Below are 121,896 nucleotides of genomic sequence, written 5' to 3'. Positions count from 1 at the left end.
TTTAAACTGTCCAATCAAATGACATGGATGTGGGAGTCCAATTAAATTGTTTTTGGCCATTGTATTTACTTTCCTTTCCATTGAATCCCATAATATGGTAATTATAGGTGAAGTTGTGCATTCGTGTAAGGAGACAACACACTGTTATATGTGAAATTGTACAATGTTGTAGTGAGTAAATGAAGTGCACTAATCATATATTTTCTTGATGATAAAACAAATCAATGCTTATGTTTAATTAACAATGCCACAATGAACGTAAAGGAGATGATTCAATGTGATGCACTTGTATAAACCAAAAAGTAATAAACACATTAGGAATAGAAACTTTATCCTAGAAATGAAAATGAGAAAATTCTCATTGGATGATGATATTATTAGGCTTAGGAAATGGTTAGAAAGGAATTAGCTATACACAAATTTATGGTATTATTACTCATCGGTGATATCGTAGATTGCTTTGGCTTAGGAACAAGTTTCAAACTCCGAGCAAGTTTCTTTTCCCAAGTTCTCCATGCTTTTACATCTTTCCTTCTTCTTTATTTCCTCTCCATATCCCTTGGTCATGGTTGGTTCCTTTCCATCAAACAAGCATTCTCTTTAAAAGAGTTGTCCTGGAATGCCAACCATTAAGGCGATTCATTTCACCTTCTTGAGGCCTTTCACCTTTTGTCCTCAAGCTAATTGTTGATTGCAAGCTTTGAAAAAATTTAATTCCAAAGTTTGAGTTAGAGGTTAATATTATAGATCCATTTCAAATTATGCCTCCCAATTTGCAGGAGTTTGGTCCCCAAAATATTTGACTTGAAGATGCAGCATGCTTTTCTAACACATTTTCTATTTCTAATGGCATGCACAAATTCAATATAGGATTGAAGAAATGTCTTTTACGGAAAATTTTCTTGAGAATTTGTTTCATCTTGGTCTAAAAGTACAAAGACACATTATTTTCCATTGACCTTGGCTCTCCAAAGTTGTCTCTTGGATGTACAAGTCACAAGATACAATTTCCAATGAATCCTCCAACACTCCGGTTCCAAATGTCCAATCAACTTGCAATGCTGGACAAATTGTTATGACTATATGGGCTCCTTAGCATTCTCTTCTTGTTCATATTCCTCATTTTACTAATGGATTGCTTCTTCTAGCAAAAAGCCACATAGTTTCCTATCATGCCGCAAAAGGAACGTAGTTTAGAGTGCCTATAGTTATTAGCCATGTGGCCTTTCTTCTTGCACCAAAAACAAACCAAAGGTGTTTAGCCACACCTCTTTATTTTGTGCTTGTGCTTGCTAGTTTATGTGTTTGATACCCTAAATATTGTTAAAAATTTGGGTAGGGTAGTGGAAACATCCCTTTGCTACGCTTTTTCAAGTTTCTACAAGTGTATTGGTAGATAAAGATGACAACTCATAAGAAAGTGAGCTCAAACTTTCTGGTTATCTAGGGACTCATAATTTATATTACTATTAGAAAATTGAGGTTTTGTTGTTGAGAAAAGAAAAGCCACTATATATGGAGTAAGTAAATTAGTGGACACATTTTACCATTTTTTCTTTGAAATTCTTCCTCAAATCCAATAGGTTTTTTTCTAAAAATTATTTACTTTTATTTTTATTTTTATATAATTTCACCAAATCAGAATGTTTAAATAACATAACATAACATTATAATATCTCTTCATTACTAAGTTCAAGAACGCCTCTTGACACAGTTAAATATATTAATATAATATTACACAATTGTAATGTTATTATTTTTATTTAAGAAATTATATCATGTTAATAGTAAAGAATATGTCTATACATAATATACAAATATTTATTATAAAAAGAAGATTTATAAATTTAATACCTTAAAATGATGTATGTTTATAAGGTAAACATATATATCGATTAAAAAGAGGATTATTATGATCGAAAAAAAGAATTAATTCAATTTCGATTTTTGTTAGAGGAACATAACAGAAATATAGAATAATAAAGAATATTAAGTATTGAAAGTATGTGTTTTTTTTAACATTATTATATCTTGGCAAGTATGGTATAACACATTTAATTTGTTTTTGACTAGGTATTAGTTTGTCTTTGACCAAAACTTTATGACGCTTATCCATAGTTTAACATTAGGAATTTAATTTTTATTATTATTGAAATTTATTTATTTGTAAGGTGATTGGTTGAGGTCTTATTATGGGTTGTTTAGTAACTTCCATTTCTATTAGTTACTAATTTTTTGTTTTTTGTTTTTCCTTTTTATTTAACTTTTCATTTTTTATTTTATTTTCCATGAATTATAATTTTGTCACAATATTTTCAATTTAAGGTTACTTATTATTATATTAAAAACATATTTTAATAAATTTAATTATAGAAAATTATATATATTAATAAAAATAAAACACACACATATAAATATATGTTTTTTAATATAAACAATATTAGTTAATCATATTTCTTAATTTTTGGTGATGACATTCAACAATATAATATTGTATTAGTTGTTTTATTTTTGGGATGAAAGCTTTGTTTTTTGTTATTTTTTGTTTCATTAAGCTATATTTAAGATAAGTGGTAGGTACTAGATACTATGTAGCCCTTGTTTTTTTTTTTTTGGCAGTTTATAAAATAAAAGAGGAGGAAAACTATTTTTTATTTATTTTTTCTCATTAGAACAAATTTTATCAAAAGTTTTATAACGACCTTGTAGAAATTATGGTGTAGATTTGCAATTGCTCATGAAGTTTTAATCAAAATCACAAGACACAAACCTACTCCACTGCTCTGCGGAAGTTAATTCACAATTTAAAACAAAAATTTTAAACATGTAATAATAAATAACACACATGCACACAATATTTTTCTTGGGGATAACAATCTGCTAAAAACCCCAATGCTTGCTTGTATTAATACGATGAATAGAGATGTATTAAAATTGCTTTGCTCAATAGAGCACAACCTGCAAGTGAATAACTTATCTCTCTGGTCACTAAGAAGCTCTAACCCATACTTAGTCAATTTATGCCTCTGCTTGAGCCCCTATTTCCTTGTGCAATTCTTGAGGAAATTAGGCCCCTATTATTTAGGAATTTCCTCCAAAATGATTATGCAATTCCCAAGGTTGATCATCTGATTGCATGCAACAACTGCACACTCAAGACTAGCCTACAACTGATGTTACACTACCTTGGAATCTCCACCACAACTGGGGAACTTGAATTCTCTGCATGTACTAGCTATTTTGAGTTGATAGATCAGTTAACTAGATTATCACTAAGTTTGATTGAAGTCTCATTGGACAATTGGCCTTCCACTAGTTCCTTCAATAGTTGGAACTAGTTTAACTGAAAACAACTTGAGATAACTAACTTTGATTGCTACAAATTAGCAATCACACATGCTTAACTGAACAGTAACTCCTCCAACTTGATTTTACTAAGTAAATTGGGTGACACAAGCCATGTCACAAAAGTTAAATGCATCCAAGTTCTCTGATGAAGTGGAAATTCGATTTTTTGAATTTAATAAAGGAAAAATCAAATTGAGAATTTCTCGCTGCATTTTTCAACACTCCCTCTCAGCAAGAAAGGGATTATCAACCACCCCTATCCTGCACCTATGGAAATCAAACTTCCCTCTTGAAAATGCATTTGTCAAAATGTTAGCATCTTGTTCTTATGTCGGAATGTATTGTAGCAACATTATCTGCCTCTGCACATAGTCCCGTAAATGGTGATACCATATATCTATATGCTTGGATTGATCATAAAATACAGGATTCTCAGAGATCTTAATGTAACTCTGATTATCACAGTAGATCATAGTTGGATCCATCATCTGACCAAACAATCCAACAAGTATCTTTCTCATCTAGATCACCTCACATGTTGCTTGACTTGTAACCATGTATTCTTCTTCTACCGAGCTAAGCGCCACAGATCTTTACTTCCTGTTGTACCAGGAAACAACTACAGACCCAACACTGAAAATTCCACCTGATGTACTCTTTCAGTCTAATGGACTCCCCGCCTAATCTGCATCTATGAAGCCACACTGCTTCACTCCCTCTGTTCGTCTGTACCATAGTCCAAATTGGACAGTGCCTCTGAGGTATCGTAAAACATGCTTAGCTGCCTTCCAAAATAATTTTGTTGGCCTAACCATAGCTTGGCTCAGTTGGTTGACTGCATAACACATATCTATTCATGTGTTCACAAGATACATCAGTGAACTCGCTAGTTGCCGATAAATGGTAGAATCCACTTGCTCACTTGAAGTGGAATCCTCCTTCCTCCAGTTGGTTGCTAGAGGTGTCTCCATGGGTTTGCAACTCTCCATGCAAAACTTCTATAATATCTCATTTGCATACTTGCCTTGAGAGACAAACAATTCCCCATCACCTTGCCATACTTCCAACCCGAGGAAGTAGTACATGAGACCCTTGTCTTTCATTTCAAATTCCCTTGTAAGGTCCTCCTTTCAAGATATGATCAATTGCTCATCACCAGTTAAAATTAAATCATCAATATATAAGACAATAATAAGCAATTTACCTTCTACCAAGATGTGATAGAGGTTTGCATCCGCTTCAATTTTGGTGAAGCCTAAACCAATGAGATATTTATCGATCCTAGTGTACCAAGCACGAGGTGCTTGCTTGAAACCGTATAACGCTCACTTCAATCTGCACACATGACACTCTCGATCAAATGTCTCAAGACCTTTTGTTTGCTCGATGCACACCTCAATAACTCCATTGAGGAATGATGTTTTTACATCCATCTGGTGGATATTCCACTCCATCTTTTCTACCAGTACAATAATTGATTTAATGGATGAGTACCTTGCTACAGGAGCAAAGGTCTCCTCATAGTAAATTCCCTTAACTTGAGAGTATTCCTTTGCTACAAATTTGGCCTTAAACTTCTCTATGCTTCCATCTGCTGCCTGCTTAACCTTGAAGATCCACCTCAAACCCACAACTAATTTATCTGCCAGTCTTGGGACCACTTCCCAAAAATTGTTCCTTATAATGGATTCATATTCCTCCACCATTGCATCAACCCATACATGTTTCTCTATTGATTCCTCGAAAGAGGATGACTCGGTCTCTATAAGCTCAGTCATTAAAGCCATGTATCTAGTTTACCGATCAAGTGGCCTTCTATTCCTGCACAAATTTGGAGGAGCACCCACATTCTCCCTCGCATCCTGCACAAGTTTCTCAACTTCCTTGGTTCTTTTTATACCTTCTCTAGATGGTTATGCTCGAGTGGCTGTCTCCACTCTTTTCTCTTCAATTTGTGGTTTCTCCACAACTTACCGAGGCTCCTCATTTGGAACTAAAAGCTCCTCTTCTGGTGGGATTTGAAGCTCCCTCTCAAGAGAGCATCACATGGCTTTCTCCTCATCAAACGGTAGTTGTGTGGAGTTTTTGCGTAACCCACAAATATGCCCAACTCTGTTGTCGGCTCAAGCTTCTTCCTTGATTCTTTAGAGACATGGTAGTAAACAAAGGCTCTAAAAATCCTGAAGTGCAACACATCTAACTTACTCCCCGAGAAATCCTTCTTTGATGTACTTATGCCCAAAATCTGATGAGGACTCTGATTCTGCAAATAGACTATTGTGTTGCATGCATCGACCCACAAATACAAAGGTAGGCGTTGGTCATGCAACACCGCCCTCGCTGCTCCCACAATGCTACGATTCTTTCTCTCAGCCACCCGATTCTTTTGTGGGTTTTGGGGTGCTGTCAACTCTATCCGAATGCCTTATTTCGCACATAAATTATTGAGTACATTTGACACGTACTCACCTCCATTATCACTCTTGACAGCCTTCACCTTCTTCACAGTTTCTTTCTCAACCAGTGCCTTGAATTTTACGAACTCGGAGAATGTATCATCTTTCTTCTACATGAAGAAGATCCAACACTTCATTGAGAAGTCATTAATTAAAATAGCAAAATATGTGTCTGGCAGTGGAGCCTGTCGATAAAGGTCCACAGACATCAGAGTGGATCCTTTCCAAGACTACATGTGCTTTGCTGTCCCAGTCATGAAATGTGGATTTTGTGTACTTCCCCAAGATACATCCTGCTTCTCAAGTGCTCCTTTGGGGAGGCCAATGGTTATTTACTGCATAATCTTCAATGTGCCATGATGTAAATGGCCAAGTCTTCTGTGGCAAAGTTCAATGACATTACGACCCTACAATTTCTTTGCCTTAGTGCTTAATGCAACACAATCTTCAACATCTAGCTTATACAAGTTATTCACCTGAATGTTGATTTGCTTCACCTGTCCCATGGCTATGTGTCTCAGGAATTCCTTTCCTTTGCTGAAGATAACATGATAGTCACGATCTTCCAAAAATGCAATAGAGATGAGATTTTTCTTTAGGCATGAAATGAACATGACATCCTTGAGCCGAATAGGGGAGCCTTACCCCCTTTGAAAGGTGACTATACTAATCTTAGTCGCGTTATACCTTCCTTCATCCCCCAACACGATGTGCATCTGCAAATATTTCTCCTCCAGGTCACTGAAAAAGTCTCTACACCCTGTCATGTGGAATGAGGCACCTGAGTCCAAGTACCACACACTCCCCATCACTGTGCTAGCCATGCATGCGATAAGGGTAAAGTCAATCTCGAACTGTGAAGCCAAGGCTTCACCTACTTCTCCTCCCGAGGTCTTCTTGCTTGCCTTTTTGTGTGGACACTTTATGGAATAGTGCCCAAATTCATGACAATGGAAGCATTTAATTTTGGAAAAATATTTCTTCTTGCCCCCTTGGTTGGATTTTGGTTTGGTTTGAGATTTCTTCCCTTTTCCCTTCTTTCCCTTTCCAACCATTGCAAAGTTTTCTTCATCCTCACCCTTGGATGAAGTCCCACCTCCGGTATTCCGCCTTATTTCGTCTTGTACCAAATCAGACCATAAGCATTCCCAATTCTATAGTTTCTCCCTCCCTTTCATCGAATCTTGATAGCTATGCCAACTCTTGGGAAGGCCCAGAAGGGCTAGGATTACCAAGTCATATTCTGCAACATTAACACCAACCCCACCAAGTTCTTCACGACATTGTGGGAACCTACTCAGATACTACGGAATAATGTCATTCTTCTGCATCTTGATATTTTGAAGTTTATCCTTGAGTGTCAGATCCATGTGGTCACTACTATTCTTGAACAATTATGTCAGTGCTTTCCACATTGCAAATGAAGTTTCTTTCCCGTGGATATTTGAGACAATGTGATCTTGTACTCCCTCCAATATTATTCTCCTCACCTTAGCTACATATTTTTTTCACTGAGCAAGGTTCTGGGCATCGGAATCCGTTTGTTTTGCAACATCTGTCTTGATGTATTTTAGCAATCCATTGTCATCCAATATTTCCTCCATGTGATCCTTCCGTGCGATGAAATTAGAGTTTCCTTCCAAGGCATTCTCTAGCCTCAGTCCATTGATGACCATCTTCTCAGATCTGAAGAGATCAGGTTGCACTGAACTTCAAATTCAATTCTCCTGAGAAACAACTTTGAAATTCCTACTCTATTGTGAATCCTGCTCTAATACCATGTAGAAATTATGGTGTATATTTGCAACTACTCATGAATTTTTAATCAAAATCACAAGACACAAACCTACTCTACTTCTTTGCAAAAGTTAATTCACAATTTAGAACAAAAATTTCAGACATGCAATAAGAAATAACACACATGCACACAATATTTTTCTTGGGGAAATAAATCTACTAAAAACCCCAATGCCTGCTTGCATTAATATGATGAATATATATGTATTACAATTGCTTTGCTCAACTAAGCACAACCTGCAAGTGAATAACCTATCTTTCTGCTCATTGAGAAGCTCTGATTCAAACTTAGTCAATTTTTGCATCTACTTGAGCCCCTATTTCCTTGTGCAATTCCTGAGGAAACTAGGCCCCTGTTATTTAGGATTTTCCTCCAAAATGATTATGCAATTCCTATGGTTGATCATCTGATTGCATGCAACACCTGTACACTCAAGACTAGTCTACAAATGATGTTACATTGCCTTGAAATCTCCACCATAGCCGGGGAACTCGAATTCTTTGCATGTACTAGCTATTTTGGGCTGATTGATCAATTAACTTGATTATCACTGAGTTTGACTGAAGTCCCACTGCATAACTGACCTTCCACTAGTTGGAACTAGTTTAACTGAAAACAACTTGAGGTAATTGAGTTTGATTGCTACAAATTAGCAATCACACATGCTTAATTGAACTCTAATTCCTTCAACTTGAATTTACTGAGTAAATTGGGTGACACAAGCCATGTCAGACAAGTTAACTGCACCCAAGTTGTTTGTTGATATGGAAATTCAAATTTTTTCAATTTAATCAAGGCAAAATCAAATTGATAATTTCTCGTTGTATTTTTCAACAAACCTTATTTTACCCAATGAATAATATTGTCTCCCACTTATATGTTCTCCCTTACTTTCTTCTATATTAATTTATGTTCTTCCTTGTTATTATATATTATTAATTATCTCTCCGAAACCAATTATAGAAAATATTTAACTTAAATTAAACTATTTGTTTTAAATGTTAAATCTTAATTTCTTAAAAATCATAAATACATTAAAAAAAATTCAATTATAAACACTCATTACATATTATTTTTATCAATAATTTATATTAAATTTAAATATACAATATAATTTTGTTTTTAAATTTAAATATATAATATAATTTATATAATAAACATGTTTTTCGGATTAAATATTATGGATCACAACACCATTCACACCATTAAAAAACAATTGAAGCAACAGACCTATCCACTCCCCTCCATAATTCTTATGTTACACACACAAGTAAGAAACAACAGACCTATCCACTGCACTCCATAATTCTTATGTTACACACACAAGTAAGAAGATATGTTTTTATCAATCTCTTTCATTGCTATAGGCCACTGACACAAAGAAGATGTGAGATGCATTGATGGAATCACAAATCTACATTACAAGGACACAATATTGTGAATGAGCGTTCACCCACTAAGATTCTAAAATCGTACAAAAGATTGTGATTGAGACTTTCACCCACTAAGATTCTAAAATCTTCCTCATGTTATGTCGGTGATGCAACCAAAATATCACATCAAACCGTGGAAAACTTGTGAAGGTGATTAAAGTTATCTCTTTATAGATACATTTTCAAGTATTGCTTTCTAATTTTATAAATTATATATATATATAAAATTATATATATATTAAGTTTGAAAATTTTCCATAGTTTATATATATTTACATTTTTATAATTAAAATTTGTTTTATTTTTAAATTTCGTTTATTGTTTAATTAAATTTTGTTTTTTTTCAACATTTTGTTAATTATTTAATTTTACCAAGATCAATATACAAGGGAAGGAATAAATAAAGTTTTGTTATTAAAATATGTAGAACACAACCATATGATTTTGCTTATGCTTATTTAGGAAGGACAAAACAACATGATTTTGCTTACTTGTTTCAAAGCTTAATGCTTTGTGTTATTATTAGTCCCTGCCATTTGGCAATGGCCAGGGACTATAGGAATCGAAATGTTGTTTTTAGCATTAAATTAAGCTGCTTATCATCCCGAATAAGTAGCTACTATGACGAATAACCAAATTTTTTGAACAACAATCCATTTGATTGTTTTATTTAGCCTCTTCCCGAGGCGGGGAGGCTAAAAACATACAGTTATATCATATTTGCGCTTCACATTTAGAAATTTAAAAATTTAGCTTGCAAGTAATGCTAGCATTAAATCAAAAAATCAAATGTCAATCATAGTATATTTCTTTAGTATACTAAGAGAACAAGCATCTCGCTGTCTCTGCATGTACAGCTGCCACGGCTTCGTCGACAACTGCTATGGCTTCGACAACTGCTATGGCTTTTTCCAAGTGTCCTGATCCATTGAAGTTATGACCTTTAGAAAACTGGATAAATTCATTCTAAAAACCTCGGCGAAGCATGCAATTGCAGGAGTGGGAGCAACGGAGGAGTGGCAGAAATGGAGAGAGCGCTGGTTCCTATACCACGTTTTGGAGAATGAAGTTGTGCGGCTCCTTTCATCTGCACCTGCACCACAGAAGACAAGGTATAAAACTTATCGGTGTCGTTGAATTTTACCAGGTTCATAGAATTAATTTTTCCGCATAGAAAATATGGGATGATGACATTTATTTCTAGGATTATCCTCCCTTCTGTATTCTATTTACAATAATGGCTTCACCCACAACAATAGTTACTCTGTAAGTCTACAGTCTTAGGGTACAGTTCTACTTTTAAGTGCAAACAGCAATCCTCTATTACTTAACCAGATAAATTGTATTTCCTCACATGCCTAATAAGTCCACCTATTAAACTTAAAACAATATTCCTATATTCATGATTTAAAAGGATAACGAATTTCCCATAATCTGATTTTCACTCAATAACTTAATAATCAATTAATAAATTCAACTATTACATTCAACTATTCAGAATATCATATTCTCTATATCTTTTGTAGTGCAAGAAGTTTCTACAATTTATTCCTCTGTAGTATTCTAATGGAAGAGTTCAACTACTAAAGTCTAGATAAGCCAAACTGTAGTGACATAACAGATCGATTATAGTTCATATCTCCAGCCGTAAGTATATTCATCCAAAGCACTAGATTATGACCTTAACATACACAATTCCCATACGAACAAACCGTTATTGCTATGACGACTTCTCTTCTTATTAATCTCAGGCCAACATACGAGGCATTATCGTATCAAAACTCTAGTTTATTGTAATAATGGAATTCTATACTTCCTCACTCTATATTTTTCCTTCTTATATCCAGATACAAACATTACGGTAATAATATTATTCTGACATATGATGCTCATCACGTATTTCCTTAATCACAATTAACTGTATCCCTTCCATGAAATGCATTATCCTAATGAATTTTGCTTTCAACCACATATTATTTTGCACATATTAAAAAAAAAGAATATTAGGAGAAAATTGTACCTTTTGCACCTTTCTCTTCCAATTGGATTTGGAATTGCACCTTCTTGTTTTTCCTCTGTAATCGCTCGTCAATGTTAAGGTGGCCCGCGGTCTGCCTGATCTGGGTTTTGCAAGAAAAGCCTTGCCCCCGGGGTGGCCTCTGCTTGCTAAGTTGAAACATTCTCAACCAGACGTTCCTCCAGTTACATGTATTATCTCAGACGGGGTTGTCTCCTTTCCACAGAAAACTGCGAGGAAGCTCAGAGTTCCGAGAGTATCCTTCTTGACTGCCAGTGCTTGCAGTTTCTGCCCTTTCTGCGTTTTATCTCTGCAACACCAGAAAGAGCATATCTTCCGCTTATCGCAGCTTCTCTTCATGAATTTCAGAGTCCACAGTCGTCTTCTTCTCAACTGTGTGTAGGGCTTCAACATACACTCATCTCTTCTGCCCCATCGAAGCTCTGCCCCATCGAAGCTCAGCAGACTTCACATTGTAGAAGACTGGAAAAATGGTTGACCCCGACTCCATCATGAGCTTGAGCTCATCCAAGCACCAACTCGATTCGGCATGAAAGAAAATAGCGTCAACTTTAAATAGACAACATTCACTAATCTCAACAACTGAAACTGTGCTATCAGAGCAAGAGTCCAGTTAAACAGACTCACTTGGATGTATATCGAGAACATTACCGTCACCTGACTGTTCTTGACTGTTCAGATCATGCACAAAGGACGAACTGGAAGGACTCAATTCAACAGCTGTAAGCGATTCCCTCTGAACTGAGCTATTCGACCGCAATAACACGTAATTGCGGTTACTCTGGCCTAGTGGTAAATGCATGCACTGCTACTGACACGTGAAATGCATGCAAAAGGCAATATTTGTGTGTTGGAGCAGTTGAATCTTGATTTTTAAAGATACGGTGGACGCGCGCTTGCCTCGATGCCCGTAACGCCTTTGTGCTAGAATCTTTGAATTGGGTCTTTAATTCCACAAGTGGCTTTCATCGGTGGAATCAACGAATATCGCTGTGTTTGCCTTGGACTTTGGTATTTAATATGGGGTCTCATTTTCTTATTCACTCCATGTTTTGCAGAAGATTCTGGATTTCTCGAATTTTTTAATAATAAGGGATATGCCTTGTCATTATATGAAATGTGTTTCATTAATAATTAGGATGGTGACTTAGTAGGTTGAATTTAGGTGAGATGTCAAATTTGTTACATGGAAAATGTACTTTATAATAATAAAATATTGTTATTAAGATAGTGTGAAATTTATACTTATTTTCCATTCTTATAAGATTTAAATTCAAAATTTAATAAAAGTTAAATAAAATATACTTACAATTCAAAATTTAATAAAGGCTAAATACAATATAAATAAAATTGAGAAGTGTATGTATATATACATCAATCTATGGAATGATTGCATTTTCTACTTTATATCTTATGTTAAGATAGAGGAGTTCTATAACATTGCTCACAAAAACACATCGGAGCTGCACAATCGACCAGCCAAATTTGTTTTTAAAAAAAAGGATGGACCCCGTGACAAAAATAAAACTGCGTTAACGTAAAGTCAATGGTCGTGTAAAGTCTTCAATGTGTTCTTTGTTCATTCGAGGCAAGTTCTTTTAAATGTCTTTTTTCAAATTGGGTGATTTTCTTTTTTAAAACAAAGGTATTTACCTATTCTTTATTTTTGGAAATGTAATTCAAGGGATTCCTCTTATATGGATATTGGTCCCATGTAAAAGCAGCTCCGTCATGACCGCTCTCATCCCACAATTAATTACAGGTCACGCGGCACTTTGCGTAGGGCTGGCTCCACTTTAAACAATGCACCTGACTTCTACGTTGTTTGGAAACAAAGAAATCTACATGCAAAAGGCTCAGTTACTCCGCGGCCCTACGCAGGTACAACAAAGGCCAGTGTTTGCCTCATTATTCAGATTTCTGAGATTGGATGGCCGGCGGTGTTATGCGCTATCTGATAAATCCCGAATTCACTGATATAGAGTACCTTGCAAATGACACATATCCACAACACGGGACATGACCCACAACAACAGCTCGAATGTTATGATCTCTGCATCGTCTTCTGCTCATCCTAGTCATAGAACTGCAGCGGAAGCATCGCCTGCCTGCTCGAGTTTTTCTTAATCAGCGGACAGTTCAGGTAACCAATGTAACACAGCTCTCCACAATCAACAATGGCAACGATATCAACGGCTTAGCACCGCGTCTCTCTCGTCCTTGCTGGAAAATTTACAGAACAGAACGCTGGCGAATTTGGCAGCAATTTCTTCACCACTAAAATAAATCTAGACAACATTATTCCACAACTCCATGCGATAATCAATGAGATGTTCCATGATTACAAGCAACTACAAACAACTTGCTTTTGTTTTTATTTGTACCTTGGATAGAACTAGATAGACACTGGCAAACCCGTAGATGAATTTTCTCTGCTTTTCTCTGCTGTCCTCCATAGCCTTCTTCATGCAGGGACTTGCTGCCTCGCAGCTTCCCTTGTTTAAATAAAAAATTTGGAGAAACATTACAAACATGATTGTGTGTTTATCACAACAATCTCAAATTTTGCTTATACCAACTCAATGTCTACCTTACTATTTAAGTGTTCATGTATAATAGTTTTGATTTATTTATTATAATATAAGCATGCAATACATTAATTAAGACTCTGCACTATTGCAAACAAAAGGTAATACTTATTTAATAAATTAATAAGTTGGACATAGTGTTGTAGTTAATTAATTCACTGAGCCAATGCTCAAACAATTCAAAATGCTGTTATAGGTAAATTCCACTTCAATAATAAAGAGGAATGGTTGTAAATTGATAGTGTCACACACACGCAACCACCCTAGCTATCCAATAAATTATCAATTAAAGTGTTTAATCAAATGACATGGATGTGGGAGTCAAAACACATTGGTTTTGTGGTCATTGTATTTACTTGCCTTGCCATTGAATCCAATATGTGGGAATTATATGTGAAGTTGTGCATTGTTGTAAGGAGACAACAAAATGTTATGTGAAATTATATAACCGTAGTGAATTAATGAAGTGCACCAATAGTATGTGACTTGAGTGATCAAATAAATCAATGTTGAATTTTAATCAACAATACCAAAATGACCATAGTGGATATGCCTCAATCCCATGCACTCATACAAACCCACAAAAATATTAAACGCACAAGGAGCATAAATGCTATCTTAGAACCCAAATAGGAAATCTAGCATTGAATGGGGACATGATTAGGCTTAGGAAATAGTTACAGAGGGGTGAGCTATATATAGCTTTGGTGTATTATTACTCACTAGCAATATTACAGATTGCTTTGGCTCAAGGAAAACTTTCAAATTTTAAGCAAGTCATTCATGCTTTTGGAACTACCCTTTTTCTTCATTCCCTCTCCATATCCCTTAGTTGTTATAAGTTTATTTCCATCAAGTAAACATTATATTTAATAGAGTTTCCTTGGAATGCTGACCATCAAAGTGAATCATTTAACCTTCTTAAGGCCTTTGGTATTTTGTCGTATTCACACTAATTGCTAATTGCAAACATTGTCAACAAATAATTCCAAAGTTTGGATGAGGGGATGATATTATGTTTCAATTCGAATTAAATATATGAGAGTACACTTGTTATGAAGATAGATATATTTTAGATTTTTTTTTACAACTTGCTTAATTTGTACCTCGTATTGGCATCCAAGGAAGTGAGAAAATTCCACTTGGGGTCCGGGGGGCACATACCCCTCTAAGATTGAACCATCTATTTATTTACATACTCTAGCTAATAAGGTGGGTTAACAGACAAGATAAGGGAGAAGAATAGAGCAATCATGGCTCAACATCTTTGTCCTAAATGCAAGTTTGTCCATTATGCGACCATTACTTCACTCATGTAAACCATTATGAAAGGATTTGGTTTTGGGTTTAATATAGGCTTGCAAACTATAATGGGTAAGGCAAGTTGACTTATTTAAGAGTTAGTTTCTTCTTGGTATGCAATGGTTTCTCTTACTTCCTCTATAGCTACTTGAGTGGTCTCATTTTGTTTTCAAGCAGACTGTCTCTACCAAGGGAAACCTTATACTTGTCCCAAAGAAACTTAATAGAGTGTGGATAACTCCATGAAATATTCTCAACAAATTGTCCAATTCTTAGTCTCCTTGAAATGTGACTACATAAAATCCTAAACAACATGCACAATGCACCCAATCTATTCTGTTAATTAAGGACCTTTGTCCAAGATAACTTCCCTTAGCCAATTTCATTATCAATAGGTCCCATAAGTCATTTCCCAAGGCTTGTCATCTAGTCCAATCAATCTAATATCACATTATGCATCACCATGACATCTCACTAACACAAAAAGTCAATTCACTTTATTAAACCAACACATCAATCAAACAATTTTGTATGGTTAGTTTTATTTAGTTAAAATAATATCTCCCACGTGCTAATTATAGTAAGCATGCAAGTTTTCTAATTTTTTTTTTTCATTTGGGTAGTCTAAATTTTTGATGACTTTGGTCCATGGGTTCAACTAATATCTTTAGGTTTCATATTTATTTATAAAACTAATAAAAATCATGATAATTTGAAGTCACAAGTAGCCCTCATCATAGCAAAGATTGAGACACGTTGGCCTTTGCTTTATGGAAATCCAATAATAGTATGAGATTCATTGAATTTTTTATATAGTATGAACACATTATGGACAACTTACTTTTGTTTTTCTTTGACAATATACCTCATGTATTTGATACCCATCAATTCATAAACACAAAAAACAAACTAAAAACCCTCAAATTAAAAATTAAAAATTAAAAATTTCAAGAAATGGTTTTTACCCACATTGGGTTTCCACCTTATATCTTGGTGTTCATGTGTGTTGCTTATGTGTGATGCTTTATTATGCTTTTACTGCACTGACTAATAAATCTCTGATATACTGGTTTAAGCTCAATACATGATAAATTGTCTAAATAAAAAGTTCTCTGCATATACGCTGGTTGCTTTAAGTATAGTCGCGTGTACATGCTAGTTCACTTCACTGAAGTAGCGTATATAAATCTGTTTGGGAAATAAAATTATAGATCTGATAATACTGATTCACCCCCTCTCAGTATTATTTCCAACATATATGACCTATAATCTTCAATGAAAAACAAATTCCAATCAAATTCTTAATTATCATTTACACCATATGCACTCAATTTGTAGAAAAAATAGAAATAATATACATCAATATCACTATATTTAATGGCTTAACTTCTGCCCACATCAAACCCTCAATTTTCTCACATTTTTCTATATGAAATCAATAATTTCTCATAACTGCAGCATTTCAATAAGGACCTTAGTAGCAAGACTCAAATATGAATTCAAATATAATTTGATGTAGAAAAATATGTAACATAAATTCTAATACAACTCCAATATGGACGTATACATCTAACAGATATGAAGATGTGTATTTTGTTATAAATTTTAGAAAAACTTTTGCCTTAGGAGTGCATAATAAATTAGAAAAAATAATTCATTTCTTGAAATTTTTTTCTATTAATCTATAAATATATCATCATTGAAGCAAATCATAATCAATCAATCTGATCATTCGGAACACTGTCACCAGAATACAGTCACCAGAACACAAAGTAGAACCCAGAACTCTGCAACATCAAATAGAAACAACTAAAACTTTAAACATCATACTTCATAAGGTATACGCTACTTCCATGTGTCAAATCAACGTGTATACACATTTTTACCAAAGGGAACTAACATACATATCTGCAAATTCAAATTTATGATGTATACGCTACTTTGATATGCTGAACCAGCATGTATACGCTCTTTTACTAAAGCGAACTTTCATACAGATTTGTAAATGCTAACTTAAAACATCACAACTATTCCAGACTTCAGTCATACCCAGATCATCACATTTACAGAATAAAACATGTGTCAGTATTCAGATCTAGACTGTTCAAGATCAAACCACATAATTATAATACTCTTAAGCCTTTATGATCCCGGTCCATCAACCTTCATTAGCCTTATAGGTGCATCCTTAGATCAGATCAAGCAAAACCATCAGAAGCTCATTAACCTGCATATATGATCCAACACTTCATAAGATATTCAAATCCTTGCACACCCTTGGCCTAATGATCTTCTCCTCCTTATATAGTTTTAGGCCTTTCTCAATACCATGGACCAAAACTACTTAGGACCAATACCTTGGACCGCATACCTCGGACCAATCAAATACCTTGGACCAAAAACTTTTGGTTTTCCAAGATATGCGCTTTTCCTTCTGTGAAAGTGTGTGTGTACATATACGCTCCTTTTGTTCAGTAAACCGGCGTGTATACGCAGTTTGGACAAGGTGAACCTGCGTATACCTCTCTTTCTTCATTCTTTGGAGTCTGATCTGTAATTCTTAGCTGTTAACCTGCTGCACTGTGATCTTTCATCTGAGTGAGTTGCCATCAAGGACAACACCTGTATCATAATGCCAACAATATTGATAAATTTTAAGAGGCATTGAATTACATAGCAAGCCCTATGCATGAAACCCTCTTCAAACTCCAACATCACACTTCAAGAACTAAACAAGTATCAAACATTATATTTCCTATTAAGAATAAGATTTGAAAATACGACTTATTTTTGTCACCTTTGTGTGTGTGTGTGTGTTGGTGAATAAGCTAGTTTGATCCAAATTGAATGATAATATTATTTTTCATCCATCTTGATTCTTTAAGAGTGGAAAAAATGGAGGAATAAACTCACAATACCATTTTATCAACGAGTCTTAGTTTGGCGAATTAGGATTTGAAATTTTTCGGAAGCAATTTGAGGCATCAAACAACATTTTTTGGTAGTAAAACCTTGCCACCTAATCCACCCCCTAACATTATTATACACACAGATACCTTTCCAACGATGCAAGAATACCCTCAATTGGAGTCTGTATGCAAAAATTATGCCACCCGGGAGTTGACCTTCCATTTTGACCTTCATGATTCGAGAGGATGCCACATCAACCCCCATTATTCATGGAAAAATGGGCTAGCCATGTGATCATGATGAAGACTCTAGAAGAGTTGATATTGTAAATCTAGTTAAAAGTTGACAGATTCAAAATTAACTACAAGTAAGGTATCATGTTGTGTTATAATCGAGCCACTAGGAGGAAAAAGGGTTCCATTCTATTTGAGTACATTTTGTTCCAAATATGAACAAAGTAGTAGAGAGTGGATAGATAGAAACCATAGAGCGTTTGTGCATTGCACTAGCTCATGGGCCACATGTCTTACGTCTTTGTACTTTCATTCATTTCCATTCATAAAAAGAGAGAGCATAGTGACCTCACCTTCTAGCTGGGTTTTCTCCCGAAAGGGTTTCCCAAGTCATATCTTGTCTAATTATGGTTGTGAATGATTATAATTTTGTTTGTTATATATTTTATGCATTTTCAATGTTACATGCATAAAAATAGTAACTTAATAAATCCATAAATCTAAGGAAAAGAATCCTCATAGTATATATTTCATATTTTTAGTATAAATTTATCAAATCTATTGCGATGAACTGTCCATTGGAATATCCAAGGTAGTTTACAAATTATGTTTTCCAACAACATTAATACAAGGGAGAGTGATTTGTTAGAACACAAAAACTTTGCCTCAAAATAAAAACAAAAAGATATATTACATTGTTGCAATGCTACTTGTTTATGCCTAGAGAAGTTTAATGATTATAAATAATAATATAACAAGGCCGCATAGCTAGTGTTCCGTGCCGCTTAGTTTAATCAAATATTTTAATGTCATGATGTGTTGTATGTACTCCAAACAATAATAAAATTGTAAATATGAATATTTGTTTAACCTTTTTTATTCATTTTTTTATAATATAATTAAACATTTTTTTGGTAGATAAAGGTTATCTATATATATATAATTGACATTAAAGCCAAAGCCCTGTGAACTAGCCGAAGAGGGCACGATTTGCTAGAGACAGAGCGACTTGGATCGGCCCTTCTAGTGGGAGAGAAATCTCGAGGATGTCATCCAGTTTCTTCACAAACCTTGCAGCTTTGACTTTCTTCTTCTTAGGCAAGGATGCAAGCAGAGAGCTGAATGCTTCAGAGGCAGAAGGCGGAGGAGGGGAGATGGGTGGCCCCTGAGGAGAACCCAACACCTCCATGGAGGTGGGTGACCTTGGGTAAGGCCCAGCCAAGTCGATCAGTGATAGGCGGTCGCGAGCTTCAGCGCAGTCCAAACTCCTCAACGGAACGCACGCGCTGTTGCTGGGTGGGCAAGATTAGATAATACAAATATTAAACATATAACAACAATAATAAAATACCCATTCTTCTTCCATTACCTCACAAATTAGAAAAAAACTTCAAACATCAAAACAGTTTTTGTTTTAAATTAACTAAAAAAAAAAAAAACCAAATTATAAACTTAAAAAATATAAGAAATAAAAAATAATAAATAAAAAAACATAAATATAATTAAGAATAATAATTATACCAATTTTTTTTTTTTATATTAAAAACAACATAAAAAAAAAATTAAAAAAATAAATAAATTAAAAAACATTAAAAAAAAAACAAAAGATTTAAAACAATAAAAATAAATTAAAACAATTAAAAGAAATCACAATTAAATTTAATATATATAAAATTAATTAAAAAAAAAAATTAAAAATAAAATAAAATGAGACCCGTGCAGTTGCCCACCTGCCCAACGGTCACGAGGCCTGGTCCTGGGCAGGTTGAAAGTTGCCCGCAGCTCCCTGCCCACCCAGGGCTAGGCCCTACGGCCCACTTGGGCGGGGGAAGTCGATTCATGCAGCGCCGAGCCTGCCCAGGGCCAGGTCCCACGACCCCTTGGGCGGGCGGGTAGCTACACTTGCCCAATTCCATTTATTTTATTTTTTTTAAAATTTAATTTTTCAATTTTAATTTCTTTTTGAAATGTTTTTTTTTGGTTGATTTTTTTAATTTATTTTTTAAATGTTTATTTGTATAATTTGAAAAGGAAAAAAATTGTATTAATGTTTTGTTTTGTTTTGTTTGTTTTTTTTTTTTTTTTAAGTTTTTGTTGTTATTATTATTTTTTTTTCAACGTTTTTGTTTTTTTGTTTTGTTTTTTGTTTTTTTTGTTTTTAATTTAACTATGTTATTTTTACTTTAAATCTTATCTGAATAATTTTTTTGGGAAAAAAACATTTAAAATGTCATCATTTTTTAATATAAAATTCATAAAAATTTCTTAATTTTTTCAATATTTTTATTCAATTAAAAAAAAATATTTTATTTAACTTGTCGTCTTTTGCTCCTCACCCTCTTAGCTTCGATGTTGTTGTTTTTTTTTTAATTAAAATTTTTTAAAACATTTTTTTTTTTAGAGTTTTTAAAGATATATACTTTAAAAAAAAATTACTTTTATTTTTTAAATGTTTGTTTGTTTGTTTGTTTGTTTGTTTTTTTTTTTTTTTTTTTTTAATTTATAATTTGTTTTTTTTATTTCTTTATTTTTATTTTATTATTTTTTTTAATGTTCTTTTTATAAGTTTAATTGTTTTAAATGTGCTTTTTTAATTATTTCTTTTATTGTGTTTTTTAAAGTTTATTTTAATGTTTTTTGTTTTGTTTTTATCTTTTCAATATTATTTATTTATTTTTAATGTTTCTTATTTTATTTCCAATCAATTTTTTTTTTCTTAAATTATGTTTATTTGAAATATTTGTTTTTTTGTTTTTGTTTTTGTTTTTTTTTAATATTGTATTTTTTCATGTTTTAATATATATTTTTATTTACTTATTATTATTTTTATTATTTTAATATATTTCATTGGATATATATGTGAAAATAAAAAGTATGTAGAAGTAATAAGTCAGGGAGAGCAATTTTTTTGGTGATGGTGTACTTCCCTTGTGGTCAATAGGTTTGTCAAAGCGACAATTTTTTTTTGCGCAATTTTTAATATGTTTATTAGTTTTGATTTATTAAATTCAAAAGAAATATAATTTTAATATTAATTTTTTTTTTTTTTTTTTTTTTTTTACAGAAACAATTATGGGATTTCATTAAGTATTTGGCAAAATGCCATAATTTCGGTTACAAAAGGTGAAACTGGTTTCTTGGCATCTCTCCAACCAGCGGGACATGGCGCATATGCTTATGAATCACCTCTTTTTACAATTTATCATATGGACTCTTGCTGCTGATTTCCCGAGCTTATGAATGCATACAAACTGATTTAACAAAAGACATAAACTTAGAAAAATTAGGGAATTGGTTCCCAAGAGATTTCATTATCTCTGAGAATAGTTCCAGCACCTAACTGGGTTGCCTTATTTGCCTCTAAGTCTGCTTCTTTGTTGTTGTTTCTCAGGATATGAAAGAATTTCAATTTTAGGAGCTTTGTCATGCCTTTTATTCTTGTAATTGTCCTTGCAAGTAGAAGATCTGCTAGATTTGTGTTGGTCACCATTACATTGATGATGACCTGGGAATCCCCGAAAACAACTGCTTCTATGTGCCCCAGTTCTTTAAGCATTTTGATCCCTTGAAACAGAGCCATGACTTCAGCTTGTATGCTTGAGGAGTGGCCCAGTCCCCATGCAAACCTGTGTATAGATGCTTCTTCTGGATTTATAATGAGTCCTCCTGCTCTAGCCATTCCTGGATTTCCCTTGGCTGCCCCGTCAAAGAAAAGAGAGGGGAGTGTTTGCTTGGACAACCAAGATTGAAATTCTTCTTTGGTTTTCCTTATTTTCCAATCTTTGAGACATATAGGTGGGATTTTCGATTTTTGGAAATTGAGGTTAAGGGCTGCTCCAAACTCAATATCCTGTTGGCTTAGATTTGTGTCATCGCTTTTGTCTCTTAGCCACTCATTTAACTGACCTTTCACTGTATTTGCTACTAGTTTGAAGTTCTGTTCCTTATCTCTGAAAATCCTTCTGTTCCTCTCCAACCAGATTTGCCAGCTGATGAATTTGGGTAGAGCATTCCATGCTGCTTTGACAATCTTGTTTTTTGGGCTTGGGCCTGGATACCTGGCCAGCCACCCAGCAAACAAGTCCGGGACAGAGTGGGGAAAGACGGGCATAAATTTCGATGATCCAAGGAGCTCGTGCCAGATTAGACCTGTGTAATTGCACGCCAGCGAGAGGTGAAGAGCAGATTCCGGACTTTCCTTGCATAGTGTGCATCTTGATGGCCCTAGAAAGCCCCTTTTCTGAAGTCTATCATCTGTTAGGATTTTTTGATGGCATAGCAGCCAGCAGAAATGGTCAATTTTTGGAATGGTAGGGAAATTCCAAATACCAGTCCAGGGCGCCAGATTAGGAGGCACGTGAGGTCTCTCCATGAATTTGGCGTAGCCCTGAGCCACCGTGTAACCAATCTGCTTCGGTCCCCAGCCTCTCGTGTCTTTTCTTCTTGCGTGCAACGGAGCCACCCCATGCAGCATCTTCAACAGCGTGTCATATTCTGACTGCAACGTAGATGGAACGTTGATCTATTTCTAGCCAGACCAGCTGTCTCCACACCAATTCGATATGTCCCAGAGCGTTTTTATATTGGCTTCATCCATCCATACCTTCAACTCGTTCCTAAGATTCGAGTTCACCAGCGGAGGCCTGTTCATTATGCTATCATCCCATAACCTGATGTGTTTGCCATTTCCTGGTATCCAGTAGGCGTTGTCTCTTATTAGCGGGCCAATTTTAATAATTAGAGTGTTGAGTGAGGTTCTGTTATGGTCTTTGGGCTGCTCCAGGCACCGAAGTCTCTGTCCTTTGAAATATTTCCTCCACAGCGCCAGTTGAACCCATCCTGGCTTTGGAGCTATGATCTTCCAAATCAGTTTGGCTCCCATTGCTAGATTCTGCGTACTTAGATTTTTATAGTTTAATCCTCCCTCCTGCAGCGGTTTAGAGACTATTTCCCAATTAACCAGAGAAATTCTCTTCTCATTTTGTTTGCCTCCTTTCCAGAGAAAATTCCTGATTAGCTCCTCCATCCTCTTAATGATTCCCACTGGCGCCAAAAGAACAGAGAATTGAAATAGCGGCAGGTTGCTAAGCACGGATTTGATGAGAACTGCTTTTCCGACAATGTTGAGCCAGGAGGATCCCCAGGCTTGCATTTTTGCTTTGAATTTTTCTATCTGGGGATGCCAGTCCTTGTTCATAGCCCTCTTATGGAAGATGGGCAGCCCAAGATATTTAAAGGAGGTCCAGGATGCTGAAGCTGCAAAGCCTAGACATCTGGCTATGGAACTTGCAGCAGTAGCTGAGATATTCCAGCAGTAAACATGACACTTACCCCTGTTTAGTTCACTGCCCGATGCTTGACAGTAGTCTTCCAACACTTCTTTGAATTTGCTTGCAGAGAGTTGAGTTGCAGCCCCTAATAACAAGGTATCATCTGCGAAGAGGGCGTGGTTGATGCTCTTAACCCCTCTTGCTATGCATAGGGCAACTATATCTTGATCTTGTTGCTTCTTGTTTAAGTAGAAACTGAGGAAAGAGGCTTGTAGCACAAAGAGGAGGGGTGAGAGGGGGCACCCCTGCCTCAGCCCTCTAGAAGCTTTGAAGAAGTCAACAGCCCTGCCATTCACTAAAGGTGCAATCCAGGGTTCCAAAATACAAGCTCTGATCCACTTGATAAAAGTTTGTCCAAAGCCAAGTTTGTGCAAAACAGCAAACAAAAATCTATGTCTTACACGATCAAATGCATTAGCTAGGTCGAGTTTAATGACCATACCTTTTTCTTTTCGACGAAGACTGGAATGAATCGCCTCTTGGACCAGGATGAAATTATCTACTAGCTTCCTGCCATGTATAAATCCACCTTGATTCTCCGGGATAATTTTGGGGAGGATTTTCTTCAATCTGTTTGCTATTACCTTGGTAATCACTTTATATCCAATGTTGCATAAGGATATAGGACGGAATCTATTAAATGAGTTTGCCCCTTTTTCTTTAGGTATGAGGGCGAGGAATGCTGAATTTGTGCAGCCTCCAATTTTTTGACACTCTTGGGACTTCTGGATCATTTTGAAAAGCTCCTTCTCAACTATCTGCCAACATGTCTGAAGAAATCTGGGCGTGAAACCATCCGGACCCGGGGCTTTGTCGGGTTCCATTGCAAAGAGGGCTTCCCTAACTTCGTTTTTGGTGATTTTGCCTTCAAGAGCCTGGTTCATTTTAGATGTGATGAGGTTGGGAACAACATCTAGCAGTTTTTCGTTTTGGCTAGTCTCCACGCCTTCACTATACATCTTCTCAAAGTGATCTGAAGCTGCCCTCTTAATGCTGGCAAAATCTTTTAAAGTGCAGTTGTCTTTTTTGATTTTAGATATAGAATTGCGACATTTCCTGGCTTGAGCCTGCTTGTGGAAAAAAGAAGAATTTCGGTCCCCAGCTTTGAGCCATAGACTCCTTGACTTGAGCCTCCAGAATTCTTCTTCTGCCAGACAAGCCTTATGGAACTTTTGTTGTAGCTGAGATTCCTTGTCCAGCTCTTCTTTGGTGATTTCGGCAGCTTCTAGGTGGAGGTGCTGTTTTTCCAGTTCACTTTGAATTTTTTTCCTGTCCATAGTGGGATTGGGCAAGGTCTTAACCCAGCCTTTCAGCATCGCTTTAACCCTTCGAAGTTTTTCCTCCCAAACAAAGAAAGGAGAACCCTCGACTGGCTCTTTCCAGCAATCTCTGACCTTTTGCATGAAGTCTGTCTCTTTAGTCCATGGAGAGCTAAATCTGAAAGGGATAGGCCCTAGATCCTTAGAAGTCAACAACTCTAGACTAATGGGCTTGTGATCTGAAACACTACTATGGAGAATACGCATTCTAGTCTCTAACCCAAGAAGCAGGAAAGAACTTTGAACAAAAAATCTATCAAGTCTTGCCGCTATGTGACCCAGTCCAACTCTCTTATTTGACCATGTGAATGTGCCTGTGACCGGCTTTATATCTAGCAGATCCCTGTCTTGCATGAGGTCTTCTGCCCATTCTCTTGCCGAATCTCTGATTATGCTCCCTCCTCTTTTTTCTGTTGAGAGGAGGGTGAGATTTAGATCTCCGGCTATGATTATGTTTTCCAGATTTTCTAGATCTGCCAGACTTTTGATGGAGTCCCAGCAGTTTTTTTCTCCCCTGCATTGTTAGGAGCATACACATTGAATAGACAAATAATCTCCTTTGATTCTAAATGCTGCATTTTTTAAAAAATCCAATGGGTATTCAAGGACTCAGAGATTAATGAGAACTTATTTGTGTTCCAGAGCGATCCAAGTCCTCCCGATGCTCCACGGGCAGAGATTGCATGCGCTCCACTTTTGTTCCAAAATTTTTTGCTTGCTTGGAGGAAAGTTGTGTCCTCCAATTTGGTCTCCTGGATGAGGAGGATATCTGGGGCTTCCAATCTTATTAAACTATTCATTGCTTCTTCCTTAGCTGTGGTGCCCATTCCCCTACAATTCCAGGAGACTATGTTCATCATTTATTTTTGCCTTGGTGAGCTCCCTTGGAGCCTTGGGATTGGATCCTCATCATCTTCGGGGTTTTTGCTAGAAGCTTCTCTAACGTTGGCTGGATGCCCTGGAGCTTGTCCTTATAGGTTTCTTGTTCTCTTTTTTCCTTTGCAGACTTGCGTCCTCTTGTAGATCTTCTAGGAGAGGACTGAGATTCACCTATTTCCCCTTCTTCCTCCGATTCCTCAAACTCTTGGGTTTCCTCCTCCTCTTCTGATATCCTCCCTTTGGATTTCTTTGGAACACTTTTAGTGGAGGGGGGGCTTTAGAGGGAGAGGCCTCCTTTGGGATTTATGTCTCCTGGGTGTTCATGATTTCAGATCCAAGGATCTTGAATTTATTCCCTTGGCTTTCCATGGATGGTTTCTGAGCAGGGCCCGCTTGAGGAGCTTTGGCGTTTCCATTTGCATTCTACTTGTGAAAGGTTTTGGAGCACTTTGCCTGATTCTGTTGGGTCCCTATAATACTAGTGATTACCCCATTACTATTGTAGTTATACCCCTTATTTATATTGTTGTGCCCCTATTACCCCCATGTTGTTATTTCTGTGCCCCATAGAATCCCTCTATTTTTATTTTTGTGGCTTTATATTATTATTGTTAGGTCGGCTGGATTATATTGTGACTCCTTAGACTCTTATATATAGAAAGGAGGTTTTGTCATTTGTATCATCCAAGAATTGTTCATTTATGTAATGTAAAGGAGGTTGCACCCTCGAAGAGGCTGAATTCTAAGGCGTTGATTTATCTTTTCTATCTTTTCTTGAGCTGGTTTCATAACATTTGGTATCAGAGCTTTGGATTCTAGGGTTTCGCTGCTCCAAACAGGTCATTGTGGCATTTTCGCTATAACTTTTTTCTGTGACGTTTCAGAAGTCGCAAAAAAAACCCATTTGAGAAGAAATTGCACTGAACCTTGGGTCCGAATTTCAGAGCTTTTCGCGCGATATTTGCGGAGATATGATCTGAGGAAGTTGGTCTTTTTGCAGACTCCTGAATTACATTCAAAACAGGTGACCTGGGGAAAATCGTCATAACTTTCTCTCTGGGGATCAGATTGAAATTTCGTAAGAAGGTACAGAAAGAGGACGGGCTGTAGTTTCTTGTATGTGTATTTTAGATTCAAAGGTTGAAACAGTGACTCGTGGCACGTCGTACAAGTTCGCTCTACTGAACTAGTCTAAAAGCAAGTCACTATGGGAGATTTCACATAACTCTTCCTTGGAGAATCCAATTTGGGTCAGACTTGTGGCATTGAAAAGAGGACACAAAAGGATAATACAGGTCACAATTTCAAAATTGGATGATCCGAAATTACAGAGATACATCAGATTCAATATCAGGCTTCTATAAAGTGAAAAAAGGTGTGTAGTTTTTTTTTAAATTTTTGTGTAAGCTTGGTTTAACGGAATTCAAAGGGCATAGTAAAGCATTATTATCGGTAACTGATGCCCCGAGGAAAGAAAATGCAAACACCTAGTAAGGAACTTGAAAGCTCTAGCATGACTCATGAAGAAGAGGAAGAAATGCTACATGATATATCAAAATTACAAGAACAAGTGCAACAAATGTCACGCTCACAAAAGCTAACAGAAGCTAAGATAAATGGCGTGGAATCTAAGATAAAGGGCATGGAAGCTAAGATGGATGATTCGAACACAGATTTGAAGAGAGACATGGCAGATTTGAAGACAGACATGGACGAATTGAAGATAAATATGAATAAGTTGCTACAAGAAATGGGCACTAAGGATGAAAGGGTACTAAAGGAAACTCATGATGAGAATAAAAGAAATGTTAATCATGATTCCATAGATGCTAATGTTGGATCGAAGACTCACCATATTCCAAAAATCGATATGAGGAAGTTTGATGGCAAGGATCCTGCCACATGGATATTACAGATGGAGCAATTCTTCGATCTCAATAATGTGCAAAACACACAAAAGGTACGTATGGCAACTGTATATTTGGAACCAAATCAGTTTGTATGGTATCAATGGCTTTGCTCTCGTAAAAAAATTATCACTTGGGCAATTTTTACGGAAGAATTGATAGCACATTATGAAGATACAAAAAGCAACACTTTTTTTAGCCAATTGATAAGTCTCAAACAAAAGGGTTCAGTAATGGAGCACATTGAGGAGTTCCAAAAATTGAACATAAGGGTAAAAGATATTCCAGAGGAGCATAGGATTGATGTGTTCATAGGGTCTTTAAAGGATAATATCCAACATGATGTTCGCCTTTGGGAACCTGATTCATTAGAGAAGGCATTCAGGTTAGCAAGAAAAATGGAAAGCAAAATTATGGCAACCAGGAAGCATACCACTCACAACTATAAAGACGGAAGTGTTGTTGCCCCTAGTCTTCCACAACCTATAAGGTTGACACCACAACAATTGGAAGAAAAAAGAGCAAAAGGGCTTTGTTACAGTTGTGATAGCAAATACACTAAAGGTCATAAGTGTGCTGAGAAGAAATTATTCTACATAGATTGTGAAGAGGAAGAAGAAAAGGAGCAAGAAAGGTCAAAAGAAGAAGATATACTCCAGGAACAAAGCCTAGATGAAGAACAAATAAATCCGACCATATCTTGTAATGCATTGGCGGGAATTACCACTCCTCAAACCATCAAGATAGAAGGACAAATCAAGAAGAAAAAGGTAATAGTGTTGATTGATTCAGGAAGCACCCACAATTTTATTCATTGTAGGGTAGCAAAAGAATTGAATTGCTTCCTATATCCAGCACCAGAGTGTCAAGTGATGATTGCAAATGGAGGAACAATAAATTGCTCTGGAAAGTGCCATAATATCAAGCTATCCATGGGAGAATATGTATTGACTAGCCCAATGCTTTCCATTCCAATGGGAGGTGCTGATGTTGTACTAGGAGTCCAATGGCTACAATCCTTGGGTACAATAGCTTTTAATTTTCAAGAACTTTTCATCAAATTTTCTACGGAAGGAAAGGAAGTTGAATTAAGGGGTATTGCAGGGAAACCAGGAAAGATAATCAGCTCTAATGGTATGACAAAGCTTCTAAAAAAGGAGCAAAGAGGTGTAATTGCACAATTATGTTCGCTAGATGTTTCCACATCGGAATCATCTATTTCTCCAGATCTCCAAAAAGTCCTGGACAATCATTCCAAGGTATTTGAGACTCCCAAAGGTCTCCCACCTATGCGTGATCATGATCATGCTATTCATCTGATTCCAGGAAGTGTTCCTCCAAACATCAGGCCGTACAGATATCCCTATGTCCAAAAAAGTGAAATTGAACGTATGGTTGCAGAAATGCTAGAGGCTGGTATAATTCAACCAAGTCAAAGTTCTTTCTCTGCTCCAGTAGTATTGGTGCACAAGAAGGATGGATCATGGCGCATGTGTCCAGATTATAGGGAGCTCAACAAGCTCACTATTAAAGATAAGTTCCCCATTCCTGTCATTGATGAATTACTGGATGAATTGCATGGATCAATTTACTTCACCAAGTTGGATCTTCGTTCGGGATATCATCAAATCAGAATGAAGATTGAAGACATTCCGAAAACGGCATTTAGAACTCATGAGGGTCATTATGAATTTTTGGTCATGCCTTTTGGCCTTACCAATGCACCTTCAACATTTCAAGGTTTGATGAATTCAATTTTCAAACCATTCCTTAGAAAATTTGTGTTAGTATTTTTTGATGATATACTAATCTACAGCAAGTCTTGGAAGGATCATGTTGAACATGTTGACAGGGTGCTACAACTATTGGAGGAAAAACAATTATATGCAAAAAGATCCAAATGTTTCTTTGGAGTCCAGGAGGTGGAATATTTGGGTCATATTGTATCTCATGAAGGAGTTAAGGTAGACCCTAGCAAAATTAAAGCCATTAAGGAATGGAAAATCCCCACATCCATAAAGCATCTGCGAGGATTTCTTGGGTTGACAGGGTATTATCGCAAGTTTGTTAAGAATTATGGGAGAATAGCAGCACCTCTAACAACATTATTGAAGAAAGATGCATTTTCATGGACTCCGAAAGCAACAAAGGCCTTTGAACATCTTAAAGAGGCAATGTGCCAAGCACCGGTCTTAGCTACACCGGACTTCACAAAAACCTTTATTGTGGAATGTGATGCTTCAGGAAATGGAATTGGTGCTGTTCTAATGCAAGATGAAAGACCCATTGCTTTTGAAAGTCGTCCAATCAAGGGAAAGTTTTTAAGCAAAGCTATTTATGAGAAGGAAATGTTGGCAATACTCCATGCACTTAAGAAATGGCGACCCTACCTAATGGGAAGACACTTCAAGGTAAAAACGGATCATGATAGCCTTAAATACTTTTTAGAACAAAGATTATCCTCTGAAGAGCAACAAAAGTGGGTCACAAAGATGTTGGGTTATGACTTTGAAATCATCTACAAAAAAGGGAAGCAAAATGTGGTGGCAGATGCACTCTCAAGAAAGGATGAGGATGTGGAAGCATTGTTGTGCGCCATTTCTATTATCCAACCAGATTGGATAAACGAAGCAAGGGAGGAATGGAAGAATGATGAAGAAGTGTGGGCACTTATTCGAAAGCTACAACAAGATTCCAGTACGTCTGATACATTTAGCTGGCAAAATGATTCGTTATGGTACAAAGATCGCTTATACCTCTGTAAGAATTCCCAGCTAAAACAAAAGATTCTTATGGAATTGCACACTTCTCCCTTAGGAGGGCACTCAGGATTTTTAAAAACTTACCACAGGGTTAAGAAGGAATTTTTTTGGGATGGCCTTAAATCAGATATTCAAAAGTTTGTGGCGGAATGTTTGGTTTGCCAACAAAATAAAGTTGAAACAATTAAGACACCGGGTCTATTACAACCTTTATCCATTCCAAGCCAACGTTGGGAGGAGGTTTCAATGGATTTTATCACAGGTTTACCCAAGTCTGAGGGAAAGAGTGTCATCATGGTGGTAGTTGACAGACTTACCAAGTATGCACACTTTTGTGCATTATCACATCCATTTAAAGCCAGTACAGTTTCTACTGCATTTATGGAAACAATTCAAAAGCTACATGGAAACCCAAAGATTATTGTAAGTGACAGAGATCCCATTTTCACTGGAAATTTTTGGACATAATTATTTTCTTGTCTTGGTACTCAGTTAGCTCATAGCTCATCTTATCATCCTCAATCTGATGGGCAAACTGAGATAGTAAACAAATGTTTGGAAGGATATCTTCGTTGCTTTGTATCTGATAAACAGACACAATGGGTCAAATGGTTGCCTCTGGCTGAATGGTGGTATAACACTTCCTTCCATACAGCAACAAAAATGACCCCATTTATGGCACTTTATGGGTATCAACCACCATCCATCACATCATATTTAAGAGAAAATTCTAAGGTTCAGGCAGTGGAACATCACATCGAACATCAACAACAAGTCCTCCAACTCTTAAAGGATAACCTCGTGTTGGCACAAAATAGAATGAAACAACAGGCAGATCAACATCGCAGTGAAAGAAGTTTTGATGTAGGTGATTGGGTATTCCTACGGCTACAACCATATAAGCAAATGTCCCTAAAGCAAGCTAAGAAGGATAATAAATTATCACCAAAGTATTATGGTCCGTACAAGGTGTTGCAAAAGATTGGTACTATGGCATACAAATTGGAGCTTCCTGCAGCTTCTCGATTGCACCCAGTTTTCCATGTTTCATGTTTAAAGAAGGTTATAGGCGACAAGCTCCCAGTTCAAACAATATTGCCAGAACTTGACGAGGAAGGAAAAATTATATTGGAACCGGAAGCAGTCACAGAAACAAGAACTCGACAGCTACGAAATCGATCAATTTCAGAGTATCTTATCAAGTGGAAGAACTTATCCACTGAAGATTCCACATGGGAGGATGAGAATTTTATGCAGAAGTATCCAGAACTACTCAAGCGTTGAGGACAACACTTTTTTGAAGGAGAGGGGCATGTTGGGTCCCTATAATACTAGTGATTACCCCATTACTATTGTAGTTATACCCCTTATTTATATTGTTGTGCCCCTATTACCCCCATGTTGTTATTTCTGTGCCCCATAGAATCCCTCTATTGTTATTTTTGTGGCTTTATATTATTATTGTTAGGTCGGCTGGATTATATTGTGACTCCTTAGACTCCTATATATAGAAAGGAGGTTTTGTCATTTGTATCATCCAAGAATTGTTCATTTATGTAATGTAAAGGAGGTTGCGCCCTCGAAGAGGCTGAATTCTAAGGCGTTGATCTATCTTTTCTATCTTTTCTTGAGCTGGTTTCATAACAGATTCCATCCTTCTTCCTTCCCTTTTTCTTCCACCCCTTTGGACGGGAAGTCTCTGGCAAAGTGTCCGTAGACGTGGCACTTCCAGCATTTGAATGGCAGTTGCTCATAATCCAGTTTCTGTACATGAGTCCAGGGACCTACAAATATTCTGATGGCTTACGGTAGTTCGACCTCCAGATCTACCTCCACACAGATTCTGGCACAATCATACTGGTCCTTGCTGTTGGCCTTGTCTATAAATTTTCCAAGGGTATTTCCTATGTGCTTCAAAGAATCCCAGTTCCAGCAGTGAATTGGGAGATTGGGGAGTCTCACCCACACCGGGACTGCTGTAGGCACATCCACCGCCGGATCGAAGTCTGGCGTCCATTTATTTAAATACAGCCCTTGGGGGCCCATGAAGTAGGGGCCATTCCTGAAAATGAGATCTTTGTCTTCTTTTGCAGAGAATTCAAACAAAAAATATCCTCTCTCGAGGAAGTAAGAGGTTACCTTGTTTTTTATCAAAGGTGCCCAGTTCCTGGCGACCCAGTTTTCGGTTGACTTCGAGGAAGGCCAAAGTCCTGCAAACTGACCAACCAGAGCCCGATCTGCTAGGGACAATGCTACTTGGATCGGTCCTTTTGGCGGAAGGGCGATCTCAGGGATATCTTTGAGATTTTTCACAAACTTTGCTGCGTCCATGCATTTCTTCTTGGGCAAAGAGGCCAGCAGGGTTTTGAAGGCCTCAGCGGCGGAAGGTGAAGGAGGAGAGGGAGTCAGCTCCTCCATGAAGAGCCAACAGATCCAGCCAGGGTGGCCGCAGCCTGCAGCAGATCCCTCGGCGGACTCCCTCGCAGGCTGAGAACGCGCGAAATGCGGGCGTTCTCGTAGGCTTTAGATCGTGCGGAATGCGGATCTTGCAGGTTGCAGAGCGCTCGCGTCAGAAATTTTTATTTTAATATTAAATTATTATCATTATTATTATATGTAAAAATTATATATATATATATATATATATATATATATATATATATATATATATATATATATATATATATATAGATATTTCTGAATTTTGAAATATAGTTTTTAAAAAACAATTTGCAAATCTCAAAATCTTAAAATTATTTAAAAATAAAATATTTACACAAATTTCCAAAAAAACAAATGTTTTAATGCAGAGAGTATAAAAAATTTCAAAATCACATATAATTTCATTTGTTTTGTAAAGTTTTTCATTCATCATAACTAAAGTGTTTCTTATCTAGTGACTTCATAACATTATATAAAAAAGACGTTATATTTAATAAATTGTTATTAATATGATAAACTTAAAATCAAAATAAATTAATATAAATTAAATGGTAATAATTTTTTTAAAGAATATTAACACCATGGCTGAAAATTGTTGGAATTTTAAGGCTTTTCATAGAGGTGATATTTTATCTTTGATGTCTTGCCTGAAAATCCCCTGAATTTTAAGTTTTTTCAGAGTCATGATATTTATCTTTAACGTCATTATTCAAAGATGTTGAGAATTTACCCAGGAAAAAGAGACGTTATTCCAACATCAACACTTTTCGTTTTCATGATGTTTCTTGCACAAAAAAATTGACTTTTACTTCAATTTTTAAATAATGTTGAAAATTAACTCTTAAAAAAAGAAGGTAAAACAGTGATTCCAGTGTCAACATTTTTGATTTTGAGGGTGTCTATTCATGTGTTTTTATTAGATTTCTCTTTTTGAGGTAATAGTTCTCGTTTGATCGGTATGTTTTTAATTATTAATTTTAGAAAATTAGGTTTTATGTTTTATATTACTTTTATATTAATATTATTAATGATATTAAGGTTTTTAATATAAATAACATGAATATTAATACTAATATTAGTATTAATAAATACTATTAAATTATTGATTAGCCTCATTTATAAAAGTTTATTGACATATGAATGATGGAAAATGACGCCTTCGTTCTATATCAACCACATTTACTAATGTGGTTGTGCTAGTCATTATAGCAATGAAATTATTCTTAATTTATTATAAAATTATAGATTTCATTATTACTTATTTATCAAAATTTATGAAAATAAAAAATATGATTATTATAAAATAATAGATTTCATTATCATGAATGACTTTTACTTATTTATTACATTTATCAAAATTTATTTATATAGAAAATATGAGATATGTTCTTGGATAAGCATGTTCTTGTAATAAATAAGAGTTATATATTTGGTATTCAAGTATTCAATGATTACAAGTTAAATTTTTCCTTCTTATTTATAAGTGATGATAACAAAGAATTAAATTTAAATAATATTATAAATGTATAGTTTTAGTAGACATAATGGTTAAGAATATGTGTTTCCTCATAAGATATTGTGGGTTTAATTTAGAGGCAGATAGAGTATGTACACCTTTGTAAATTTTAATAGTGAAATCATAGCATGAAGGGTGGCCCAATCCCACAAACAAGGGGATGTCATGCATCAATGTGATGTCTAGCTTGGTTGCGACTTTAAATAATAATTATTATTGATTAATTATAAATAATTAATTCTAATAATTAAAATTTATTTTTACTTGCATACTTTAAAGATAATTTTGAATGATGAGTCAAGTTATCGATTTAAAAGAAGATAAGGAAATGAAGAAAATGTGATGTGAATGACGTACACATGAGCAAAAAATTGTGTACTTTAGAAGAATTTTTATTGTATATTATATATCTTTATTTTGATGATAAAATATTGATTATGTTCAGTTGAGGAGGAATTGTGAAATGATAGGATATTGTGTGGAGGGAGTTGTAGAAAATGTGCTAAGATGAAAAGTGAATTTAAATGAAATTTTATTCTAGGATGAAAAAACCCATTATTGAAACCATAACTTGTATTTATTGGTCATTCATACTCTCATTGTAGCCTTTGAGATTTGTACTTAATGCCTTGTATATTTTCCTATAGATTCACAACCCATGTAATGTACTAAAACACAAGACAAAAATCTACTCTACTCTTTAAACAATGGAAACCAATAATCAATGAAAAACAATAATCGATAAGAGGAAGATAATCAAAGACACATAACACAATTGTTTCTCTAGGGAAAGCCACTGCTCAAACACTCGACTATCTATTGCAGTGATCAGAAACCTGAGTGATAATACAAATCTTGTTCACACAAAAACAATTCCTGCACAAGTATGATCAACTCTCTGCCTCACAAGCCTACACTAACCAACACTTAGCCAATTTCTATTGCCCGCTGAGCCCCTATTTCCTTGCACAATTCCTGAGAGGAATAGCCCATATTTAATTGGGAATTCCTTCTTCCATAACTGCGCAATCCAAATCTAGGTCCTCTTTTGATTACATGCATGATCTGTACAACTCAGATCATTCTACAACTGATAATACACTGTCCCTGCACTATAGTCTCAACTGGGTCTTTCTATGAATTGACATGCATGATTTTCTCATGAGGGAATCTTCAGTTAGCTGGAGTAGCACTGAGGATGCACTAGTGCACCAACTCACTACTAGACCTCTACTAGTTCCACAAACAGTTAGAACTAGTTTAACTGACCATAACTTAGTCAAACTGAGTTATCTAATTACAACTCAAATAAACTCATCCTGGACCCCTAAAATTTAGGGAGAACATATACATGACTACAGAAAGACTTCCAACTCGAAATTCCTAAGCTAATTAAGTCAATTAAACTTAATTAACTATTTACAAGTTGCTATGAGAATAGAATTCGATTTTAATTCACAGTTTAATTCAAGGACAAATTAAACTAGAATTTCTTGTTTCCATTTCTCAACACTCCCTCTCAACAAGAAAGGGATTATCAATTACCCTGATCCTGTCTATGTGAAACTTGAATTTACATCTTGACAATTCCTTTGTCAAAATGTCAACATCTTGCTCCTCTGTGGGAATGTACTCCAACAACATAATCCGCCTCAATACACAATCTCGAAGATGATGATATCGTATATCTATATGCTTGGACCGATCATGAGAAACTCGACTTTCAAAGAGTTTGATACAGCTCTGATTATCGCAATAAATCACACTTGGATCCATCTGCTGACTAAACAAACCAATCATGTACTCTGCCTCTGCCAAACTGAGTGCAACCGATCTCTGTTTCCTACTGACAAGGAAACTAATGCTAACCCAATATTGAAGATCCCTCCTGATGTGCTCTTCCTTTTGGATGGACTCCGACTCCCTTCCTAATTTGCATCGGTGAAGCCTTGAATCTTAACTCACTTTGTCCATATGTACCACAATCCATACTGAGTAGTTCCCTTGAGGTATCTCAACACATGCTTTACCGCCTTCCAATACATCTTGGTAGGCCTAACCATCGCTTGACTAAGCTAGTTAACTGCATAACACATATCCAGTCGTGTGTTCACCAAATACATGAGTGAAGCCACAAGCTGCCTATAACTAGTAGCTTCCACTACTTCCCCTGAAGTAGCATCCTCTTTCCTCCAATTACCTATTAGAGGAGTCTCCATGGGTTTGCTGCTCTCGATGCGGAACCTCCTGAGTATCTTGTTGGAATACTTGCCTTGAGACACAAACAATTACCCATCACCCTACCATGCTTCCATGCCTAGAAAGTAATGCATGAGCCCATGTCCTTCATCTCAAACTCTCTTGCAAGATCCTCCTTGCGAGACTTGATCAGTTGATCATCACCTGTCAGAATCAAATCGTCGACATATAAAACAATGATCAACAATTTACCTTCCACCATTATGTGGTACATGTTCGCATCTGCTTCACTCTTAGTGAAGCCCAACCTAGTGAAGTAGCTATCGATCCTGTTGTACTAAGCACATGGTGCTTGCTTTAGCCCATACAACGCCCTCTTGAGTCGACACACATGCGACTCACGGTCGAAGGTATCAAAATCTTCAGGCTGCTCTATGTACACCTCTTCCTCAATCATGCCATTAAGGAAAGTTGCCTTTACATCCATCTGATGTATCTTCCAACCCATCTGCGCTGACAGTGCCAATATAAATCTGATCGATGAGTACCTTGCAACAGGAGAAAATGTCTCATCATAGTCAATCCCCTCTACATGTGAAAAGAAATGGGCCACAAACATGGCCATATGTTTCTCCACATTACCATCTAGAGCTTGCTTTACCTTGTAAAGCCATCGGGAGCTAGCCACTAACTTTTCCTCCAGTCTTGGGATCACATCCCAAACACTGTTACGAACTATGAAGTCATACTCCTCCACCATGGCATCAACCCAAACTGGTTGCTGCACTGCCTCCTCAAAGGAAGATGGCTCTGTCTTAACACATCTGCTCATAAGAGCCATGTATCTAGTGTACCTCTCAGGGGACCTCCTTTGCCTGCGCTGAGATGTGGGTGCTCCCACATTCTCCCGTGCATCTTGCAATAACCTGTCAGCCTCTCTGGTGCACTTTTTCCCATCTCTGGAAGACTCTTCCTGAGTGGATATATCCACTCTTGGATCCTCTGCATGTGGCTTCTCCACATCAATCTAACCTTTCTCAACCTTAGGATATAAAAGCTCCTCAATCGCATGTAGCTGGAGCTCCCTCTGAAGAGAAACTCACATGACCTTCTTCTCATCGAATTTGACATCCCTGTGAACCACTGTCATCCTGCTCGTCGACAAGTACAATCAATAGTTGTGAGGCATATCAGTGTACACCACAAATATCCCCAACTCTGCTATCGGCTCAAGCTTCTTCCGTGCATATTTGGTCACATGGAAATATACCAATGACCCAAAAATCCTAAAGTGACCAATATTTGGCCTCTTACTGGAGAAATCCTCCTCTCATGTTTTCATCCCAAGTATCCGATGTAGCCTTTTGTTATGCAAATAAACAACTGTGTTGCATGCCTCAGCCCACAAGTGTAGTGGTAGGCCTTGACCATGCAACATCGCCCATGCTTCCCCTACAATGCTTCTGTTCTTCCTTTTGACCACCGCATTTTGCTGTGGTTTATGGGGTGCCGTCAAATCTTGTTTAATCCCTTCTACCGCACATAAGTTCTTAAACTAATTTGAAACATACTCACCACTATTATCACTCCTCAGAGCTTTAACCTTCTTTCCAGACTCTTTCTTGACCAATGCTTTAAATTCACAAAACTTTGTGAAAGGTTGATCCTTCTTCTGCATGAAAAATATCCATCATTTATGAGAAAATTCATCAGCAAATATAACATAACACCCGTGTTTGGTCATGGATTCTATTGAGAATGGTCCACACACATCTGAATGGAATCTCTCTAGAATCACCTCTGATCGACTGTCTCTGTCGTGAAAGGAAGCCTTGGTGTATTTTCCCAAAGTACATCCCTTGCATGTATCAACTTGATCTAGTGTGCCTTTGGGAAGACCAGTAGAGATCTGCTGCATACTTTTCAAATCCCCATGATGCAAGTGACCTAATTGCCTATGCCACAACTCGCCAACGTCTCGACTCTGCACCTTCTCTACTTTTGTGCTCAAAGCAGCACAATCCTCTACCTCCAACTTATAGAGATTCTTAACTCGAATCCCTATCTTCTTTACCTAACCCGTGGCTATGTGTCGAAGGAACACCTTTCCTTTGCTAAATACCACATCATAGCCTCTATCCTCCAACATGGTGACTGATACTAAGTTCTTCTTCAACCCGGGCACATACATAACATCTCTCAAGGTGAGAGGAGCACCCTGCTCCCTCTGAAAAGTAACCGTGCCCAATCTAGTAGCACTATACCTCTTGTCGTCACCCATCTCGATATGCATCTAGAGATCCTTCTCCTCCAGGTCACTGAACAAATCCTTGTCACCAGTCATGTGGAATGAAGCTCCACTATCAAAGTACCATACACTACCCATCATTGATGACACCATGCATGCAATGTGAGTAAATTCCAATTCAAATTGAGAGGCCAAAGCCTCACCCACCGCTCCTCCTGAGGACTTCTTCTTGGACTTCTTGAGCGGATAATTTGTAGAAAAATGGCCTAGTTCGTGACAATGCAAGCACATAACTTTTGACATGTCTTTCTTCTTACCTCTATGGCAAGAATCTGATTTGGAATGGGACACCTTCCCTTTCCCCTTCTTTTCCTTACTCATTAAGACACAATTTTCCTCATCATCAGTCTTTGATGAGGAACCATCTCTAGTGTTCCTTCTGATCTCCTCCCACATCAAATTTGACCATAGTCGTTCCCAATCTGGCAGCTTCTCCCTCCCATTAACATAGTCCTGATAGCTATTTCAACTCTTGGGAAGGCCTAGGAGAGATGGGATCACCATATCATCCTCATCAAAAGTTATTCCAACACCTCCAAGCTCATCACGACAGTGAGTGAACTTGGTCAAGTATTTTGGAATGGTCTCGCCTTTCTCCATCTTGATTTTTGAAGTTTGTCTTTCAGTGCCAACTTCCTATGGTCATTGCTATTTTGGAATAGGTCCGTCAATTATTTCTACATAGCATATGGAGTTTCCTTCCCATGGAGACTCGAGACAATGTGGTCTCAAACTCCCTCAAGGATTATCCGCCTCGCCTTCGCCACACACTTTTTCCATTCGGCTAGATTCTGTGCATCCAATGATGATGGCTCAGGAATTTCTTTCTCAATGGATTCCTTGAGGCCATTATCCTCCAAACAAACCTCCATCCTATCCTTCTAGGCTATACAATTCAAGGTGCCTTTCAAGGCATACTCGAGCCTCAAATTGCAGAAAGCCATTTGCCGATCCTGAAGTATGAATTGCAAATTAGAATTTTCCGATCTTGTTGCCATTTCTCAACATGCCTATTAAGTGATGAAATCAATAGGTAAAGCCTTAGCATTTAATGAACTTGGGTACCTTTTCTACATGATCATATCGATGGTTAATGATTGACATGGATGGACATGATAAAAGGCTAATTGCTAGAAGAGTTGGTTTTGGGTGCTCTTGCATGATGGCAAGGCACATTGCAAAGAAGGGAAGCTTGGAAGGGAACTTAGCAAGGGAAGGGAAAGTGGGGATTATGGTTGATGATCTTGTCCAACTTGCAAGTATGATGCATGAAGAACAAGAATGACATATATGACTTGATTAGTTTTTATAGTCTTGGGTGCTTTGGCTAAATGTAGACCTAAGGAGTTGGGAAATACACACTTGAGGGTTGTGATAGATGGTAGAGGTGCCTTGGGTACAAGGATATGCAAAGTGCATCCATGAGATGCACTCATTGGATGCACATCCATTAAGCACACAATCATCGAGTATACATCCATTAGATGCACTTGGGCACACTTTGGGGTGCACTTGGATGCATTATAAAGCATAGTTTGGCACACTGGGCATAGTTGGGCGCAACACCATTCGACATTAATGGACAAATCATGAAAGAAACAAAAATGCACCATTAGGCATAACGAAAGTTGGTAATGTGGGCACTTAGGTCTAGTGAAAAATAAGTCTTATATAAATAAGAGATGTATTAAAGGTGATAAGGCACCAAATAATCATCTATTAAACATTCACAACCCTATTAAGCTATGTGACAAATTCCTTTTCATCACTTACCTCAAAGATGTAGCTCACTATTGCAAGATGTTCTAGAATAAGGATTCTTGGATGCAAATCCTTAGATATTAAGGTGTTACACATTCAATAGGTTACTTAATATATAAAAAATTAAATGCATCATTGTTGGGTGTTTATTCCTTGTTAATAAATGCATGTAAATCCACCAAACTACTCCTTAACCACCCAAAATGAATAATTCCTTTTCAGACAATCTTAGTAGAAAAATCACTTGATTCCATGAAAATTAAGTAATCACTTGAATATTAATATCCTTCTTTAATTAAATAATCAAATCATGTTACTAAAAGTATTATGTGGTAGATATAATTATGATACCAACTTTCTCACAAATGTGTGAGTCCCATAACATGGTAGTAAGTGTATTTGCAAATTTTCAAGGTACTTTGATTTAGATGATGCTTGTTCCAAGTTGTCACAATAGCTCATAATTGACAACATCACAACCCTATCGAATTGTGTAAAAAATTCCCTTTCATTACCTACCTCAAAGTTATAACTTACTATTGCAAGATTCCATATAAAACATATACCTTGTTTATCAAAGGATTTCACATTGGGTAATGTAGTTAACACATATAATATTAAATGCACCATTGTTAATTAAAAAGAGTCACAACAGTTAAGAACACAATTGTTTCTAGTGGAAAACTTAGTTCTAAGGAGGGAATTCACTTGAGTTGATAAATATAATAGTTAACTAATATGTTGGGACCATCAAGAATGCATTTTGATTGAATCTCATTTACAATAAGATTGAACATTCACTTCCCAACAAATATGTCTAGGAAAAATGATTATTACAACAATTATGTTACTTGATATTCCCTTTGCTTGAATGCACATTCCATCTCACCATGAATTATTTAATCCAAATAGATGTTATTGTACAATGTCTCAATAATTTACTCCAAATTATTCAATTTTTCTTGCAAGTGATTAACCACAACCATTTTCTCCAAACCTAGTACCAACCTCACAAATCCATCCACTTAAACCATTCACCCATCACAATCCATCCACCTTGAACCATTTGTCCATCACATGAACCAAATAAATGCAAATGTTTTGCAAAGAAGGATCAAAGATATATATTTATTTCACAATTGATTGCACATCCTAAATTTTCTAAAAAACAAGTCAACTTCCATGTTGAGGGAATTTTCTCAAAAACAAGTCAACTTCCATGTTCCCCTCAACTTATTAAATTATTAAATTCCTCTTTAGATACTTGGGTGGTCTCAAATTATTTTCACGCAGATTGTCTGTGTCGAGGGCGACCCTAAATTTTCCCCAAACAACCTAAAGAACATGGATAACTCCATGAAATATGCTCACGGAATCATCCCATTCTTGGTCTCTTTAAAATGTGGCTCCATGAAATTTGTTCACGCCATCACAATGCATCCCAAATCCTTCATTAATGAAGGAACTTTTGTCCCACACAACTTTCCTAAACCAAGTCTATTCTCCAGAGTTGTCATAGGTCACCACCCAAGGCTCTCATCTTGTTTAATATACCCAACAATGCATAGTGCATCACCATATCATCCCATTAACTTAGAAAGTCAACTCACTTGATCAAGCCAACACATTAAGCACACATTTTTGTGTTGTCATTTTTATCAAGCTAAAAAGTACTTTACAACATGGTATTTATAAAAAGCATATGGGTTTTCCTTTTGTGAAATTGTAGATTTTCAAAATTCAAAATTAAAATTTATTTAAAAAAAACTTATTATTTTGAATTTCATAGAAAATAATTATAATATAATTTTTTTTATGCGATTAATTTTAATTTTTATTGGTTTTGGTTTAAAGTTTAATTAATCTTTTACTGTTCATCTTTATTACCGAAGGTTTTTTATTTCAATTTAAGGTGAATGAGGATCTGTTAACTTTTATTTTTATTTTTATTTTTTTAATTGAGGACCTAGATTGATTCACAAGGGAATATGCTCAACATATGCTTCATGTGAATGTTTATCAATGGTTGTAGTGTGTTATAGAGTTTGTTAGGTTGCACTTACTTTTAATAAATTAGAAAAAATTAGATTTGTGCGATGTGGCTCCCCGCCCACCAATTTCCTAGGGATTTGATATTATTCCAATTCTAATAAGTTCCTCCATGATAAGTTCCCCATTATTATTATAACATTCATTTATATATAAGCAAATTTTATTTAGCAAAATGATTCATTACTTTTAATAAATTTAAAGCTCCCCACACACCAATTTCCTAGGGACTTGAGATTATCTCAATTCTAATAAGTTCTGGCCCATTTTACAATAATATGTGTAATTCCTTTTTTTCTCGTGTTAAAGTTGACCCATAGCCTTTCTATACATGGTTAATTACGTAAATGTGTGTATTAGTAAGACATTCTTCCTATTGGAATAATTTTTTTGGTTATATTTATGAAGCCTTCGGCTATATCAATCACATTAATATATTTAATGTGATTGTACTAGTTTGTAAGACCTAAAAAAATATGACAATTAAAAGCAACCATTGGTACTTGTCATAGCAATAAGATTTAGTCATATAACCTTTGTTGTCATGGAAATTTAACAATAATATAAAATTATGTGAATTTTTTATATAGCATGAACACATAAAACATAATTTACTTTTATTTATTCTCAATAATATATGAGAAGTATCTAGACATTGATTCATAAACACAAAAAAACAAATAACCCAAAACCTTTAATATATACATGAATATGGAATTTTTTAAGAAATAAATTATTCATTTTTTATTTATTGGACATTCTTTAGGGTGGAATTTTTCTAAAATTTGAAACATAATGCATATCTCCATACCTATTAGAGGTATACTTTTTATTTGAGCCATGTTTGTTTTGTTGTTGTTTCATGTTTGTTTATTGTTTGTTTGTTTGTGTTTGTTTTTGTTTTTGTTTTGGTGTGTTTGAATCATATTTGAATTTTAATATTGTGGTACTTGTTAAGATGTTGGGTTACAAAAATGTAGCAATTTCATATAGAAAAAATGGGGAAATTGGAGGTTTGGTGCAGAGAAAATATAAGATATTAAATATAATGATACCTATGTAAATATTTTTATTTTTCTCTATAAATTGGGTGTATATAATGTAAATGACAGTTAAAAATTTGATTGGTCATTTTCTTCATTAAAATATCGACAAAATTTAAGAGGCATCAGACTACATGGTGACCTGTATGCATGAAACCCTCTTTAAACACATGCATCACAATTCGAGAGCTATGCTTACAAACAAAGGTGCTCGATACTCATGGGATTATGCTCTGCTAAGTGCTGTAACATTCAGTGCATTACGTCTAGTCCGTTTCTCCAAATTACCTATACTTTCACAAATGCTCTACCCATGAACCTTTGACAGGAGGTTTTGTGGTTGTTACTGCTGGGGAATAAGCCATTGGAAATCCATGGAAACTCTAAGCTCTAATCCGCTAATAGAATCTCCTATCCTATGAGAATCGCATATCTACGACCCGGAGGGGACTCAACTAAGGTACGAGGTTGAGGTGATACTCGCCTTGGAAACCTTAGCCGCCCTCTAGCCTTGATTAGTTCAAATACGTGGAAAGCCTACATGTATGTAGTCTGTTGTTATGTGAAATCCATATCTAAGAAATAAATAGCTCTAGCGAAGAAAGAAGCTATAAGGTTTTGTCTATGTAGTTCAAAAAGAAGAGAAGGGCTCTTGCGATGCCGGTTAGCATGTGGGTCTCACAGTTTGCTGGTCGATGAACTAAATAGCTCCTATTTCCACTACTATTAAGCTAAGCCTGACTTCTACTAACAACTTTCTCTCTTTGAAGTTGTGTACATAGAATGCCATAAGGTAACTAGCCCTAGTAAGTGATTCCATAATAGCAGCCTTAGTCTGTCTTAGCTGCCGGTAATAGCTTAAGTCTGTGTACTTTCTTTTTTCTTCTTAAGAAAACTTCCTTTTGATGGGGTCCGATAGAACATTCCTAATCTGGGCAATCAAAAGAGAGTTTTTCTGTACTGATCTATACCCTTTCCTATCATCGTTTCCCTGGGCTTTGAGGTTGAGGCGAGATAGAAAGGAGGCAAGTGGTAGGTCTAATTTTGAGAGGGGAACCAATGATGATGGTAGCCAACAGACGGCATGTTTACGGGAATGCATCGATATATGATGTAGCATCTAGACGTTCAACTCTTCCACTACCTTTGAATCCCCGGGCCCGCCAAGAATTGAGTGGGAAATTGACCAATCCTTCTCCCTCTAATACCTCTCGGGAGAGCAGCTCCGGGTCCTCATTTCACATTTTGCCTCTCCCTTATGGTCGAGCCTGCTTACGCATCCTTAGTCACAACCTCATTTTGAGGGAGCTAATCGGGAACCAACCTACTAAACTGGATTTTCTTATTGAGTCAGAATGCCATAGAGATAGAATAATCAATCTAGTTTTGATTCCCTTGTAGTGCAATAACTGCTTGTTTCCGTAAGCTATACTACTTGCCTTTAGTCCCTCCCAACTACCCTTAGAGTAAGTCCCATGGCGGCAGCCTTACTTAAGAGAATGAAGAGGCTTACATACAACGCACAAGAATGAGGGAGGTTCATACGCCAGAATAACAGGCATAGGGGCTACATTGTTTGAAAATTGCCACAATCTGTCCTGGTTTCTTTGCATGAAGGTAATTGACGATAGCCCAAGTCATTTCCAGGAGGTAGGTCATAGACATTGCCCGGGTTCTCTTTGAATGGCTTCTGCTTGAACCTCTTAATCAAATACTACTCCAAAACAACATGGGAACATCCAAGCAAATCCCAAAGGCCAAACTCGCATCGATACGTGCTTGCGCCTAATCATTTTTCATCTATGTAGGAACTATTTTCAATCAACGGGCGGATAACTGATAGTCGTTCCCACCGGCCATAGGTAGGCAAAACCCAGCCGATACCGGGGGACAACAAAGCTAGACGCTCCTAGTCTCCATTCCAAAAGCAAATGTGGTCCCTACGTGTTAATATGCGATATCGCATAGAGACGTTTCACTTGTCCCATTGTGTTGATCCCGATTCCCATACAACCTCTCCATGGGTTTCATAATGTGCCATTGAAAAAAGAAATAAATCAGAACTATAGAGATGGCACTACTCCTACCTCCAACAACTACTACAACCCTATTACTATATGATATTGCATCTATAAGTGAACCTTTCACTGCTGCGGCAACGACGGCGTTGGCATGGCACTATTAATTCAAGCTTTCACTAGAGAGCTAAATGTTCTGAGTGCATGTGGTGGAGGACTACGGTAGAGGTAGGCAAAGCAGAGTTAGAGGAAGATTCATATTCGTAATCCCCTATATGGAACTGAGATAGCAAAAGTGGGATACTCCTTTGTTAGTTCAACCATATAATCTCCACTACTGCCTTTACTCTTACTCCTACTACCTTTGATACTTCTATCCCAAATGCTGCTCAAGGTTGGTCGCCTGCACTTCCTCGTACTGGTGCTACTCCATCTGCTACTCATGCATCTCGGGCTCCATATCGAAGGGATCCTACTCCTGCATCTAATCTTTGTCCTGGTAGAGGTAGTAGCTTCATGCCCTGGATACTCCCCTTTATGGATTGGTAGTCTTACCCTGTATACTGTTTTTGATTAGTCCTATGAATGTCTGAAGCCCGTCCGGCTCTCTTATGGACAATAATCAAGTCATGCAGCAGTTCAACAATATAAGCGGAAGTTCTGGATATCTGCCTAAGGATGCGCAAGCAGGCTCGACTATAAGGCCGCCATCGACTCACTCATTCATATGGGTGAGGGATTGTTTCTCCCGTGAGAGGGGCTGAACCCGTCATATACGTAAATATGCCGCTCTCATTTCCGAACCATCACATTCGCAGCCTGCCTTTAGTGTCTCGGCAAAGGAGGGGATTGCTGTTGAGCGATAGCGAGCCCGGATGAACCGAGCTGGGCTGCAGGTTCCAATGCCTAGAGTGGGTACCTTGTCAATAATACAGTGAAGATAGAATGTGTTCTAGTGATCGGCGAAGGAGCACATTTCCATCACTATGTAGGACCGACGAAAGAGAGATAGATAGGGAGAGAGAGATTAAGGAAGGCAACTGGCTATAAGCCGACTGGCCTGCCTCAGTGGAAGGCAACTGATTCAACTGAAGGAAAGGAGCTCAATCTACCCCATAGGGAATGAACGAGGTTGGGAGGGGACATTCATCCTAGAAACCTAGCCTTATGGTTTATTGGATTTTACCCTGTGTAAGGAAGGCTCAGTAATGCCTTGATATATATTGATGCATGCAATGTCCTTCGTACCTGGCCCCTCTTAAGTCTTTAGAGTCACAACACGTACCTCCCCTTTTGCTTACTGAATAGATAGATAGGTCAAGTACCTACCTAAATGGTGGATAGGTCGACCCTAAACCGAGTTATGTCGGTCCTTCTCCGAACCTCAACCGAGCGAGTGAGTTAGTTAGTATGTTCCTTATGGATGGGCTGGGCTACACACACATGCTATGATGGAAGTGAGGGAAGGTCGTTCATTAGGTTGCTTGCCTTTGAGCGGTTGCTTGTGGGTATACTGGACACATCCCCCTTGTTAGGACCAGACAGAGAACTCCATCAATCCTGAAACAACGAACTAACCCGTTCTCATAAACCGTATATAAAGATGCTTGCCGGACACACCTCGTTATCAGTCTTGCGACCGTACCAAAGGAACGATACGAGAACAGTCCCTGATCCATCTTCCTTCATCCCGGTGCTTGATCCACACGTTGGTACCCAACCCTTGGCCCATGGAGAAATGTACCTATCTGGTTAGCCTGATGAGACCGACCTATCTCCTTGCTCATTAGGTTCTGACTCGCACTCTTCTAACAACCCATCAACCCCCTTCAAAGGCCATTTCCGTGTCGTTTATGGTATGTTGAACGACGTTTACGATAGGATGATTTTCCCATCCATCCAATCAGGCATCCCAACTTCATCAGGCGTTATTAGTGGACTTTCCCGAAGGCTTTTGAAAGTGATGCAACATATATAAGGAATGATTATGAAACCTGGCCCAGTTACCTGAAGCTCACGTGCAAGCAGTAGTTACGAATCACAGTCGAGCCCCTCTCCTTGCCCGGTGCGGGACAAGTAATAAATTCCTCTCCTTAACAGTCGAGCCCCTGCCGGTCCTCACCATCGGAATGGTGAGCCCCTACCGGTCCTCTCCTTATCAGTCGAGCCCCTTGTCGGGTCCTTGCACTAGGAAGCGCAAGCCCCTCCGAGACCTTAATTTCTCTGCCTGAAAGGAATAATTGCTTGCTCGACGTTAGAAGAGCAAGGAACGTAGTGCTTGCTTGACGTTAGGAAAGCAAGGAACGTAGTGCTTGCTTGACGTTAGGAAAGCAAGGAACTGACCACCATTTATCTTCCTTGCCCCCCGGAGGGACAAGCAGCTTCGCACCTTAATTTCTCTTGTAAAATAGAGCAAGTTCGTATCCTCACTTCCACCCTTTCAGTAGTGAAAATGCCAGGTGCCAAGGCAATAGCAGCTTAAAGGCCCTTTCGTCTAAGCTCTCTTACCCGCCCAGTGAAGAGCTCAGAGGTATAGAGCACTTGTACCTTTGGCTAAAAGCCCGTAACTTCCCGGCTCCATATATGGATGCTCAACTACGGATATGCCAGAGGTGGGTGCTTTTACAGATAGACTTTGAGTTTTGACCCCTTTTAAGGCTGAGGCCTAGACACTGAACTTAAGGTACCAATATACAACCCTTCCTTTAGGGAGGCAATGGGTCAGCCTACACGATGAATGGAGGAAGTGGGTGGCACAGGAACAACCACTCGTTGGATTCTGCCAGAAGAAAAAAGATATGGAGCGATGGATGCCCTCGTTATAACTGATTTGGACCTGGTCCTGCCTTTACAGGTGCTGCTGGCTGTTGATTTTACTCAATGCCACAAGCACCACCTTTTCCTATGGATATGGAACTAGGCGCGAAAGGACTGGAATATGAAACTGGAACAACAACAACGGCGGGCAGGTCCAAGCTGAAAGAACAAAACAAACTGACACAGGTACTAGCACTGCATGGATTGATTGATGAATGGACAGATACCAGATGAAACAAGCACAGGTTGGGGCATCATTTCTCTTGTTCTATTTATTCAATCGTCCAATATGATAAAAAGACTCTCGTACCAAGCAAGCAAGGTATCGGGAAAAAGACATACAGGGTTGGAGGTCGTTGGTTAGTCGTTTACCAACGGAAAGCATGGGATATTTATCGAAATATGTTGTATACAATATTATGCTTGCTGCCAGAGCCAGCCAGGCGTTTTCACATTATTGAAAGGGTAGGCCTATTCACATTTCATATTGATTATATGAGCGATTCTGAAAATGGATACCTGCAATACGGCCCTGCGGTCAAGAGAGGGAGGGTGAGGCATAACCCGCATGAAATCAGTCAACGCTACAACGTGCAAATATGGGCGGGCATTTCAAGATAGAGAGGTTGGAACCCAAGTTGAAAGTGTTTCGTAAGCGCACTCAAATGGTCTTAGAATTGGTTTTGATCTGTCATAGCCCCGAGCTCTCCATGATCGATTGCTGGATGGCATGGAATGGCTGGTCATCTTCCGAGGTATGGAATAGCTTTTCGTCTTCCTTCTTGATTGGACGAGGATCAATCGCTTCGAATGAAACTGGTCCTGGGGACCTTATATCTATTCATGTGGGGGGTCAATAGGAGGCAAGGCTGATTATTGCAGAACGGACGTGTTAAGAGGAAGGCACGGAGTGGTATCAATCTAGTTTGATCCGGAAGGCAGGCCGGGAATCAAAAGATTCTCCCTATTGGCGGAGAAGGAAGGTCGGGTTGGAATTCTAAGATGATATCACAAAGCCCAAGGATACCTCTAATTCTACCAACATGTTGTGCTGAGAGCAACCAACCAATGCATAAAAAAGCCTGCCAATTAGGAGAATAAGAATATGAGTCATGCCGCCCACCACCAAAGGAGGGGGAGAAGGAAGATAAAGAAAGAGAGCCACCACTGCCATATTTGCAAAGAGTATTGGTGTAAAGGCTTAACAAAGTAGGAAGTTATAAAGAAGTATAGTTATTATGTGCATGTGGGTTTCTTCTGGTCTGAGGGGAAGATGCGTTGGTTGGATTGGTATTTCAGAGGCAGGAAGAAGACGTCTTGAAACACTTTCGAGTCAATAACCCCAACCTTTCCGATTGGTGTGGAATTGTCCAACCACTAAGTTCTTCCAGTCATTATATATGTAAGAAAACATCCATTTAGTCAGCAAGCGATAAAAAGCAAGCCCCGGTTATAGACTACGGAATGGGTTCTGTTGCTATTGACGCCTACCCAATTAACCAAGAGTAACCGATCAAGACCAACCAAGGAGCAACCAACCAAAACTAACCAAGTTGGCAAGTACTTATTTCATAATTGTTTCAAGTATTAATTCATCAAAGCAGGGCATGTAAGGAAGGATGGCTAGCAGGGATACCGAACCAAAGCAACTGATCCACACTAACCCATCGAGAGAAACCAATCAGTACAAGCTAGCATCACTAACCGAAAACAACCTCATTGAATACTTATCATCCAATCGATTCAATCCATTCGAGACTAACCAATGTTGGACACTAACGAATCAAGGGAAGGAAAGGTCTGGAGGGTCTTGCGCTTCCAAGTGCAAGGTCCGGCAGGGGCTCGACTGATAAGGAGAGGAAATAACCAGGCATTGAGCACCAGACCTTTGTGCTTGCTTACTAGATCCCCCTATGGCATATACGTATACGACAGGACAAAGTAACCTAGGTTGATGCGATACAGGTCTTCCCTCGGGCACTATATAAGCTAAGGAATAATTACGGGCAGAGCAGCAGGACAGCGGGTCCACCTATAGTACCGAGCATTGCCACCTATAGTACCTATCATTGTTAGGGTTGAGTAGCACAGGAGTTCGACAGATTCAAAGAGTAGCACGAAGAGTAGCCCTTCCTTCTTCCATCTGCTGCGATCTCCAATGGACCCACCCTCTGTGATACACACACTCACAGTGATCTGCCTGCACATCGTAGGATCTCGCGTATCCAGTCGATGTTTCCCCTATACCGTTACGTTGATGTCAGTAAGGAACAACCCTGAGCGATATGTTAGTTAGAAGAGCCATAGGAGACACACACCATAGCTCGGGCGGAGAAACTTGCTTGTATAGCTTTCAGCGTTCGGCCATACCTTCTTGACCGATTGACTTGGGTCTACGCCAGCTATAGCAACTCCGGTAATACCTTTTTCCGTTAAGCCAGTCCATACTTGTTCTCAATGCCTCATGTTTTGGCCTCGTGAGTCATATGGTCTTCCTAGCTGATTCTCCTCGTACGGGTGAGCGAGTGAGATTGCAGTAACTAATCTCTATCAGTAAGCGGGGTCCCAATAACCCAGCCTTGATCTCAATGTTTACCCATAGTTTCAAAAAGGGTGTTGTTCGCTCTAATCCATTTACTCAACTATTCCTTTTTTACTCACCTATCCCAGCCAACATGAGCGTTGCTGCACTGCACTATAGCGGTGGCGCGATCTATCTTCCTTTCTACGCTCCAAAAAAGCAACTATAGCCGGGTGATCGGGGAAACTATCACTATGATTTCTGAACATGAGCTCGGCACAGAAGCAATTTTTGATCTCTACGAAAGGACATACATTCAATTATCACGTAAATAGATAGGTGATCTCCGAAGAAGCGCTACTCGACTCAACTATCGCTATGCGGGTTATACATCTTTCCTCCCCTCAGATTCAGATAACTCATGCTTTGGGACCGCCCCACTTCAAATCGATAAGGCTCCTGATCCCACCCGGTTATCTCACTCTCAATTGGTAAGGCTCTCTGGGTCTATCTATTTAGAAACGTGCCCAACGTCCGGGGCAAGAGAGCTTGCCGTGATTATAAACCCACATGGGATGGGATGATAGGTCTGATGGTAGTGATGATGGGCTGGATGCTGGTATGCTGGGCTGATAGTGATGGTATGGATGGTAGTGATGATGGTATGGATGGTAGTGATGTGATTAGCTGGTCTCAGGGAAGAGCGCTCAAACCTCCGCCTCCTTAATATGCAAGAATAGGAGGGAAAGATGTTCAAACCTCCGCCCCCTCCTAATTGGGTGAAAATGACAAATCTCGTAGGGAACGTAGTCGAAAGAATGAATGCATAATGACATATGCCCATATATGCATGATCTGCTAAAGCGTAATTACGTATATAATGAATGACTGCATCGATATATGTGTCATACCAGATTCGATGTGATTCATTAGTCATTCTTGAGAGATTGAATGATGCTCGTTATATATGTCATTACGTTCTCTCGAAGAATTGATCAAAGAATTAGATAGGTAATTCCGTAATGAATTCTATATGTCATTATGCATTCATGAATTCTATATTCCCGTGGTTCATTCTTTATATATGTCATTACGCTTCAAAACCTCCGCCTCCTCTCCCTAGCGGTCGAGCTTGCTTGCGCATCCTAAAATGGCAAAACGAATAGTGTATTCTGCTAAAACCTCCGCCAAGGATGCGTAAGCAGGCTCGACTGATAAGGAGAGGACCGACAGGGTGCGTAAGCACACTCGACTGTCAAGGACCCGACAGGGGGCTCGACTGATAAGGAGAGGATGCGGAGCACGCTCGACCAACGGGAGAGGATGCGGAGCACGCTCGACTAATAAGGCCGCCATCGGCTCGACTGATAAGGCCGCCATCAATTTATCGCTCGACCATTAAGGGACGGAGTCACTCACTATTCATATGGTGAAGGATTTATCGCTCGACCATAAGGGTTTTAACGCTCACTCATCATATGGGTGAGGGACGGAGTCACTCATTATTCATATGGTGAGGGATTTATCGCTCGACCATAAGGTCCAGAGGCGCTCGACCATAGGGAGAGGATGCATAAGCAGGCTCAACTGTTAAGGAGAGGACCGGTAGGGGCTCGACCATAAGGGCCGCCATCGCCGCCATCGAGAGGGAGAGGGAGAGGATGCTACAGCATGGATCGACTAACGGGAGAGGATGCCCCCGGCAGGGTGAGGTAACGAACGCTCGACTGTTAAGGAGAGAGCTTGACCGTAAGGGAGAGGAATTTCTTGCTTGACCCTCCGCGGGAAAGGAGCGAAGCTGCGGGTAAGATTCTCAGGGCCTAATCTGACCGGAAATACCCTCTCCTTAGCAGTCGAGCCCCTGCCGGTCCTCACCCATCGGAATGAGTGAGTGACCCCTATAAAGGAGTAGGGGCCCTCTATTTGTGTCAAATACCTGAGCAGAGCTCAGGGTTGGGTTGACCTGGACGCGGCTCACCCTAACGGTGTACCTTTTGCATAATGGGTCAGCGAGTAAATGGTAACAGCGGCTTAAGCCATTAAGTGTAGGCGCTTTCCAGCCAGGGAATCTCCCAGTTGTGACTATTTGACCCGAAACCAATCGATCTAGCCATGAGCAGGTTGAAGAGAGCTCCAACAGGCCAAGGGTGAGCTTGTCGAACTCTCGACTGTAAGGAGAGGCCCGGTAGGACCCGTTAGGGGGCTCACTATTCATATGGTGAGGGTGAGCCTGCCGAACTCTCGACTATAAGGCCGCCATCGACTCACTCATTCCGATGCCCACCACCCAATAAGCATCAAGGATAGCACACTCGACCACTATTTACCCACCCACCCCAATCCCCGGGGCCCGGTAGGACCCGTTAGGGGGCTCACTATTCATATGGTGAGGGTGAGCCTGCCGAACTCTCGACTATAAGGCCGCCATCGACTCCATCAAAAAATACATGGGCTCAGAAGAATAAGATATGAGTCTGCCACCTTTTTGTTGTCACCTTTGTGTGTGCTAGTAAATACACCATTTTTTCTAATAATGTTGTTACAAGAAAGAGTGATTTGGTAGACAACAAAAACTTTGTCTCAAGGCAAAAGAAAGATAAATACTACATTGTGTATAGCTAAATATATTTATATGTTTTTATTTATTTTATTATAAAGCCCTTATTGTTTTGATGATAATTGAAGAAAAAAATAAAATAAATTACATTATTAATTGTATATGATTAAAAAAAATTATATAAATTTTTTAAGATTACAAAATCCTATTACTCTTATAATAAATTAGGAATAGTTTCTATCTTAATATCCCAAATAATTTATACTTTTACAATCTCAAAAAAAAATATCCCATAAACATTTCATTATTAATATACCTGCACTTTTTATTTTAAATAAATTATATTAATATTAATATTTAATATATCCAATACATTACTTAAAATTAATACATTATTGTTAAACCAATTCAATTTTTGAAGATTTCTCGCTGAATGAAAGCAAGGGGTGTACATTGGCCACTACCATGTCAAATAATATTGAACGATTTATATGGTTTTTATGTACATTGAATATTAACGTTATTGCCATATAAATATTACATAATAACTATATCCCCTCATCATCCATGATACAATGATCATGATTATTATCCTTACCTAATGAACTAATATATCCGATTAAAAAAAATTATAAGTAATTTCTACTTATTGAAATTGTATATATCTCTACAAAATTAAAATAAGACAATTCTCAAGATTTATCATTACATCCAACTATTTGAAAAAGTTAGATAAGATTGTAAAATCCTAAGTCCATGTCAGCTGCCATATAAATATTACATAATAACAATATCCCCTCATCATCCATGATACAATGATCATGATTATTATCTTTACATAATGAACTAATATATCCAATTAAAAAATTTATAAGGAATTTCTACTTATTGAAATTGTATATATCTCTACAAAATTAAATTAAGACAATTCTCAAGATTTATCATTACATCCAACTATTTGAAAAAGTTAGATTAGATTGTAAAATCCTAAGTCCATGTCAGCGTTTTCAGTGTGTCCTCACCTCTCATCATCCATGATACCATCATTATTATCCTTACATAATGGACTAACATATCCAATTAAAAATGTTGATAAGTAATTTCTACTTACTGAGATGGTATATATCTCCCAAAAAAAATAATAATTAAACTTAGACAATTCTCAGCCATACATACGTTTGAAAGGACAAGATTTATCATTACATCAAACTATTTAAAAAAAATAGATTAGATTGCAAAATCCTAAGTGCATATCTGCTTTTTTAGTGTGTCTTTTCGATTTTGAGAAGGCGAAGAACTCATCTCTTTGATAAACATGTTCATGTAATGAGTAAGAGTAATGATTTCAAGTCAGTTAATTTAATTTTTAATATATATATATATATATAAAATGATTATACCTATTATAATAATTTGAATATATATATATATATATAAAAAGAGATTTATTAACTATTTCAGGTTATAAATAGTATATTTGAATACATTTTGGTTATAAAAATGCTCATTTGATTGTTTAAAGTTTTGGTTTAATAATTTTTAAGTTTTGGTTTAATAATTTTTATATTTTGATGTATTACATAATGTTTTTAAATTTTCATAATAGTTTCGAATATAATTTTTAGTTTTAAAATGCATATGAAATAATAAAGTGTACATATAAAGTTATTTCTAAAATGCATATGAAATAATAAATTGTATATGTAAAGTTAAAGAATGTAGAACAAGTGTATCATAGTAGCTGTTTAATTTAAATATAACTAAATTAAAGTAAAATTATTGAATTCAAATTAGTATTAAGGTTTAGAATATAATCAATTTAGGCTTTACTGATTGGTAAATTGAGCTATTTGGTTAATTATAGTTTTGCATTGTGGTAGTGGAGAATATAATCCTAACCCACTACAATAATAATGTCTTATTGTAGTTATAATGTTTTTGTTAAAAGTTAAAAAGTTTTATATTTTTACTATATATATATATATATATATCACCAAGAGTTACCATAGCTATTGCTCAAGGCTGTTCGTCTAGTCCAATTTGTCCAATAATGCATTGTGCATCACCATGTAGATAGTCAACTTACTCCGTCAAGCACATATTTTTGAGCAGTTAAGTTTATTTATTATACCTGTCATATTTAGTTTTTCATTGATTTGCTATTAGGGGAGGGACGCCATTACGAATGCGCCCTCCACTCCACCTTAGCTACGGGCACACGGATGCCACTCCCGCTTGTACGACACCTGCCCGACGTGTCCTGCCACGTGTTGTGGTGGGTGTCAGCCTTCAAAAACCTAATTTTACTCTTTCCTTCGGTTGCTTCCACCTGTTTGCCGCGATCTCTGTTCTGCTCCATGTATTTCTGTTCGGGTTCGGTGTTTGGGCGAAGCCCTCCACCAACGATGGCGCGGGATGGCTCCATTACCTATGCACCTTGTCTGCCATTGTTGACATGCTAACCGGGCTAGTTTGCTTGCACGTACTCGTTAACAGAACATGGTTTCTGCTGTTCTTGTTTATTGTTGTTCGTTCTGGACTGCCAGGGGTTTACAAATACCTTGGTGGTTGTTTCATTCACGCGGCCTGTTGTTTGGGAAGGAGCCAATACCAATTTCTAGCCAGTTCGAGGTCGAAGGTAAATTTACAAGTAATTTACAGGTTTTTATGGTTTTTGTTTCAAATTGTCTTTGAATATTTATGCCATTGGCTAATTTCCTACTTTTTTCATGTTTTCCAAGTTGGTTGCAGGTCTGGCGAGCTCTGGAGAAGGTCTGGACATGGAAGACGCTTGGACATGGCTTCTACATCTATTCGGTAGGAAAAATCCTACCAGCCATTGCCACTGTGTTTTTCAACACCTCACCTTCTGTGTTTTTCAACACCTCACCTTCCTATTGGAATTTTTGTTATTTTTGCTCTTGGAGTTTCAGGTTGCATTTCAAAGGGTTTTGCAGGTTTAGGGTTTTGAGGGTTTTGCTTATGCCTAATGTGAATGTATGAATTTTGAGGTTTAGGGTTTTGCTTTTGCCTAATGTGAATGTATGAATTTTGAGGTTTAGGGTTTTACTTATGCCTAATGTGAATGCACGAATTTTGATGTTTATGCTATACATTGGATTTAACTGGTAGTGTGTTCCCAGATAGATTGATTTATAAGTTGTGTTGGTGGAAGATTGTTAATTGAGTTCTGGTATGGTTACATCGTTTATAGTTTTCTTTAGGCCATCATGTGTTGCTTGAGTCAGTTATAATTTAATTTGTATTTGGTATATTTTAATGAACCACAAAGTTATTGGCAACAATTGTAACAAGTAAAAACATTTTCTTAAGGCATTTAAATGTGGATATTTGAGCATGTTTTTTTTTTTTTTTTTGACAATAATGGATATTTTTATTTAGGGCGGCAAACTAGCTGCCGCATGCTCTTACATTACAGCAATGACAGAGATAGATTCTCGTGGATAGCTGTTTGGAATTGTTGTCAAAGAAACCAGAAGACAGATCACCGAGAAAGGTTCGCCTCACTTTAGGGATATTACCAGGCAGACAAGTGATCGGGTTCAATGGGTTGTTCGCTTCGCCTACTTTGACAGGAGAATGTCCCTCAAAGTTGAGTGAGGTGCTGTAGGGCAATGGGCGAAGCATCGCACAAGGGCCAAAAGACTTACTTGGGCATTTCATGTTTGTGGCGACCTCCTTCGTGCAATACATAAGAGCAACGATGCAATTGATTGGTGGAAAGTAGTGATTATCCGCTTCTACTTTGGAGATGCTGCTGCTGTAAAGGAGAAGCTCCAACGCAGGGCCCAATTTTTGCATCGCACAGATATACAAGTCGAGATTGCAGCCTTTCGGAGATGAGAAACTTTGATAATGATGTAAATGGGCTTCAGATTTGAGAGCAGAGTAAAAGTCAATACTGGAACTGAGTTGGAATCTTGAAGGTCCTTTGTGGACGCTTGAAACATAAGGCGCCGAGAGGAAACAGAGGCCATTGAAAGGAAGACTAACAAGAGATGAGAACAGGCCTGAGACCACAGTTTTAAATAGTTTGATACTACAATGAGGTGAGATCCCGAAGAGCAGGGTACTGAGGAGTAGAATGATAGCCCTAGGATCAATTGGGAAAGGAAGTCCGATCAGCAGGAGCATTAAGGAATGGAACAAGAAGATTCAATCGAATTGACCACCAGAGATCTCCGTTTACAGAGGGAGCCAAGATTGGCCTCCATATCAGCTTGAGAGTTGAGATTCCATAATATGTGGAAGAAGGAGATTTTACTGAACTTGGGCAATAAGAGCCAGATTTTTTTGATAATAGTGGCTAAATGAACCTGATGGGGGGTCTTATGAGAGGTCAATGCCTGGATGATAAGTCTGGAATCTCCAAAGACAGAGAGAGAGAGGATATTTCTATTAATCGCCAGATTCAGCCCCTGCCACAGTGCGAGAGCCTCCGCTCTGTTATTGGATTCGATACCCAGACCCCAATGGAACCGCAATTCCGATGAACCTCCAGGACGCAGAAGAACCCCACCACTGCCAGCAACCCCAGGGTTTCCTTTAGAGGCCCCATCGAAGAATAAACAATGATCATCCAAGGCCGATCTCCACTTGATAAACTCCAGTTCCTCCAGCCTAATCTCCCAGTTGGCATGGGAAAATGCAGGAGGAATAGACCTTTCCTTCAGATTCGGAACTAGTTCTTTAAGCCAATGCTCCTCCTCTTTGACCAGACTCATTTCATTCCTTGAGGAAGTATTGGCTTCCAAAGCCTCGCCCAACAAAGCTTTGATTTTAGAAATAACTCTTGTAGAAGTGTAGCTTTCTCCTCTGAAAATTCTATTATTCCTCTCCAACCACAACTTCTAGTAGATGAATTTAGGGATCCACATCCAGCTTGTTTTAAGAAGACTTTTTTTTGTAAGGCAAAAGGGAGATAAACTGGCCCAAGTTTGGAGCAGAGAAGGAATGTTGCCTGGGAGGTCAAGTTTAGCTGGACCTAACATCCGTACTCCCCTCCATACTACAAGAGCAAAGGGGCAAAGCAATAGCAGATGATTGGCAGTTTCTTAATCAGACAAGCAAAGGGGGCACCTGGAAGGCCCTTCCATCCCTCGTCTACGCAAATTATCTCTGGTAAGAATGCTTTGGTGCGCTACAGTCCAACAGAAGAAGTCAATTTTGGGGAGTGAGGGGAAATCCCATATAAATTTCCATTGAGCTAGGTCAGGAGGAGCATATGGAACAACCATCATTCTTTTATAACCTTCGGAAGCAGTGTAAGAGCCTGAAAGGGAGCCCCAGCCTCTTTTGTCCTTAGAAGTGGCCTTTGAGGGAGATTTGCCTTGAAGCAGATCTAACAGTAATGAAGCTTCCCCCTGCAACATAAGGGGAACCTCCCCCAGATTCCAACAATCCCAGAGTCTACCGGGATCATCCTTCCAGTTAGATATATCCCACAGAGTGTACAAATTGCAGGACTGAAGCCAAGATTTGATATTTGCTAGACCTTCCACTTGAATCAAAGGTTGATCACCCAGAATCGAGTCTTCCTAGATTTTGATTTTTCTCCCATTACCAGGGATCCAGTGGAGATAATGGCTGAATTGCTCCATAGCAGAACTGCAAAGATTGAAGATCGGAGATCCTTTTAAAGATCTTGGGGGCTTATCCAAGCATCTCAAGCATTGCCCTTGGAAATATTTCTTCCAAATGACTCTTTTACTCCAGCTAGAGTTCCCAGAGACTAAATTCCACAGGATCTTGGATCCCAAAGCAAGGTTTTGAGCAGCCAAGTTACGCAGGTGGAAGCCTCCTTCCAGAAGAGGTCTCTTGAGAGTCTCCCGATTCACTAAGTGGAGCCTTCTATCGTTGTTGTTCCCACCTTCCCACAGAAATCTTCTCAACAGACTGTCCATTTTACTGAGAAAGGTTTTGGGGGCAAGGAGAATGGAGTGTTGATATAGAGGCATACTTATAAGGACCGATTTCATAAGGATGACTTTCCCTGCATTATTCAGCCAAGAGGCTCCCCAAGCTTGGATTCTGATCTTTAGCTTGTCGAGCAGTGGCAGCCAATGAGCAACTTTAGGCTTGGATTTGAAGATTGGGATCCCGAGATATTTAAATGACTCCCAATTTCGAATTCCGTCCATTTCTAAGAGCCTTGCAATATCTGACAGCTCCTTGATCGAGCAGTTCCAGCCATAGATAGAGCATTTTCGATAGTTAATCTTGCTGCCCGAGAACAACCTGTAAATGTCCAGCTCCTTCTTGAAGGATCTGGCAGAGTTTATGCTGGCTCCTCCAAGCAGCAAGGTGTCATCGGCGAACTGGGCATGATTAATGTCTTTCACCTTGTGAGTCGTTCTGAGGCCAGGCAGGGTTTGAATCTGTTGGTTATGATCGAGTTGGAAACTGAGCACCGAGGCCTGAACAACATAGAGGAGTGGAGACAAAGGACATCCTTGTCTAAGGCCCCTAGAGGCTTGGAAGAAGTCAGTAGAACGGCCATTGACCAGTGGCGCGATCCATGGCGAGGCAATACAGGCATTCACCCAATTTATGAAGGCTGTTGAGAAGCCTAACTTCTTCATCACAATGAACAAAAATTCATGTCTCACCCTATCAAATGCGTTAGCCAGATCGAGCTTAATCACCATACCTTTCTCGTTTCTTTGGCAGCTAGAGTGAACTGCTTCTTGCACCAGCACAATGTTGTCCAATATCTTTCTTCCTTTTATGAAGCCGCCTTGATTTTCAGGGATGATGGCTGGCAATATATTCTTAAGCCTGTTGGCAATTATTTTGGAGACCAGCTTGTAACTGGAATTGCACAAGGAAATGGGCCTAAATCTGCTGAAGTCGGAGGCGCCTTTCTCTTTTGGGATCAAGGCGAGAAAGGCCGAATTGATGCCACCGCCCAGCTTTGCACAATTCTGGGACTTTCTGACCATTCTCAATAGATCTTTTTTGATTGTTGACCAGCAAGTCAAGAGAAACCTGACAGAGAACCCATCAGGGCCTGGGGCTTTATCAGGCTCCATGCAATCCAGAACTTTCTTAAGCTCGTCCATACTGATCGGAGCAGTCAACATAGCATTATCTGATTCCTGAACGCACTTGGGAATTAAGTTAATCGGGTAGGCATGAGGATCAATAGGGGGTTCTTCAGGAGCCGAATAAAGATCTTTGAAGAAGGAGTAAGCAGCTCTCTTAATGCCATCGAAATCCTTAACCACAACGTTTTGGTAATGTATCTCAGAAACTGATTTGAAATGCTTTCGAGCTTCGGCTTGCTTATGAGAGAAGCTGGTGTTTTTATCTCCGGACTGTAACCATAGATTCCTAGACTTCTGTCTCCAGAATTCTTCCTCCTCCCTGCTAGATCTGTGAACCTCTTTTTGCAGCTCGACTTCTTTTTGGAGAAGACTTTGTGTTACAGGACTGTGCTCCATAGCTAATTGATGAGCAGCAAGACTATTAAGAGATTCTTTTCTTTTGGCAGAAGGGGTTTTCAATCTTTTAGCCCACTCCTTAAGACTTCTTTTCAGGCCCCTGATTTTCTCTTCCCACACAAAGAATGGAGAACCATGGACAGGCCTATTCCAGGCTTCAGAAACCACCTCTTGGAATCCTTCTTGCTGAATCCACAGAGGACTGAAACGAAAAGGGATGGGGCCTAGATTACCATCCAGGGAAAGCTCGAGGAGGATGGGCTTATGATCAGAAGTGAGATTTGGTAGAATTTTAGAAGTGGCCATAAGACCGCATGTCAGGAAAGAAGAGTGGACAAGGAATCTGTCCAAACAGGCAGCAATGTGATTGGGGGCTAATCTTTTGTTGGACCAGGTGTATTTCCCTGAAGAAGGTTTAATATCCTCCAGATCCCAGCCCAGCATAATATCTTCAACCCATTCTCTGGCAGGGTCCCTGACAATGGAGCCTCCCTTTTTCTCATCAACAGCAAGGGTGACATTCAGGTCACCTGCAATAATGATATTTCCTGGATTTTGCTCTGAAAGAAAGGATTGAAGCGAGTTCCAACAAATTTTTTTCTCGCCTGGCAATACCGGAGCATAAAGATTAAACATACTTACTTGTTGACCAGAATCTTTGTGGAGGAGCTGAGTGAAAAGCCAATGGGGGCTACTTTTTTCTTGAATAAGATCATATATGGTGCTGTTCCAAAAGGTGGCTATTCCACCAGAAGCGCCTCTAGCACTAACCGCTCTTCCATGACCTTTTTGCCAAAAAACTTTACTAGATTGGAGGAGAAGAAGATCCTCCAGCTTTGTCTCCTGGATGAGGAGGATTTCAGGTGAATATATTCTCACTATGTCTTTCAAGGCTTCCTCTTTCAACCTGCTACCTAAACCTCTGCAATTCCAGGAGACGTATTTCATTATTTACTGACTTGGGGGATTGAGGCTCCTTTTGGAGCCCTGTTACTCTTGCGCCCAGATCTAGTATTCATCATTCCTTTGAGGGTTTCTTGGGAACCTTGGAGGACATCTAGATAAGTTTTTTCCTCTCTCTGTTTCTTCTTGGATTTCCGACCCCTAGTCGTCTTGATAGGAGTGACTTGCGAATTGTCAGTTTCAGAATCTCTCTCTTCTGATTCTCCCTCAGAATCGGAGGCAAGACTGATGTGCTCTTCGTTGCCTTCGTTTCCCCTCTGACCATCATCAACTGGTGGAACAGTTGATTCGACTTTAGTTTCTTTCACTTGCTTCAACTTATTTTCTGTATCCTCTTGGGTCTCCATGACATCCACCTTTTCTCCTGAGGAGGAGCCATCTTTAGAAGCAGCAATGGCCTTTGTATTAGTTTGTGGCTTCCCCAATGGTACGGAGTTATTCTGCCCCGGGGGCTTTGGAACAGCCTTTCCCTTTTTAATTTCTTTCCATCCTTCTTCTTCAACCTTGTTCCCTGTTGGAGCTTTTGGGCAGTTTCGCTGGAAGTGTCCATGCTCATGACAGGTTCGGCATTTGAAAGGCAACTGCTCGTAGTCCAGCTTCTGGTAATGCTGCCATTCTCCAACTGTAAGTTTGACCGCTTCTGGCAGACCGGCTTCCAGATCGACTTCCACGCAGATTCTAGCGCAGGTATATTGGCCCTTGTGATCAGCTTTGTCAATGAAACGACCCAGCCCATTACCAATCTTCTGCAGGGATTGATAGCTCCAGCAGTGTATCGGGAGGTTAGGGAGACGAACCCAGACCGGCGCCTCCTTAGGGACATCGACAGAGGGATCGAAATCGGGGCTCCATTTGTTAAGATACAGTCCCTGATTTCCCATAAAATACGGCCCATTTCTGAACACCAGATCACGATCTTCTTTGGAGGTAAATTCAAAAATGAAATAGCCTCTTCCCACAGCATAACAAATCACGTTATTTTTCAGCTGAGGTCTCCAGTTTCGCTGAATCCAATCGTCCGTGGTTTTTGTGGAAGGCCAGCGGCCCATAAACTGCCCTACCAAGCCTCTGTCAGCCAGAGCAAGAGCGATTTTAATCGATTGTTCCTCTGGAAGTGCAATCTCTGGTATTTCTTCGAGCTTTTTTATGAATTTTGGCACTTCAGAGATCTGGCGTTTCTTCCCTTTCTGCGTTAATAGGCTACAAAATGCGTCTACAGAAGATGATGGTGGGGTGGGAGAGGACTCCCCACCCCCAGGACCGCTCATGGCGGCGTCAAAGCTCGACGGCGGCTGCAGACCTAATCACAACGCCGCAGAGCAGAGCAGAGCGCGTGCGATATTTTACTATCCGGATATTTGAGCATGTTAAATAGTAGCAATGAATTCAATTCCAAGACTTGAAATTGGACAATTGGAAGTGTCAAGTATAGAGATTGACATTTAGCAAAATAAACTGCCAATAAACTTATAACAGAGGAAACCATGTGTTGGAGGCATGCTCTTGAAAGTAAACTAACAAGTCAGCCAACCTTTTTCCTTCCACAAAATGTAGGGTACCATCGAAGGGATCAATATAATTGACAAAAAAAAGGTGGCTAAGTACATTGGAACTAAGCACTAGTTGTTACAGAGATTGAAGTTGAGCCATAGCCCCATAGAATATTTCGGAGCCACAATAACTAAACATGTAAATGATTTCTTTAGTGGTGCCAAAAGGAGTAGTAGGAGTAGCTATGGTGAAGTAGAATCTATCCTCCAAGCCAAGGCAAAACCAACAGTTCTCACAAATAAAGCATTGTGAACTTTTTAATGGATTTGAACTTGCAAGCAACACACTCATTAGATTGATTATGCTTACACAATTGTGTTTATGCATCTCAATCAGATCATTGTTACATGATGTGGTAGAGAACGTGCTTGCAGCAAACTACCTTTAGCCATAGAACACTTTGTCCATCCTAACCTTGGGGAGTTTATTCTGGTGATCTCTGGCCATCTTAGATGCCATTAAATAGATTGGTGTGGATCTGCTTTTTTTATGGTTAGAAATGTTGGGGTATGTAGGGTTTATGGTGCCAATTATTTCCAATGACAATGTATGCATGGATGTATAGAGGGCCATTTTGGCCCCTCTTATGGACAATATTATAATGAACACTTGTTCATTTTTGCTCATGTTCACTATTGGAGCCATTTCCTGTGGCCCTGCGTTTTTGTCTGCAGGGGATGAATGTTGACCATTTCCTATGTATTGCTATTTCAGTGGCTCTGAATCTTTGTTCTTTTACACTTTTGGTCTATGCTCTCAGTAACAAATGACCAATTTAATTGAAAATTTGAGTTGAATTTTCATCAAGGAGGTAGTCCATTCAGGCTTTTACACTTGTTGTGTTTTGTTAGGTCTGTTAGTTTTAATTTTTTCTAGTAGATTTGGGTTTTCAGATGCTATGTATATTTTCTGTGGTAATTTTGCATTCAAATATTTTGATTTCTTTTATTGGTACTTCTGGTATTGGTTATTTTTTTCAGTGATTTTACTATATTGTAAATAATGAAGTTGAATGACTTGTTTCAGATTTCTTCTCAACAAAAATCAGGGTTTTTTTGTGTGTACTATTTGGAAAGATGCAAGATCTTTCCAGAGGAAAAAACTGTAATTCTCATTCATTTGTAATGGTTCAAAGTTACTTTCCGTAGACACATTTCTGTTGTGTTTTCTTGATGTTTATGATTATCAGTTCAGTGATCTTTTTGCATAGCTTCCAGAGAGGATTTTTATACAATGTTCAGCCAAAAAAGACAAGGAGTGAATAGACTCCTTTCATAATGCTGTGTGCAACTAGACAACATATGGAGAGTTCAAAATGTATAGTAGAAAATGAAAGGGATGCAAGTAGTCAATTATCTTCCTTCCCGTGCAAGGAAATCCCTGAAATGTTTTATGTTTTAATTATAAGTACTATGTGCATTATCTGTTGTTTCATCAAGAAGTATTGCTACAATCTCATGAAATGTAAACTAAAAATGTTGTCATTGTTTCACTTGTGTAAACCATTTGGTGTGTAGATGCATAATAGAAAATCCCATTTGCATTCTCAGGTAAGATTTCTACATTATAATAGACTATAGATGTTCCTTCTAAAATGGATTTTGGCTACAATGCTGCACACAGTATGAAATAAAACAACCTAGGTTGTAAGCCAAAATGTTTCTGTGACAAGAAAAAGATACAATCCATCCAAAATCCACATCATAATGTGGTTACAACCAAAAAAATATGACACCCCTATTCTTTATGGCCCTGAGAATCTTGAGTGCCAAAACTCACCAAGTTACCTTCTTGAGCCAGGTAGGTTGGCCTATCTAAAAAGGGTTGATTAGGAAATGGTTGATTGCTGCCATATGATTGAGTCCAATTTGCAGCGTCCAACCATGGAGGTATTGAGTACCCATACCTCACATTTTCACTACTGACCCCTACATTAAGTGGAGGTGCGTAATGAGCATACATATAATTGACACCTCCTTTAGTAGGAATAAGGAAAGTGGGTAAACCCTCAGTTTGATAGTGAGGCACTTGAATGTTTATGAGATCTTGGAATAATGGTGTATTATCTGCAATGGAGTCCAATGAGTTTGAAATAATCCTAGTTTCATCAGCTATGCTTGTATCATTGTCAACCATATTGATCATCCCTTGTTCCTTTTCAAGCATTTGTTGTGTCTTTCTTGATTCCTTTTCCTCTCTTGCCATTTGTTTTTGTTGGTCCTTAACTTGCCTTGCTTTATCTCTTTCAATCCTTTCATCTGCTCAATGTAGAGCTGTAACTAGGGTCTTTCACACCGCTAATTATTCCACATTAATAAGTCAATCCGGGAACGCTTTGTTATTGCAAGAAGTAGCTCAATCCGAGGCTATTTGTCCGAGTAATGCTTAGTAGTACAGGGTTGAGAAGATCAAAGGAAAACAGATGCTAAGCTGTAACTATACAAAACAGTTGATCAGTCAAGGGTACGGAAGCAATATCCCATCCCTTTAGAAACTGATTAAAGAAGGGAAGTTAGAGCATGGACTTATAGGTCTGGGAGCTAAGCAGCGTCTTGCTGAGGCTCACTACAGCCTTAGGCCTTCTCTCACACCAAAACAACAAAGGCAGGTAAATAAATCAGCGGAAAGTAAAATGGAACAGTAAAATGGAAATGGAACAGCAGTAAATGGAGCAGCAGTAAAATGGAACAGCAGTAATCAAATGGAACAACAATAATCAAATGGAACAGCAATAATCAAATGGAACAGCAATCCGTAATGTTTTATGGAACAACAACCATCACCTGTATGTACATGTTCTACATTAATATAGCAAGCTGAGAGTATTGAATGATACAACTATGTTTCTAAACAGAATGACGCTACTCTCAAATCCCACGAATATTGTTTCACAAAAATCCAATGACAGTAACATTCATACCAGTACTCTGTTACAGAAATGGCTGAATAAAGATACAATTCGACCCTGTGTAAATCCAATTATACAGTGCAGAGTCTTTACATAGAGAAATCATTCATTCATTAGACATAACAGAGCATAGCGTATCATATAAAGAATTCATCAGATTGCTAAGTAATAAAGATAAACAAACCACACACAAATCACCATATAATGATACAAAAGCAAGTGTCCTTCGGAGCCGGGCCCTTAGCTGCCAATGGTACACTGCCTTAGATTACTCCAGACGCAGAGACGGAATAAACACCAAGTCTTTTATATTAATCGCATTCACAAAAGTATAACAAAATCAGGTCTCAGTGAGACTCAATGATTAAAGTTTGTTCTGGAACTGTAAAATTACAAAAACAGTCGTCCTTTTGCTTAATGATGCTGTGCCATTATATAGAAGAAATGACGGAGATATCTAGATAATCAGAGATAAGTAAAGCAGCGATCCCTCAGGATCGAAGATCCTGAGGGATTCGCTAATCGTTCAATCTTTCTTGCATTCGCCGAGCCGGTATCCCGCATTCTTTTCCTGGACTATTCAATTCCGATTTTGCTTGATCGTGTCCGCATCCGGTTCCCTACTGGAGGAACTGCAGTTATTTTTCCTCTGCTTCTTGCTTTTGGGCGGGAACTCCTTGCTTGCACGTCTTCCTGCATAGAAAACGTCAATTATTAGCACTTGAGCTTTCTTTGTCTATTTCTGCCCATTTTATCAAAATTCTTTATCTTCTTTGAATTCCTAATGCAGAAAAGGTTACAATTATTATTGAAAAACCACTAGATTGCTTGTCAAAAGCATACCTTCCAGGTGCTCCACACACCCCCCTGCTTACCCTGTTTCATGGCCTCATGAAAACATTGTAATTGACATGCAAGGCGGTGAGAGAATAGGTCGGAGAAGGGATCTCGTGAGGAGGCCGACAACCGTGATGAGCAACTAGATTATCAAAGAACTGATCTATTTGATCTGCAGGCATCTCATACAAGGCCTGATATCCGGGTGCAGGGTGCCAAATAATTGGACTGCGAAATCGATACCCCAACCAGGATGGCCCTGCTTGCAGAATCCGTTCCCCATAAAGGTTCAACCGGCTTGCAGCCAGCTCAAAATTCTCATATTTGAATGGTTCCCTGAGCTGGATGCTTGGACTAGAGGTCCGGTATCGAAATTTTGCAGCATCGAGGGCAAGATCTTTAATAGTCAGGAAATATTCCAGACCATTTCGGATCAAGTCTTCGTGCATGGGCCCTATTATCTCAATGACACCTGGGATCCTCATAAGACTCCTATGCTCTCTCCATAGCGTCACTGGGTCTCTAGGTTCAGCTCGTATCCATAAGTCTAGGCTATTTTCTTGTCTCTGAAAGGTGTTATAAGCTCTGAGCCATTTCATCTGATTAACCCCAATTGAGATGAAGGCTTGGAATTGTATATCGCCCAACAAAAGGGCCAGGATTTAAATCAGTTTCCTGGTCTAACACAAGGTTGTGCAAGTAAAACTCGCACAATAACCTTTGAACCTTAACCCCATAGTGCTTGCAACAGTCTATAAAATCATTAACAGTGTTGATGTGGATAGGTGCTCCTGCCCTAACGACTTTTATTTTCAATCTCAAATATCTTTCAAGCAAAAATAAAGCATAATTTTTAGCAGGGGCCCTACAAGTCAAAACGTCATTATATAAGGAATACACAGTGTCCATCTGCTTAACAACACTATCTAATCGACGAGTTACCTTAGCAACCTTTTCTTGTTCCTTCTGCCACCCCTCAAAGGCTTGGCTTTCAGATTGACTAATACTCCGAAGTTGCTGTTGTAATTCTTCATATTTCTCCTGGGGGATTGCTTGCTCTCTTAGTTGTTCAACTTCTTGTTGGGCTTGCTTCATCATCCTGTGCAAGTTTCTCGTTTTTGGATCCTTTTTCCATTGAGCGGGAGAGGCCGGGAATTTTGCCTGAAACTTTTTGTTGCGCTGTTTAGAGTTCAGAACCCGAATAACCCCTGAGGGTGGTGCCTCTGTTTGGATCTCCTTATTCTCTTTCTCCTTCTTGACACGAATGAAAGGCTGCTGAGGTCCCCCAGCCATTGGAACATCTTGCTGCTCTTCCCCCTTAATTGGAATGTCAGTTTGTTCTCCAGGGTCAGGTGGAACAACAGTCTGTTCCTCTATGTTATTTGGAACAACACCCTGTTCCTCATTAACATTTGGAACAGCAGACTGTTCCTCGGCAGTAGGTCTCCTGATGGGGTTTCGACCAACAAAACGGGTTCTTGTCCTCAGGGTTTTTGCTGTAGTGGCCCTCCTCCTTTTCCTTGAGGTCCTTTGTATTCTCAAATCGGCTTTCAGAATTCGAATTTGCTGCCGGAGCCTGGCTATAGTGCCCAACAACCTCTGCTGTTTCTTTCTTAATTTCTTAATCTCCTTTGCCTCGGCAGAGGGTTTGACCCTTAAGCCCGCTCCTTCTTCATCTGGGATATCTTTCGGCGTCCTGGGGACAGACTGTCCCTGATTGTTGTCTTCATTATCATAACCAGGCAGGTTTTCTTCTCCTGCCTTTTCTGCATGTACTTCCTCGGGTAGTTCTTCCTCTGCGGGACTGTCAGGGACGCCTGCTGTGCTGGAGGGCTGGCCATATTCCCCCATATTGGCCAGAACTGCTGCCAATTCCTCCTCACCTACAGGGTCCTGCAACGGGCTACCCCCTGGCTGTACTATTTCTTCTTCTTGATTGCCCTGTTCGGTAACCCTTTCTTCCTCAGAGTGCTCATTTTCTTGGTTGCTCTGTTCGATAACCATATCTTCCCCTTCCGGCTGGCCAGTCCTGGGCCCTGATTGCTCCATATTTCCTTCGGAAGGTCCTCCTTCTGGTTCTGGAGGTTCGTCCGCAATTTCAATTGGCTGGGCCGTTGTTTCTTGAATTCTTTCCAACCTTCCTCGTATCCGGGCCAGCCGAGCTGACTTCCTTGGTCTCTCAGGTAGGTCGGGTGTGCCAGCAGGTTCTCTGGGTTCCTCTGGTCGTTCTGGCGTATCGGAAGGTTGTTTCCGTTTTGAAGCGGCATGTCTTTCTGCTACTGACTTCTTGCGTTTCTCTAATCGTTCCGGCGTACTAGAGGACTGTTCAGGTTTTGGGGGTGGTGCAGCCGATCCTCCTTCGACTATTGCGACTAGTTCCTCCCAAGTGCTTTGCTGTTGAGTGAGACTGTGGCTCACTATCAACCGAATCAGCCCATGGTGGCTAACTACTGCATCTATGTGCTGGGCCTTTTTCAGGCTTTGGGCCGCGTCATGTAGTAGCGAATTTAAAAGGGCAGGGAGATTTACAGAACATTTTCCTTTTAAAACAGCTAAAAGTTTCAGGTGACGAGGTCTTACCACGTCTTTTCTCCCTTCGTAGGTGATATAACTTTGTACTGTCTTCGCTAGCTCGGTCCAGGGTTCCCCTAATGTTGCCGGCAGAACTCCTTTCCCTTTGACTGTCAAGCTTTGGCCTTCGTCCTGGAAAATTTCCATAGCTTTTTGTAATCTTTCCTTCTTCGGCGTCCATATGGGTCCAGCAGCTGGTAATCCTGAGACTTCTGCGATGATATCCTCTGTAACCTCTATCCGCTTTCCTCCTACTATGGAGTAATTTTTCTGCAAATTCTGCAGGAATTCCAACGCCACGGCTTCATTTGATTCTTGCAGGCGGCTGAAGTAATTCAACCATCCTACGTTTTCCAGGATTTTGCGAGCAGCAGCGGAAACTGTCAGCTTGTGAGGTTTGCTTCGGACTGTCTTTCCGCCCATGATTCTACTCAGAAATGGAACAGCAACTGCTTGCGGTGTTTGCGACGCAGAGAGGATGATCACCGAGCATGCAACTAAATAAAAAAGATCGTGGATGGCAATTTCCGTAGAATGGAAGCATCATACCGTTAAACCATGTCATTCCTTCGTACATTGTCTCGCCCGAATGGTGTGCAGCCACGTAATCATGGAGTAATGAGATTACCTTCCCCCCCGCGATCTGATAGGCTGTCCCCAGCCGTCAAAGAGAGGAGCAGCAGCCAGTTCGGAGGTCCAATCATAAAGTACAACATATGAAATTATGCCATGTTTTAGAAAAACAACGAAATGCCGAAACCGAGGCAAAAAGGTAGATCGCGTTTTGCATAAGAGCCTACGTGATATAATGAGGAACTAGGGGATGGGACGTCTGTCAAGCGTACAAAGTCTCCAGTGGTCACCGTCAGTTCCGTTGCCATGATTGGTGGTAATAAATATTCATGCGATATATACATTGGGTGTGACATATGATCTTTGCAAAGGATAAGAGACAAAAAAATTTAATATCATACCTGTTGGTGTAATTATTACGACTTCTATGCCATTAACAGAGCTCTGCTGCCAACAGGTATTCATAACCTTGGCAGAGTTGTTTATTTCACCCTCCGGAACCATGATCCTTTGTGTATATTCTGAAGAGTGCTTTGTCAAAATGCAGGCCATTATGCTGGCTTGGTGACCAGATGGCCATAATGCCATTCACAAGGTAGGCGCAAAACGTGGTCAGGCCGGCTCGCGATGAGACGCCCTGTTCCAAGGTTTGCTTGTTAATTTACCTTCGGACCATATCCCTAGTGTGGTGGCCGTTATGGGAATGCCACTTCGGTTCCATCCTTATGATCATGGTAGGCCGGCTCTTAATGAGACCCCCTATCCTGCATTTGACAATTTTCATATTTTGTTTTTGTTTTCTTTTGCAAGTCACCTTCTCTTATTTATTTTCACATAAGGGTGGTTCCGCACTCCTTAAGAGCGAGGAATGGAGGAAGAAGTCTTACGATCCCAATAGATAGATATAAATCGTTCATTCTTACTCCTAAGTAATGATCAAGAAAGATTTTTAGGGGAATCGTCATGATAAAGATCACCAATGACAATGGTACCGATAAATGACAATGACAGTGAAGATGAAAAGTTCATGTCCCTCCTCTTGTCCTCCTATACGTACTGGCTTCATAATGATAGCGATTTATGATGTGCTGATTTCGGTATATCATGGTTTATGTTCACCGCATAAGTTCATTGCTGTATCTACAAGATTGAGGAGAACATGGGGGCAGAGCATCCTCCATAAGGGCAAAACATGTCGATGGCATTCCTGAGAGAAGAATTCATTCGTAGGATACCATTTCTTTGAGAGGAACGACGGAAAATCGCAAATGCTGTTCCTTTTAAGAAAGGAACAGCAAAGACACTCAAATGTTGTTCCTTTTGAAAAGGAACAGCAGACACACTCAAGTGCTGTTCCTTTTCGCAAAGGAACAGCAAAAACACACAAGTGCTGTTCCTTTTCGCAAAGGAACAACAGAAACACACAAGTGCTGTTCCTTTTCGCAAAGGAACAACAAAAACACACAAGTGCTGTTCCTTTTCGCAAAGGAACAGCAGAAACACACAAGTGCTGTTCCTTTTCGCAAAGGAACAGCAGAAACACACAAGTGCTGTTCCTTTTCGCAAAGGAACAGCAAAAACACATAAGTGCTGTTCCTTTTCAAAAGGAACAACAGAAACACACAAGTGCTGTTGCTTTTCGGAAAGGAACAGCAGGAACACATAAGTGCTGTTCCTTTTCAAAAGGAACAACAGAAACACACAAGTGTTGTTCCTTTTCGAAAAGGAACAGCAGGAACACACAAGTGCTGTTTCTTTTCAGAAAGGAACAGCAGGAATACACAAGTGTTGTTCCTTTTCAAAAGGAACAACAGAAATCACACAAGTGCTGTTCCTTTTCGCAAAGGAACAACAAAAAGCACAGGTGCTGTTCCTTTTCGCAAGGGAACAGCAAAAAGCACAAGTGCTGTTCCTTTTCACAAAGGAACAACAGAAACTCGCAAAGGCTGTTCCTTTTGAAAAGGAACAGCAAAATCACACAAGTGCTGTTCCTTTTCGCAAAGGAACAACAAAACACTTGGAATACAAACAAATCAAGGAAACATATATACAAGATGTTATGTACAAATTATAAAAATGAATTTCTTAAATTATAGGTGAGGAAGATTTCGCCTCCTCTCCTAAGATTTCCATATCAGTATCTTGTCGTAGCTGCTGACAGAAGGATTCCCGAGTGAGTGGCTTTTGATAAAGGCGAACTCGGTGGCCATTTACTTTGAATGCATATCCAGAACCGTCAATTGTGATCAGGGTAAGGGTCCCATTGTCATGTACCTTCTGGATTTCGTATGGCCCTAACCATCGAGTCTGGAGTTTCCCCGGGAAGTCCTGAAACCGAGAGTCGTATAACAGAGCCCAGTCTCCTTCATGAAAGACTTTATTCTTGATAAGTGCATCATGCCATTTAGCTCGCTGTTGTTGAATCAATGCTATATTTTGTAATGCAGAGAGCCTGATTTCGTCCAACTCATTAATCTGCTGTAATCGATTGATTTGTGCCTCACTCAGATCTAGGCCAACTTCCTGTGCCGTTCATAGCGTTCGGATTTCGAATTCGATGGGGAAAATTGGCTGCTTTCCAAACACTAATTGATAAGGTGAATAGCCTGTAGTACTTCTCCATGTGGTTCTGTAGGCCCACAGTGCTTCAGGTAGTCGAGTGGCCCAATCTCGCCTATGCGATGCAATGGTCTTTGTTAAAATTGATTCTATTACCTTATTACTACTTTCTACTTGCCCATTTGCCTGCGGATGGTATGGGGTAGTGATCTTATGTTGGACATGATAATTGTTAAGTGTTGCAGCTAATTTATTTCCAACAAATTGTGGTCCACCATCGGTGATAAGTTCTCTCGGAAGTCCATAACGTACAAACAAATGGAACAAGAATTGTATCACAGAGTCTTCTGTAGCCCTAGGTAATGATTCGGCCTCGACCCATTTAGTAACATAGTCTGTCGCCACCAGAATGTATGTCCTCTGATTTGATGATGGATTAATGGGCCCAACGAAGTCCAGAGCCCATCGTTCAAATGGCTCAATGACCAATTGTGGTCTCATAGGCATTTCATCAGCTTGGCCAGGTCTTCCAGCTCGCTGGCAGCTGTCACAGGCTTGTGCAAATTTTTTCGCATCCTTGAAAATTGTAGGCCAATAGTATCCCGTCTGCAATACTTTATGTGCTGTTCTTTTTTCAGCGAAATGCCCCCCGCATGGCCCGTCGTGGCAAGCTTTTAGAATGTCGAAGATTTCATCTTCTCGAATACACCTTCTGATTTGCATGTCTGCCCCTGTATGGAACAAATGGCCTCCAATCCACGAAAACCGAGTGCTCTTCTGAACAATCTGCTTGCGTTCCTGAGGGGTTAAGTGTTTTGGTAGCTTACCGACTGCAAGGTAATTGGCGACATCAGCATACCAGGGTGTTCGAACAGCAACAACAAACAAGTGCTCGTCAGGAAATTGATCTTCCACTGTTGCTGTTTCAATTGCTTTCCGTATTCGTGAGAGGAAATCAGCTACAGGGTTCTCCTTGCCAGGTCGATCCTTGATTGTGATGTCGAACTCCTGCAATAAGATCAACCATCTCGTTATTCTGGCTTTTGTAACAGGTTTATTTTCCAAATATTTGATAGCAGAATGATCTGTATATAACACAACGGGATAACCTGTGATATAATGTCTAAATTTGTTAACAGCATGTATCACAGCCAGGAATTCCTTTTCAGTAACAGTATAATTGAGTTCGGCAGAGGATAAATTTTTGCTGATATAGTAGATAGCGTATGGTCTCTTATCCTCTTCTTGCCCTAGGACTGCACCAATTGCTGTGTCCGAGGCATCAGATGAGATTTGAAATGGCAAATTCCAGTTGGGTCCTCGAAGGACTGGGGCTGTTGATAGAAGCTTCTTCAATTCCTTAAAAGCCTGGTCGCATTTTTCTGTCCACAAGAAATCAACATTGCCAGTTAAAGCATATAAAGGTGTAGCAATACGTGAGTAATGTTCTATAAATCGTCTGTAATACCCAGAAAAGCCAAGAAAACTGCGTACCTCCGTTTGAGTAGTGGGGGTAGGAATAAGCAAAAGAATCTGGATTTCAGCCGGGTCTACCTGGATGCCAGCTGCTGAGATATAATGCCCTAGAATGAGCCCTTCTGTCATCATCATGTAATATTTTTCGTGGCTCAGACAAAGTCTGGTAGCGATACAACGTTGTAGGACTTTTTTCAGGGTATCTAGAGCTGGGTCAAAATCATCTCCATATGGTGTAAAATCATCCATATACACTTCAAGTCCGTCATTTATTAGATCTGCGAAGATACTAAGGACAGCTCTTTGGAATGTAGCAGGGGCATTACATAGGCCGAAGGGCAAAACTCGATAGGCAAACGTTCCCCAAGGGCATGTAAAGGTAGTTTTATCCTGGTCTTCAGGGGCGATTTGAATTTGGTTATATCCGCTGAAGCCGTCCAGGAAAGAAAAGAATTTCTTTCCTGCCAAAGTGTCCAATACTTGATCTATAAACGGGAGAGGGAAGTGATCCTTCTGCGTGGCCTTATTTAACTCCCTGTAATCTACGCAAATCCTCCATTTTCCATTTTTCTTGGGTACCACCACCAAGGGAGAGACCCATTTACTGTCGGAGATGGGATAGATAAAATTAACATCTAAGAGTTTCTAAAGTTCGGCTTTTACTACCTCTTTTAGATGGGGGTTAAGTCTTCTTTGCGGCTGACGAACAGGTTTTGCATCTTTTTCTATATAGATGTGGTGGGTGCATAATTGGGGATCGATCCCTTTCATATCAGGGTAATCCCACGCAAATGCTCCTTGATATTTTCGTAACAGATTTACAAGTTTTGTTTCTTGGTCTGGTGTAAGGTTGGCGTTGATATTTAGGGCCTTACCAGGTTCAATTTCCACTACTTTACTGTTGGCAACAACAGTCACTGGTATTGTTTGGTCATGTGCGTCTTTCAAAGGGTCTTCCTCTAGCTCACTATCAAATGCTGCTTCTATCATAAAACACTGTGTGTGAGATCTAGATTCAGTTTGACTAATGAAGTTATTGATGGCATCATCTTCTATTTGATCTTTAAAATCTAAAGCCTTCTGTATAGTCAATGGGGATCTGATATTGTTAGTAAGGTATGACACAGGATACTGATTGGTTTTGATCATTGGCAGGCTTGGCTGTGCTGGAGGATATAGAACTAGATTTTTAACATCTGGTCCTTTAGTTATAGTCATGTTTCCCTGCCGGCAACCAATGTAGGCATCGACAGTAGCAAGCCAAGGTCTTCCTAATATTAGCGGATGTCCATCCAGTCGGGTTTTTGGATTAATTATCAGGAAATCAGTTGGATATTCCCAGGAGTCTACAAAAACCATGACATCATATAGAGTGCCTTCTGGTCGAACTACAGATCGATCTGCCAATTCTAGCAAAGTAGAAGTAGGTTCTACTGATGTGATGCCAAGCTTTTGGCAGGTAGAGGTTGTTAAAATATTGATTGCAGCTCCTAGATCAACTAAAGCGTTAGTCAGGGTTTGGCCATAGATTTGGACAGTCACACTTGGATTTCCGGGATCTTCGTATTTGATAGGTGTCTCTTTTCCCGATAATAAGTCAGATAAGGTGCCGACTACTTGGACTCTTGGGTTAGTGGTTGTATTCCTCCTTGATTTTTTTATGCACAGTTCTTTTATAGTTTTTGCGTATATAGGAATATCTTGAATGGCTTGGAGGAATGGAATTTTTATGTACAGGTTTTGTAACTCTCCCAGAATGTCAAAGTCTGGATGTTGTACTGGTCGTGGTATGACTAATCGTTCCGGGAAAGGAGGAGAGGATGTATTTGTTTGTTGATGGGTCTATTCTTTATTTACACCCTCTTGTTGTGGTGGTTGTTCTATTGGTAACTGATCTTCAATGTGAACTGTTTTGTCTCCCTCTATTTCTATGATATGTCCAGATCGTAACTGAAGGTCATTGCACTCCCTTAGGTCAAGTCCAATTTCTGATGTTTCTATAATTTGGAGGGATTGGACTGGTCTATTATTAGGATTGGGATTGGGTTGGGCTGGGAGTTGCGGCCTTAGATTAGACTGGGGGTTTTGTTGTAAGGCTGGCAGAGTCGGTTGAGGGAGTGGAATAGTTCCTGTTGACTGATATGTCGATCTTGGCCAATTTGTCTGCCAGGGTGAACCTTGTGAAGTAGGGGGAATCCATTGTGGAGGGTATGAGTTATTCTGCCAATATGGTGGGGTGTAAGGAAAATTTGGCCAGCCGAATTGGCTTGTCTGATTCATCCATGGATTCGGAGAGGGAAACGACTGTGATGACCAATTCGGGACTGGGGGTGTAGATTGGTTTTGCCACATACCATATTGCTGAGCATTATACTGCGGCGGCTGAAAAGAAGAGGTCGGGTCAGAAAACATACCAGATTGCCTAGGTTGCCATTGGCAACGTTGGTTAACAAAGTATGCTGGTTCTGATTCTTCTTTTGCTTCCTTGTATACTGCCTTCAATCCAAGAAGTGAGGGGCAGCTCTCAGTAAGGTGGTCTTTCGTACAGATAGCACATGTTTGAACTGTATCTAGCGGACATTCCTTGTGGCTGTGTTTTCTTCCGCATCGGGGGCAGAAAATTGCCAGATTTTGCTCTGCCTCCATTTGCTTTTGTTTAGCCTGCACAATATCAAGCTGAGTAGTTAATGTCCCCAGAATATCAGTTTTAAAATTTTCTAATAAATTCCCTAGTTCTACACGTGTTACTCCTTCTGTTGATATTTTGTTATCTTTAACAAACCTATCATATTCTGTTGATTTTATCCTTGTGCTGCCTCTTGAACTCCTGATGCATAAATTAATGATATCAGCAAAATTCTCTTGGTAAATATCCCCTTTTCACATGATATTCAATGTTTCAATCCACTGCTCTTTCATTCCTCTAATCAATGCAGTTTTCAACACATTATCGGGCAGAGGTATTGACGCATAAGGGGATCTCTGTAAATTATACTGGAAACGTTCTACGTATTCTTCTAAAGTTTCATTTGGTCTGGCCGTCATTTGGAAAATTTCATCTTTTAGCTCTCTCGACCTACAATAATCCTGATATTTTTTGAGAAAGGATTCTTTCATTTGCTCCCAGTTGTTTATGACTCCACCACCTAAACCCATGAACCATCTCAGAGCTGCTCCTTTTAAGGTGGAGGGGAACAGCTTTAATTTCTGGGGGTCAGTGGTGTAATCGTACCCTCTACATAGCACATCGAATTCAAATAAAAATGCATCGGGGTCTTCTGATGTAAGTCCATGAAACGTCGGGATGTGTTGAAGAGGTATCGCTTTCATGGGTGCATTTGCAGCAGAATCTACTATATGATATTGCAATGTAGAAGTTTGAGTATTTGGCTGATTCTGCGCCATTGAATCAAATATATGCCAATATCCTTCCGGGATTTCTAGGAGGGTGTTCCTAGGTTGAGAAGGGACGGCCTTGGCTGGAACTGTTTTAATGACACTTCCCTTATCTGGGATTTCTGTCTGAGGGAATGGGGTACCTTCAATATTAACCTTGACCGCGCTCCCCCTATCTGGGCTGTTTAACAATTGGATTGTCCTAGAAGGAGACCTTGGTTCCTCTATTTCCCCTGTTTCCCCTTCTCCTTCACAAAGATTGGTTAAATTCCCTTCTTGCAGCCGTTATGACACAGAATTTTCAATTTCTTGGAAGTTCTGTTCATCAGTCTGACTATGCACCTCAGCGTAGGCTCCAGATGGTGATGCTGTAGCCTGAAGGGAACTAGTAGGCTGCTTAGAATGAGTCTTTCTGAGGCCTACTGACGGCTGAGATTCGGTTTTCTTATAGATTTCGTCTATGAAGGTTGTTCGGCCAAGGGTCACCGGTCCTTTGGCTTTTTCAGGTTTGACTGGAGGTTTGATATTCTTTTCTAGCTTTTTCTGCTTAGTCATGCACTCTAAAAACTACTAAATCCTATTCAACCAGCAATTCTGCTAAGAGAGCGGACGGTGGAGCAAGGCTTTTACATGCTCTGTACGCAGGTTCTTACCTTCCGTTTTTAAAATCCAACTCCCCCCTAGCAGCTTTGCGCACTACTCTGTAAAGGGCAAATGGCTATACTCCTTCCCCGGCAACGACGCCAAAATGTAGAGCTATAACTAGGGTCTTTCACACCGCTAATTATTCCACATTAATAAGTCAATCCGGGAACGCTTTGTTATTGCAAGAAGTAGCTCAATCCGAGGCTATTTGTCCGAGTAATGCTTAGTAGTACAGGGTTGAGAAGATCAAAGGAAAACAGATGCTAAGCTGTAACTATACAAAACAGTTGATCAGTCAAGGGTACGGAAGCAATATCCCATCCCTTTAGAAACTGATTAAAGAAGGGAAGTTAGAGCATGGACTTATAGGTCTGGGAGCTAAGCAGCGTCTTGCTGAGGCTCACTACAGCCTTAGGCCTTCTCTCACACCAAAACAACAAAGGCAGGTAAATAAATCAGCGGAAAGTAAAATGGAACAGTAAAATGGAAATGGAACAGCAGTAAATGGAGCAGCAGTAAAATGGAACAGCAGTAATCAAATGGAACAGCAATAATCAAATGGAACAGCAATAATCAAATGGAACAGCAATCCGTAATGTTTTATGGAACAACAACCATCACCTGTATGTACATGTTCTACATTAATATAGCAAGCTGAGAGTATTGAATGATACAACTATGTTTCTAAACAGAATGACGCTACTCTCAAATCCCACGAATATTGTTTCACAAAAATCCAGTGACAGTAACATTCATACCAGTACTCTGTTACAGAAATAGCTGAATAAAGATACAATTCGACCTTGTGTAAATCCAATTATACAGTGCAGAGTCTTTACATAGAGAAATCATTCATTCATTAGACATAACAGAGCATAGCGTATCATATAAAGAATTCATCAGATTGCTAAGTAATAAAGATAAACAAACCACACACAAATCACCATATAATGATACAAAAGCAAGTGTCCTTCGGAGCCGGGCCCTTAGCTGCCAATGGTACACTGCCTTAGATTACTCCAGATGCAGAGACGAAATAAACACCAAGTCTTTTATATTAATCGCATTCACAAAAGTATAACAAAATCAGGTCTCAGTGAGACTCAATGATTAAAGTTTGTTCTGGAACTGTAAAATTACAAAAATAGTCGTCCTTTTGCTTAATGATGCTGTGCCATTATATAGAAGAAATGACGGAGATATCTAGATAATCAGAGATAAGTAAAGCAGCGATCCCTCAGGATCGAAGATCCTGAGGGATTCGCTAATCGTTCAATCTTTCTTGCATTCGCCGAGCCGGTATCCCGCATTCTTTTCCTGGACTATTCAATTCCAATTTTGCTTGATCGTGTCCGCATCCGGTTCCCTACTGGAGGAACTGCAGTTATTTTTCCTCTGCTTCTTGCTTTTGGGCGGGAACTCCTTGCTTGCACGTCTTCCTGCATAGAAAACGTCAATTATTAGCACTTGAGCTTTCTTTGTCTATTTCTGCCCATTTTATCAAAATTCTTTATCTTCTTTGAATTCCTAATGCAGAAAAGGTTACAATTATTATTGAAAAACCACTAGATTGCTTGTCAAAAGCATACCTTCCAGGTGCTCCACACTCAACATTGCGCTGCAACAATCCTTGCTGCCTTCTTCTCCTTGACTAGATCCTTCTTTTTCTATTTTACTTCTTGCATTTCAAATTTATTTTTTTCAGACTCAACTAACAGGATTATATAGTCCTCTGAGGTGAGTAACTGTGAGCTTCGACCCAAACGAAGACTGCCCGATATACCTTGCTTTTTTTTCATTGATACTCTCTCTTTTGGTAGCTTTAGGAACTGGCCAAGTATCTTCTCCACCCCTCCCACATGTATGTCATTGCTTGGTACTTCCCTTTTAGTATTTGATGGAACTGATTGAACTATATCATTATCTTCATTTGATGCCTCATTATGTGCTTCATCTTCTTCCATTGATCTATTGTCCACAAAAAAATGAACAATTTCACTATTCAATTCTGCTGGTTGTGAGGGCATGTTCATGCTTTGTGCATTAGTTGTTGAGACACTATGTGCATTCATATTAATCATTGCTTCTGCTAGCCATGAAGGTGGGGTTACTTGGATTCGCAATGTCAATTGGTCATTGTTAACTGCATGTTCAACAATGTCATTAACAATATCAACAACAGAAGTTTCATGTTCTTGAGTTGGTGGAATGATCTCCATGTTACTGCAAATTTGTTCATGGTTATACTGTGTTTCACATATAGTTTCATCATCTTCATCATATAAGTGTCCTTGAGAGAGGGAAATCATATTACCAGCTGCAACCACATCATCTTGGTCATCTACTTCTTGCACTTCAACACCTGTTTGGGCATTCCCTTCTTCCTGACCATCCACATGAAATGCCTGGCTACAACCAGTATCATGCATAAGAGCATCATAATTCAGTGGCCAGATTCCTATCCTCCTAAAGCCAGCCTTGATATTTGATGGTGTCAGAGCCCTTTTAAAAGCTTTACTTGCAAGCTCTGCTAGCTCGAACCTTTTCACCTCAACCCTTGGATTCTTTGCCATCCATGCAGCACGCTCCAACCTGAAATAGTTCTTGAAAGGGCCAAACACACTAACATCAAGGGGTTGCAGTCTGTGAGTGGTATGAGTGGGCAATGTCAATAAGTCGATGCCTAAATTGTTTGCTTCCTCAATTTTTTGTACAACCATGTGGCTCCCATGGCCATCTAATATCAATAGGTGTCTGTTATTAGGTGAGACGCCACCTGGTACCGATGCAGCAAAGTGAAAAAGCCAACTTAAAAACAGTTCTTTAGTCATCCATGCATGGGGATGTGCAGCCATGCATGCACCTGGTTCATAGTTCTGTATATAGTTTTTCAGTTGATTTTTACCTTTGAATAGATAAAATCCTAGGATTGAAGTACCAATTGCATTGACACAACATAAAATAGTTATCCACTCCCTACTCTTAGGCAAAATCTTTGGCACATTTTGGCTCCCTCTCTTGGAAATTACCCGCATGCCACAATTCCTCCCTGCCTGTAAACCTGTTTCATCACAGTTCCATATATGGTTTGCTCCATAAGAATGTTTATCGTAAGCACTAGAAAGTGTGTCATAGAACTTATGCACAACTGCAGGGCGCAAATTTAATGCTCTGTCTCTGTCAAGGCCCTCAGCAGTACGTAATACAAGTTCTGGAGGCCTTTTTTAAACCCAAACCACCATGATTTACCAGGAAACCCATCTTTGAATGGGTTTGGCCTCCCTTGATAGATTTGAGCAACTATGGATTTGAGCTGTATCGACTCTAGCCCATGTCCCAATTGGGCCATCTCTTTACACCACTCAACCACCTCGGCCTCCTCCTCCTCAGTCATAACTGTAAGAGACCCTCTACGTTTTGTATGAGTCAGTCCATTTATCCAATAATGTATTGATGAGGGTGGAATACCATGTCTTTTTGCAGATGCCCGAAGTGAGCATCCATTAAACTCTATGTCATCAATTGCAACTAACATTTCTTCTTTTTTCCATCCTCTTATAGCACTGATATTTTTAGTTGAAATTTCCCCTTGGACTGTTGTTGACGGTGGTTCTGTGGCTGATGCTGTGATAACATCAGCTTCAGTCGCATGGCCATCCTCAACAATGTTCCTTGGGGCATTGTTGACATTGACATCACCTGTCTTGTCCTCATCAGACGATGTGTATTGCAGCTGCGCACCCCTTGTCACTCTCCTGCCACTTCTCCTTGTACGAGCAACATAACTACCTTTTGCCATAGATGCAACAACTTGTAAAATTATTGCATGCATTTAGATAAGAATATTTGTAAATTATGCTTTCATACAAGGCAAAAATACTTCTGCTTTATTATAGGAAATTATCAACATGTATGTTAGTATCCTTGAAAAATCAAATATACAGAATCATTTTGTTGTATGTCTTCAAAATTATCAGTGGTTGTTGTTTTGATAACTTGTCTTTACACTTAAAATACCATGACTGTATTGATTGGTTTTGTTATGCATTTCCCAATAGTGCTCTTGTTCGGTTTGACTACTTAAAATATTGTTTTGTTGTTTTGATAACTTGTCTTTATAGTTAAGATACCATGAGAAGATCTGGTAGTTACTGTTGTTTGAATTAATTTGTTTAGACTCATGTTTGTTATCGCAATTGAATTCATTCACGGCCCCCGCTGTCTCACCAAGTGGACTTGCATAATGCCTTCTAGGTCTGTTCTTCGGTAATGAGGGTGAAGTTAGATAGAAATATAGGCTGTTGTTTGGTAGAGGGTGCATGCATGTGTCACCTTCAGTGAACTAGAGTGTTGCTTTTGTAGGTCTTCAGATCAGCCTCCCATTCAGTTAAACATCTAGTTAAGTTCTAAGTTCAATTCAGTTCTAGTTCCTCCCACTACAACCTATCCCTCTTAACATTCATTATCTATTTTTTTTTTCCTGTAAGGATGCACTTCTCTAGAAATGGATCTCTGGCTATCAAGGAGTTATCATTAGCCAAACCAAGCATGGTATTTAATTTGACCAAGGCTCCAACTTGAGACCCCCTGAAGTACTCTTGATCACAACTTGGCACCATAACAAATTTTTTCCTCATGTCACTTACAGTTGAAGTTTCTAGTCATGTAAACATTAATTTCAACTACAACTCTTACTTGTATCTTGTCTACATATATAAGAGAGGCCATGCCTTTTTCTTAAATCAGGAAAGCATATTATCAATTTGTAAAGTTTTGAGTAATTATTGACCTCATATATCAAATTAGATAAAGTGAATAGGAGTAATGAGGGTGCAGTTGGATAGAAATATAGGCTGCTGTTTGGTAGAGGGTGCATGCATGTGTCACCTTCAGTGAACTAGAGTGTTGCTTTTGTAGGTCTTCAGATCAGCTTCCCATTTAGTTAAACATCTAGTTAAGTTCTAAGTTCAATTCAATTCTAGTTCCTCCCACTACAACCTATCCCTCTTAACATTCATTATCTAGTTTTTTTTTTTGTAAGGATGCACTTCTCCAGAAATGGATCTCTAGCTATCAAGGAGTTATCATTGGCCAAACCAAGCATGGTATTTAATTTGACCAAGGCTCCAACTTGAGATCCCCTGAAGCACTCTTGATCACAAATTGGCACCATAACAATTTTTTTCCTCATGTCACTTACAGTTGAAGTTTCTAGTCATGTAAACATTCATTTCAACTACAACTCTTATTTGTATCTTGTCTACATATATAAGAGAGGCCATGCCTTTTTCTTAAATCAGGAAAGCATATTATCAATTTGTAAAGTTTTGAGTAATTATTGACCTCATATATCAAATTAGATAAAGTGAATAGGAGTAATGAGGGTGCAGTTTGCCACATTTGCATTAGTTTGAGGCTGGTTGTGCCTTCTTTGTGGTCCTTCATTCTAATAGGTTTCCCCTTGTGTACAACAACCTTCCAATAGGGCCCTTCCACTGCTTCTTGTTCATTTTTTTATGTTATTTTCTTCCTTTTACATTGTTTTGGTTACTTTCTGATCATATTTCAAGAATGATCTAAACCCCCTTTTCCTTTTCTCCTTTCAACTTTTTCTTCAGTTTATTTTGCAGGTCTTGTTTATGCTACCATTAGTCTTGATGATGTTTATTGGTGGCCTCATACAAGGTTTTCAGTTCCAACACCCAAAGTTGTATTGCAATAGTTGACCACTAATTAAGCAACTCATCTGAAGCTTCTGATCTATTTTATAGCCAACACAAGGAAAATATTTTACAGACAACAAAAGGACAATAAATCTATGCTTATCTTCCAACTGGGCCATAGTTTTTGTTTCTTATTATAAAATTTCATTAAGCTTTTGTTAAAAATTATTCTCAGAAAGAAATTGCCTTGTGAAATTATGGTTAAACAAATTTCAATTGAGTTGATCATCATGTTCCTACATATTTTTGCATGTTGTCTTATGATAAGTTGCTATTTTAGCCTTCATGTCACTAGAGAAATTTCCAAGCAACCAAACTTCTGCTGCAATACCTAAGGTGCTACCATTAAAAGTTGGGGGCTTTTCAAGTTATGGTGATTTTCAACTTCCTCTCTATATGTAAATGAGGTGAACCACATGCTCATCTTTTCTTAATGGATCTTGCATGTACATTTTTGTGCTTACATTGACTCCAGGAAGGATGATAGCTCTTAGTCCAATCTTCACGTTGATGTCGGTGAATATTTTGCTAGCATACTTAGATTTTGCTGTGTTTTGTTTGAATCCCTATGATCATTCTTTGTCAGACTCTCATTTTTTCTTAATCCCTTCAATATGTTATGTTACCTATGTGGTTCTTCAGGGTTTCTTTGTCCAAATCCCCATTTAACATGTTCCTCTTTTTTCACTCAACTTTTTATTGTTGCATGTTGCTTCTATAATTTAAACACGAGATTCTTGACGTGCTCAAGGCATCAAGCGTCACCCTGTTTCTCTTCATCTACTGACTAGAGTTGTTCCCTTTATTAATGGGTCTCATCTACCAGTTCTTTGTTCTTATCTACCAACTTTAAACTATTAATATAGTCCCATTAGCTTTCTATAGTGTTAGTCTTTAATATTTATCTATCCTTTAACATAAGCATTATGGACCTAAGAGAGAACTCAGAATAATCTAGTCTGGTGTGTTAATTCATAAATCATATAAAAAATGCTAAATTTCGAATGTTAATTTCACAGAGATGCATGGCATTTCTAACCTCATTTATGTTATGTACTCTGATATTTGGAGTGGTATCCTATAAACACATTTTTTACATTCAATAGAGATAGAAATGTATTTGAAACTTTGTCTCTAGGTTTGTTTGTTCATTGTGGATAGGATATCTAAATTGTTCAGATATGAATGAGAAGCCTTTACCCAGGTAATGGGTCCAAACGTCTCAATGACATTAAAGGTTTAAAACAGGAAAACTTTGAGAAGCCTTTATCTGGGTAATGGGTCCAAACGTCTCAACGACATTAAAGGTTTAAAATAAGAAAACTTTAAAACAGGGAAAACAAGCTCTATATGGATGTATCTTCAACCATCTACTTGTGGAATATCTTTACTTCAAAGGTGGGCTTAGTTGAAATCCATGTACATGAATTGCAATTCCATCTTCACGTTAATGTGGGTGAATATTTTGCAGGAATACTTCTTACATTTTGCTGCATTTTGTTTGAATCCCTACATCATTCCTTGTCAGACTCCCATCCTGTCTTAATCCCTTCAATGTGTTATGTTACCTAAGTGGTTCTTTAGGCTTTCTTTGTCCAAATCCCCATTCAACGTGTTCCTCTCTTTTCGCTCAACTTTTTATTGTTGCATGTTGCTTCTGTATTTAAACATGAGATTCTTGATGTGCTAAAGGCACCAAGCGACACCCTGTTTCTCTTCATGTACTGACTAGAGTCGTTTTATTCATTAATTTGTCTCATCTACCAATTTTTTTTTTTAAATTTACCAACTTGATACTATTAATATCATCCCATTAGCTTTCTATACTGTTAGTCTTTATCCATCCCTTAAAATAAGCATTATGGACCTAAGAGAGAATACCCTAGGTTGTGTGTTGATTTTCATGAAACTGAAACTGTAACTGAAATTGAATCTGTAAGAACTGTGAGAAATGAAAATAGAACTGTAAGAAAAATGTGTTGTAATTGATATAACTAACCTGGATATACTGGCAACTGTTCTGTGATGTTTTGTCTTCAAGGTTGGTGAATAGTTTGAAAGCATAACATGCAACTTCAACAGTGGTTGAACTTCTTTTATAGTTTTTGGCACTTGAATTTAATTGGTGGTAAGGATGGACATGGATTGCAATGGCTTCATTTTGAATGTGTGATCTGGATTTAATTTGATGTGATCTAATGGTTGGGAATTTGTTATTTGTTGATCCATGTGCTTTGATTTGTTTTAATGAGAAATAGAATGAGTTGGGTGTCATTTATTGAAGTTATTGGGTTGGGTGTCATTTATTGAACAAAGTGGGTTTAAATGTTATTGGGTTGGGTGTCATTTATTGAACATAGGGGGTTTAAATGTTGAACAACACAGCAGTTATGGCTGACATACATTCACTTTTATTATGTGCAGGTATGGATATTTATTTGGGATACAAAGCTTCAGTTCTGATGAGTGGGGGTTGAAGTGATTGCTACTTTGTACTTCTGGAATAGACCATTTTGGAAGCATTTATGGTTTTATCTGTTTTCTAAGTGGGTCAATATGGTTTGCACTTTTAAGTATTAAGATACTATTTATGGACAGTTGTGGGCGTAGTCAATGTTTTGGGAAATTTTGGACATAAATTAATACTTATTTACACTTAATGTTATTTATCTTTGTTTAAATATTGATTGCAAAAGTCTCAATTTCTGGTGGTTTGGTGGGACTAGTACTATATCAATTACTGGTCCCTGCACAACATTAGACATCTCTCCCCTAGTTTTTCTCAAATATGATTGGTTGAAATGTCTCCCCTCTTATTGTGTAATGATGGCAAAATTTGACTTTTGTGTACTTTATTATTAATTACTATGTACTATATCACTAATTTCTATGTACAATAAATATAAATAATTTGAAAAATAACATTATATATTAATTACTATGTACCATAAACACAAATGGTTTGTAACTAAATTCAAAAATTGCAAATTTTTCATTGGTGTAAAATATTGAATAGACATCTCTGAAATCAAAGAAGAAAACTGCACATTAAATGATTTTACCAGCATCAAAAAGGCAGCTTCCGAACACTTTAAGAAGCTGTATAGTGAGGAAATGGAGGCTGGCCAAAGCTCTAAACTCCTGGATGCAGTTCCCCTCCTTATCACTGCTAGAATGAATCAGCTGTTAGAAGCCAAAATCAACAAAAATGAAGTCAGGGATGCCCTCTTTGATATGGACCCCGACAAAGCTCCGGGACCGGACGGTTTCACAGCCAGATTTCTCCAGACTTGTTGGCAGATTGTGGAGAAGGAGTTCTTTAAAATGATTCAAAAATCCCAAGATTGCCAGAAAATTGGAGGTTGCACAAATTCAGCATTCCTCGCCCTTATCCCCAAGGAAAAAGGAGCAAACTCCTTCAATAGATTCCACCCGATCTCCTTATGTAACATTGGATACAAAGTGATAACCAAGGTTATAGCGAACAGGCTGAGAAAAATTCTCCCCAAAATCATCCCGGAGAACCAAGGAGGATTCATTCATGGCAGACAGCTAGTAGACAACTTCATCTTGGTCCAAGAGGCGATCCATTCCAGCCTTCATCGAAAAGAAAAAGGTATGGTCATCAAACTCGATCTAGCAAATGCATTTGACCGAGTTAGACATAGCTTTTTGATAGATGTTTTGCACAAGATGGGGTTTGGACAAAATATTATAAACTGGATTCGGGCTTGTATCTCGGAGCCCTGGATTGCTCCCCTGGTAAATGGTAGGGTTGCAGATTTCTTCAAAGCCACTAGAGGGCTGAGGCAGGGGTGTCCCCTCTCACCCCTCCTCTTTGTGCTGCAGGCTTCTGTCCTCAGCTTTTATCTAGATAAGAAATAGCAAGATCAAGAAATAGCTGGCCTTAGCATAGCAAGAGGGGTAAAAAACATCAACCATGCCCTCTTCGCTGACGACACCTTGCTGCTGGGGGCTGCAACTTCACTTTCAGCTGCCAGATTTAAAGAAGTGCTGGACGATTTCAGTGAAGTCTCGGGCAGCAAATTAAATAATGGCAAATGCCATATTTACTGCTGGAATATCTCTACCTCGTCCGCAAACTCCATTGCCAGATGTCTAGGCTTTGCAGCCTCTTCAAATTGGACCTCTTTCAAATATCTTGGCCTTCCCATCTTCCTCAAGAGGGCCTTGAGCAAAGATTGGAACCCTCAGCTTGAGAAATTCAAATAAAAAATGCAGGCCTGGGGATCCTCCTGGCTCAATATTGCTGGCAAAGCAGTTCTCATCAAAGCAGTACTCAGTAGCCTTCCTCTATTCCAATTTTCTGTCCTCTTAGCACCTGTGGGTATTCTCAAGAAGATGGAGGATCTAATTAGAAAATTTTTCTGGAAGGGAGGCAAGCAAAACGAAAAGAAAATCCCTCTTGTCAACTGGGAAATTGTTACCAAGCCACTTCAGGAGGGAGGACTGAATTTCAAAAATCTCTGTGCTCAAAACTTAGCCATGGGAGCGAAGCTGATTTGGAGAATTATAGCTCCCAATCCAGGCTGGGCGCATTTAGCATTATGGAAAAAATACTTTAGAGGACGGCGACTTCGCTGCTTGGATAAGCCCAAATCCCACCTCAGATCCCCCTTCTGCATGCTTAGCAATAAAGCAGCTCCTCTGGTGAATGCGCAGGCCTTCTGGATACCTGGGAATGGCCAATATATCAACCTCTGGGAAGATTGCATCATGAACAGGCTCCCGCTGGCTGAATCGAACCCCTTGCATGCGCTGAGGAAATGGATGTCGGATGCCCATATCAACTCGTTGTGGGATATATCGTGCTGGAGCGGTGATTGCTGGTCTGGTTGGAAGCAGCTCCCGGTCCCTCCTGCTCTCCAAAACGATTGCGCAGCTCTCCTTAACCTCCTGCATGGGCTGGCTCCCATCCACGCTCGGAGGAAAGATGTTTGAGGTTGGGGTATGCATCGTGAAGGTTACACGGTGGCATTGGGGTACTCTAAGTGCGTGGAAAGGCCTTACGTCCAGCCAGACCCTGCTCCTTGGATTGGGATATGGAAATTCCCCTCCATCCCAAAAATAGACCACTTCTGTTGGCTGCTCTACCACAAAAAAATTCTTACAGATGACAGGTTGCAGAAGAGGGGTTTTCTTGGTCCTTCAAGATGCATGTTATGCAAAGAAAAGCCTGAAACCGCCCTTCATCTCATGCTGGAATGCAAATTTGCAGGCCTTATCTGGCAAGAGCTCCTTGGAGCTTGGAAACGTAACTTCATCTTCCCCTGTTCCATCTCGGATCTGTTTGCTGGATGGCTGGCCAGATACCCAGGTCCAACCCCAAAAAACAAACTAATCATAGCAGCTTGGACTGCTCTTCCCAAATTCATCAGTTGGCAAATTTGGTTAGAGAGGAATAGAAGGATATTCAGAAATAAAGAGCAGGATTTCAGACTTGTTGCAAACACAGTAAAATGTCAGCTAAATGAATGTTTGAGAGACAAAATGGATGATTCAAATCTATGCCAGCAAGATATTGAGTTGGGTGCTGCACTCAATCTCCAATTCCAAAAATCGATCACCATCCCCATTTCTCCCAAAGAATGGCAAATCAGAAAAAATGAAGAAGAATTTCAGTCCTGGATTTCCAAGCAAACACTTCCTTCTCTCTTCTTTGACGGGGCAGCCAAGGGAAATCCAGGAATTGCTGGCGCAGGAGGGCTCATAATAAACACAGAAGAAACTCCTACTCACAGATATGCTTGGGGACTGGGTCACTCCTCTAGCATGCAAGCTGAAGCGCTGGCCCTTCTTCAAGGGATCAAACTACTCAAAGAGTTGGGACTCAAGGAGGCAAATGTTTTTGGCGATTCGCAGGTCATCATCAAAACAATGGCGACAAACTCTAACCCAGCAGATTTGCGTCTTGCAAGGACGATTACAAGAATCAAAGATATGGCAAAGCCCTTGAAATTGAAATTCTTCCATGTGCTGAGAATAAACAACAAAGAGGCAGACATTGAGGCAAACAAGGCAGTCCAGTTATCTGCTGGGACTATTCTCAGAGACAAAGAAACTTCATGGGATCCAATTCCTTAATCTTCCATGTTTTACTGCATTTTATTGAAGCAATTTGTATGCATTCATAAGCTCGGGAAAATAACAGAAATAGATCTCATTGTAAAATGTAAGAAGAGGCGATTCATAAGCGTATGCGCTTTGATCCTCTTGTTGGAGAGGTGCTCAGAAACCAGCTCCATTATCTGTAATCTGAATTGTGGCTTTATGCCAAAAATCTAATGAAATCCCATAACCGTTTCTGTAAAAAAAAAAATATTGAATAAACAATTTTTATGGGTTTTATTTTTTAATTTACAAAAAAATAATTTAAAAAATATAAATTTGAAAAAAATATGTATGTGTACAATTTGTACAACTCTCATTATATCAATCTATACTCTAATGACATGACATGTGTACTATAATATGAGCATTATATAAAAACAATGTCATCATTCAATATTAAATAAATCTATACTCTAATGACATGACATGTGTACTATAATATGAGCATTATATAAAAAAAATGTCATCATTCAATATTAAATAAATAATTATTAACTTGTTATCATTCTCTTCAATGTCAATATTAAATAAATAATTATTAACTTGTTATCATTCTTTTCAATGTCAATTATATATATATATATAAAACCTTTATTTACCAAAAATATGTTTTTATTTTTTATTTTTAACTAAAACGGTTATATGATTTTTATTTATCTGGAAGCAAATGGGACTTTTTCGAACTGTCCCCAAATACAATGCAGATTTCTGGACTCTGCCTCTTTTCCTCTATTACAAAATTCAGGGCATTTGAACAAAACTATTTTCGTTAACAAAAATAAGCCCTTTCATGATAGCATTGCCTTTGTTTGCCATTTGGTCCGCTTCACTGTTTAAATTTCTGAGTATATGATAAAATTTGCAGCTGTCAAAGTATTGAAGGACTCTTTTCAGTCTTTCCAACGTTTTGTTGAGGCTAGGATTATTGAATTGATCCCCCATGTTTAAATTTTTTATTATTAGCTCTGAATCTCCGAAGACTTGCAGCTTTTTCACACCTTTGTCTCTTGCAATTTGGCAGGCTTTGAGAAGCCCTAGAAGCTCAGCTTGATTGTTGGACTTCTGGCCTAATCCCCAATAGAAGATGTCTTTAGAGTAACCGTCCGGAGAGTAGATGACTCCCCCAGCTCCAGCTGTCCCTAGATTCCCTTTAGACGCCCCATCAAAGAAGACTGTGGGTATTTTTTGAGACCTCCACCAGTTTTGAAAGTAATCCTCTTTATCTCTTAAGCGCCATTCCTGTTTGTCACTTTGTGGTTTAGGATAATTTCTGCTCGGATAAGGCACTAGAGAGCCTAACCACATCTTTTCTTCTGGCAGAAGCAAAGAGTCTTCTTTTATATACTGTTGCTGGGCTGCTTCCATCAGAAAGGCCTTAGCTTTTGCAGCTATTTGCAGCGGAGTGTGTCTCACCTCATTAAATATCTGTTGGTTACGTGCCAACCAAATCTGCCAGCAAACGTATTTGGGTATCGCTGCCCAAATTCTGCTCCAGAATGATTTTTGGGGAATATGATGTGGGTAATGATGCCTCCAAGAGGCAAAAAGATCAGCTGCAGAGTTAAAGGATGGGACAGGAGTCTGCAAGTCCATTAATATGAGCCCCCAAACTTCTTTTGCTACACTGCAATCCATAAATAGATGCTGGACTGTTTCTGAATTGTTATTGCACATAGCACACCTATGAGGTCCTGTTATATTTCGTTTCTCCAGATTATCTCCCGTGAGTATTTTGTTATGGATCAAAGTCCAGCAAAAGAAATTTACTTTTGGAGTGGCAAATGTATCCCAAACGCTTTTCCAGAAAGTCGGGGGATGATTACTATTTCTTAAACCCTGCAGAGCGCTATAGCCAGCAGTTGTGGAGTAAACTCCAGTTTGACCCCATCCCCAGCAATCTTTTGCGGCTCTATGTACAGGGGCAGCGTCCTCCAATCGATCTTCCAGCAGAGTTTGTTGATTCTTCAATCTGTTCGGGACTCCATGGAGATCCCAGCCCTCCCATTCCCCACGCTGGTTCCATTTCGACAGTTCATAGAGACTTTTGACTCCAGCTCGCTCCAACCAGGATCTTAGATCTGACATATCCGCATGATCTGCTAAGGGAGCGTTCCTCATGATACTGTCCGTCCATAGATTGATGTGTTTGCCGCTTCCAGGGATTCGATACAGTTGTTTTATGAAATGTTTACTGCTTTTACAACACAAACTCCAGAGTTGCGTGCTATTGGCTGTGGGCATGTGGATTACGTTGCTGAGATCTTTGCTGACTCCATACTTTAACCGCAATGTGTTGCTGACAGGGTGAGTGGGATCGTGTATCAATTTCCACAGGATTTTTCCTCCCAAGGCCAAGTTCACGAGCTGAGGATCTCTTATCTGTAGTCCCCCCTCCTCCTTCGTTCTCTTTACAACATCCCAATTCACCAGATGTATTCTGTTTTCATTGCCTTTCCCTCCTTGCCACAAAAAATCTCTGAGTAGTTTGGAGATCTGCTCCATAACATTTCGGGGAGCCAAAAGGAAAGCAGCCTGAAAGATTGGGAGCGCTGACAACACCGATTTGATCAAGATAACTTTGCCACCCTTAGTCAACCAGTAACCCCCCCAAGCTGCAATCTTGGTTTTCATTTTTGAGATTATTCCGCTCCATAAAGCTCTTTTATTGATTCCAGATATAATGGGCAAGCCAAGGTAATTGAATCTATCCCAGACTGTTTGTCCTTTGAACCCAAGAATAGAAGTTATGCCTGCAAGTTCTTGCTGATCAATATTCCAACTAAAAACTTCGCTCTTGCTGTCATTAACTGCCGCTCCAGAGACTCTGCAGTAGTTTCTAAGGACAGTGTCAAATGCTCGAGCAATTCTTGTGGAGGCTCCACCTAGGAGGAGAGAATCATCTGCAAAAAGTGCATGATTCGAAGGCTCAGCTCCTATTGTAGTTTTGAGGCCCGGTAAGATACCTGCAACTTTTTCTGCATTGAGCTTTCGGCTTAATGAGTCTGCCATAATAATGTACAGATAGGGGGAGAGAGGGCATCCCTGCCTTATGCCTCTCTTGGCTTGGAAGAAGTTTGTTGGACGACCGTTAACAAGGGGAGCGATCCATGGATTGTCAATGCAGGCTTTGATGAGTTGAACAAAAACGGGCGAGAAGCCAAATGTGAGAAGTACTTTGCTAAGGAAATTGCGGTTTACTCTATCAAACGCATTTGCCATGTCTAATTTTATCACCATTCCTTTCTCTTTCCGCTGTCTGCTGGAGTGGATTGTCTCCTGGACCTGGATTACATTATCCAGAATATGTCTACCTTCCACAAAACCACTTTGGGAGTTGGAGATCACCCTTTTTAACAGTGGCTTAATTATGTTTGCTAACAGTTTGGCCAGAATTTTATAAGACGCATTACACAGCGATATAGGTCTGAATCTGGAAAAAGTTTCAGGGTTGGTGTCTTTGGGGATTAATGCTAGGTAAGTGGAGTTGGTTCCTCCACCTATCTTGGCTTTTGTCATAAATCCTCTTATCATTTTCTGCAGGTCTGCCTTGATAATATGCCAACATGTTTTAAAGAAATGGATTGTGAATCCATCGGGCCCCGGTGCCTTGTCCGCCTCCATGGCCCAAATAACATTTATGATTTCCTTCTCCGTTATGGGTCTGCAGAGGATTGCATTTTCTTCAGGGCTGATGAGATTGGGTATGTTTGAAAGAAATGCAGCAGTTTCCTCATCATTACTTTGAGCATCTGCACTGTAGAGGTTCTGGAAGTGAGCTTCAGCAGCTGCCTTGACTTGATTGTATCCTTTGCAGACTTGACCATCTGCTGTTTTAATTTCTGCTATATAATTCCTTGACAGTCTTGCTCTATATTGCCTGTGGAAGAAAGAAGTATTCCGATCTCCCGCCTTTAACCACAGACTTCTAGATTTTATTCTCCAATATTCTTCCTCCTTTCGGAATGACTGATATACTGATCGTTGTACTTGTGTTTCTGTTTCCAACAATTCTGTTGTGATCTCTTTACTTTCCATGTCGGATTGCAGGGTTTGCAATGAATGAACTGCCTCTTTTCTTTGTTCAGGAGGAGTATGGGTTGGTTTCTTGATCCAGTCTTTCAAGGCTTGTTTTGTAGCTTTTAACTTTTGCTCCCAAACATAACTAGTTGATCCATTGATGGGTTTGGACCAAGCTTCTTTCACCGTGTCTAAGAAACCCTCTCTCTCAATCCATTGGGGACTGAAACGAAAAGGGATGGGTCCAAGATCTTCTTCTTCTTCCAGGAGGAGCTGAATTGGCTTATGGTCAGATGTAAGTTTAGGTAAAATTTTTGTGATGATGATTTTTTTATTCATCATTATGGAACTTTGCACCAGAAAGCGGTCAAGTCGTGCAGAGATGTGGTCCGGACCAGTCCGGTTATTGGACCAGGTATATATACCCCGAACTGGGTTAAAATCCAACAGATCCCAGCTTTGGGAGAGCTCCTCGACCATGGGCAGCATGGGGTCCCTGCTGTCAATTCCCCCTCTCTTCTCTTTTGCTTTCATTATGATATTTAGATCACCTGCTATAATGATATTGATGGGGGAAGATAGATCTAAAAAGGCAGAGAGGCTGTTCCAGCATTCTCTTTTTTCAGTATAAGAAACTGGTACGTAAAGATTGAATAGAGAGATAGTTAACTTACTTTCTTTGTGTTTCAATTCCGTGAAGATCCAGTGCTGGGTTGCTTGGAAGTTATTCAGATGGAAAAGATCTTCAGACCAAAGGGTTGCCAAGCCCCCGGAGGTACCCCTTGCACTGACTGCTTTGCCTGCTTTTTTATTCCACTTTGATCTACTGACCTCTAGAAGGGCCTGCCCTTCTATTTTTGTCTCTTGGAGCATGAGAATATCTGAGGGTTCAGCTTTCAATAGGTCTTTAACAACCTCGATTTTGGAGGGATTCCCCAGTCCTCTACAGTTCCAAGAGACTAGCTTCATTATTTATTATTTTGATGGGTGAGACCTCCCTTGGAGGGCTTTGGCCTGGTGTTTCGCCCGATAGACATTTCTATTGTGGGCTGACTTCCTTGTGTTTTGAGTCTTTCTGCCTCCTCCTCCCTCTTTTCCTTTCGGGATTTCCTTCCTGCTTTTTTTGATGGACGCTCGTAGATTTCATCCTCCGAAGAATCTGAGCTCTCCATTGGTTTTTTCCTTGCTATATCAGCATATGATCGGTTGGTGGGGCTACCTTGGTTGGAATCGCTCTGGACTGCTTCCGCTCCCTCTTTGTGCGAAGGAGGAGTATTTTCCTGCTCCTCATTCTCCTTTGTTGGATTCACTTGATGGCTCTGTTGTTCACTTTCTGTCCCATTTGGTCTTACTTCCGCTTCTTGGTTTATTTTGGATCTGCTAGTTTCTCCATTCTTATGTTGTTCACTTTCTGTCCCATTTGGACTTACTTCCTCCTCTTGGTTTATTTTGGATCTGCTGGTTTCTCCATTCCTATTGCCTTTTCCTGTACCTTTTTTTGTATTTGCATTTTTCTGCACTAGGATCCATTGATCCCCGTTTTGTTTGCCCACTTGTTCCTCCACCTTCTTCTTGCAGTGCTTTGCGAAATGACCATGACCATGGCAGTGTCTGCATTTAAACGGCAGCTGCTCGTAGTCCAGCTCTTGTACATACGTCCACCCAGCTACTGTAAGTTTGATGGCTTCCGGAAGCCCTTCTTCCAGGTCCACTTCGACGCAGATGCGTGCGCAGGAATACTGGTCCTTCCTTGCTGCTTGATCTATGTATTTTCCCAAGGCATTCCCTATGATCTGGAGGTGATTCCAACAGTGGAGGGGCAAATGGGGAAGCTTGACCCATACCGGGACAGCCGAAGGAACGTCCTGAGTGGGGTCAAAGTCAGGCGACCATTTGTTTAGGTAAAGGCCCTGAGGGCCCATGAAGTAAGGTCCATTTCTGAAAATTAATCCTTTGTCGTCAGGGTTTTCGAATACAAAAACAAAGAATCCCTTACCCACGAAGTAGCTTTTGACACCCTCTTTAATGAGAGGCTTCCAGTTTCTTTGAGTCCACTCCTCTACCGATTTTGGTGAAGGCCAAAGGCCTGTGAACTGGCCTATGAGGCCTCTTTCAGCCAGGTTCAGGGCAGCTTTGCAAGTATCTTCTTCGGGCAGAGCCACTGATGGGATAGAGTCCATCTTTTTTACAAACCTCTGCATAGTCGCAGAAGGAGGACGCTTAGGGCCGGAAGCCACTAACGACTTGAAGGCCAGGACCTCCGGAGGCAGAGGAGGGGGATCAGACACCCCTTCTGCATCCATGATAAGATCACACTCGGATCAGGCCAAGCAGTGAAGCGTTACACTGGAGCAGCCATCATAACTCACCGCACAAGGAGGCAGAGAAGAGGGGGCGGAAAGCCCACCCCCGGTCTGAGCAGAAGAGTTGCCAACGATACGGGCCAGAGCAGAAGCACAAAGCACCGCTCACCAACAGCGCAAGCGATTTCAGGCCCGGGCCTGAGCGCCTCTCCGGCAGCCCAGAACGCTGCAACGAGCAACCAGATGACCTAGCTCGAATCGTGCAGAGCGGCAGCACAGCTACCCATAAAGTTTGATCATTACCAAAAATATGTTTAATTATATTAAAAAAATTAATTAAAAAAAGTTAAACAAATATTCATATAACTCATTTTACAATTTTATTATTGTTTGGAATACATACAACACATCATGACATTAAAATATTTTATTAAACTAAGCGGCAGGGAATGCTCACTATGCGACCTTGGTTAAAAACACCTTTAATAATCATAATAAACATGTGAGTTTTCCTTCTGTGAAATAGTAATTTGGTTAGAAGTTAAAAAAATAAAATATTAATTTAAAATTAATACAACAATTTTTATTTTTATTTTTTTTCACTTTAAATTTAGGCTAAAAATTTAAAGCTAATATCTTTAGATTTCATAATTTATATATTTACATATATGTTCAAATTTAGTGATTTCTTTTAAAATACGAATACAACCTAACAAATTTAATTGCGTTTGTTCATTTATTTAAAAGAAAAAAACTTATTTTTTATTAAAGAAAATAAAAATTACAATATGTAGATATACCATGTGTGTATGCAATCTTGATTCAAAACATGTCTGAAATAATATACAATTTGCATGCCCATTGAATAACCACAAGAAAGACGCCCTAGAAACGATTAATAGGCAGCCAATACAATAAAAAATCCGTCCACAAATCCCTGCAAAGATGGCGCAACGCCCGCAAATATTGGTCGATAACAAACCCAGTTGTAAACCCTGAAAGGAGCAAGTTTATTAGTCCTCAATAAACTTGATATCTAATTTGGTTTGTTTTTGATAATATATTTCATGTATTTAACATACATTCATTGATTTATAAATTAAAAAAAAAAAAATGTGAAAATCTCAAAAATATTAAAAATTAAAAAAAATGGAAAATCTCAAAAATATAAAAAAGTTCAAATTTGATATTTTTGAGAGGATCGGTATTAAAAGATAAATAAAGTTATAGAGATGTTACATCCATTTTAATTTATTTACTATAATTACACATAATTATAAACTAATAATATTTTTTTCAAGAATGAATTATTTTTCTTAGTAGACATTCTTGAGGTTGAAATGCTTATAAATTTCACATCTTCATATTTATGAGATGTATACTTTTATATTGGAGTCCTACTATATCTTTCCTTACATATTTTTTTTGAAAATTAAGAGTTTGATGTGGATGGAAGCTAAGCCATTAAATATAGAGTTATTGATGTAATTGTTTGTTGGTTTTTTTTCAACAAAATAGGTGTATATACTATAAATGATAGTTACAAATTTTATTGATAATTATTTTTATTGAAAATTATATATTATATTAATAGAATTTAAAAGACCTGGAAACATATAACAACTTATTTGCACCAAACTTTCTTTAAATATCTCAATTACATATCAAACATTGAACTCATATTAAGCATTTTTTTTTTTTTGTGAATTGATGTTGAATATTTCTGTTAATAAAAAAGATTGTACATTGACATCCTGATTATAGATCTTTCGGAAGATATCAACATCATGGCCACCAAAATCATCCCCAAACCAAAATGCCAAACTGAACCAACATATACATCTAGACGAGAACACAGAGAACCGACTTTAACCAACATCACAGGTACAATAAAGTCATAGTTCGTAACCATTGAGTGTCACACCAAAATCCTAAAAAAAAAACACAAGCAAACCTTATAGGGCGAGGACCAACCAACAAGGAAACAAAAACCATCCATCAAAAAGCTACAAGCACCAAGTTCGAAGTGGCCTTGATGACTAACAAAGGAGAGATAAAGTAAGAGCTGGCCAGCTAGAACGCCAGCGAACTATGATGGCCCAGGGAACTTGTAGCTGCTTCCCAAGTACTATTTCATAGTACCCTGATTGATTTTCTCAACCAAAATATGAAGAGCGTCTGAAATAAAAACTCCTAGAATAGACCAAAAACTTCACAGACATGTATCAATGTTAATCGGAAGATATAATTGTGAAATTTGAAGGATTGTCAACAGAAGGAAGCATAGTGCCACCATGAGGGTCATACGAGTCTCCTAATGCCGAGTCAGACACCACAAAACCTTCCACCCTAATTAGACGAGCATTAATATCATCAAGGCAATATCGAATATGCCTGAGAGTTCATTTAATGTCCTCTTTGACAACAAAGAGTTTGTAATTTTCCACTTTTTTATCCCTTAAAAAAGAGTTTGTAATTTTACACTTTTTTATCCCTTAAAACCATTCAAAACAAAGTATCTAATTGATGGTGAACTGAGAGGGAATGAAGAAAGTATCACCTTTGTTTCTTGAACCTTCCTTAGGATGGGAGCCATTGAAAGCCTTTATCCCTAATTTTTGAATTTTAAAAATAAGGGCGTTCTCCAAACTTCGGTGATTCCATTTTTCGTATTTCCTTCCACACTGTTGGAGGAACTGAGTCAAAATATGAAGCTACAGATTCCTAAGTGAAAATTCATCAAGACTATAGATGGGCTTGGCTAGCCCCTCTTATGCAACTTACCTGCCTTTAATGAGGAGGCATGGTGGCAGTGGCTAATCTACCACCCCATATAGGATTCAAACCAGGTAAAAAGAAACAAGGATTGCACAATATATTGGAACTAACAAGGCTGAATAGGAACAAATCGTCCCCCCAACATGCCAAACCAATATTAATACAGGGATTTATATTTAAGAGATTGGAGTCTTCAGAAAACAAAAGAAATGTAACCTTAATAACCTTGTTGACATTACATTCCTAATACAAGACGCTTACAGTCTCCATACTCCACCTAAACTGTGAACAACTCCTAGAGAAAATATCTAACTGATGAATTAACCCTGTAACTCGATATGAAAATGAACTAAAAATGATTTCAATGAAGGTTGCAAACAATGAATTTCCCAGAACAATGTATAACTTAGACTTGAAAAATGGAAGTAAGCCTAATACCCAAAATTGATGGACTACCAATAAGAAAAACTCTAAAACCCCTTCACTAGTACAAGATAGAGAAATTTGCAGGGTACCAACAACTGCATACCAAGATAGGAGAGGAAAATGAGATACTTACTGATTTATGAGCCAGGAGGGCCAAATTGAAAACAACCACCACCAGTTCGAGGATCGATCCGCATTTGGAATTGTGCAAGAATAATACAAATACCATTGACTGCTCACCATCAACGACATAACTATAACTACAAGGAAGTATGCCTTTATCACCCCAAAGCAGGAGCAAAGACTCACCACTTCCCATTGCAAAAGACAAGTATCATCTACAAAATCAAGGCCCATCACCCTCAATTCTGAAAAATATTTTTCAGAAAAAACCCCGATGAAAGTGGGATTAAGACAACCTCCCTTGATCTAAAAATGGAAGAAAACTTCGATTGTTCTCTTGACATTTTGCAAGCCTCATAAACTTGGGTCTTTAAAATGTAAAATTAGTTTCGCAACCTCTTCAAAGATGATGAATTAAGTTTTCACATGAACTTAAAATTTAAACACATTCGTATGAAACTCAAGATGATAATCATGAAGAGACAAAACCAATAAGTGATAACGAAGTTCACTCCTCCTGGGCTACGTCTTCAGGCCTTGCTTTAATGGCTAGACCGCTATATTGATTTTAGCAGCAAATGAGCACATTACAAATTGTTGACTTTGGAGTGACTTGTTTCTCCTACAAAAAATTCTCACTCAAAAAGATAACTCCCTACAACAAGTCATGAATATGTCAACATAAAAAGGACTCTTTCATAATAGGTCCTTGTACTCCACCTAAAATAAAAAAGCATAAACATACAACTACTTCACAATGAAGTGTTAAAAAGGGCTTCTCTCATAATCACATTGAGAAAAGACTGAAAATAAATACTCTAATAAAGTAACAACTACTGCAGATGAAACTAGAAGGTTGGAAAACCTCTAACTAGCCTCTTTCCATGCTCAAATAAGTCTCCATCTTGTTTTCTTACTTGCTTTGCTTTCACTTTTGCTTTTGCTCTTGCTTTGCTTTTTTGTTTGTTAGTTTGCTTTGATGTTTGTTAGTTTGTTTGTTTCGTTCATAGGGTAGTTTTGCATGAAGCCATGTATGACTCTTGAAACGAGTTGGGTGAAGTACAAGAGGGCTTGTACAGCTATCGCTACTTGGTTATCTGTCATCTTGCCACTGTATGAAGAACTTGTTACTTTCAGTCCATGATATGTTGAATGAAAATACGTACTATTTGAATTGAACTTTGGTTAAAGCACAACGCTTGTATGCTAACTAGTGTCACCTTCTCTAGTTGGTTGTTTTTGGGTTAACCCTTGTCAGCATAGTTAAGTAGAGTAAGGTGAGGGTGAAAACCTTAACAAGCACGTCAGAGGTACAATAAACTACTTCTCTGCCAGAATAACCTCTTATTCTCTCAATAAGTCGGGATCCCTCTTCCGCCTCTGAAATGAATAAGTGCCATGCACAGTTGAAAAAATGAAAAATGAAAAAATGAAAAGTCAAAATATTCAAAATGAAAAATGAATAAGGCGAAAGAAGAGCAAGGCTTCTTGTGCAGGGAGGTGATGCAAGTAACTCCGTAACTCCACCAGGGTACTGACCAGGCTCGTTGGCAGCGGAGCCATGCTTGTGTTCCGACGTGACTCCACCAGAGTACTATCCAGGTCTGCTGGTAGTGGAGCAACACCAGAGATGAAACTAAGACTTTGACGACTATACTTCTTGTGCACCTATATACCCTTCAACCTTAATCGAAACAACTGTGTCTCCTTGGCTTGGAATATGTGCCAATCGACCAAGAGTTTGGCAGATGCTACAGCTTACAATCAAGCCAATGTGAAACCAAGATGAGTTGAGAACTGAACAAGACTTCCGGAGGTGTTAGACTTGCTTTTCACGAACAAGGTCCATTCATAGAGCCAGAGTTCTACTAGTGTGTTGCCAAGTGTTGTAGCGGCTACAACCACCCTCCAAAATTTTGCCTTAGCCCATTTTGGAGCCTCCCTACCAACCTTACACAACACTTTGTCTTGCTTCGTCAAGTACACACGCCTCAATGTTTTTCATGCACAAAGGCAGCCTGTCGAGCACAACTTGATGCATTCCCCTCACAGTGATCCAGGTGGATATTGGTGGCCACCTGCCAAGTCCACATGGACCCCCACCATTGTGTCTCTCAGCATTTTCAGTTTCCTTAATTGTAGCACAACTTACTATTTTCAGCAGTTTTTCGGGTCCTGAACTTCCGGAGCCGTTTTGAGGCCCTAAACGATGTTTTTTGGGAAATCTGGGGCAACATGGGTCGATGGACCAATGTTGCCTCCCAAAGTGGCAGTGCTCGGATAGATCTTTCTAACGAGCTATTGTACGCGTCAAACGGAGATCGTATGCCAAAGTTACGACCCTGGGAAGTTGGTGTACCAATTTACCCAAACGGGGCCCACAGTTTGGCGTTTCATCTTCTAGGGTTAGGTTTTGGAATGTTAAGGGTTTTCCATTGTTTCTCAACAATAAATAGGCCTTTGAGCCTCATTGTAACACAGTTCAGAGGCATGTAGCCACCACATCTCTTCTCAGAGATAAGCTACCATCGCCCTAGCTGGTTTATTTCCATTTCTGGTTGTAAGCATATTTCAATATTTTCCATTAATGAAATGAAGTATTATTTCCGCTGCATCTTTGTGTATATGGTTGTCTCTGTAATTTGTTGCGCTCCTGTTTAAATTCGGATCACACAGGCTGTTCATCCAGACTTGGTCCAGCTGCAAGCTGAGCAGCTTCCCCTTGAAAATTGTGCATTTCTGGAGGGCAACCATCCTTCCGTCTAGAAATTGCCCAATCCTTTTAGGCAACATTGGGTAATGTAGCTAACACATATAATATTAAATGTACCATTATTAATTAAAAAAAGTCACAACAGTTAAGAACACAATTGTTTATAGTGGAAAACTTAGTTCTAAGGAGGGAATTCACTTGAGTTAACAAATATAATAGTTAACTAATATGTTGGGACCATCAAGAATGCATTTTGGTTGAATCAACAATGGTTCATTTACAATAAGAATGAACATTCACTTACCAACAAATATGTCTAGGAAAAATGATTATTACAACAATTATGTTACTTGATATTCCCTTTGCCTCAGTGCACATTCCATCTCACCAAGAATTATTTAATCCAAACATCTCACCAAGAATTATTTAATCCAAATAAATGTTAGTGTATTATATCCCAATAATTTACTCCAAAATTATTCAATTTTTTCTTGCAAGTGATTAACCACAACCATTTTCTCCAAACCTAGTACCAACCTCACAAATCCATCCACCTTAAACCATTCGCCCATCACATGAACCTATTAATGTTTTGCAAGGAAGTATCAAAGATGTATATTTATTTCACATTTGATTACACATCCTAATTTTTCTAAAAACAAGCCAACCTTCATATTCCCCTCAACGCATCATGATTGTGGCCTATTAAATTCCTCTTTAGATACTTGGATGGTCTCAAATTATTTTCATTCAGATTGTCTCTATCAAGGGCGACCTTAAATTTTCCCCAAACAACCTAGATAACTCCATCAAATATGCTCACGGAATCATCCCATTCTTGGTCTCTTTAAAATTCTTGGTCTCTTTAAAATGTGGCTCCGTGAAATTTATTCACGCCATCACAATGCATCCCAAATCCTTCATTAATGAAGGAACTTTTGTCCCACACAACTTTCCTAAACCAAGTCTATTCTCAAGAGTTGTCATAGGTCACCACCCAAGGCTCTCATCTGGTTTAATATACCCAACAATGCATAGTGCATCACCATATCATCCCATTAACTTACAAAGTCAACTCACTTGATCAAGCCAACGCATTAAGCACACATTTTTGTGTTGTCATTTTTATTAAGCTAAAAAGTACTTTACAACATGGTATTTATTAAAAGCATATAGGTTTTCCTTTTGTGAAATTGTAGATTTTCAAAAATCAAAATTAATTTTTATTTAAAAAAAAACTTATTATTTTGAATTTCACAAAAAATAATAATTTTCTAATTTTTTATGTGACTAATTTTAACTTTTATTGATTTTGGTTTAAGGTTTGATTAATCTTTTACCATTTATCTTTATTGCCGAAAGATTTTTATTTCAATTTAAAGTGGATGAGGATATGTTGACTTTTATTTTTGTTTTTTTAATTGAGGCCTAGATTGATTCGCAAGGGAATATGCTTAGCATATGCTTCATCTGAATGTTTATCAACGGTTGTAGTGTGTTACAGAGTTTTTTAGGTTGCACTTACTTTTAATACATTTAAAAAATTAGATCTGTGCCATGTGGCTCCCCGCCCACCAATTTCCTAAGGATTTGATATTATTCCAATTCTAATAAGTTCCTCCATGATAAGTTCACCATTATTATTTATAACTTTCATTTATATATAAGCAAATTTTATTTAGCAAAATGATTCATTACTTTTAATAAATTCAAAGCTCCCCACACACCAATTTCCTAGGGACTTGAGATTATCCCAATTCTAATAAGTTATGGTCCATTTTACAATAATATGTGTATTACTTTTTTTTCTCAGGTTAAAGTTGACCCATAGCCTTTCTATACATGGTTAATTAGGTAAATGTGTAAGTAAGACATTCTTCCAGTTGCAATAGTTTTTCTCGTTATATTTATGAAGCCTTGAGCTATATCAACCACATTAATATTTTTAATGTGGTTGTACTAGTTTGTAAGACCCAAAAAAAATATGACAATTAGAAGCAACCATTGGTACTTGTCATAGTAATAAGATTTAGTCATATAGCCTTTATTGTCATGAAAATTTAATAATAATATAATATTATGTAGATTTTTTATGTAACTTAAACACATAAAACACAATTTACTTTTATTTATTCTCAATAATATATCGGAGGTATCTAATAGACATGGATTCATAAACACAAAAAACAAATAACCCAAAACCTTTAATATATACATGAATATAGAAATTTTTAAGAAATAAATTATTCATTCTTTATTTATTGGACATTCTTTAGGGTGGAATTTTTCTAAAATTTGAAACATAATGCATATCTCCATACCTATTAGATGTATACTTTCTATTTGAGCCATGTTTGTTTGTTTGTTTTGTTGTTGTTTTTTCCGAAGAAAGAGAATTCATAATTTCTATTAAAAGAAATTACATGCTGTTGATGCCATTGGCATATGCTGTAGTGTGGTTTTCACCACTGCTCAGAAAAACAAAATTACATCAAAAGGACCCACAGAGATACGATGGTTCTGTATCCCTCATAGAAAGTACAATATCTCAAATAAAAACCAAAATAAACAGAGCTGTAGGAGTGTATCCGCTATACAGTAGCAAAAAAGGACGATCTGTACTGTGGCTGTTATATACAATAAATATCATAGCATAGCAAAAAATTTAGATGGGGGGATTGCCCCCCTGTAGGAGGCCATCAATATATGGTCGATGAAAAAATCTGTGCATCCCATCTGGTTTGTATTCCTCAATCAGCCAATCTCCTAGAGGTCGATCCGCCGCTTCTTTCGAGAGCCGGTCAACAGTTGAATTTCTTTCCCTGTAGATGTGAGAAACAATGATCTGGTCAAAATGTGTTTTAAGAAAAACAATTTCTTCCAAGATATGTTTCAAAGAATATGCATGACAGATAGATTTGTTATTTGCCCAATCAATCACAATCTTTGAGTCCCCAAAAATTTGAAGTTGCCGACAGTTTTTGGATAAAGCAAAATAGAGGAGATGTCTCAGAGTAATTAGTTCAGCATGGTTGTTGGTGCCCGGACCAAGTCCCATTCTCAGGTGAAAATAGTGTGAATCTGATAGATGAAATAGAATGCCCCCCCCACATCCTTGCCTCGGTGCAGCCCCATCAAAATATGCCCACGACATATCCTTGTTAATAATTTCAGGCATAATGTTCTTGGGTGTGTTATGTTTATTTTCAAATGGGATCTCCGTGTATGCCGCGCATATGGACGGTGGGAGTAGGTGCCAATTGACCCTGCAGTCCTCAAAGATTATGGCATTACGCCTGTTCCAGATGTACCAGGACACCAAAAGCGGTAAGTTCCTAGACTTTTCTGAAGCCACCGCAGACCACCACTGTTCCCAGGCCGTAGGTATATCTGCCCCCTGCCAAGCTGTGTTTATATTGAGGGCCTGTGTGACCTGGTTCCATAAATCCTTTGTGACCTCGCAGGTAAGAAATAGGTGTAGAGATGTTTCTTCCTCTTTTCTGCATAGGACGCACCATGTTGGTCCAGCAAATGCTCGTTTCCTGAGGATGGAGCCAGTTGGTAATTTGTCTGCAAGAATATTCCACATGAGAAGACGAGCTCTTGGCTGAGCTTGTAGGTGCCAGATAGCTGACCACCAGTTTTTATGCATGTCGGGATTCTTTGCCTCGATCAACTTGTAGTAGCCTATCTTCGGTGCATAATTACCAGATTTGGCAGGCGCCCAAATTAACTCATCCTCTTCCTCATGTAGCTTGATGTGCGATTCGGTTAGTGCCTGTATGTAGCCTTTCCAATTAGAGTTCCATTCATCTGTCAGTTGCCACTGACGGTCAGTAACCCATGCCTGTGTAAAGATGGTAGAGTGTTGCTGATCTCCAATCTGTGCAAGATATTTTATGCCCCTATTGTTAAGATAACGAACCAAACCCTCCGGCAATAGGTGCACATTCCCAGAGCCAGGCCAAGGATCTAAGCCTATGCGGACTTGTGTACCATTACCAATTCGCCATAGCAGATTGTCTCTAATGAGAGGCATAGCATTTAGAGTGGCCTTCCAGATCGCAGATATGCCTTGTCGGTTCCAATGGGGTCTGCGAATCCAGTCAATGATGTTAGAGGGCCAAATATACTTTTGGTGTATAACTTCCGCCCATAAACTGTTCGGTTTGAGAAGTGACCAGCCCTGCTTAGCTGTCAACGCTTGTGCAAATTCCGAGAGAGATTTTAGTCCCCACCCTCCCCATCTCTTTGGTGTAGTGACCAATGACCATCTTGTCCAGGCAAAGATCTTCCCCTTTTTATTGCCATTCCACAGGAATCTGTTGCAAATTTGTTGAATTTTTTGAAGAATGCTCTTTGGTATCCATGTGAGGGACATCCAGTAAACTGGGGTAGCCTCAAGAACATATTTGATCAGCAGTAGTCTACCTGCTTTAGACAGAAGACGATGATGCCAACAATTTATCCTTTTTTCAATTTTGTTGATAAGCCAAGACCAGTGCTCAAATTTGTACCCATCCGGCCTTAGTCTGAAGCCAAGATATTTGATGCCATCCAACAAATTATTTTCCAAGAAGGGGAAATGCTGGGTCGTCAGCTGAGATTCCTGATATGTGCACCTGGTAGATTTTTCCCTGTTGATCACCATGCCCGTGGCTTTACAGAAGAGTTGAAGAATATCATTTAGTGCAATGGAATCTCGGACACTTCCATTCAAGAAGATTAAGATGTCGTCAACAAATAGTAGATGGGTAAGATAATACTGTTCAGTAATTTTGAGTCCGCTGAAGTCTCCATTCCTTTTTGCTGTAGCTATGAGCCTACTAAGCCCTTCCATGACAATAAGGAAGAGTAGTGGGGAAAGAGGGCAGCCTTGCCTGATACCTCTGTTGATGTTGAAACGAGCAGAGGCCGAACCATTAATAAGGATAGCAAAGGAGACAGTAGATATACAGCCCATTATCCAGTTTATGAGCATGTGGGGGAAGCCCAAATGGGTGAGAATCATCTTCAAATAGAGCCAGTTTACCTTGTCAAAAGCCTTTGCAAGGTCGATCTTTAGAGATATGCCTTTGAGGTTCTTCAGCTTTATGGAATGTAAGGCTTCCTGGGCAGTGCCAATAGCCTCTTGGATGTGGCGATTTTGGAGGAAGGCAAACTGTTCTGCAGATATATGTGAGGACAGAATGGGTTTAATGTGGTTGGCAATGATTTTGGCAATAATTTTGTAGAGGCAATTACATAATGATATAGGACGAAAATCATTGAAGGATGTGGGGTCATCTGTTTTGGGTATCAAGGCAATGAAAGTCTGGTTCATAGGTGGATGTATGTGCCCAGTGATCCGACTCTCCTCAATGACTTCCAATAAGTCCTCGCCCAGCATATCATAGAAAGCAAGATAGAACTCCACTGGCCAGCCATCCGGCCCCAGACTTTTGTCTTTTTTAAACCATTTGAGAGTGCTTTCCAGCTCCTGAATTGTAACCGGTTGAATGATATCTTCAATGTCCTCCTGTCCCACAAAACGAGGAAAATGACCTGCAAGATTGATGATGTCTGGTAGGTTGATGACATTCGGTGCAGTGAATTGGTGCTTAAAGTGTAAAACCCCCAATTTGGCTAGTTGCTGATGCGTGGTAGCCCAACCATCTGGTTCACTTGGCAGCTTCCAAATGGTGTTTGATGCCTTTCTGCCATTAGCGAGATTATGGAAGTATTTAGTATTACTGTCTCCAGCTTTAAGCCAAATGGCTCTGCTTTTAAGCCTCCACAGCTCCTCCTTTTCTTGTAGTATCCTTGTTTTTTGCCCAAGCAACTGGTTCAGTAATGATTTCGAGTCATCAGTGAGGTAGCCAGCACCCTTCTCATCTGTCAATAGAGCTATCTGTTCTTCAGTGTCCTTCAGCAACTGTTCATCACTGTTCCGCTTTTTTCTCGCCCAGGTCTCAGTCATTTCCTTGAGCTTCTTTAGTCTATCACAGAAATCCATCGCTTTCCTCTGCTCCCTCAGGGGAGGTTGTGATGCCCAGAAATCCGAGACCATCTTGATGAAATCCGGCTCTTTGAGGAATCCAACAAAGAATTTAAAAGGGGAGCGTGGCTTTAATTTTTTATCGCTGACCTGAAGTAGAATCAGATGATGATCTGATAGACCCCCAGTGCTGACCCATTGTCTATACAGGGGAAACAATTGAATCAGCTCCTCATGCATCATAAATCTGTCTAAACGCCGCCCCAGAGCTGCCTCACCAGTACGCTGATTGTGCCAAGTTGGGAGCTTCTTGTTCATAGGTATATCCACTAGTCTATGTGCATCAAATAACATATTCATTTGATCCGCAATAGGATCACTCTGAGCATGATGTCCCCAGGATTCTCCAACCCCTAAGGAGAAATTGAAGTCGCCCCCCAGCACTGTATTCTGAGTGATATGATTGCCATTCAGAAAGTTTTGCCAGAAAGAAAGCCTATTCTGGTTGGGGCCATATATGTTAATAATCCTGATAGGGATGCCCAAATCGCCCATGAATATGTCCATGCCGAGGAAGCCTCTGCCCCCCCATATGGAGAGAGGCCTGCTTTTTCTGGGATTAATACCAATGAGTAGACCACCAGATCGGCCGCACGCATCCAATCCATGTAATATCCAGCCAGGGAGAAAAGCTTGTAGGCTTCGCACCGCCACCTCAGATGTGCATAAGGTTTCCTGAAGGAATATTATATCGCATCTTGATTCATACATAAGTCTTTTCAGAGCCAGACGTTTTTTGGGGTTGGCTAGTCCCCTGCAATTGTATGAGAGCCAGATCATGGGGAACCGCAGGTCAGGGGCTCAATAGCTCTAAGTGCCCGTTCAATGGTATACTGTCGCCCCTGGGCGACATCAGCAACAACATTTTGTATGGCCGAGTTGATTTTAGATGGTCTACCCCTCTTTGGCTTGCGGTAACGTCCAGGGGATGATCCCAGACCCAGTAATCTAGATCGAGCCCGGGGTCTAAGATGATAAGGGTGTGATCCGGATCCGACCGGAGAGGAGGAGGATTCAGGGAGACCCAGTTCCAATTTGTGAGAGGAGGGTGTGGTAGAGAAGGTGGGTGGAGGAGGAGCAATGGTGCAGGGGATGGAGGGAAGGGGTGCTTGATCTGTATGAGGGGACCGCAAAGAAGAGTGTATAACAGATTGCATAGCATCAGAAATATTGTGAGAACAGTTGGGAATAGAAACATTACCCGGATGAGCAGGAGCAGCCTCCGCAGTCTTGGAGCGGGTACGAGGCGGCCCAGGTGTAGATGAAGCCTTTCTTCTGGTGTTCTTTTTGGCGCCATCACTAGCCAGCTTAGATGGAGTCTCCTGTTGAGTCTGCTCCCCTTCCGTAGGAATATTAACTCCTATGTTTTGATCCACTGTAGGCTGCTGTCTAGGGCCTTTGGTATCCTCGGAAGTCACCCCCGAATTCAGTGGGCAATCCTTATAGAGATGACCAATTTTATGGCATCTTCGACATCGAAATGGTACACCTTCGTAGTCCAGCAGTTGCTTGCGCGAGACATGGCTGTGATGCAGGGTGATTTTCTCCTCCAGTCCCGGCCTGGTGTCAAGATGAACAAGTATACGGGCCATTGTCATGATTCCCGTTTTCTCATAGGATTTGTCATGCTCCAGGTAGGTGCCTAGAGTGTCCCCAATTCGCTTGAAAACATACGGGGTCCAAAATTGCATGGGCAGACCAGGAAGACGAACCCAGATGGGTCCAGCCCCCAATTGTTCACGTTCCGGGTCGAACAGAGGATCCCAGCGCTTGAGCATGACTGGTGCTAACTCGATATGCCAATATTGGGAGAGAATCCATTGAGTGTATTCAGGCCTATGGAAATGCAATGCGAACCAGCCCCTCGCGAGGACCTTGATATCAGGAAGTTCTTTGAGCAGAGTGCCCCATATCTCCTCCACCCAGAGCTTGAGTCTTTCCACTGAGTAGGTACGTCCCCTTACCCTACCGACCAGGACTTTACGGGCAGTTTCCATCACATCCAGCAACTGTGCTTCTTCCCCAAAGGTGATGTTGAAGTCTGAATCTATAGCTCGAAGGCACCTGCCTTTTTTCAATTTCTCTGTGCGCTTACCAAAGGGGAGGTCCTTTAGTAGTTTACGACACGGATCCGATGAACTGTGCTGTGCGGATCCCGCAGATCGAACCGGAAGCAGAGGAGTGTTAAAGCAGCCCGAGCGTATCGGGGAGCGAGGTCCAATACAGCTAGTGCCCGGGAGAAGAGAATGGGGGGGCGAGGTGAGATCTGTTGGTTCTGCGGCATAAATGAGACGGAGGGTGAATGTGAATTCGATGGAGGCGGAGGCGGTGGGGGCTTTGGTAAGGCAGGGCGAGTGGGGTTCAGAAGCGGAGAGTCGAAAGAAGGCGAGGTTTGTAAGCAGGAGCCCAATAAATGAAGCGTAGCAGGGGAAAGGGGCGGGCATTCAAGGGCCGGAAAGTCGGCCAGGTTGAAATCTGTGGATTTCTTCTTCCCTGTGAGCGGCAGATGCGGTTGTAGAGAGGAGGCAGCTGTCTCAGAGGCCAGTTCAACACTCCGAGGTTTCATAGTAGGCCTCTTCGTATGCGCCCAAATGTCTTGGTGAGGCGTGGGGTCCGCCTCGTAGTCTACGAGGTCTTCGTCGCCCATGCTGCCTGTCGATCTTTTGTTGTTGTTTTGAATCATATTTGAATTTTACTATTGTGGTATTTGTTAAGATGTCGGGTTACAAAAATGTAGTAATTTCATATAGAAAATGTGGGGAAATTGGAGGTTTGGTGCAGGGAAAAGCTAAGCCATTAAATATAATGATACCTATGTAAATATTTTATTTTTCTCAACAAATTGGATGTATATAATGTAAATGACAGTTAAGAATTTTCTTGGTCATTTTCTTCATTAAACGTTTATGTCATATCGACAAAATTTAAAAGGCATCAGACTACATGGTGACCTGTATGCATGAAACCCTCTTTAAGCACATGCATCACAATTCAAGAACTAAAAAAACATGAAACAATACACTGGCTCAAAAGAATAAGATATGAGTCTGCCACCTAATTTTTGTCACCTTTATGTGTGCTAGTGAATACACCATTTTTCCAATAGTGTTGATACAAGGAAAAGTGATTTGGTAGACGACAAAGGCTTTTTCTCAAGACAAAAGTAAGATAAATACTACATTGCTTACAATGCTAGTTGTATATAGCTAAATATATTGATATTTATTTTATTACGAAGTCCTTGTTATTTTGATAATAATTTAAGGAAAAAGAAAAAAATAAATTACATTGTTAGTTGTATATGATTAAAAAAAATTATATGAAATTTTTATAATTACAAAATCCTATTACTCTTATGATAATCAGGAATAATTTCTATTTTAATAAGTCAAATAATTTATATTTTTACCATCTCTAAAAAAAAATCCCATAAACATTTACTTATTAATATACTTACACTTTTTATTTTTACTAAATTATATTAATATTAATATTTAATATATCCCATACATTACTTAAAATTAATACATTATTGTTAAACCAATTCAATTTTTGAAGATTTCTTGCTGAATGAAAGCAAGGGGTGTACGTTGGCCACTACCATGTCAAATAATATTGAACGATTTATATGGTTTTTATCTACATTATCTACATTGAATATTAACGTTATTGCCATATAAATATTACATAATAACAATATTCCCTCATCATCCATGATATAATGATCATGATATAACGATTATCCTTACATAATGGACTAATATATCCCATTAAAAAAATTTATAAGTAATTTCTACTTATTGAAATTGTATATATCTCTACAAAATTAAAATAAGACAATTATCAAGATTTATCATTACATCAAACTATTTAAAAAAGTTAGATTAGATTGTAAAATCCTAAGTCCATGTCAGCGTTTTCAGTGTGTCCTCACCTCTCATCATCCATGATACCATCATTATTATCCTTACATAATGGACTAACATAAATAATTAAAAAAAAGTTGATAAGTAATTTATATTTATTGAGATTGTATATATCTCTGCAAAATTAAAATAAGACAATTCTCAAGATTTATCATTACATCAAACTATTTAAAAAAGTCAGATTAGATTGTAAATTCCTAAGTCCATGTCAGCTTTTTCAATGTGCCCTCACCTCTCATCATCCATGATACTAACATAACCAATTAAAAAAAAGTTGATAAGTAATTTCTATTTATTGAGATTGTATATATCTTTACAAAATTCAAATAACACAATTCTCAAGATTTATCATTACATCAAACTATTTAAAAAGCTCAGATTAGATTGTAAAATCCTAAGTCCATGTCAGCTTTTTCAGTGTGTCCTCACCTCTCATCATCCATGATACCATCATTATTATCCTTACATAATGGACTAACATAACCAATTAAAAAAGTTGATAAGTAATTTCTACTTATTGAAATTGTATATATTTCCAAAAAAAAATTAAACATAGACATTTCTCAGCCATACATACGTTTGAAAGGACAAAATTTATCATTACATCAAACTATTTAAAAAAATAGATTAGATTGCAAAATCCTAAGTGCATGTCTGCTTTTTTAGTGTGTCTTTTCGATTTTGAGAAGGTGAAAAACTCAACTCAATTTATAGAAGATATGAAGTATATTCTTTGATAAACATGTTCATGTAATGAGTAAGAGTAATGATTTCAAGTCAATTAATTTAATTTTTAATATTTTTTCTTTTCATGTATTATATAATGTTTTTAAATATTCATAGTAGTTTTGAAGACCATTTTTATTTCTAAAATGCATATGAAATAATAAAGTGTGTATATAAAGTTATTTTAAAATTCATATGAAATAATAAAGTGTATATGTAAAGTTAAAGCATGTATAATAAATACTAAATAGTAGTTAGTATTTTTTTGTTTAATTTAAATATAGTTAAATTAAAGTAAAAATACTAAATTTAAATTAGTATTAAGGTTTAGAATTTAATTAATTTAGGTTTTACTCATTGGTAAATTGAGGTATTTGGTTAATTGTAGTTTTGCATTGTGGTAGTGGAGAAATTTAAGTAAAAACACTGAATTCAAATTAGTATTCAGGTTTAGAATCTAATCAATTTAGGTTTCACTGATGGGTAAATTGAGGTATTTAGTTAATTGTAGTTTTGCATTGTGGTAGTGGAGGATATAATCTTAACCCACTCCAATGATAATGCCTTATTGTAGTTGGTGATTGGATTATTGAAGATTCGGAATGGCGAACCCTAGCTCCCCCATCTCCTTGCCCTCGGCCGCCGTCAGCTCCTGGATTGCGCTGCGTGAGAAAAGGTTTGAGAGATCGGAGCATAGACTCCGGGGCTGTCTCTCTGCTGCAGATCAGCAACAAGGCCACGCCATTTTCAATGGCTCGAACCCCAGCTTTGATGCTTCCAGGCCCCAGGCCGCCGTTGGGTCACAAATCGCTCCGACCGCGAAGGGATTGAAGAGATCTGGGCAAAGATCATGGGGTCTTCTCTCATCGGCAGGTACTCAAGATCTCCATGCCATGATCACTGGGGTTGTAGATCTAGAAGAGCCTGCTATCCTCTTATCGGAGAGCTCCGGGAAAACATGGCCCCGTCCCCCTGCTTCCACGGCGCGACGGAGCAGCCCCCTTTCGACTGCTGAAGCAGTGGACAAGGAAAATCGTGCGGCTCCCTTAGCCTATCCTCGGACCAGCGCTTCCAGAAAAGAAGGGACGACACTAATCAGATGCATGCCGCCCCTGCACACTAGACCAAGGCCGGATTCGAAACTCTATCAAGGCATCTGCCTTCCCGCTCCTCAGATCGGTTGGGGAAAAAAGCCTTCAGAATCATCCGCAGCTTTCCAGATTCAAATCAGGCTTCTTTCAGGAAAAACTATGCTTCAATGGGTTTGCCAGGCGGATCCAGTGCGGAATCTCAAGCATGCATTGGACATCAAATTGGGAATCCCTTCGGCAGACCAACGGCTTCTCTACCAAGGTAAACATCTTGAGGATCTCTTTCCTATTTCTTTTTATGGCATTGAGAAAGATGCATCTATTATCCTTTCCCTTCGTCTTAGAGGAGGAGCTGGGGGAGAGCCTTCCTCAGCTAAGGTTTTTTCGTACAAAGATGCAGTCCATGGCAAGCAGGCTGACAAGACAGAGCCACCAATACAGACTTCACCCAAGCCCTTTTTGGTTGACAAAGTGGAGGAGATCCCATCAGTTGAAATCTCCTACCCTGATCTTGAAGACGAAACCCAGAAATTTGCTGAAAGAGCCATCATCTGCAGATTCAATGGGCTCTGGCCGCGCTCACAGGATCTTTATGACTGGATCAAAGACAACTGGACTGATCGTTGTAAGGTTTATTTCTGTGCAAAAGGATATTTCATAGTGTTGTTCGATGACCTAGAGCATTGCTACAATGCCCTAGACGAAGGCCCTTGGTTCATGGGTTCAGCTGGTCTCTTCCTAACTCCATGGTTTCCCGACTTTGACCCAGCTTCAGCAGTCATCACCAAGGCTCCGGTATGGATCAGGCTTCCAAATCTCCCAGTTCACCTGTGGCGTACAGAAGTATACAGGCAAATAGGCAATGCCCTGGGTAGATTTTGGAAGGGAGACTACCAGAGAGAGAGGCAGGGTCTCTATACATACGCCAGAGTTTGTGTGGAGCTTGATTTAAGTAAGGGATTGCCAGAGTACATCAATCTCAAGATCAAGGACGCTATCTGGACCCAGTTTCTAGAGTACGAGAACACTGCCTTCAGATGCCGTCATTGTCACCAAACAGGGCACCTACATATCTCTTGCCCATCGCTGTCAGCAAGAGCAAAAAAGGGCCTCTTTGCTCATACTAAGCCCAAGCGTTGGGCCCCCTGCCCACCGTCGCCAAACGGAAGCTCCAACCCCCCTAGTATGGAAAAGGTTCCAAGTATGGAAAAGGAGGAAAATCAGTCAGAACCAGATCAGATGCCGCAGACGATGGATCCGCCCACGAACATTATGGAGCACACCCATGTCTCAGCAAATTCCCAGAAACGTCCCCATGAGACTTCCTCCTCTGACTCAGAGAAGGAGTCCCCAATGATAGAGAACTCCAGTCTCCAAGTTGTTCTTTCCCATCCTCCTCATGAGGGCTGGACAAAAGTTAACAAAAAGAAAGGGAAAAAACATTGTGGTGTAATCACTGTCCCGCTGGGGTAACAGCCTGACAGTTAGTATTTGCTATCGAATCTTCAGGTGTAGCAGAGTTTGTTTCTTCCTTCCGAGACCGAGGTTGGTGAATTTATCATTTCCGGTCTGTCGGTCTTTTGTCTTTCCTGTAGCTCAGTGATTGTTTCTCTCTTCCGGGACCGAGGTTGATGTATCTATCATTTCCGGTCTGACGGTCTTTTGCCTTTCCTGTTTGTACCATATTGATTTCTCTTAATAGATTTAGTCTTTACCTAGAAAAAAAAAATGCCTTATTGTAGTTATAATGTTTTTGTTAAAAGTTAATAAGTTTTATATTTTTAACTTATTCTAGAAAGTTTTACATTTTCTGCCCAAAATATAAATATATATATTTTAAAGGGTTTGACAAAGATCTCATTAAATTAAAATTCTTATTAAATTGATGAAAAAAATATTTATAGAACAAATCAAATCATTAAATTAAAAAAAAAGAAATTGACATTTCAGCTAAATAATAAACAAAATAAAATTTATTTCAACCAACTTAAATAATAAAGAAGATTAAGCAAGAGTAAACATTTTGGCCAACTCTAATTTAATTAAAGAATCCTTAATCATGTGAATGAGTCACTACCTATAAGGCATATAAATAAATATTTTTTTCATCAATCTAATAAGATTTTTGTTAGACTTTATTATTTTATGTTAGATTTTAAGCTTCTCTGGTAGTTTTTTGGAGTAGCATGATCCAGATTATCCACAGTATTGTGTTCATTCTGTCAACGTTTCAAACCCCAAAAGGGGTCCATCATTAGGACTAAATTTGATGGAATGTGAATGATAGTTCTTGACTAATAAGAATTTTAATTTAATGAGATTTTTGTCAAACAAAGAGATATATTTTAAAGGGTTTGACAAAAATCTCATTAAATTAAAATTCTTATTAATCAAGTAAAATAATAAAATCTAACAAAAATATTATTAAATTGATGAAAACAATATTTATTTATGATTAAACTAGGTAGTTATGTGTTATAGGTAGTGACTCATTTACATGATTAAGGATTGTTTAATTAAATTAGAGTTGGTCAAAATATTTACTCTTGCTTAATCTTTTTCAATATTTAAGTTGGTTGAAATAAATTTTATTTTATTTATCATATAGTTGAAATGTCAATTTCTTTAAAAAAAAAAATTAATGATTTGAATTGTTTTATAATAAGTTGAAAGTTATTAGATTAAAAAATTTATAATTGATTTTTTTTGGAAAATAAAACAAAATAGATAAAATAAACAATAACTTTCCAAAAAATCTTATTAAATTAAAATTCTTATTAATCATGTAAAATAATAATTGTGTGACAAAATCTTATTAAATTAACAAAACATATTTGGAAATTTTTTTATTTATTATTAAACTATGTCAATTTTAGGGAGTGACATATTTATATGATTAAAGAATTATTTAGCGAAATTAGAGTTGGGGTATGAGAATCCCTCCCCCTCATATGTATTATTTATTCTAAATTAAATGCATTGAACTCAACACCTTACAATTGATTCAAACTTGGTCATATGAGAATTTCATTTATTTAGTTTTAGATGTAAACTTAACACCTTGCATTTGGCATATGACCGTCTCTTCCCCTTGCATGTAGTATGTATCTTTAATTTAATATATATTCAACTTGAAGTACCAAGCATCAATGCTTAATCTTCTAACATAAATAAGCTTTCCCTCCCCATTATGTAAGATGACATTTGTATGAATTGTAATCATGCGAGGCCCTTCCCTAAAAAAATATGAAATTCAATTAAAAAATATATTCCATTTTAAGTTGGTTGAAATAAATCTTATTTACTTTATCATTTAGTTGAAATGTCAATTTCCTTTTTAAAAAATTTAATGATTTGAATTGCTTTATAATAAGTTGAAAAATATTAGATTAAAAATTCTATAATTGATTTTTTCCAAAAATAAAACAAAATAGATAAATTGTTGGACACTTGATCCTCTAAGGGTTGGTGTGGAAGCTGAACAACCAAAGGGAGTCCAAGGGACCACTTGGAATATGAAACCAAGGGTCATTCCTATGTATTATAAATATGTATAATTGTGAATAAGAAAAGACAATCTAATGTTTATCTTTCATATTGCCTCCGCCATGTATGTGTTTAACATGGTATCAGAGCGTAGGGTAGGCCTAGGCATTTTCAGAGATTGTCAGTGCTGCATTCTTTCCAGAATTTGTCTGCCATTTCCCTATTTATAGAAATATTCTAATGTTGCTATGTTGCACCTGGGCGCTCTAGCAGATAGTTTCATTACTCTTTGTGAATGTGTATGCATTGGATGTTAGTTGGAATCTTCAAAATTGTGCATTGAGACTGTTAGTACTAACCGTTGAGTTAAAAAATATGGGTTGTAAGTCTGCGTTGTTTCTCTCCATGCATTGGAGCCGGACCTGTTAAGCAGTTGGGAGAGAGAGTCGCGCTTGTGGAGGAGGTGCTAAACATAGCCACGTCTGAGAAGCCACATTTTCTATACCATTTGCATTTCCAGATGGTTATGATTTGAAAATACTTGTCCAGTCTGTCACCGCTGATTTCACAGTCGACTCCCCTCGTACGCACCAACAGTTTTAACCCATACCGCACTACCATCCCTCCTGCATCTGGTGATACGTTGCCTTCTGCGTGTATTCTTCGACTGATACACTGACATTGCTCCCATAAAAAGAAGTATGTTTGGATGCCTCAATTTCCTCATGATTGCCACCTCCTCCTGAAATGATTGCAGAAGTTCCTTCAAGTATTCTTGCTCCGTAAACACCTTAATAGCTACATTCAAACCATACCAAAGACCATGGTACACAGTTCCACAAGAACCTTTCCCTATTTGTTCTCCAATTGTAAGTCCCTCCCATAAAACTTCATACTCCAGATGGTCTAAGCCTACTTCCACCTTTGGTACAAGACCACTTGTTCTACTAACATTGGTCTTGCTGTTAGTACTACACTTATTTGATGAATGTCATGATCCCATAGAATAATTTGATGTTGAGCAATTCACAGTAGAAGAGTAGTTTTCATTATGTTCACTAGCTTCAAATATATGTTTGAAATCCTTTTCATGGCTAGGTTGCAGCCATGACCATGAGAAATGGTGACAACACTCCTCCTTCTGCGGGTATACCCCTCAGCTCAACTTTACCTCAACGCTCCTTTAGGAGGGCAGTGCGCAATTGAGAGAGGGACCCGTGCAGGTGAGAAGTGTTATCACATAGAGGGCATAGAGCATTGAATACCACTCTTCGAATACCCAGCTTGCCGTATGAGCTTTGTCACTGAGATTAAATTTCGACTATGTCAAGAATTGTGTGGGTTTTGTTAGATTAATTAGGGATGAAGGCACGGAACCTCGCATCCAGCTGATCCTCCACACACCGGTCTCCCTTGCAGCATCCAAATCACCACTCCTCTACGCCACTGCTCGTCATACCACCCTGCCACTGTTCACCGTAGGACCGACTCTCCCATACGTTTGCTCTGCTTCGTTAACTCTGCATACCACTGTTCAATTCACACCGCCCTCTTTCTAGCTTGGATGTGCGAGAGTTGAGGACAATCGTAATGCTTGTTTTTGCAATGGATATTGTCTATTGCTCCATTGCCTCATGAATAGAAACTCTGTCTTCAACCCTCATTTTGTCAAACTCATCAATACAAACAACCCCTCCATCTACCAACACCATTGCACTTCCCTCAAGATAAAACTCATGAGTGCTTGAATCACGAATTACAGAAGCTGTTAGACCAACAGTAGATGAACCTTTTCTAGAAGTGTAAACAACGACCAGGGCTGTCTTCTCAACAAATTTAAGGAATTGTGATTTCGCAATGGATGGATCACTAAGTAATAGCACATTGATATCTCCTCTTAATCAAACTCCATCAGGCAGTCTCTTCCTCGATCCAGTAAAGAGGAGGAAAGTAACTTCCTTCTTAACATCATTGTGGCCAAATATTTGAAGTTTGCTTGATTGGGTTATTCATGGCCTAGGAGGTGTTATTATGGCTACTTTCCTTCATAATTGTCATTGCGCTGCTCGGATTTCAGGGGGCGAGACCCCATTAAACACCAGAAATTACTGAAGTAAATTTAATGATAATAGATGATTGCATTTGTGAATATTGAATTTGTATTCAGATGTTATGAAAAGGTGTTTTGTAAGTAGGCTCTAGAACTGTCGACAAATTTAATTTACAAAGAAAGTCAAAGGTTGGATCTCCTTTTTCACAGCATGAGTAGTTTGAATAATTTGAGAAGTAAGTGCATTGAAGCAGCGAGTCAATTACTGTGTTGAAATTGGTACTGCGCTATCTGCTACAGTGACTTGGTGATATTGGTGTCCTGCTACTCATCTAATATTTGCAGCTATTTATCATTTCATAGGTCAATTTTTAGTTGAAGATAACATCATTTCTTTGATTATATTGGTTTGAAATGGATCAAATGGATGATGTATTGAAAATACTGAATAATCTAATACATTCCACTGTTGATGAGATGGTTAAGATCAACAAAATCTATCTTTCCAATATTAAAATTTGTCTCCAAAATGCATAGGAGAATATTGAGTTTTTGCAGCTTGAGACAGAACTACAACATTGTAAGCATGATTCTGTTCAGAACATTGAGATAAACTCCCATCAGTAGCAAGTCAATATTGTTGAAGTTCATTCAGATTTAGTACCCAATGAAGCAACAATTGTACATGCCAATGCAGAAATTCAGTCTGCACTTCCCAAGTTGGTCATCAGACCTTGGGAAGAGCTTGTCCACAACAAGCACAAAACTGGTCTTGGATATGGCAAGGACATGTTCTTTCATATTCTAGATTACTCAAATCCCATCCAGTTTCAGAGTGTTCGATTCCTTCATGACAGTTCACCTTCAGTTGTTCCAGATTCTGCTCCTCTTCCACAACAACAACAATAGATTATGAAATGCCAACACTGTGACTGAGTTGGCCATACGAAAGATCACTGTTTTGATATTCATCTATGTAAGCATTGTCATAAAACCAATCATTCTTCAAACAAATGCTTCAAAAACAAGCCTCCTGCAAGAACAAAGATTCATCTTGGATGGATCGCGTCTTGGAAATGGGCATCAACAACCAAGAAGATATTTCAGTCATATGTCAGAACTTGTTATAGAGTATTGAATAGTCTTGCAGTTGAGTTTTCTCCATCATCTCACCTTGTATCTGATAAGGGGGGAAGTGATGGTCATCTACAAGCTTCAAAGCCACATCAAGAGAGCCTGAGCCACAACCTGCCATACCAGATTTAGAGTTGTAACCAGAAACAAAGATGCCCCTGAGCATGCCTTTAGTTAGTGATGCCTCTTCAAAGAATTGGGGACAATTCCTCTAGCAGAAGACTTCAGCTTCTTTCCAGTTTTGGAAGAGTTCCAGGATTTGCATTAAGCATTCCAGAGTTGTTGGTCATCCTTAAACCATCACACGTTGAGACCTCCCTTTTCAGGTTGAGGTTCTCCCTTTTTATGTGGGTGAGACCTCCCTTTTAAGGTTGAAGGTTTCCCTCCTCAAAGCATCATGAGAAATTCCTCTAATAGAAGACCTCAAATTCTTTCCAGACCTGGAAGAGTTCCGGTAACTGCACTAAGCGTTCCAGTGTTGGTGGTCATCCTTAAACCACCTCCCTTTATACCAACATTTTAGAGAGCACATTTAGCCTAGTGCTGCCATGCATTTTTGCACATTTTGTATTACAACTCTCTTCTTGGATTCATACATAACCCTTAGGATTAAGGGGGGGGAATGTTGGACACCTAATCCTCTAAGGGTTGGTGTGGAAGCTGAACAACCAAAGGGAGTCCAAGGGACCACTTGGAATATGAAAGCAATGGTCATTCATATGTATTATAAATATGCATCATTGTGAATAAGAAAA

General features: G+C 38.9%; 1 protein-coding gene across 1 annotated transcript; it reads right to left on the bottom strand.

Annotated features, from left to right (window-relative positions):
- Positions 1–21,389: 21,389 nt before the first annotated feature.
- LOC149226375 (uncharacterized) lies at positions 21,390–61,303 on the bottom strand. The gene is made up of 4 exons (XM_089380186.1): positions 60,543–61,303; positions 24,021–25,269; positions 22,710–23,612; positions 21,390–22,604 (listed from the first exon to the last, which is right to left on the bottom strand). Exons 1-4 carry the CDS (start codon positions 61,301–61,303, stop codon positions 21,390–21,392), a joined length of 4,128 nt encoding a protein of 1,375 aa, XP_089236312.1.
- Positions 61,304–121,896: the final 60,593 nt, after the last annotated feature.

The sequence above is a fragment of the Pinus tabuliformis genome, chromosome J (genome assembly GCF_031772625.1).
Source record: "Pinus tabuliformis cultivar Carrire ecotype Pingquan chromosome J, CPIR1, whole genome shotgun sequence".
NCBI lineage: Eukaryota > Viridiplantae > Streptophyta > Pinopsida > Pinales > Pinaceae > Pinus > Pinus tabuliformis.
The sequence above is the reverse complement of the archived record's forward strand: the minus strand, read 5'-3'. Positions and strand labels throughout refer to the sequence as shown.

What these genes read in the sequence shown, in the direction of transcription:
- LOC149226375 (XM_089380186.1), bottom strand. Translation starts at nt 61,303, where the DNA reads ATGGCCACTTCTAAAATTCTACCAAATCTCACTTCTGATCATAAGCCC. An exon ending in CCTGATGGGTTCTCTGTCAG is followed by an intron (nt 25,270 to 60,542) that starts GTTTCTCTTGAC and finishes CTAACAATGCAG; the next exon opens with GGGAGAAAAAAACTGCTGGG. An exon ending in GATATAAAGTGATTACCAAG is followed by an intron (nt 23,613 to 24,020) that starts GTAATAGCAAAC and finishes TTAAACAAGAAG; the next exon opens with CAACAAGATCAAGATATAGT.